This window comes from Urocampus carinirostris, chromosome 3, assembly GCF_059441175.1.
Source record: "Urocampus carinirostris isolate Australia breed hairy pipefish chromosome 3, RoL_Ucar_1.0, whole genome shotgun sequence".
NCBI lineage: Eukaryota > Metazoa > Chordata > Actinopteri > Syngnathiformes > Syngnathidae > Urocampus > Urocampus carinirostris.
In genome coordinates this window covers 45,463,503-45,607,681 of record NC_142351.1, presented here as the reverse complement: position 1 = coordinate 45,607,681, position 144,179 = coordinate 45,463,503, and the positions used below count along the sequence as shown (strand labels likewise).

General features: G+C 39.7%; 1 protein-coding gene across 14 annotated transcripts; it reads right to left on the bottom strand.

Moving 5' to 3' along the window:
* Window positions 1–28,596: 28,596 nt before the first annotated feature.
* chl1a (cell adhesion molecule L1-like a) lies at window positions 28,597–129,438 on the bottom strand. 14 transcript variants are annotated; one of them, XM_088332040.1, is made up of 31 exons: window positions 129,188–129,438; window positions 119,602–119,767; window positions 116,214–116,322; window positions 115,926–116,119; window positions 115,696–115,818; window positions 110,577–110,747; window positions 108,021–108,059; window positions 107,735–107,843; window positions 104,459–104,640; window positions 104,202–104,336; window positions 102,681–102,821; window positions 99,386–99,497; window positions 95,663–95,829; window positions 95,256–95,421; window positions 95,056–95,180; window positions 93,342–93,446; window positions 91,217–91,414; window positions 89,047–89,117; window positions 88,755–88,977; window positions 84,355–84,390; window positions 82,522–82,637; window positions 77,112–77,316; window positions 75,327–75,449; window positions 69,235–69,417; window positions 58,484–58,549; window positions 58,007–58,120; window positions 54,994–55,155; window positions 51,156–51,332; window positions 48,144–48,216; window positions 45,723–45,798; window positions 29,342–29,484 (listed from the first exon to the last, which is right to left on the bottom strand). In XM_088332040.1, exons 2-30 carry the CDS (start codon window positions 119,681–119,683, stop codon window positions 45,723–45,725), a joined length of 3,783 nt encoding a protein of 1,260 aa, XP_088188166.1. In that variant the 5' UTR covers window positions 119,684–119,767; window positions 129,188–129,438; the 3' UTR covers window positions 29,342–29,484. The 14 variants fall into 14 exon arrangements, with proteins under 14 accessions (XP_088188160.1, XP_088188164.1, XP_088188161.1 ...); XM_088332043.1 differs by having other exon boundaries at window positions 51,201–51,332; XM_088332034.1 differs by lacking the exon at window positions 45,723–45,798 and having other exon boundaries at window positions 28,597–29,484.
* Between the last annotated feature and the right edge of the window lie 14,741 nt (window positions 129,439–144,179).

Genomic DNA, 144,179 nt, shown 5'->3' with positions numbered 1-144,179 from the left:
CAAGGGTTAAGGAGTCCACTGTTAAGATCAAAGGGATAATCTTATTCCCTCTACATATTGATGCGAAGCTCTGAGATTAATCAGATCCTTGTAGGATTCTTGGTATTAAAAAGCTTGCCACTTGCATCACCGAGATTGCCAATCATCCAAGGAATCGAGGAATTTTTTCGAGAAGGGCAAAACCTGGCCAGAATTGATCTAATTTGTGTTTTTCATCCTTTATGAATCCCAAAGTCACCGGGTGGAGTTAGAGGGAAAAAGAGAGATTTTGTTTTCCAATTCCAAACAATGTTTAGCTATTGATAGCTAGCGATCATAGTCACAATACCGTCTGTAGTGTACGCTTTCCACAGTGAGTAACGGCACTTGCCGTGATGTCTGCGATGATATATTTTATGTATTTTCTCACTCGCTTTTTAAAGGGGGTTGTATCCTCACCTCCTTTCCCAGTGCACTCATACATATCTAAACAATTTATATTTCCGAACTTTCAGATGGGTTTTAAACTTCCATAAATGCCGTAGTTAAACCATGAAATAAAACTGCACGACAGTTAGGAGCGGGTTACCGACCTTAGGATAGGTCAATAGTGTAGGTGGTTCCCTATGTGAGTGACAGGAGAAACAGGGCACAACTGCATGCATACATTGTTAGTGCACTGCAAAAATTAACCACAGCAAATGTAAAACTTCACACCAATGCAATTCACTAAATCCATTTGAAATATTTGCTGCTTGAAATATTTGCTTGAAATATTGCCTAAAAACCCTACAACCATGGCATTTAACCAAGTTTTGACAGAAAATATAAAAAATATTTATATTAAATATTTTTTATTCACAATGAGCTGCTTTGGGGACTTGCAAACTGTTTATGTTGTTCCTATAAAGACTGTACGCTGCTATGCCAACAACAAGCCCTGGATCACGAGAGACATCAAGTGCCTTCTGAACCAAAAGAAGAGGGCCTTTAAAAATGGTGATCATCAGGAGCTAAAACGAGTACAGAAGGAGCTCAAAGTCCAGCTCCAGAAAGGGAAGGAGCAGTACAGGAGGAAGTTGGAGAAAAAGCTGCTGAACAACAACATGAAGGAGGTGTGGGAAGGGATGAAAACAATTACTGGCTGCAGCACCAAGCAGAGTGTGGCTGTGGATATAGATGTGGGGCGAGTCAACCAGTTGAACAACTTTTTCAACAGATTTGACCACTCCGCCTCATCCTCACCCCTGAGTTGTGCAGCTGTCCTTCCCCCTCCCCCTCTGGACACTAGCATGGAAGACATCCCCCCACTAAAAATAACTTCAGCCCAGGTGTGTGGGGAGCTGAGAAGGCTACGAACCAGCAAGGCAGCTGGTCCGGATGGAATATCCCCCCGACTGCTGAAAGCCTGTGCGTCTGAGCTGGGAGACCCTCTACAGCGCATCTTCAACCTGAGCCTTGAACAGGGGAGGGTCCCTCAGCTGTGGAAAACATCCTGCATCATCCCAGTCCCAAAGAAATCAATGTAACCGCGTTGTACGTGTCCCACCAAAGATCCACATTCACGCTGGACTGGATGATGAGGTTTTTATTATTACAGTTCTGCAAATGGATGAGTCACAACATTAGCTTTTTCTGCTGGGTCTGATCTCTTTGATCTCTTTGTAGTACTCTGGTAAAACTGACAAAACCCCGCCTCCTGGTCACATGTTAGAAGCCAAAACCAAACCCCACCCCATACCAGCAGATGGCACTGTTGGACTCAGCATTGCAGGACATTTACCAAAAACTATACACATATTTTAGCAGGAATTTCAATAAAATAAAAGTTGTTACTACACCCGTTACATACACCCCCCTGAAATTCTGCTAAATATGGGAGTGCTACACTAAACAGAAAAAAAATCACATGCCAAAAAGGCAAATACTGATGAAAAAGAGGACACGAAAACTGGTACAGTATTACAAGGAACAAACTGAAGTGCATGTCAGTTCTAAAACTCTCCCAAAAAGGAGTGTGAAAAGAAAGGAGGCGATCAAACTCCTAACTAAGCACAGACTCAAAGATGCCTGTTACATCTCTGAAATATCAAACATTGTTCCTGTAGTTGTAAGTGCTCACATAGGCACAATTCTTGTTTCTTACTCAAGCTTTGTTACTCAAACTGAAAGTGCATCTCTACTGAACTTAAACTAGGAACTTGCAGATATTGCGGACAGAGGATTGTCACCTACCACATGGTCATTCATCTGACAAATAAGACGACTAGGAGGCCTGATGGACTGGCGGACCCTAAGACCATAACGGTTAGGTTGAGCACAAATAACCTGAGCTTGAAGGTCTGGGGCAGTCAAGTCTAAACAGTCAGTATCAGGGGAGTCTGCGTCCAGATGGTCAGTGTTCAATGGGGTCTCGTCTGGGAGACCCATACCCAAAGGGATCATGTTTTCAGAGCACTGTGATGGGCTTTCCGTATTGTCACTTGAAGTATGGTCAACATCTTGTTCGGGGATGTGCTGACTTCCTCGACTGGATGTATCAACACTGCGAGAGTCGGACTGGGCATCAGATCTGCTGTCTAGTGAGTTATCCTCTACCTCTGGATGAACTTGCTCTTCACCTGCCTGTATCACCCAGTTTACTGTACGGACATCACTGTCTTCAACCGCGTCAGGTAAATCAGGGCATACATCACTTCCATGCATAGCAGCGTCAGACTCTGAGTGTTCAGATTCGCTGGCCAGATCATCCTCACAGGGCAAGAAGCTAACAGAGAGCAGCAAATTCCTGTGAACTACCTTCTCTTTGCCCGTCATACAATCCTTGACTCTGTAGACATTGAGATCAGGCTTGACTGATATGACTTCATACGGGGTTGACTCCCACTTATCTGCAACTTTGCGTTTCCCCGGGACACCTCTGTTGGCGATCAACACCCGGTCTCCCACGACGAGAGGTGATCCTTTGGCCCTACGGTTGTACAGCTTGGCATGACGAGTCTGTTCTCTGAGAGTATTCCTCTGTACAATTTGAGCAGCTTCATGTAGATCTTTCTTCAGATGGCGTACAAAGTCAGAGTAGCTGACAACAGCATCATTGGTATTAGCATGTTGAAACATGACATCGACAGGGAGACGAGGGATCCTACCAAACACTAGGTAAAACGGTGCAAACCCTGTTGTCTCATGCTCTGTGCAGTTATAGCAGAATGTGAGCTGCTGCAGCATTTGTGGCCACTTTGCTTTGGGCTGAGGGCGATCGTGTGATGTATCAGAAACGGGCAGGAGGAGGAGTACAGGAAATTGATTCAGGACTTTGTCCGATGGAGCGACGCAAACCACCTGCACCTAAACACCACCAAGACCAGAGAGATGGTGGTGGACTTCAGGAGAACCAGAACTCACCCGGTTCCTGTAACCATCAAGGGAGAATGTGTAGAATTTGTCCAGACCTACAAATACCTGGGTGTGCAGCTGGACAACAAACTGGACTGGACTGCCAACACAGAAGCTCTATGTAGGAAAGGGCAAAGCCGACTTTACTTCCTCAGAAGGCTGGCCTCCTTCAACATCTGCAAAAAGCTCCTGAAAATATTCTATGAGACAGTAGTGGCAAGCGCCCTCTTCTATGCGGCAGCGTGTTGGGGAGGCAGCGTCAAGAAGAAGGATGCCTCTCGTCTCAATAAACTGGCTAGGAAAGCGAGCTCTGTTGTGGGCAAAGAGCTGGACAGCCTAACAACAGTAGCTGAGAGACAGGCACTGAAAAAGCTGAGGTCAATCATGGACAATCCATCGCATCCGCTTCACAGCATTATCTCCGGACAGAAGAGCAGTTTCAGTGACAGACTGCTGTCACTGTCTTGTACTACGGACAGACTGAAGAGATCTTTTCTTCCTCATGCCATGACGCTCTTTAACTCCACCCGGCAGAGTAAAGGCCCACATTAAACCACACCACCTACATTGGATATTACCGAATCTTACTGCATTATGTGTTCTGTGTAGCACTATTTAGTTACTCTATATAACATGCTAAAGTGGGCATTTGCACGTCACACTGGGTATTTGTATATTGTATTCTTTTGGCTTTATTATTGTATTGTTCTCAGCTCAGGGATGCTGCTGGAAATGTGAATTTCCCTTAGGGGATGAATAAAGTATCTATCTATCTATCTATCTATCTATCTAAACTATATACAAATAAAAAATGATCATAGAAATTCTGCTCTTGCCTGGTATGTCATTCTCAAAACAACGATCACTTAAAACAAAGTTGAAGTTTAGGTTGGGTGGATTTAATGAAGTGTGAAGTTAAGCATTTCCAAGCGATATACTGTCTATGCAGAGAATTACATATGCAGGCTGTTTGTGCACCTGTTTAAGCATGTTAGACTCCATCTTGTCCCAATCTTACTCTTTGTGTTTTCCATTTTTATGTGTGAAAGACTTCACCAAAAAGGGAAATACAACCCAGAAATGGTGAAAAACATTTCTAGTTTTTATTTAGCTCCATGCTCGTTTGTTTGTTCAATATGATTCAAACAATATCAAGTATTATAAATTTTACATTTTTGTACCATACTAATTGAGTAAATTTTCTATACTGGTGATTTATTACAAAATTGGTTTGCTTGAAAGAAACTAAAAAAAAACATATTTGTGCATATTTGCACCTACTCAGGTTTCGAGTTGACAATTTATTTAACCCACTTTACTGCAAAATCCACAGAACGCTCTGTAATAAATTCTAAACATATACTGGTATTATACAAAAAGTCATTCATAGTATTCTATTCCGTCATTCTATTGACCCTGCAACATCTTTAGTCCATGACCATTTGTATCAACCAGCCTGTCACAGCTGTATAAGTCGGCCTATAGTGCTGCCGATTTAAACTAAAGCCAGCCTGGCACAAAGCTGCCCGTGAAGCGCTCACCGGATTGTGGCAAGATAAAGGTCATATAAGGATATAATCCCACTATTGTCAGGAATGACACCCTTATCCGTTTCAAAATTGCTTTCTCTATGCTAGAAATGAAAAGCCCAGAACAACAAAAACAGCACCATACCATTATGCCCATCAGAGCTGCCAGCAGGGTCACACTAAAATGTCTTTTTATCCTAGTGCACGTAAGAGATCTGTATGAAAAGAGCTTTGGTAACATTGTTACCCAAGTAAGCTAATACAATTTATATATATATATATATATATATATATATATATATATATATATATATATATATATATATATATATATATATATATATATATATATATATATATATATATATATATATATATATATATATATATATATATATATATATATACATATACATATATTGGTGCTCTAGAGTAGTGGTAATAATGGTACAGTGGTCAAAAGCCTCAGTTCCGCAGTAGGTCTATACTCCGCCCTAATTAACTCCATGTTGAGTACAGTTTAAATGTAGATCCCATGTATAAATTTAAATCTAAGGTGCATCCGTGGCACGGCAGGCTGTCTGGCTTTTGACCCTTCCAAGAGACTTGGTTGTGCATTTTTGGTATTAAAAGGCTTGCCACTTGAGAATGTTGAAATATACCATGCAGTACACTATTGTAGCCAGTGGAAAATAACAAAGTTATTATAAAGATGGACAAATAGCAGCAGAGGTTAACAGCATCAGGCACCTGAGAAGATTAAAAACTGTCCTGCCTTACAAGTGTGTTTGTAAAATGCTTATTGTAGAGCATATTGCCTTGAATTATATGTATTTATTTATTTGGACTCTAATGTGCTGGTTAGCGAGTCGGCCATTAACTGTGGCTGATGATCCACCACCAGAAATAGTCAAAAAATAGCTTATTTTTGCCTCTGAAGTATCAAAAAGAAAGTAATCCTCACACCATATAATATTTTAACTTTATTCATGGTACCTCCCTCCTTCTGCAGAAAAATCTCTCCATCCCTTCGTTAAATCCATCATACTTTTTCAGCCAATGGAGGGGGAAAGAGAGAAACATGGCTGGGTTAATGGCAGAGGAGCAAAGGCCGTGCATCCCGGTTTCTTTGTCCCCATTGCATACCTGTCAACCTCTACGTTTTTGCCGTACAAAGTATGTTTATTATGCATTTTAAGACGTGTACGACGTACAAGAAAATCTGTGCGGAAAAACACAAATTTGTGGTAGTTGTGTAGTGATAGGAAGTCCGTCTCTTTTTAGAGAACCGGCTTTTTCGGCCTAACTCATTAAAGAGAGCCGGCTCACTTGCTTTGATGCATTATATTACGAATTATTATGTTGTACAAAGATAAGAAAAAAGGAAGTATGAAAGGAGAAAATGAAAAAAGACAGGTTTTTGGTTATCCCTGTATTCAGTAAATTACCAACAATAATTTAATGCAGAAAATGAATTAATAATTTGAATAAGAAAATGTATTATTCTACTTAATTATATTTGCATGTATTTTTTTCCTTCTACAGTGAACATCTAAGCTACTTAATTTTTTAACTTTTTTTATAATAAACCTCATTCATGTCGAGCAACTCAGGATCTCACAACAAAATGTTAATTAACAATATATATGATATAACGAAACGCATGTAGAATATAACATGTTAAACACGTTTGGAAAAAAATATGGTGTAAGATTATTTTGTATTTTGTAAGGGAAAATATGACAGTTTGTAAGGGCATGGAGCCGTGGAGGTTGACAGGTATGCCATTGTCCCAGGAGGCAAAGTTCAGGCAATATGCAGTTCTTCTACACTATCCCCTTTAACAGCCTGTTTACATTGCTAATGCTGGTTAAGTTTTACTAATGCTGTTATTATGTTAAAGCTGGATGGTGTTCTCTGTAAATTCAAATTTTCATGTCAGGTTACACTTAAACTAAAGGTCGGCAACCACCAGGCCGCGGACCGGTACAAAGCAGAATTTAAAGTCACACAATAATACAATTCATCTGGTACTGGGCTGCACAAAAAGAAACAAAAAAATGTATTTTTTTTTTTTTTTTACCAACAAACTTCTAAGGTCCGGTGCGCCTTATACTGAAGCATTACAGTAATATATTACCGTAATTGAGCAACGATTGGTCATTTGAAAAGTAATGCTGACTTATTTTGCTTAGTATCGGGTGCAATGAGAATCAAACTCATATTTCAGTTTTGAGAGCACCGAATTCCAACCATTAGGCGGTACGATTGTAAATGACGAAGAAAAAGTCATTTGTTTTCATCTCAGCATCAAATCATTTCTACTCACGATGCCTTGTTGTACAACGTTGTAATAGAGCATTACGGGAAAGAGTTCAACTAAAACAACATTTTACAACATGATACCCTGTGTAAAGTCTGATGATGTGGTAAAATCTCATGCCTTTGCAAGTTAAATTAAATCCCCAGTGGTTCAGGGATTATACAGTCGATTTGGGTGGAATATTCTTCTTCTGTTTCTTCTTCTTCTTCGTTTTGTTCTTCTTTCAATTATTATCATTGTTATAATTGGGAAGGGCCTCAAGAATATGGTCAGATCTTAAACCAGTCGGTGGTGCAGAAAATTAAGCTGACTGCTAATTTAAATCACACTCATGGCATTTCCAACGAACACTACGTAATTCAGTGTATTTGAAATGGAACCAAGTTAAAGTCTTTAATTTAGCTTACTGCATTCACCGGACTGTAAGTTTCTCCGGAGTATAAGTCGCACCAGCCGATAAATTGATGACTAAGAAGGAAAAAACATGTTTAAGTTGCATTCCAAGTATAAGTCGCATTTTGGGGGAAATGTATTCGATAAAATCCAAACACCAAAAACACAAAGGTGATCATTAAAGGCAATTTACAATAAAATCAAAATACAAAATACGTCAACTAACGTAACACGTGTATATCTTAGACACGCTCCGATGCATTTGTGTTGACAGTAGATTTTAAGAGTTATTCAGGTAACTCTAACCTAAAGACCATGCTAATCAAGGGTAACTCGAGCACAAAGAACATAAAAAGCTATTGGCTTTACTCCAAACAACTAAATCTAATCAAATATTCATCCTTGGTGGCTCTTTTACCGGTAAACAACTCCTCTAACTCGGGAGTTTGCCGATAAGCCGCTTAGAGAAATGTCCCCCCCCCCTCAAGAATGGTAATAAAAACCTGAAACGCAATGATATTATAATGTGTTAATAATTTCAAATATAACTCTCACCGCACTAAAAGTCGATCCCCCGACCAAACTATGAAGAAAACCGAGATTTATAGCCCGGGAAATACTGTAATTAAACCTTCAAATACTTAGATAATATTGTAAAAGTGCTTTGATACTAAAACGCAGATTTTGATGTGATTGTATAGTGAATGTGAAGTGTGTGACGAAGTGGTGAAAGTAGAGTCATCTCAGGTACTGGAAAATCCACACCGTTTCCAACCCCATTGATCCTGGCTCTTTTTCAGTCGATTTAATCATTACCGATATTTAGGCTAAGTGCTTTGTAAATTGCCTAGCTGGAGAAAATCGATAACGTGTTTACCCCAACAACTGCCAGAAGCTGAAAATGCTCATTGGCTTTAGACAACTCAGCTCACACATGATGCGAGCAAATGTAACTTTCACAAACGTCAGTTGACAATAGGACTGCCCGGTGAAGAAGATGGCGAGAGAGCTCCACAAACATGAACAAGTCATCCATAATGCAGGCAGTGAGGTTCACTGCAAGGGTAAGTGTGTGTGACAGGTGCTTGCCGAGGTGGTTTCTATACAAGCAAAAGCCAGACGATGACGAGTTAAAGCAACATTTTTGGCTTTTGAAAGGGACCGACAATATAGTGAAGGCAACAGCCCCAAGGACACGCTTTCAACACTCCCACCAGTAGAATGGGTGAAGGGTAGCGGCAAAAAAAAAAGAAAAGAGGAAGAAGTCGAGCACTTAATGTTATTTCATGTTCTGCTCTTTACTGCTCCGACTGCATAAGAAGATAAAGAAAAAGGAGGTTGGACTGAAAGCATGTGACCTTAACAGCAAAACTAAATTTGCCTACCGTTTTTTTCTGCCAGGTTGATGTTGTAGAGAAGAACAGAACAAAGTAATGTTGGTGTTTTTTGAAACAGTGCTATCCCTTTCGGGGCTCTAAATTGCTTTTACGTTGAACTTCTAATGATATGAAAAATATACTGTACCTGCCCACTCGTCTGAACACAGGTAGGCCTATCTCTTTTTAGATATATATGGCGAAAAAATATTAGCAATTTATCAATTTCAGGGTCTCACGCTGCAATATATATGTATATATATAAATATATATATACACACACAAACGTTTGGGCACCCCTGATCATTTTCAAGATTTTCCTTTATAAGTCATTGGCTGTTTGGATCAGCAATTTCAGTTAAATAAATTAAATAGCAGACGGACACAGTGATGTCTGAGAATTGAAATGAAGTTTGTAGGATTTACAGAAAGTGTGCAATAACTACTTCAACAAAAGTAGGCAGGTGCATAAATTTGGGCAGCCTTGTTGTTTGATTGACTTAGCACTAATATTTGGAACACAAAATTTGTTTGGTAAGCTCAATGAACCTTGACCTACATACACAGGTGAAGACAATCATGAGAAAGGGTATTTAAGGCGGCCGGTTGCAATTTGTTCTCCTCTTTGCATCTTCTCTGGAGAGTAGCAACATAGGAGCTTCAGAACAACTGTCAAATGACCTGAAAACAAATATTGTTTTAACATCATGGTTTAGGGGAAGGATACAACAAGCTAGCTCAGAGATTTCAGCTGTCAGTTTCCACTGTGAGGTACATAGTGTGGAAATGGAAGGCCACGGGCACAGTTCTAGTGCAGGTACTGGCAATCTTGTTAAAGTTGAAGATTGCACAGGTTCCAGTCAGTATCAGCAGATTCTTGCGAACAATGTTCTAGAATCGGTGACAAAGTTGAAATTGCGCTGGATACTTCATGCAGAGGAACACGGACAATGTTCTGGAATGGCCATCTTGTGGCGCAACAAGGGTTGCTGACCAATTAAAATGTTATATTTTGGGTTTGTTGTTTAATCCGTATTTGACTGTTGGGGGAAGTATATGAGTATTTTTAAGGGTATTGAGTTTTGTAAAGCAGAAATAGTAAGTGAAGTACCAGTATATCACCACTAGATGGCAAAGTCTCACAGGTCAGAGAAGGGTGCTTGGGCCAAGTCTCACGGGACCTCACGTGGTTTAATGAGACTTGCTCAAAAATTGATCCTTAATGTCAACAAGTAAATGGTGTCGTGTGAGACTGACATCTATCATCTCTTTTGCAGGTGAGATGTATATACTGGTAACACACTTACTGTGAGGATGATAATATGTGAAAATATGTTTGTAAAGGTTGTTTGTGATGTCTGTAAAGTTTACAAAAAGTGAAATAGTACGAGTGAGTCGTGCGTTAGCATAAAAAACAAATAGGGCCTTGGGTAAGGTATGCTATGTTATGCTGGACTAACTTAAAAGTGTACTGTTATGTTCATTTGTATATTTTGATACCAAATAACACAAAGTGAGTTGTTTTGGAAGGTACAGTTATGGTGTTTTGTTAAATGATTCTTGAAAAGTACCAATTGATGGCAATGTTGTTTTGTATTTAAATGTTAATCGTGATCTCACGTGATTGGCTGCGGCTGCATCGGCTCGCTACAATGGGTCAGGTGCAATCGACATTTCGTTCTGTGTACATTGTTACACAGAATGACAATACAAGGAAATTATTATTATTATTATTATTTAATGAGACTTGCTCAATAAATGATCCTTAATGTCAACAAGTAAACGGTGTCGTGTGAGACTGACATTTATCATCTATTTTGCAGATGAGGTAAAACAACGACAACAAAACCATACATATATATATATATAACAAATGTGTAACACCAGCTGGAGCTAGACCATCCACCTGGGTCCCGTTACAATCTCAGTCCCCAGACCTGAATATTATAGAAAATCTATGGTGCGATTTAAAGCGGGCTGTCCATGCTCGGAAACTGTCAAACTTGACTGAAGTGGAGATGTTTTGTAAAAAAGAATGGTCAAAAATACCTTCAACCATAAACCAGACCCCCTAGGAAGCGTTTAGAGGCTGTTATTTCTGCCAAAGGAGGATGTACTAAATATTGATGTCATGTTTCTTTTAAGGTGCCCAAATTTATGCGCCTGCCTACTTTTGTTTAAGCAATTATTGGACATTTTCTGTCAATCCTATAAACTTCATTTCACTTCTCAGATATTACTGTGTTTGTCTGCTATATGATATATTTAACTGAAATTGCTGATCCGAAGAACCAATGAATTTGTAAAGGAAAATCTTGAAAATGATCAGGGGTGCCTAAGATTTTGAATACGACTGTATCTATATAATATATATATATATATATATATATATATATATATACATATAATATAATTTATATTTATGGACGTGTGTGTGATAGGCTGGTGTGTATGCTTTCAGTCAAACTTGGGTGGGAAACTTTAACACGGTGCATTGTATTTCTCACTCTGTGCTCAAACGTATTAGGCTTGCCATGAAAATAATTGGAAGAACACCCCCGACCGCCAAAACGTCCCATGGGTCCACCTCCCCAGTTTGCTTCATTCCGCCATCACCCAAACAAAGCACGCTGCTCACTTTCTACTAAAATTGAATTTATCTCACTCAAGTGCAAATGTAACAGGACAACGCTCGATACAGCGGATCGTGTTAAAAAGCTATTATTTCCATACTTAGCTGCTTAACATGCAAGCACAGACTTTTAAAATGCCAGATGACTTTTGTGTGGGAGCGCCGACATGTGTGTAAGAGCAGGGGGGAGATGGGAATGCTCAGCCATGTCAGGACCTAATGAGACATGCATCGGTAATATAATTACAAAGTCTGTCTGCTAATGTCAGGAAACAGCCTTATGGAAGACACGGTGCAAGCTAAAGTGGACGTCGGATGTTGGCTTGCATAACGGCAAATCCTACGACCGATTCAAATAAGAGCACTGCTTTAAGGATACTGTCAACCATTCATTCATCAAACATTGACTTTATGAGATTATTGCAAAGCAGGAGTAGACAAGGCAAATCTTATTAATGTGTAGGAGAACGGTCATCCTCCCTCGTCTCCATTTCGGCCCACAGTTGTTGGAGCATTCCGTAAAATCCATACCAAAATGTTCATTTTCTCAAGTCCTAGACTTGATAACAAACGACTTTCAACTGTTTGTGTTCACAGCGGCTGTGTTTTTAACTGAATGATAATTTCAGAGAATGAAATATTTTCCAATAGAAATTTGGCGAACGTCAAAGTGCAACAGAAAGTTGCATTCATTATATTTTCAGGTGAGTACATTTTGATACATACAGTACCTATTGAAACTTCCAGCACATACAGTGGTACCTATACTTAAGAATGTATTTCGTTCTGAGAGTAGCTTTGTAAGTAGAGACGCCTTTTGAATGTAATTTGCTCCAAGCCATGGAAAATAATATATTTTTTAAATAATAGAGCAAAAGAACATGAAACAAATACATATCAAAATTACATTACTGCACAAAAAAAAAACATAAAACAAGGGGCACATAATGTAAAAGGAATAAGAATAAAGGAAATAATAAAATATTTCTTGAAAAACTGATCCAATTACGTCTGCTCATGCCAGCTTTTGACAATTCGTGAGACTTCATGAAATTTTTCCGAGATGTCTTTGATTTGGGCTGATGGGAAGATAGCTGAGTCGACTGTTTTCTACGGTCCACTATTCTGCATGTCTGTTGTGGGGTCCATTGTAAATGATGGCTCTTTGTAGCAGTATCATGCAGCACACTGTTTAAAGAGCAGGAAGGGGATATGAAGAACTTGCCAGGATTCACACATATGTACTGGATGCCTTGTAGAACTCTGGGAGTGGCGAATGGCAGTCCGAACTGTACTGTATTTTTGACTTTGTATCCTGAAATACCTTTGTAACAGGAGGAATTATTTTCCAGGTCAGGTACTTTGTACCCTTAAAGTTTTGTATATAGAGACATTTGTAAATAGAGGTACCACTATACTTAAAAAAAGTCACATACAAAATAACGCTCCTAGAATTGGATTCCTATTTAACAATCTCCGGACCAGCAACAGAACTACTGATTTGGAGTTCAAGTTCAAGGCGTCTTTTTTAATGTATACAATTCAATACTCGATATATCAAAGTAATAGCCATGATGAATTTCAACAAAAGATGGCAAAAATAGTGGGAACATCTGAGCAACAGCAGCACTATTAACTTTAGAATAGAATAGAATAGAATATACCTTTATTGTCATTGTTACAAAATGGGTTAACATATTGTGACAATGAAATTGGGCATGACACTCCAAGATCACACATTCACAGTAAGGTAAAAAGCCAAGAAGATAAAGGAACAGAGAAGATAAGGTTATTAAACAAGGAGGATAGGGCTATAGTTATAATTTACATGATATTTACTCAAGAAATGTCGGCATGTAGAATGTTAGGGGCCGGTCACACAGCCGTTTGCGGCTGAATCACGGCTAAAATTTTGCGTTTTTTTTTTGCCCGTGGTTGCCCGGGATGGAAAATGCGCAAAATTTGCGGCCCGCCGTTCGTCTGTGGTATGGCCGGAAAAAAGACGCCGGCGACTGTTCCGCTTCCTCATCGCGTCATTTCTGTGTCATTTTCTCGTGTGGACCACGGGTATAAAAGCTCCCGAGCCGGAGTTGTGCCCAAATCCGACTCCTACGCAACACCCTCACCGCCCCACCCCCTCGCGTGACTTTTTCATACACGTTAACAAACGCATTTTGTAGAATACGATCGCACTTTATTGTTTAAATAGACGCGTTATATAGACTAGGATCTCCCAATTGTTATAATTAGCTCGCTTTATAGTTTTAATAAGCGTTTTATATAGAGTACGATCGCTTTCGTTGAAAGTGCAGCAGGATGCGCGTTCACGCGAGGGGGGGGGGGATTTTACCGTTCGATAACGTCCACAACAACAATAAAGACGGAATGGTTTAAATTGTAATACATTTCCAACAAATGCAAGACGAAGCGGTTTTGGTTATATATTCGCCATTACATTCCCTAGAAGTGAGATAAATCGAGGTTTAAGTGGTTGTAGTAGCGAGGGAATGCAAATCTCGGCACCGGGCTGTAGTTAACATTACCGCACAAGTCACAGTCCCGTGAAGATAAGGATTTCAAGCTATGGCATCATTTTTATTTTATTATCTTGAAAAGAAATGTCAAGATATAAGAATGGATAGAGACGAGGTCACTACGCTGACGGGACGGGGGGTGTGGTTTAAGGCTTCTTTATTCATTATCCATTATCATTCTGTTCTTATTACGCTTCAAAGCTTAGGAGCCGGCACTCTCTCAGCCAAAAGGCAAAGCTAAGGTCCTAGCATTAAAGCCTTGCTGCAACCATTGCAAATGCACCGAAAGATTTATTCGAAATGAAGAGAAACTACGCTGACGGGGATCCATGTTCACCCCCTTGACGTCACCAGCACAACTGACGTGTGCTCGGCATTTGCGCTGTTTATACGCGGAGAAAGGCGTTTGACTGTCACACGCGTAACACGCTAATTTCACGTAGTAACACCGCGATACAGACGCAGAACATGCTATTACCATGCTCCACCCACGATTACCCGCTGAAATTTCCCGTCATACCCATGTGTAAGCACGCCCTGGCCGCGGCCAGAGCACGTCGTTCCGCGTCATTTCTGCGTCATTACCTCGTGTTGACCACGTGTGCGGCACGCGGTTTAACACGTGCTCAAACTTTTGAGCAGCTCAAAAGTTTTGAACGCGGCCAACCAAGTGAAAATTTCCGACCGCGAGTAAAGCACTGCTCTATCTCGTGTATATGGCGGTCTCAAAACGTCCAACAGCGCTCAACGACATCTGCTTCACGGCCAGAAATTTCTGGCCGTTGTTCAGCCTCAATTCGCTCGTGAAAGGCTGTGTACCCGCGCTCTGAAAAATTGAGCAGCGCAAAACCCTTTCTCGCTGCCACCCGCGCGCATATTTCCGATCTCGTGTTAAGCACTGCTGTATCTCGTCTTAATGGCGAACTCAATACGTCTTATAGCGTCCGCCTCAAAGGCAGAAATTTCTGGCCGTGATTCAGCCGCAAATGTCTGTGTGACCGGCCCCTTACATACAGTTGGTATCGTAATACAGTTGGTATCGTAAGGGTTGTGCAATTTTGCATTTGGTGCAAAAGTCATCATAGTGCAAAAAAAATAGTCAACATATATGCATTGGTGCAAACATAGTCATCATAGTGCAGAAAAAAAAGGTTAACATTGTGCAAGGTGGGCAGTAAACATAGTGCAGTCAACATGTGCAAGAACATAGACATGAATACCATTTTACATTCGTGTGAGGTAGTGTTTTCTGCGACAAGTTACCTTTACCCTATTTTACCTGGCTCTACCTTGTACGTTCTAAATATATTCATGTCAGGGTAATTGAACACTTTAAAATGTCCACGGGCATGAATGCTATTGGTTGTTTGTTCGCCCTGCAATAGACTGTCCAGCCTCCAGCACAAAGTCAATGAGGATGGGCTGTAGCTCTCCCTCAACACTCATACAAAAGAGCTGTAATTAAAGAAAGTATAGATGGATGATTAGTATCAGTGAACTGAAATAGACGCTTTGGCTCCATTATGTAACAGAAGTCATACAATTAAAACACCTACCATAGATTCCAGACTACAGAGTGCAGCAGATTAAAATGCATATGCTCAAATTTAAGACAAAAACACAATTGCATGTGCCAGATGTAAAGAAGCAGGCTTAAACAGTAATAAAAAGGGAATAATTTACCTTCATTTTTGAAATATTAAGCCCACGGCACACCTGGCACTAACCGCGCAAAACGTCTGGCTACAGAATGCCAACTGCCCCATGCCCCTGCACATCTGACGCTGTTTTTACTGCGTTGTAAAATCTGAGACCTATATTTCCAGATGACAGGGTAACTGTACCATGGAGAATTGTGTCGGAAGAATTGATTGACCAAATTTCATTCGCTTGTCATCGTTCTTCAATGATTAAAGGAAACTACGGTCAGAGAAGTGTAGGGTATTGGATTGGTAACTCCCACTGCTGTTCAATTCGTATGTACTTTAAACAAGACAAGAAGCTTTGAACACCTTAACTCGAATATAGCTAACCTGCACTGGCTCCCTGTCATCTTAAGCGATCAGTAACCTCAGTGGAACTTTTTAATCTATGCTTAAAACACACTTATATTTTATAGTTTATGAATTACCCATATTTCACGTAGACAATATCTGTGTATTGTTTGTTATCGCAGCATCTGTTGCAGTCTGGTCATCCTGGAAGGAAGGTTACCTCATGTGAGGTCTGGTCCCTTCTTAAGTTTTGTTCATTTCCCTCATGTAGAGGTTTTTGACTTTTTCCTTGCCCTCATGTAGGTTTTAGTTCAGGGTATTATAATAATCTGTAGTTTACAATTGCCTTTAGTCTGTGCAGCCCTTTAAAATTCCTTGTGGTTAACGGCTATTCAAATAAGCATGACTTAACTTGAATAATAGGTAAAAATACATAAACTAACGCACCAGTGTTTGTTTTTATAAAAAAATCATAGAGAAATTTGAATTTCTTTTACATAGTGGAATCCATACCTAAGGTCGCCACCATGTTTGTCTGACATCTTTCTGCTTGCTGTGGCACTGCTTTTCGTTTGCCTTTGACAAGACTTTGAGTCCCTGATGCCCTCGATCAGCAGGTAGTTTCATTGCATGGCTGACGCTGCTATCGGTTAGTTTGTGTCTGTAAAAGGGAAAGTGTGAAGCACATTCTAAAGCGCTTTGGGAGGTCTTCATTGACTTGATAAGAGCTATATAAATGCAGAACATTTACATTTACATTTGATTTGACTATAAATTAGGGACTTGAATCTGGGGCAAAAAAAGTTGAGCACCTTTTTACTGTCAAACTTCCAGTTTTGTTCCTGTTACTGATATGTGTTTCATGAACAACGTGGTCGAAAACTTGGGCCAAATTTGCTCAAACATGTTTCCAGACCTAACGATGGTGAGTCGTATTTAGAGCACATGCGTTCTGGAGCCACCACAAAAAAATACAATAATTAGCCACAAAGTAGCGGCCTGTAGTTTGGAATTTACGGTAATTCAAAACCGCTCAGCACCTTATTTCCACTGGAAAATAAAAGTGACGATAAAGGCAAATAACCACGGTTCACTTTTTCTCCTTTCTTTTATTAACCAAGCCTTTTCAGGGATTTTTTGTTTTTCTGGATCTGCAGCAGATCTCGACCTACAAGCATTTTTAAAAACGCATGTTTATATAAACGTTTGTGTACTGTTGCTTATTTTCTATATCCATTTAAAAAGAAATCAGATATTGTATGTTTTCTACCATTAGCAAGTAAACACAGAGTATTATTGATCGTTATGGATCCCATACCAATATATATTGCTCGGAAATGTCATGTTATTTGAAGAATTCAAACCCCAACACTCCCTCCCCCTCGTCATAGTTCATAATAAAGACACAGATTTTAGGCACGGAAAAAGTTTTTTTTTAAATTAAATAACTACAATGCAAACGTTAACAGTATTGAAAAAATATATATGTCATGATTGCCCATTGCTCTCACCTTTGCCCGCTTGTTTGGCGCCAGCTGCTGCTTTTTGCCTGATTGGCTCCCCTCCTATTTAAACTCAGTGCTCTCATTAACTCCTGGTCCGTCCTTCAACAAACCTCTGCACTTGCAAGGAATGCATTTTGACTCTGTCCGGTATCATCAGCAATTTCATAAAAAATACTAATATAACAATGCAACCTTCCATTGCAAATAAAGTCAGAAAGAGCAGTCCAAAAAATACAATGTCAAAACCTTTCGCAGTCCAATAAAACAAAATAAAAACTCTTTCAGAACAAAAGTAAAAACAATAGAAACCAAAAAACAGCATTAAAATGATAACACAAATGTCATATAACAACCTCAATAAATAACTAGAATACCTGCCAATATTTTGAGAGAAGTCATTCTTGCAAATAAAGTGTAAACAAAACTGATCCAATTTGAAGTTCTATTAGTTGTCTTACGATCCATTTACAACAATATTAAAATGCTAGTTAAAATAGGAGTATTGATCCCAGGATAATAGTATCAGACCCAAGTACTAGTTTAGTAGCAAAATTATGGATATTTGGATCGATTCTCCCACCCTTACTAAATAATAAACACTCTACCTTAAAGTTCTATTCTGTTGTCAATGAATTAGATCCGTTTTACGATGGCCGCTTTTTAGTACTCGATCGTCTGTCATGCCGTCCTCATTACCAGGGTTATTAAGACCGAACAAGGATTAGACGAGCAGGTCAGGTTATTAGATGTTCACTAAAAATACAGCATTGTCAATTTCCATCCTTGCAAAACTACTATTTTCAGTTTGTTTGTTCCTGCACGGTGCTTTCTAGAAACACAGCACGTGAATTATTCATTACGCCTTTATTAAAACACACTGATCTGCATAAAACAGGAGCCGCTGAAAACCCAATCGGGGTTTTGATCCTTGTGTAAATGTCAAATGATTTAGCCTGCCACTGGACAGTAAGGGAACATGAATGACTTTAAAGGTTGACTGATTACCACTTTAAATTAGTGAATAAAGAAACTAGTATTCGTATGACAGTGGTTAGAACATTTGCCTAACAAGTGAAATGTCCCGCGTTCGTGACGACATTTATTCACCTGGAGAGGAATGGGCACCATCCTAGTGGTTAAGGGATCCAATCATTGGTTCACATAGTATAACACGCTTTGGGAAAGGGTGAGGTTTTACCAAATAGAGCACCTGTGTCCAATTCATGGTTTGCGGGCCATATTTTATGTAGCCCAAAAATCAATGTTAAGATTAAGAGAAGCACAAGATAAATTAGGACACATTGACCTGCAGTTGTAAATACAAACATTTTTCGGGATGTCGAAAAATATCCAGATATTGCTGTAAGTTCGTATTTTGTATTGTGTGCACCTTTTTCTGAGTAGAGGATATTACTGTCGTGCTTCTTTCCGCCGCAACCGGCGTGTAGCGCTGTGAGAGGTCACCCAGCATCCACCCGGAAGTAAAAAAAATCTGCTTCCTCTTTCTAGTTCGTATGTAAACATACAGTGCTGCGTGTACTGAATCTCCAGTGCACTCAGAACTTTGTTTTTTTTTTTACTGTGTAATACCTTGTGCATACATTCAATATGGTTGGTGCAAAGTGTAAAGATGATGCGAGCTGTTTCTTTTAAAACGAAAGTGGAATGAGAAAGCTTGATGCGGCTGAAAAAATTGTTGGAAAACTTTTTTTCTGACACTTTTTACCACAGAGAGGACCTCTGGAAGCACATCATCCAAAAGTAAGTTACACTTAACTTTATTCATGTTTAGAGAGCATATTATTGTATAAAATGTTTATTTTTTAGTACAAAACAATACAGGTTACTTATACAAGACTTAGACATACTTATATAGACCTTAAACATACAAAATATAGCACTGAAGCAACTTACGAACAAATTCAACTTACAAACGAATGCACGGAACCTATCCCTTTCGTAAGTCGGGCAGCGTCTGTCTGTTCACTGGATGTTGCCAAAGCCAAGCGCCACTCTCAATGCACATGCTGTAAATGTATTTTCTGACAACCATTAATCAACCAGAGAACATTGAGAAAACCCCTCTTGTTATTGTTTTTATGTTACGTGAAATAAATATAACAGACACACTGTTTAAGGCATTACAAAAATTACAAATGGAATAAAATAGCACCTGAGTGTCTTTGCAGACATTTAAAGAAGCTTTAACTTCTTTTAGTAATACTAATAAATGTGAAATATGAAACAGCAAAGTTATTTAGGTAAACACCTTTATAAAAAAATGAAAAGGGTAAAGACTTGTATATAATTATATCATTTACATTAGTGCTTCTATGCTATTTTTGTCACTTTCAAGTCTGCATGAGTTTTCCCGTGTTACATAAACTGTAGTAGAAATTAATTCAATAATTGTTTTGCTTTCTTTTGATTTTCACATATGCACATATAATGAACACTACAGAAGACTAAATCTTAGCGCAGTAGAAAATAAACCTTTATAGTCTTTATACAATCAAATCTTACATCCCTGAACCCCCCGCCAAAAATGAAATTCCGCAAAATATCGTTGCACCTTCATAAAAGCCCCCGAGGTTCAAACTTACCTCAAGATGACATCCCTACTAAGTGAGAGAATATGACTGTAACATAATAACAACTCGAGATCTACAAACAAAAACACTGAACACAGAATAGCCTTTGAGTGAATATTCTTGATTGTCATTATACCTGTACACTAGTACAACTAAATTGGAGGTCTTAACCTTTCTGTGTTTAAAAGTGATTAATTAAGCGGCTGGCTAGCTGCATGCTTGCATTGGGTATCTTAGAATTGAGCCAGGTCTTCATGATGATTAAAAAATAGACCATCCCGAATGTTGTGGTTTTCCTCGACGTTTTATGTGTAATGGATCTTTAGGTGATAAGATACTGCCTCGGCAGAAGTGCTTTGCGAGTCACTTTCCGAACCTGATAATCATCCACGGAGCACCCAATGGTGATCATCATTCCTTTGCGCTCTTCTGACTATCATCAGAATCTAATTTAATTGATAAATTGCTTTTCAATGTAACGCAAAAAGGCATCTGGCGTTATGCATCATTTTGTTTTGATTTAGTGGCCGCCCCACAGTTTGACTGACAGCATACACCAGCCTAACACAATCGTGCACACAGACAGTCACGCCCACCCACTTCACAAAGCCCTCCCTAACCTGACCTGGTGATAGCATTTGCCGTGTGCTGTCGCTCAGAACACAATGCACAATGCGTTGATCTCAAGGAGAACAAAAACAATGGGTGAACCAGTGATAACCAAAGCACAAAGTAGCCAGCGGTGTCTGTATATATACAGTAAGTGCAATGATTACTAAAATAACTGATTTTTCATTAAATAATTGAGCGCAAACACCATGGTGTGTATTTGTGCTATGTATCTATGTCAGTCAGAAGGAATCTTGTACAGACTACCTTTGCTAAAGCGCACACTCTCATTGACAGACGCTGAAATCTTATACGGTTGTCATTGATGAACATTTTTCAAGTCTCTGTAACCATAAAAAAAAAGTTTAGCAGGGTATCTGATGTCCGGCAGTTGATGACTCTCACCTTTTTCTACCATTCAGCTTTTCAGGAACTGCCATACTCTGGAGATATTTGTCTGTGGTTGACTTCTTTGTGTCCTCTTCATAATTCCCATTACTCTGTAGGTTGATTGATTGATTGATTATTGCTCCAGCGAAGGTCGGGGGGTCCCGTCCCTGTGCGTTGAGCCGACCAGATGAACCAGGTTTTTCCAATGCTGGCGGTCTTGTGCCAGCTGTTCTGCATCCTCTACAGCAACTCCGTGTTGTTGGAGGTCGCCCGCAATGACGTCGAGCCATCGAGTGCGGGGTTTCCCTCGTGGTCGTCTCCAGCCTGCTGCCTTTGGGTCAAACTGGAGAATGGCTCGTGTCGGATGGTCTGGTGGTAGACGAAGGACATGGCCAAACCAGCGGGTGCGGCGTTGTGCGAGCAAGGAAGATGCTCGGGGCTGGCACGTGCGGGCTCTGAGCTCTTTATTGGAGACTCGCTGGGGCCACCTGATGTTCTCGATGGTTCTGAGAGCCCTGCTATCAAAACCGTCGATTCTTGTGGCCAGGGTGTCGTTCAGGGGCCATGTTTCTGAGCCATAAGGCAGGATAGAGAGTACGGCGAGGTTGTAAATGCGGAGCTTCGTCTTGCGTGCGATGGTCTGGTGCCGCCAGAGTGGTTTCCAGAGAGACTGCAGAGCAGATGCTGCCAGGGCTCTTCTGCGGAGAATCTCTGGTTTTAGGTCCCCATTGTGTGTCACCATGGACCCCAGATACACAAAGCTCTTGACAGGCTCTACGATGTTGCTACCAATTTGGATGGGAGGTGGATCTGGTCCATCACCAACATACATGAACTTGGTTTTCGTCCAACTCACTTGGAGGCCAAGCCGCGCTGCCTCTTCGCTGTAAATGCCCAGAGCGTCTCTCAGCTGGCTGTAGGAAGTGCTGAGCATGATGGTGTCGTCAGCATACTCCAGGTCAGTCAGGTGGTAGTTGCCGAAAGACACTCCGGGGATGCGCTCACTAACCCTGAACATCAGATGGTCGATGATGCAATTAAAAAGGTCGGGAGCAGCCACGCAGCCTTGACGAACGCCGCTGGAGATAGTAAACCAGTCGGAGTCAATGCCGTTGATACGGACACAGCTCTCTGCGTTGCTGTAGGGTAGCTTGAACAGGGCTATGATCTTGGGTGGTGCTCCGAGAGCTTGGAGGATGTTCCACAGTGAAGAGTGGCAGACGGTGTCAAAGGCGGCCTTCAGATCAATGAATCCGATATATAGATGGCGATCTTTACGGAATTCACAGGTCTTCTCTATCAGCAAACGGACGGCAGAGATGTGGTCCGTTGTGGAGCGGTTGGGCATAAAGCCAGCCTGCTGGGGACGGCGGCAGCTTCTGATTGCTGGAAGGGCACGGCTGAGCAAGATCCTGGTAAAGACCTTGCCCGGGATGGAGACTAAGGTTATACCTCTGTGATTTCCACAGACAAGCCTGTCACCCTTGCATTTCCAGAAGGGCATGATGACTCCTCTGGTCCAGTCGGTGGGCAGCTGCTCCGATTCCCACACCTGGTTGAATAGGCAGGTTAGCCACTCCACAATGCCATCACCGCCGGCCTTGAGCGTCTCGCCGGTAATGGCACAGATGCCGGGGGCTTTCTTGGTGTTCAGCTTCTTCAGAGCAGCTCTCACTTCCTCGGGTGTTACAGGGTCTGTGCAGCAGGCGTCGCTAGGAGGTGCTGTGTTTGCAGCCACTAGGGGGGTGGGATCAGCCGGGATGGTGCTGTGCTGCAAGAGGAGGCTAAAGTGCTCCTTCCAGCGCGCGAGACAGTTGGCTTCTGTCATGATGAGGTTGCCGTCTGAGTCTTTTACCAGGGCTGTCTTTATGTGTGGGCCGCTACGGGCTTGGCGTAGTAGACTGAATACGCGGCTCATGTTGTTGTTGTTGGCCGCGGACTCAAGCTGTTGGGCTTCTGCCTGCCAAAACCTCTCCCTATCTTCAGCAATGGCCACATTGCGCAGGCGGTTCAGTCTCCGATACTCCGTGAGGTCGCCTCGGAGCCGGGCCTCACGCCGCTGGTCTATGATGTTTAGTGTCCTCTCTGATATCCAAGGCTTTCTCGGGGAGGATCGCGGGCGTCCGAGGACATTGTGAGCAGACTGGAGGACACTTTCCTTGAAGGCCGCCCAGTCTGTCAGCTTGTCAGGAGCCAGGGCATCGAGAGTGCGGCGGATGGAGCAACTGAAGTCTCTGGCGATGTTGGGGTCGCTGAGTCGGGAGGAGTCGGGGCGAGGCAGAGTCTTGTGCTGGTTGGCTCGGAGCTTTAGCTTGAGCTGGGCCACCAGCAGACGATGGTCTGTGTGGCCAAGCTGTGCTCCTCTGAACACCCGGCAGTTGGTTACAAACGACTTCAAGCGTCGTGATATCAGGATGTGGTCCAATGCCTTCCTGGTTCTGCCATCTGGGCTGTACCACGTCCAGTGATGGATGCATTTCCGGGGAAACCAGGTGTCAGCAACACAAAGGTTGTTTTGGTGGCAGAGGAGGAGGAGGCGGTTGCCATTGTCGTTTGTTGTGCTGTCAACGAAGGTGGTGCCGACAGGTGAGCCGGGGGACCGATCATTGCTGGATAGAGTGGCGTTGGCATCGGTGAGGATGATGGTGACGTCGTGTGGTGGGGCTTGGTCGACAGCCTGGTGGAGTTGGTCAAAGAACGCGTCCTTCGCATCCTCATCAGCGACATCGGTGGGGGCGTAGGCGACGATCACTGTCATCTTGCCGTGATGGTGGAGGAAGCGAGCAGACAGTAGTCTGTCGCTTATTGGTGTCCAGCTGATGCGGGACCTCCAGAGGGCTTTTGGAATGGCGAGAGCCACACCGTAAAGGCCGGTCCGACTCTCGGGGCCACTCCAGATGTAGCAATGGTTGCCAGCTGTTGTTTCACCATTGCCTTGCCATCGTACTTCACAGAGCCCTGCCAGGGTGATGTTATAGCGACAGAGCTCTCGGGACAGCACGGTGGGAGCTCCGGGGCGAAGGAGTGTCTGGACATTCCAGGTGGCGACACGGGTCTTACGACGAAGGTCGATCCGTACTCGTTGGTCGGGGGCAGGCTGGGGTCCGTTACCGTGTTGGTCAGTTCGTCTTCTTTCTCTGGTTAGTTTCGTAACAAAGGGGGTTTCTCCTGGGAGAGTTGTTAGCCCTCCGCAGGATAGTCGGTTGGTGGGGCTGCCACCTCACAGCGTACCGACACGCTGGGGTCTTTGTTTGTCTGGAACCTACCCCGGAGACCGGCCCGCCATGGGTGACCCTACCAGGAGCAAGCTCCCGACGGTATCGCTCTCCAGGGTCACTGGAACACGCAAGCCCCCTCGGTTGGATGCCCAGGTATTTGTAATCGCCTTGAAAGTCATGTATGTTGCCGTCTGGTAGGTCAATCCCCTCGGTCCTGATTATCTTGCATTTCTTTGCGACCAATTACATCACTATGCCATTCCTGTAGATCCTGGTGGTGTGGATCAGTGAGTCTGTTTCTCGCTCACTTCTGGCGTACCGCCTGATGTCTTCAATAAGGTGAAGGTGGCCTACTGTTGTTCCACAATGGAACCGGTACATTTAACCAACTTTTCTGATGATCTGACTGAGGTGGCTCAGGCCGATGCAGAACAGCAGTGGTGATAGTGAATCTCCTACGTATATGCCACACTTGATGTTGATTTGGGCAATTGGTTGTATTCCACATTTCCATCGACTTCTGGAAGAAGGTTCTTAGGTTCCTTGATTTTGCACAGTCCCATACATTCCAGTATCTATGTCGTATGCTTAAAATAGTAAATTATTTGTTAATAAATAAACCCAGTTGAAGTATAAACAGTAAGTAACGAAACACTTTCCCTTTGATTAATCTGTTGTTGTAAATAATAAAATATAATGTGCTAAAGAGCACTGGGAGTAAGGCTGTATTTTGTCCTCTAACAATACTTTAGAAACTAATCAATTAATCATGCAGGTAACATGAATAATTTTCACTGCAAATTGTTGAGTCAGTTATCGTTGTTTGTCGCGTGTTTTTCTGGTTACGTTATCTCAGCATCAAAAGTTAATTTAATGTTTTTCTCCCGAGTGCAAAAACACTCATATAATTGGTCCCATGGGTGGTAGTTCCGTAATGATTGATCATTTCCTCTTCTAATGGACCATGTTTGATCTATCCAGTTTAAAACATAATTTTCATTATTTTTCTGTGCAGTATGCTATACAAAGTAAAGCAAATTTTAATAGAACTATACAAAGCAAAAATTAATAGAAACTAAAAGACCGAAAACAACTCAAGTTCAACTTCACATCGCTCTGGGTTGTTTCACTCATAAGTGATGACCAACTAAATCAAAAGGGGTTCTTGAGCCAATCAAATATTCATCATTTTATTTCATTGGAATCCTGTAAAGTATATCATTGATTAATATTTGAGCAATATGCATTATGCATGAATAGACTAAAGCGAGGTTAATGGTGGAGAAAAAAAAAGGATTTCCAGGTTTGAATTTTTCAAGTCTCTCTATGTTTACCCTTTATTTATTGGTGGGTATTATTTTTATTATTATGGCTATTTTACACTCTTTTTGTTTTACTATCATGATCTTTATTAATTATTTTATTCTTGTTCAAAATAATGTAAATGACTGGAAATATCATGTAATGACATGCATTTCCACCTCAATATGATCCATTTCAAGTGTCTTGGTTAAATTTGTGCTCGACTAGGCCTCTCGGGTATTTCATAGAAGACTGAACCGCTAAGTTGCTGTGACCGTCCTTTTTTAGCGTCTTATTATCTAAAAGCACTCTTGAACACATTATCCAGTTTGAAATAGGACCATAGAGTCTCACATAGGCACTTGCAAGAGCCCCCTATCCACCCATGCATAGGTTGGTGTCGACAACAGTATTAGACTAGGAACCATCTTAGATAAGATAGCTTTTTCCGAGTCATGCTGAAACAAGTTGTGTATTCAATTTTTCTGGCATCCAGTAAAAAGTTAAAAGACAATATGCAGTCTCCTTATTTCTGTTGAAGTGAGCATTTAAGATGACAGAACTGGGTTGAGGTTCAAGCAAACCTTAAAATTGAATGTGTTTGGGATTAAATCTCAAAAATAGACAATAGATAGAACTATATTTACAATTCTATTACCCCTTGCAAAAAAAGAAAGCTGCAGATATGCAGATTTATATAGATATTGATTGGCATATGTATACATTTAATTCTTTTGAGAGGCATTGATTGGCTATAAATAACTAATTATGATCCCTCAATGGAAAATTGACTTCAAGTGGATAAATTGTATACATATATATATATATATATATATATATATATATATATATATATATATATATATATATATATATATATATATATACACAGTGGAACAAATCGGTGTTCGACCCAAAATTTCGATAAATTCTTGCTTCGCTGTTCGTTCAAAAAATTTGGAGTTCGGACGCCGGTACGCTAGGGTGCGATGCTGAGCGGCGTACGGGTGTTTTAGCCCCTAAGTATGCCCCCGAAGAAGGTCGGTGCAAGCAGGACAGGTGAAAAAAGACAAGTTGTTCGCACAACTATTGCCTTTAAGAAAGACATAATAGCTAAATATGAAAGAGGTGTACGAATATCCGATCTTGCTAGTGAATACAGCATGGCTAAATCTACTATCAGTACGATAGTAAAGAATAAGGAGGCGGTGAAATCAAGTGATGCGGCTAAGGAAGTTAGCGCTATAAGCAAGCAACTGCCGCAAGTTTTGGAAGAGGTTGAAAAACTTTTGATGATTTTTCTCCCCCCACCGTCCACCACAAAGGTAAGAAATCCTATTCATAATCCTTTTTTTTATTTTTACACGTTCATGTTAGCGTAATCTTTCATACGGAAGATTACGATAACGCGAATATACGATTAGCCTCAGTTAGCTTTGTTTACGTAAAACATTCAGGGTGTTTGAATGGAGCTCCCTTTCCAATGAAGCGCTAGTCACTTTTTGTGGAGACCCGGGTGCTAAATGACGTGTAAACGACCTGATTTTTTTATTTTTACACGTTCATGTTAGCATAATCTTTCGTACGGAAGATTACGCTAACGCGAACGTACCATTAGCCTGGGTTAGCTTCATGTTTACGTTCAAGGTAAACATTCAGGGTGTTGGAACGGATTAAAAGGATTTTACATTACTTTTAATGGGAAAAAAACGATTTCCGTGATCGTACAAATCGGTTTTCGAACAGTGTTCTGGAACGGATTATGGTTGAGAACCGAGTTTCCACTGTATATATATATATATATATATATATATATATATATATATATATATATATATATATATATATTTACCGGTGATCTCAGACCCCCTGACCTCAAAATGATGTTAAGTAGAAAATATATATATATAACTCCCCTGGTTTCGATTGAACATGAATTCACGTGTTTATATTCACACAGATAAAATGAGAATTGGAGCGTGTAAGAACGGGAGTTTGAGGCGAAGTAATAAATGTCGGAGCAAACGGGAGCTTTATTACCATAGCTCTTCAAAACAGGGCACAAAAACAATAGCACATTGCTATCTCTCAAACCAGGAGAATGAACAGAGCAACCTTCTGCCCCTGTCCTACTGTAAGTCTCTACTCTACCACAGTGTTCCGTGGGTGAATTATGTAAACCTACGACAGAATATATCTAAACATACATGAGTAATTCCGAAAATATGTCAATGTTTGAGGTCTCATGTGAAAATAAGTTGCGATATATTTCTTCTTCATGCCAGTGTGATTGTTACAGTATTGTATTATTTTGATTTTTTTTCTTCTAATGTCCGGTTCTCTCGACTCCTCTTCTTAACTGACGCCATGAAGTGACACTCAGCGTACTCTCCTTCAGTGTTGTTTTGCACGAACAGATCAAGACTTGAATCGTAGCACAATGAGATAGAGTCAGTAATAACCGGGACTATGTCCCACAAAGTCAAACATACTGTATAAGGAAATCCTCTTGTGAATGAAAAACAGAATGGCGTACACTCTCCGGGGAAGTTGCGTCATCCAGCCTCTTCTGGGAAGAAGACGTCAAAGATTTGGAATACAATCCGGAATAGACATCGCAAAATGCATGGGAATGGATCGAAATGGTTAGGATTTGGTTCCGGAATAGCCGAAGATCCGGATTATAAAATTCGCAATATGCAAAGATTTTTCGGAAGAAATACAGTAGAAATCGTCCGAACCAAACTTTTTATCCGGATTTCACGAAGATCCTTCTGTATTTGTCTGTGCTCTGCTTGTTGTGTAAAATAACCCAAAAATCAACAGACAGGTAAAAACACATTTTATTAATATAGTAATAAAAGCTTCAATCCAATCATTCACCTCCTTGACCTACAATATATACAAAAACACTTTTACAAAAAATGGCAAAATGTATTCTAAAAAACATCAAAATGGAAAGCTTAGAATTAGGACTGCAACAATGAATGGACAAAATTAATTTAAATTGATTATTAAAAGCATTGGCACCCTTTTTTTTATCATCGATTTGTTGTGGTGCGTGATTTATGTGTCACTTAGAACGCTAATTCAATGCAAAAAAGAATACACTTAATTTTGTTGTGAAGTAGTGTGGTTGGGCTTTGAGGGGATATTCGTGTAGTACCACTTCAATCCAGCAGACCATATTGTGATGCACGAGGTCCTCTTGATCTAATGAAATAACCATGCACTCCTCTAATGATACCTCTCCTTTTTGCACTCAATAAAAAATGTATCTCACATATTTGCAGGTGTACACAATACATTTGTCTGCATTTTGTTTGTTATATGAAAAACACTTGGATTTTTATTGTTTTATATTACAAAATATTCTCTTTTTCTGGGCACTATTTTTCTCTGTGTACACTACTTCAATGTTGGTGGAAGTTTAAAACATGTTTAAAAAAAAAAATCTGATTCTTCGGTTATTAAAATAAGTTAGTTGCAGGTCCTTTTGGAATTATGCGGTGACAAGGCCGAATCCATTAGGCTCCCCGACAGATCCACCGAGTTTGCGTCCAGAATATTCTCCGATAAAGGATCCGTCCTCACTGAATTCGCCTCCGCCGTCGGCGTAATCCACCAGGCTGTCCCTGCTGACGCTGTCCCCGGCCTCATCTTCGGCACGCAGGGAACACGAGCTGGCCCTCAGTGGCTTCTCATCGCTCTCACTGCCATTTACAACAGAACAGGGTCAGCAGTGACGCGCATAAACAAAGACATCACAGAGCACAACAAAGCAAGCTTCACATCTCACCCTGCTAATACTACTAATAATAATAATGAATGACAGTAAAAATATAATTTGTTACAGTTACCAGTCACTCCATTTAATGAGTGATTACATTATCCCCAGATTACTAAAACCGAAACATAGAGCTCTGAAAGTAACTATCTAATTACAAATTATCGTACATACTCGCAGATTCATGGAAGTTATTATGGAACTCAAGGAACAACCAACATGGCATCGCGTACAACTGGATTTCAATAAAATAGTGTCACTACCGTAAACAAGCAATGAGGCTCGTTCTTAAAGTGATAGCTACTTCTGATGGTGGTTAACAATACTTGTATTCAATCACACCACAGAAAGGATAATCAAACATACAATGCAGCAAGAGAGAAACCCAGCCCGGCCGGAAACAGGACCAAATGATCGAAATTTCCAGCCGGACCCGAATTTCGGTTTGGGTTCCAGTCCTAAAATTTTACCTGTACACACAACAAAAAAAAAGAAAAAAAACAACATAAAACTCCAACCTGCGGAAGCAATAAAGCCCTCATACAGTATTTTTTGTGCTTGTATAATCTTGAAGGCTTCCAAACCATCACATATCCATGTTTTCATTTTTAGGTCCTGCCCAAAGCGTTTCTTTTCTTTTTTTCTACAAGAACAACAAACCATTCAAAAATCAATGGAGAAAACATGAGCACAGAATTTAGGGGAAACGTGTTCTGAATTCTGGTCTTTTCTTTGTAAAATTATTTTCACAGTACACCATGCCTAAAAAAGTGAAAACGTCTTGGACGGTACTAAGCAACCGAAGAGGAAATCTTCAAGTGGTTTGAAGCACATATACAAAATAGATATGGAGTGTCTCAAGTAAGTGTTGTTTTGCAAGCTCTCAAGATCAACAAGAAATATGAAGACTTCAGTGCTTCTACAGGTTAGTGTACATGTTTACTTATATTTATTTTTTTACGTGGCGATAGGTACAGGTGGTTGGCTTAAATTAGAGTATATACTTAGATTTTTATCCGTGTCATAATCCTGCAGCCATTTTTCCGTCTTTAAACCCCCAAATTTCTGTTGCTGCCCTTCCCATGTAGCTTTCTTAGCTTAGCATCGAAGCCCAACCGGCAGCCCTGTTTCTGTTTGCACTCCCTACGGCGCCTCCGGTGGTCCGTAAACGTGCAAGCAACCCACAGAGATTCGGAGGCCTCTTGAATTTATTTTAGGATATCATGGGTTGCATATAAATTGCCCCAAAACTCATAATCCAGACTTAGTCACAAATGTGTGAGCTCCTGGCGACGGTTGTCATTAATAACAAAGGATGTTTCCTGGAAAGAAGGCAAAATACCGTAGTTAAAAAAAAAACAGTAATAAATAACTATTAGCCGTTTGCCGCTGCACCCATGCGCTAACCCATGTACTAATCCGTGCTTCCGCATTTTGCCTCTACACTATTCAGAGTGGGGCAATGACAGATTATCATTTTCAGGGGGTCCATAATCCGGTTGGTAACGGATAACTTTTCTTTAGTAATGTGCCCAACACTGATACGTAATCATATGTCAGACTGAGCAAAATAAACGCAGAAGAAACTAATCCCATGCAGAGTGGGCAAATCAGTTTCGTTTTTGTTCTTGAGTGGGGTGAAGATGTGGTTGCTATGTGGCGAAAGGGAGGCGGTGGTGTTTTGCTACAATTACTTCGCTAATTGCTAATTGCTACGGCTCTGGGTCCAAAGGCAATTTCAAATCTCTTTGGCGCCGTGATGGAAATTCTAAAAAGTCGAGCTCATTCCAATCCTGAAAAGAAACGTGTGTGTGTGTGTGTGTGTGTGTGTGTGTGTGTGTGTGTGTGTGTGTGTGTGTAAGGTTGATGTTGAAGGCTGAGATTGAGTTAGGGAGAGGGATAAGGTAGGGAGGTGGCAGAGAGAGATGGTGGCATACACAATCCCAGACAAACAGCCTGTCATTCCTGGTATTCCCGAAGGAACGAGAAGATTAGATGCCAATTTCAGAACGGGCGACCGGCCAACATACTCGTTGTCTTACAGCGAGATGCTAGGTCACCTTAATACGGGATATTTCTCCCTCTGTGTCCTGCTTTATAAATCCTGACCCAACCCCCCACGTCCCTTTTGATTTAGTATTCAAAACACAACGCAGTAATGTGCAGAGGTGGCTGCTATTTATCATTGAGTAGTGACTTCCCGAGTGGGGACTTTGAGGGAGCTTCAGCAGTCCCAGTACAAGATACTTTTGTGATCTTGAAAGGCTTTAATTGAATCCAATGTAAAAAGATAAGTACAGTAAAGTCCAGTCATTTTGCTACATTCGAAACACTGCCGTTTTAAAAACAGTGCAGCTTGTTCTTTAAAAACAAATTCCTCACCTGTATATGCATGCCAACGTTTTGACATAACTCTAAATTTTATCGTGCACTGTATTTTTATCATGGCGATCCCGTTCTTTGGGTGTGCACAAAGCATCATCCCTCTCTGATTCTAACTGACGAAGGGGCTTCATCATCTTTTTTACCAAAAAAAATGTTCTATACTTATCCATATCTTTGCTTCTATCGACACCAGAGGTCAGGATTTTTTGGGGGACTCAGAGAGCCATAAAAGCAAAGTATTTGGATTTTTTTGGGGGTGATTGAGTCACACAATGTATTTTGAGACAAATTCAACAAAACCACAAAACCTGCTCTCCAGACAAAATCTTATTTTACAGCACATTTTATTTGACTGTGTGACATTTGATGACTTGATAAAATCTACAAAATAATAATTTTAATGCCAGATCCCCTGTCCCATATGAATACACCACTAAAAATTGATCTCCCTCTCACAGTTACTTAAAGCTCATTTTGAATGTCAGTCCGTCAAAGATAAGGGTTTCAAGGTGCGGGCAAAGTTCATTTGCAAAAATGTCGAAAAATTCCGCAAACGAAGATCCCGACTTGTTCACCTTAAGTGTAGGCAGCAGATGGCAGGAAACAGGAGGTACTGCTTGCCCCCTTTGCATAGCTCCACCCATCCCTACCTCTCATAGAATCAAATTGCTTTGTGTGCTTTGCTGATGTTTTAGCGTATTTACAGTTAGTTTTGTGGATTTTCATCATAAGGTGTCTCAAGAGTGAACGTGCATTGTTTAATGAACATGCATATATGGGATTCCTTGGCGATCCACAGACAAAATAAGTTTATCTTGGGGGACACTTTGAGTGTAAACTGTACTTTAAAATGTGGCCTATATATACTGGACAAAACTATCTCGTATTTAAGTGTAGGTTTGCCTACAAGTGCACTAGAATAGGCTTCGCTTACGCAAATTTACACGGGTAAAATTTGCGTGAAATCAATTTTGTCTCTGACCCATATGTTCTCATGAAAAGTCATATTTAACTCGCAAGCCATAAGTTCCTAACACCTGTCCAACACGCTGCTTCGCTACGCTTACTGGGAGGGGGTTCATGCACCCAAAAGCGCTAGATACATGAAGCCACACAAGAAAGTGGGGGCTTCTTTGATATTTGGAAAAATATCTGATCAAAGCCACTCCTGCTGTCTAATGTTGATATATTATACTGAAATTATTCCCATTGTCATGCAAAAACATTTGTATGCCGAATTTCTGGCAATTTTATTGCTGTTCAGTTTTTTTTCATTAAATTGATTTCGGGACACACACAAAAATTGTGTTATGATGACACAACACTTCACTGAACCCAGACCTTTTACCTTGGACCAGTTTTTTTTTTTTGTGGTTCCCTGGAACCAAATCATTGCAGGTCAATGGTCAGACAAAAGTAATTACTGTGAGCCCGTTGATGTGCCTCCACACCATCACTCAGCTTCTCTTAGGGCGAGCTGTGGAAAGCTGTTGGAAGAGCAGCTGAGACCAACTTATACCCAAAATCCCGAAGGAGCTGGGCCTAGAAGCATTGAGCCTTTCTCCCCCTTTTCATAAAACCTTTTTTTTCTCTTTTATCGGCCTATTCAAAGTCACTGTGGGCGGGCAATGGCGTTCGTGGCATTACACCGCGCCACGATAACAGCCACTTATCATCACCGGGCAACAATCATCAGCTTAAGGAGGTTTGATAAGACTTGAATTGTGGACTATATGTGGCCTGCTTGCTAGAACCTCCTCATGGAATTGAAGAGAAAAGGCAAGATAAAGTTGCTTGTTAAAATTCCACATGAAGGAGACTTTTCTAGAAATCATAAAGTGTGACTTATTTGCGCAAAAGCACTGCAGTCAAATCTGCCACAATTTTCTCAATAACTACTTTATAATATCCTATAATAATAGCTGCTTGTCATTTAGAATAGAGCTTGGCTCGCCGACCTCATAAAAACCTTCTTTTTGTGATTGAATAGCACCAAGGGAGTTTGTACCAGTTTGAAATGTATTTTATAAAATGGCCATTTTTATTGTTACGAGTTTGTAATTATTAGAAGTAGGGTTAAAATTAGGGCTAAAACTAATGGTTATTTTACCATTCAATAAATTGGTCTATTATTTTTTCGATTGTTTAATGAATGTTTTAAAAAACACGTTTTTAATTTATTCCACTCGATTCTTGCACGAAAGAATAGAGTGTGCGATAAAATCTACCGCAGATCAAATCATTCAATGCTCTTACCGTATTTTTAGCACCATAAGGCGCACCTAAAAGCCTTTAGTTTTTTAAAAAGCTGACCATGCGCCTTATAATACGGTGCGCCTTATATATGGATCAGTATTGAATCGCAAGGTCTTGCAACTAAGGCAAGCAGCCGCCGACTTGATTTTCCTCCATAGAAGAAGTAGTCTGCAATCCATGCTGGGATATATATACATATCAGCGTTTAATTTACAAACAAATGTAGCAATCAACATTTGAATCGGTCACTATTGGCAAAAGTTATTCTGAGGTAAAGGAGGCGGGTCCTTTTAAGCATTTACAGGCTCGCATAGGCTAAAGTGGGGCAAAACAAAGCCTGCAATTGGCCAAAAAATATGTGAATCACAAGTTTAATTGGTGTACTGCCTAGAGAAAATATTTTTACTAGTCTGTTTATTTGTTAACAGGAATTATGGGGCTAAACAGACAGCTAGCAACAAGCAACGTCCGTCAATGTAGAGATGCTTTTCGGTGGATTATTTATTTATTTTTGTTGGCATTATTGCGTCTTTTGAAGTATTTGAATATTTTACACAGTGGACCATGGTTGCGTATTATCATTGAATGTGATGGCTGCAGCTTCTACTGCGACTCAGTTAGATATAGAACATTATTTTGCAAACTCTGAGGAAGGTATTATCTGATATGTCAAACATGCTTCGGTAATCAGCAATGCCCCTGCGCTGAGAAGACAGATACCGCCTGGTTTCTTTCTTTTGCATCATTTAGGTAAACCCGGTGAGTCATTTAATAATTGCGCTCTTTTGCAGACTATAAGGTGGACTCAAAAACAGATAAATAGCAAAGATATTTTATTCACAAATGTCACAATACCGATTTGGAGGACTGTATTTCCGGGATTATAAAGCACACTCAAAAACTCCAAATTGTTCCCGAAATTTGAATGTGCGCTTTATAATACGATGCGCCTAATGTACAGGAAAAAAATGAAAGTGCATTTAAATGTACATGTATTTATTTATTTGTATCCTAATCCTAGCTATTATTATAGTTATAATCCCTTTGTGCCTTATATATGAAAAATATATCACCCAAAAATAATTTGGAGGGGTGGAATTTTTTATTTGGTGTACCTTAGATAGGTAAAATATAGGCAAAACAACAGGCTCCACATTGTTTCCTTTTTGTTAGCTATTAACTGTTCATTGAGTTTCTAGTATTTATTATGTATTGACTATTTGTTAAAATTAAACCCTTCCAATAATCCCCTTTATTTTATGTGTTTGCCAATTTTTAGATGGTTGATTTTTAGAATGGCTAAATCATCACGTCAATTCGTTTTACCCAGCCCCAATTTTAATTATGTGTTCTTTGAAAGGTATGAAATTGGGATCGCTGACCCTAGATTAAATGAAATATTCTTTTTATCTGCAATAAAAAAGTGGGAAGTCATTTTTAAATGTGTGTTTCATTCGTTTTCCTGTATGTTTAAATTATTGACCATTTGGAGCTTATCCCCAGTGCCTAGTAATTCCAGTGACCATTGTCACTTTTATATGTAATTAATGAAACAGTACTCTTAACATAACTGAATTGGAGGATAAAATAGTTTGGGAGGCTTTGCATTTGGCTGAACTTAATACGGAATTGTTAATCATGCAAAACTTGAGGAAATAGTCAATGGTTTTGGCATCAAATCTATGTTAATCTGTAAATAGGCTAGCTAATCAAAAAGCATGCAGTGAGCAGCCAGGCTAACCTGTCACCAACAACTAAAAGTAGCAACGGCTAGGGCTACAAATGGGAATTAAAAACAACAAGAAACACATCAAAATCAGCGCTAACGCCAGCCTAGCCGAGTAAAAAACACTGTGTTAGCAGCCAGGCTAACCAGGGATGAACAGTGGAAAGCAATACCTGCTACTACGAGAAATGCGAAGCCGGCCGAAATTAACCTAAGAGACACGGCAAAACCAGCGCTAATGCCAGGCTAGCCGGTCAAAAGCCACTCTGTTAACAGCCAGACTAACACGGAACTAAAAACCAAAAGCAGCAACTACTACGGCAATAAATGTGAAACCGGCCGGGAATAAACCATGGAAACTGCAAAACCTGCGCTAACGCCAGGCTAGCCAGCCAAACAACACACGGTGGGCCAGCAACCGCCACCAGGGAACAGACAAGATATGAAAGCCGTTGGCTGCTCCCAGCGGGGAGCTAGCTGGACAATTTCTTACCTATTGCGACCCATGCGGTAAAATGCAAAAGCGAAATGGCACAATTGCCTACCTAAAATCGCTGTCCGTTTTAGAGCTCACCTCCCATGTTGGTAATGGAATTCTCCATTTTTAAAGTGTTGGTGTTTTTCAATGACCTCACAGCTCTAAAAAAAAGCCAGATGGGTCAATCTTAAGTCTAAATTTCTTGAATCCCTCAGCAAGTTAAATAGGTTGCAAAAATCTGTTTGGGAATACCTTTAAACTAAAAGTGGTTGGGCAAACAACATCTTACCAAATGTGCTAATTCTTAGGAAAAGGGGAAAATTGCTGAAGGTAAAAGAAAAAAATAGAATCCCACTGACGGAAGTAAGCATACCCTGAGTCCTGACACCTGCTGTTTTTGCAGTGGGCAGCTGAGGGGCTGTCTCTTAAGAGAAATCGTTGGTAGCATAATTACCACTTGTCAGCTCTCCGGACACGTGGCAAAGCAGTGGGTGGCTTATTGCCTTTAGAGACTCAAAGGGCATAAGAGAGGCCCAGGATCTGGCGTTAAAGTCTGGGAAACAACATCATAGTCAGGCTGAGGGTACTCTGGGGGGATGGCAGTCACAACAGCTTCATGACGCCAAGCATGAGAGGCATTCTAAACAGAGCAGCAGTCTCGCTTCTACACTCAATTCCCAACACCTCCTGCAGCAAGACACTGGAGTTGAATACATATTTTGATTCAAATCCTCGACAATATGAAAGCGGTAGGGCATCAACATTTGGAATGAATCATTCCTTTATAACAGGGGTGGGCCCTGTAAGGCTTTTTAACAACACGAAATATGTAAAAATATAATGAAAATAGATGTCATTTCAAATAAAGTACAATAATACCTTGCAGCATCATGGTTCACTTAATGCAGTTTGGCTACTTCACAGATTCTCATTGTGCAACTGTGTTATGCATTCTGATTGGATGAATAGTGACCCGCCCCTTTTCTGCTTGTGTCTTCCAGTGCGTCAACGACGTTGCAGTCTGAGGTTGAACGTACGTGTAATGGCTTCCTGCATTATGGATGTGCGAATCTTTTTCAACTTCAAGTTTCCATCATGTCAACAAGACACTCAAAATCACTTAAAAGCACAGGAAGATGCTTTCTATTGCCAATAAACTTGAACTTCTTGACCCACTAAACCTGCTCTGGTTACACATGCCGCTCTTTGACGCTCGTTGGTGGCTCCATGGCTTTTTCAAAATTGTTTGATGATGGAAAATTTAAGGTTACTGTAAAAGGGAAAACATGATGTTTCCAATTAATATAGATAGATACAGTATGTATTTCGTTCCTTGTAAGTCTTATATATTATTTCATTTTTGGTGGCTCTAGACTTACTTTTGGTCCAGTATGGCTTTAAACATTTTGGGTAGCCAACTGGAAAGTAAATGCAGTTTTCCATACATTCACATGAGGGTAATAAAGTAAAGTAAGAGAGTAAGAATGAAATTGATCAATATAGTTGTGCAATATTATTTTTGCGCAATATCATTTTTAAAATAGTAATTTGAAATAAAAGAAGTTATTTGATTTTGTGTTGTATTAAGTTCAATTCTTTGATTCGTGAAACAAATACTCTAGCCTGTAAAGTTGGTGTGTTCTTGGGTTTCGATGTATAATAAACTATTTAACAATTACTTGCAAAATAAATCCTACAGGTATTGACTATCACGGGACATTTCTGGAACACAACCCTGTGAAAAATGAAGAGCTCATTGTAGTACTAATTGAAAAAAAAAACATACTGTATTTTTTGGGGGGTGGCAGGTTCATCCTCATTGGCGCTTTGTTTGTCTTCTACAAAAATACTATTACAGAGAGTACAAAACTATTACAAAAATAAAATCCAATTTTGAAACAGGTCTGTTTTGATTATGAAAATAAGTAAACATACTATAGGAGTACTAGTTCATGTTTTCAGGAAAAATAAGAAAGCTGAAAAAGTTGCCATTCGTATTGTAGGATGCAAATATGAATAAAACAGGCCTACTCTAAATTTCAGAACAAAAGAGTTTTTCTGCTGTGATTTAGGATCTTGTATCAGTATTGTCACACACACGCCACTGCCCATCAATGCCGAGCAAAAGAGAAAGAAAAAGAAAGAAAGAGAGATGGAAATTAGAGGAAGAAAAGAGAGAGGAAAGAGAAAGAGAGAAGGGGAGAGAAGGATAAAGAGAGATAGAGAGAAAGGTAGAGAAAGAAAGAAAGAGAGAGGGAGGAGGGCAAGCAAATGAAAGGGAAATAAAGAGTGAGAGAAATAGAGAAAGAAAAGGAAAAACAGAAATAAAGTCAGAGATAAAGAAACACCCAAATCACCTCTCTTTACCCAATATCTCACAAATAAATTGAGAAATATTCCTTCCAAGAGCCAGCTCAGAGAGCTGGTTCTTTCATGAACGACACATCACTAATTCAAACTGGAACTGAAGGCATGCAACTGTTAAGCTCTACGGAGTGGCACCCTGGCACTTTTCAAAAATGTTTACTAGTTTAAAAAGATGAAGGAAAGCTATATATATATATATATATATATATATATATATATATATATATATATATATATATATATATATATATATATATATATTTTTTTTTTTAATAGGGTTTCTGTAGGAGGACAGACATGACACAAACATTTTTAACATTTTCCAATGCTGTAAAAATTTGTAGAATAAATATTACATTTCAACTACTTCGGCACATCTCTCCTGTGCTCATTTTCCTTTCTCTCCCGTGTTTCCTGTTGCAGCCGAGCAGAGCGCAAGCCCTGCCGCTTTCAAACAGGCAGCATCACAATGTAGTGCTACACTCCTTATTTAAAAAAAAGAAATCCCATTAAACAGACGTTTTTTAAGTAATAAATAAGCTGTTTTTAATGAAGAGATTTCTGATTTTTGCCAGTATATATTCAGAATGACATCTAGGGATATTGTTTGTGTTTTGCTGCTCAGACCCAGTGGTTCTCAAATAGTAGGGATCTGTTAATTTGATTTTATTTAATTAATCTTTTCAAAAGGTTGCTGTTTTTGTATACCTGTACACATATGAATACATGCCACGTTTTATTACAGTGCTTTTGTTGTCTGAATAAGGGGCACGCTCTATGTTTTGTTCCTGTTTTTTTTTCTCGAATCATCAATGACATCTAAAATTAAATTAGTTCATCCTATTTTTTAATTTTATCATAGCGATTTAACATACTGTAACTCATTAATATTGTAAAAAAGTTCAACTTAAGGCGGTGCACTAAAACCGAGTACACAGGAAGCATTGCATTACACTTGGACTTTTTGAATGACGGCAAATATAGCTGCATACAGTATGTGTTGCGTTCATTATAAGGCTTATAAAACGCTTTTACAATTTTGTGCATCAAGACAAATTAGTTTTTTTTTTGTTCCAATATGGCTCTTTGAACATTTTGGGTACCCAAACCCCTGGCGTAGGTGTAATTGCATAGCCCTTCACTGGGTTCTGGACACTTTGCCTGCTGAAGTGTAACCAGGTCTAAATCCACGGTGGTCCTATCCTTCACACTGGTGACTGTTATTACAGTGAGTCAATGACCTCCACCTGAGTGAATACTCTGAGACAAAAACAATATCTCCAGGAAAGCATAGCGTGTTTGAGCCATGTCAGGGCGTGCACTGCAGTGACTGAGCTGTCGGCCAGATTCACTTTTATGCCCACAAATTGCTTCGGGCCCGCAAAGAAACCTTCTTATCGCTTTGTGGAGCTCCAGCGCACGACGAGTTCGAAGGCGCCCGAAACAACACGATTCTTCCTGTTGAATTATTGTCTTGGCAAGCGTCACGGGAATGCAATTGGCAGCCGACGTGCAATTGTGACTCACTAGGTTTAGAAAGGAAGAAGGCAGAAAGGGCTTTTTAGTTGATTCTTTTGTGTATGTTTTCAAACAGAAAGAAGCAATCGCAAAGCAAAACACAATCCAATCGATTTTACTTTCTGTCAGTAAAATTCTGATGAGAAAATACACTACGACACTTTGGATATTCATTTCATTTCATATATATATATATATATATATATATATATATATATATATATATATATATATATATACACCGTATTTTCCGCACTATAAGGCGCACCTTAAAGTCTTTTTTTTTTTCAAAAGCTGACCATGCGCCTTATATATGGCTCAACATTAAATCGCAAGGTCTCGAAACTTACGCAACAGCCGCCGACTCGAATTTCCCCCAAACGTGGAGTAGTCCGCGGTGTATGCTGGTATTTATATACCGGCGTTTCATTGGCTAACCAATGTGTCAATCATCATTTGAATCGATCGCTATTGGCTAAAGTTATTCGGAGCCTCGGATAGGCTAGAGGGCCGAAACAAACCCTGCAATTGGCTGAAAAAGATGTGTCAATCATCGGTTAAATCGATCGTCATTGGCTGAAGTTATTCGGAGCCTCGGATAGGCTAGAGGCCCAAAACAAACCCTACAATTGGCCGAAAAAGATGTGTCAATCATCAGTTAAATCAATCGCTTTTGCCTGAAGTTATTCGGAGCCTCGGATAGGCTAGAGGCCCAAAACAAACCCTGTAATTGGCCGAAAAGGTGACTGAATAGCAAGCTTGCAAAACTATGCCATAAAGAAACATGTTTCATTAGTCTGTATTTGTAAATATTTTACTCTCCTGGATTTACTACACTCACGGTTGTAAGAAGACCATTGTTGCGTATCATTATTGAACGTGAGAACTTAGGTGAGCTATGCGGCTTTAAATTTTCCCGGTATCTTGTTTTAGAACGATCTTGATGTTGCTGTGATGAGTTGAGTGAATTAAACTCAATTCCAAGTGTTTATTGTCATAAGCACAGTAAAGTTGCGAGCGAAAAAGAAAATAGAACCTAAGGAATGGTTGGCATTTCTTGAATCCCAAGACTTTAACCTTCCGAATGATATTTGAAATGATGCATTTGAGTGACATCGTACGGACACTGCATCCGCACGAGTCTACGATACGTATTTGCTTCTTTGAAAGCTTTGGGAATGTTAAGAGGGTAATCAGTTTGAATGAATCATCTGACTGTTTTGTCGACGTTCCCATTGTAGCGCCTTATAACCCGGTGCGCCTTAACTATGGAAGATATAGGACCAAAAACTATTTTTTTGGGGGTGCGCCCTATAACCCGGTGCGCCCTATAGTGCGGAAAATACGGTATATGTATTCATCAGAATTTTACTGACAGAAAGTAAAATCGATTGGATCGTGTTTTGTTTTGCGATTGCTTGATAATGAATGAATGAAAACTTTATTTCGAACATAAAAATAAAAACAGGACAAAAACAATGAGTCAACAACGAAATAATGTCACACAACATGTTCGAAAAGGGGTAGTCAGAAGCAGATGCTTATTTTTCCTACCCCTTTATCTTCCCTATTAAATACATTTTATAGATAGCTCCTCTTGTGTCCAATACAACAAAATCTCATGGATATACTTATTACATAGGTCAGATATCAATAATTATAATAGTTACAATAATCACATATTTTATACACTAATCTTCGCAATACCCATCCCTCAACGTCATAATGCGCATAATGTCACTGCGGCACCAGTGATAATATCAATAAAAATAAACACAATACTTATAACAGTTCTGATGTGATAATAGCACAATAACAACAAGTTAGCCATAGTTTGAAGTGCAGTATATATATATATATATATATATATATATATATATATATATATATATATAGATGCACTTAGATCCTGAACAAAACCATTTTATATATATATATATATATATATATATATATACACTTAGATCCTGAACAAAACCATTATATATTTATATATATATATATATATATATATATATATATATATATATATATATATATATATATATACCATTATAGTATATATATAGATCCTGAACAAAACCACTATCACAACCCTTGCTTGCTCGCGGGAAAAGAATATCTGATATGAATATGTGTGTGTGTGTGTGTGTGTGTGTGTTTGTCTGTACTTCCACCTAAGAACATGGGGAAAGAGTTTAGATAATACCACCATCTTTCACCTGGCAGTCGGGTAAGTAACCCTGGATGCGGAAAAATGCCAAAAAAGGCTGGCTCAGCACTTTTGGTGTTGTTGACTGAGCATTTTTTTTCCCTAAAAAGACATTCTACCATCCCAGGATAGAGTAACATTGAGTATCAGAACCATCTTTTACAGGTAGTCAGATGGGTTACCACACTTGTGAAAACTACCCAAATAAGCTGACTTGGTATTTTTGCGAGCACGGCGGCGCAGTGGTTAGCGCGTGTGCAGCACAGTCTGAGGTCATGGGTTCAAAACCAGCTACCAACCTTCCTGTGCGGATTTTGCATGTTCCCCCCGTGCTTGCGTGGGTTTCCTCCGGCAACTCCGGTTTCCTCCCACATTCCAAAAACATGCATGTGTGGTTAATTGGCCGGTCAAAATTGGGCTCCAGAACCCCCGCGACCCTACTAAGGATAAGCGGTGCAGATAATTGATGGATGGATGGTACTTTTGCAGTTTTCTGACTCTGTCAAGTCAAGTCATGTTTATTTGTAAAGCCCTTAATCACAAGAAGTCTCAAAAGTCTGTAGAGACCAAAAAGGAAGTACAGACTACAGACTATTAGAACGCCCTCCCCTGATCTAAAACTTACATGAGGGCAAGGAAAAACTCAAAACCTCAGCATGAGAAAAATGAAGAAACCTTGAGAAGGTACTGCACATTTGACCCCTTTAGGGAAGTCACTCACAAAGTGAAAATGCATGGGTGTAAAAACAACTGAATACAAAATGTAATGGGAACTTTCTGTAAGCTAGCTTCTTTCCTTAAACTTTTCCTATCCTGGGCTCAATGCCAGGCAATCAAGCCAGGCCAAATTTGTTGAAAATAGTTTGGCTGTGTTACAAAAACAACTTGTTATAGTTTATCCCAAAATAATAGTGTTAGGCATCAACTAACTCAAGTTTGAAAAAAGTTACTGTTCCCGGGTATGCAGGGCGCCTAATGTTAGCACAAGTCGAAATTTAAATTTGCAGGGAAAGCTTTTTATTGTGTGTAGTTGTCCTTTGTGCGGACTGCTGCCAGAACTTTCTTCCCAAGAGAAATTCAACTTTTCTACCACATCAAACTGAATACTACTAAATCATCCAACTCATCTCCCATGTTGACCCTCCTCCCACTTATTCCTCGACCCCTGCAGCAAAGAGAGTTCTGCTACGTAGGCACTTGGATATTTGTTTTAGGTCCCCATGACCCACTGATCCTTTCTCTGCTTGTGGGCTGCGAAGGTTAAGATCTTTGATCCCATTCCATGACTGAAATTTAAAGTGCCATGACTGCGTGGTCTATTGACAAATAAATGGTGCTGTCTCGGGTGCAGGAAACAGAGATGGTCAAAGATTGGTGCCCTAATCTCATTTTCCCTACACTCTTCTCTGCCGCCAAAAAATGTTAGAATTGATGGTGTTTGCGAAATAGAAAAGAATCTCTGCACAAAGAAGCGAGCAGGGATTTACAGACTAAAACATTGGCTTTACCAACATGAAGTACGTTTGAATGCATGGAGTATTTAGAGTTAGATCAGAATATTGTAGATATTTGGGTGATGTAAGGTTATGTCAACGAGCACAGAAATCCAAATATGCAATTTTATGGACCGTGAAAAGTCAAGATTCAAGAGGGTTTGGTTAGTTCTTTGGTCAGTAGTTTTGTTAATGTTCGATTTTCTCTTCAGCAGTTTTATTTTATTCTTTGTCGGAGCCGCAATATACCTTGGTTTAGTACAGGCAACGGCAACCTAAAATCTTGAAAGACAAAAAAAAACCATGTTTGGAGTCAAAAAAAGGTTTTATGTCAGCCCTATAAGAAAGGAAACGCATACTGCATATAGAATATACACAGTATATGTATATATACTGTACCAAGGACACTTCAACATATGAGCCGGGAATCAAACCTGCGACTTCTTGATGCAAAGACGAGCGCTTTTCCTCCTGAGCTACTGCCACCCCAAAAGTGCCCTGCTTGATCTCTTCTTGTTCAGTCAATCGGTGACTCCCCTATTGTGTTTAAAAGGGGCCACATCTCATTTTATTTTGATTTTGTTTGTATGATCTTCTGTTTCTGCCTATATTAATTGTTCCCAAGAAATGTAGTCACAAAAGGAAAAAAAATGGAAGGAAGTGACTTCAACAATCGAGTAGAAGAAGGTAATGATTGCAATATATAAAAAATATTGTACGAATGTCTGCTATTGAAGCACTGTTTTAAGGTATAGTAAACTGTTTTTACTAGTATATACATTTATTATCTACACAATTAAGTAATTTTTGCTGTTTAAGTACACGATTTTTGAAAACTTTTAGGTACGGTGTCATTTTAGCATGTCACTATTTCAAAGAGGTTTTACAGGGTCGCTTAATAGAATGTAGGCTCATATGTGCGTAGATACAGCACTTAAAGTCATTTGGGTTTTGTTAGGAATCTTATTTTCTGAAAAAAAAAAAAAAAAAAAAAAGGTTAATATATTTTACTATCTCTACTTTAAACTGCATCATCTTTTCATCCAATAAAATTGTGAAGTAGAATATGTTTCTTGATTTTGGTCAAAACCTGTCATTAGGGTGGAATGGTGGGTCCCCAAATAGTTGAGAAACACTGGTTTAATAGACCTCATTCATACAGCATGTTCTTGAGAAGCCCAACCAATACCTGTCCTGTGCTTTAGACCCTGGTGTGTTAGATGAGGAAAATATCTCAAACCTGCAGGATTCTGGGCCATTGGGGTAGCTTGTGTTCATGTATTCAGGTCCATTGAGTGCTTTTAAAGGAATATACAGCGTTTCACGGTTTACACGCTTTAAATCTGACCTTTTTCCATAATATCATTTTTTCTTTCCAAAAATGGCTAAAGTAACAAAGAAATGGTTTCACGATTAGTCTGTTAATCCATATGACTGTGGAAGTAAAATTCCAGGCTTGACCCTGGTCCAACGTTATGATTAAGTTGCAACTTTAAAAAGAGGGGAACCCCGCCAATGCTTTCGGATGCACAATATACATTCAGCTAGTCAAAAACACAGAAACACAAACATGCACATTCTAAAACACTGTAATAAACTACTGATGCCACAAGCAATACACAAACTACAAACAAATCGGTTCCAATTCCAAGCCTGTGCCTCTGACTAGGGGAAGCACACTATGCACATTTGTAGGTTCTAACTAGTCTGATCTACACTGTGTGTTTACCTAGCACATTTCATGACGGAAAGTTGAAAAGTGTCTTCTGGGCTCTTCCTCGCAAAGCTCATGAACAGACGGTTTGCTTTTGGGATGGGGAAGGAAGAAACGACAGCGTGAGAAAATGAAAGCGTGTTCAGTCAGTAGCTTTTTCATTACACACAATCAGAGACACCTCTACTCAATGCGCTGAAATAGTGTATGCTGCACAAACTTTGTCATCAAGTGATATTCACAAGGAAAAAGTAGTGTATTTATTCAGGTCCAACGCATATTTTTTTCAACCCGAAAAAATAACTCTCCATTTGTGTGCACGTTAACATTATATTACTGTATTTGGGCAATGATTGATCAGTTTGGAAATCGTTGCTGACTACAATCGCAAAGCATTGGATGAAATAAAAATCAAACCCAGGTTATGGCGGTGAGAGCCCAAAATCCTAACCAATAAACCACTAGTAATGTAGATGACTCATGAATAGTCATTACATCGTATCTTATAATCACCCTATTTTTATTTTTATTCAAGGTACCAGGGACAAATGTAAGCGAATAGAGAACAGAGAATAGTGAAAGTGAAAGATATAGATAAACGCAAAAAAGCACAATGAGGGAATCAACTCTGTGGTGTATCTGATGATGAACGACTTTGAATAAAAACATTCTAAATTATATATTAGTAATTGGGCTGCAACAACGAATTGATGACATTTTAAACTCAATAATTAAAACCATTGACATATATTTTCATCATTGTTTCGGTTTTCACGTGATGTGTGTGCCACTCAGTATCTATTAGTAATTGGGCTGCAACAACGAATTGATGACATATATTAAACTCGATTATTAAAACCATTTACAAATAATTTCATCATTGTTTCGGTTTTCACGTGATGTGTGTGCCACTCAGTAGGTTAATTCAACGCAAATGAATGTGCATTGAATTTCATTGTGATTTTGTGACCTTGATTCAGCAGACTGGAGACCACATTTTGTTGTGAGTTTTTCTTCTTGATCCAGCAACAAACTTGTAGAAGGACTTTGGTCCAGCAGAGGGCGCCACGAGGCTGTTTCTTTTTAAATTGGTATCTTATATTTTTGCATAGCATATGCATACGTATTTTTGTTTATTGTTAAGCTGTTGACCAAATACTTGGATTTTTTATTGTTTTATATTATAGAATATTATTTTGCTTTGTGCATTATTTTTTCTTTCTTTCAACAACTTTAATATTTGAATAAGAGGAGGAAATCAAAATTGAGGTTTTTTTTAATCTGATTCATTGATTATTAAATGAATCATTAGTCGCAGCCCTGGTTAGTGCTGTTTTCACAGTTTATGTTGTCAATGAATTACTTTAATCATGGTGGCACATATTCAATGTTTGCTGAATTTGTTGTTCAAAGAGTGAAACAATATGTTATACCTATATTCATCAAAGTTAGGGGTATGCATTGTACACGAATAAACACGGTATTGGACTGGCATACCTTTTTTACATTTTAGAATCAACGGTAATACTTGCAGTAGCAGGGAAGTCAATTATGTCAAGTATCTCATTAAAGGAGTGTTAAAATGTTCCCTCTAAGATGTATGCCATTTATTTTGGTGCAGTTAACCCTTTTTCCGTTGGTATCAATTTTTGACTCATTAGTCAACCTAATGCTTCTTTAAAATTCCTAATAATGACAGTTTTAATAATCAAGATGCTGTTTGGCAACTATGAGACGACTTCTTGTGTTATTTTGTGACAGCAGTTGTTTTCGCATGTGTAGTCTCCCATGGAAGCCCTTTTTGCCCAGTGTTTTTCTTACAGTGGATTTATGAACAGTGGCCCTAACTAAGGCCAGAGCGGCCTGTTAAATTTTCCACTTAGGATAAGATATGCCTAGATTTTGTCAAATCAAGTCAAGTCACATTTATCTATACAGCCCTTAATCACAAAAATGTCTCAAAGGACTGCACAGGAATACAATTACACAATTGCACAATTACCTGATCTTAAACCAGGTATTATTGCACGTTTGTCTCCCATAATCAACATTTCACAAAACTGCATTTTGTATTTCCATGGATTGTCTTTGTGTCATATAAAAATTGGTTTGAATGATCTTAACCTTCGATTGTGATAGATATGCAAAAAACACAGAAATCGGAAAGGGGCAAATACTTTTTAACGGTACTGTACATTCCAAACAAATATTGTATATTTTGACTTAATAATTTTATCAAATTTTCAAATCAATTCCATATCTATAAATTGGATAGTCTGACAACAGATATAAAAAGGCGACATGTTTTAATGATAAACAATAATAATGTAAAGGAAACTTGAGGGATATACTGTAAGCATTTTGCCTTGATTGTCAAATGGGCGTTGACGGCTTATTCCACAGAAATTATCATAAAAATCTAGAGGTGCAGCTCACCTGTATTCACAGAAGGTGTCATCATTCATTGCTTGTGACTCTTCGCCAGGGTCGAGGTCTTCCTTTGCTTTCACTGCCAAAACAATGGGATCAAACAATTTTGTTTTTAGTCTGGTCTTACACAAGCCACTGTTTGCAAACATGCAATAATACCGTAATTCCCACACTATAAGGCACACTGGATAACAAGGCGCACCCCCCAAAAATTGTCTTTTTCGGATTTTTGTTCATATATAAAGCCCACCGGAATATAAGGCGAATATAATCTAAACTACATTAAGGGGTAGGGTTGGACAAAAAATAAATATGTACCATATTAGAGCATTGTTGATCATTCGAAACATACTTGGGATACAAACAACAGATTTGATTTTTTTTCAAAATGCAATTTTTAGTCTCAGTATTACATTGTCGATGATGTCATTCCACCAGGCCACAACAATTTTGTCAGACATTAAACAGGTTCGTACTACAGAAAACGTTAGGGACCAATGAAAGACAGTCTTGTATTGTAGAGTCTTTACGAAACATACAAGATTCTGAACTGAATGAAGATAAAAGCATTGTGGAAGGTAATTTGTTCCTCTTCAAATTGTCGCGGGTATTCAACGACGGCTGTCACATACAATGCTTAATTTCCATCCACCTGTCCATTATCTGCACCGCTCAGCCTAGGTAGGCTCACGGGGGTTCTGGAGCCCATCCAAGCTATCTTCAGGCAGTGAGCATGGGACACTCTGAACTGGTTGCCAGCCCGTCGCAGAGTAAGACTGCTTAATTTAAACTGAGAAACATAGTGATTTTTAATCACTTTCTGTTTTCCCATTTCTCTAACATTCTATCTGGTACTGTTACTAAATATAGCATGATCGTGATATAACACTAATGTCTTTTCAATCTCGGAGTATGTCCCTGGAGGCTAGGACTCAGCACCATTCTCGTTGCTATCGGGGTTTAATCCCAGGTGGCCACCACTGATATGCAATTACAATCAGCGATACATTTCGACTGATCTATAGTTGCACTTATATAGTAACACAGTAGAATGTTTCTGGCCAATTTGAGGTTTTTGGGTGCATCTTTTAGTCTGTAAAATACAGTGTTTGACAAAAAGCCTCATTCTTCTTATGTTGTCATGTTTATCCACTAAAATTGTTCAACACATGAAAACATTGTAGTTTTACCGCTGGCAGTGCTTGTACAATGAGGAAAGCACTACTTACAATTCAAGGTAAAATGAAGAAAAAGCTACAATCAATCAATTGAGGGCATGCCAGTTGAATTTCAAAAGACAGAAAAGAATAGCTTTTTTGGGGGTTTACAACATATGTTTTTATCAAGTGTGAGAACAGACGGATTTTAGTCTCCTTTGCTTCTGATCTATTTTTGCCTTGAAATAGAACTGAGCACCCAAGAAGGTTTTGAAAAAAAAAAAAAAAAACTATGGGCAAAGAGGGCAGGTGCAAAAGGGCTTGTGAAAATGTTCAATCCTTGCAGAAGCACCCCAAGCTGGGTAGGTTGCAAGGAAGAAGAGAGCGAGTGAGGAAATAAAGCACGAAGGAGAATGAGTATCGCTCCGCAACATAGAAGATTCGTGGCCCAGCGGGGGCACAAGCGCAGGTAAGAACTTGAAACTGCCTCATCCACCTTGACAAGGCTTTTATGAAGGAGAACTGCTTCACAAAGGCATGCAAACCAGTTTTCACATGCATTCCCTAGCTTGCCAAATCCTGTTCTGGTGAAAATTTGGGAGGAACTCTGCACTGCATGATTCGGAGAAGAGAAATATCACAGATACAGTCAAGGGATTCCTTCTTAAAGTCATCCTCAGACCGTAATTCAGGATGCATTCAGTTAGATTGCACTCTGTGCTTGATTTAGGCTAACACAAAACCTTTTTTAATAACACAATGTTTATCCATCCATCCATTATCTTCACCGCTTATCCTCAGTAGGGTCGCGGGGGTGCTGGAGCCCATCCCAGCTATCTTCAGGTAGTGGGCAGGGGACACCCTGAACTGGTTGCCAGCCAATCGCAGGGCACACAGGGACAGACAATTTGCTCGCTCAATCACCCCTAAGGACAATTTGGACCGGCCAATTCACCTGAAATGCATGTTTTTGGAATATGGGAGGAAACCGGAGTGCCCGGAGGAAACCCACGCAAGCACGGGGAGAACATACAAACTCCGCAGAGGAAGTCCGGTAGCTGGATTTGAACCCATGACCTCAGAACTGTGCCGCACACGCGCTAACCACTGCGCCGCCGTATTTGGTTAATGTAAATTCAGCTTTCCTTTCATGTCAAGTTCTGGTTGTTAATTGGCGGTAGAAGGTAATTAATACTGCCTTCAAAAGGCCTAAATATTACCTCTTTACAATAAGTGGCATCAGTACTCTTCCATTGTTTTTACAGTATCAAGATATTTTGAACTCAAGATCTACTTTGATTTATGAAATAATATAAACTTAATTTAATGCTGCTAATGACCTGAAGTTTGGATACTTATCAAACAGCATTGTAATTGAAACATTTTTTGTCTCTCAATCAACTGTATTTGAATAATGTTTAGATTAGGGGATTCAGAGGTTTTTTAAATGATAACCACACTTCCAGAGAATGTGTTTGTTATAGAGAATTGAAGTTTCTGAACAGCTGATATTCAACTCTTTTTACTTCTTCCTCCTGTTTTGTGCCTTGATTCTTGATTTAACTTTTTTTTATATGCATTTATTCTTTCCAAACCGTTAAAGAAGTGCAGCATGTCCTAGTAAATTGTCAAAACAGAGAACTGGATTGAAGTCTGACGACACAATGTAGCATGCAGGAGTGATGCGGAGTTTGGGGTTCCAGGGTTGTGTTCAGCACTTTCAGGGGGTCAACCAAAACAAATTTAGAATGTCCAGCAGATACAGTTTAAACTAAGAGTGATTGATAATAAAACATTTGGGTTGAACCCCCCCAAAAGGACACAATGCCCTACAGAAAACCCCAGTGAAAGACTAACTGACCTTTGTCCATGGCGAGCATTTCTTGTCTCCCAGGCGGAGGCGTACCTGCATATTTGCCACCTTGGTTTCGCCGCATAAAGCACACGGTGAGGACAATGAGTGTGAGAAGCACCACAGCACACATGGTTCCGATCAACCAGCCCTTGGTAGATATGTTTCTCTCTTGACCGGCCACACCTGCATACAACAGCAACATTTCTCAAGTCAAGTCAATTTGTACAATCTTGCCAATCAGAACGTTTGGCGAAATACATAATTCACGGTACACAGATCTCTGGGCACCACCAAGGACGCAACTCTGGACAGCTTTCTCCACTGCTGACAGTTATTTCCCTCTATTTGGGTTGTGGCAAACCTGACACCAGTCCATTCATTGATGTTGTTTGCCCAGTTTTTTTTCTCTCTTCCTCTCCTCCTGCCCCCTCGGGTTGTACCATGTAGAATGAACTTGGCCATTCCTGATAATCTTGTGACATGACCATACCCACCCCTTCAGTTTCTGTCTGGGCACAATTGACAACAGTTCTCGGTAGGGTCCACTGTGCCAACTGATGGTGCTGTGCACCCTTTTCTTTGTCACATGGGCTAAGTAGCTGAAGCCTTGGAGTTTCCTGAAGCCTCACATCTCCGTTTTGTTTTTTTATGAGCTAATTTCCATTTCATACTGGCTTGATGTTTTGTCCGAGCAATTGGTCTTGATATATATTTACGTTTTGCAACTGCCTTTTAACTAAGCAGGAAGTGTGCTCATGGAAACAGCTAGGGAAAAGCTGAATCAAACGTATTAATGATTGAATATGAAGAGGTTTTCAAAAACACAAACACACATGCAGATGCACACAAAATTGAAAATAAATTCCTGAACCAAAGTTGCAAAAGTCAATTAAGTCTTGAAACGAAATAAATAGGTTAAAAACTCGATTAAAAAATGTAATGTTAGATTTTGTATTGTGTGCCCCTCTATCCGAGTAGAGGACAGCGCTGTGGTGCTTCTTTTCGCCGCGTGGTGCTGTGAGAGGTCACACAGCATCCACACCGAATAAGGAATCCGGCTTCTACTTCCACGTTTGTGTGTATACACACTGCACTGTATCTCTAGCAAACTAAGAACTTTGACATTTTTATTGTTTATTATCTAATGCATTCATTCGATACGGTTGGTGTAAAGCTTAACAAAGAGGCGAACCATTTGTTTTGAAATGAAAGTGGAATAAGGAAGCTTGATGCTGTTGAGAAAATTGTTAGATCGCTTAACCCTCCCAAAAGTAAGTTAACTTTATTTATCTTGAAAGTCAAGTCGAGTTTATTTGTGATCCCTTAATCACAAGGAGTCTCAAATGGCTTCATGGAGCACACAATGTCAACGCCTAATCTGTCTGAAATAACACCTGCCCGGACGCTCGGGGCGTGCATCTTTTACGTCGAGCGTACAACTTACAAAATGTCTCCACCCGGGTGGCCGATAACTTTTGCAAGAAAAAGAAAAAAAAAAAAAAAAAAAGAAAAAAATAATGATTTTTTTTTTTCAAACAAAGGTTTGTATTATTCAGATTTTGGTTTGGAAATTTCAGAATTTTGTTTCGTTTGGCAATTTGCATATTCGGCAGCCAATCAAAAGCCTGCATCAAATAATTTTATGTTTCCGGACTTTCCCGAGCGTTCTAAGGTTGTCTGCATATCATTTTTCAAAGTAGACGCACAGAGAACACAATAAAAATCGATAAGAGGTTAAGAATCAAGCCAAAACCACGGCCCCAGAAGAAAGATTCAAAAGAAGCTAACAAAATTTATGACGCTACAAAACATAAACGTACATTAAAAGCATCGTGGAAAGAGGATTCCACGTGGCTTGTAGTAGACGACGCAACGCAATTTTTTTATGAATGAAGATGAGTAAATACAGGTGCATACTGATGGAAGATGGAAAACAGCGATGTCATATACATGCAATGAATGTTATAAGTAGATTTATGATAAAAGTAATTTTAAAGTGTTGTTCTGTTACATATTCTGATTATCAATCCTTAATACTTTGCAACAACGTTTTTGGGTTTTTTTTGCGAATAGTCGTCTTATTGCGTTTCAAGTTGTGAAAAATGGGGCGGGCAACTTTATGGCTGCGCAGGCAACTTTTCAGAGTTGTCTGCCCTGGTATCCGGTAACTTTTTGTCATGAGTTTCAGACACTGCCTAATGTGTAGCCTTGTTTTTCAGTACAGTACTATGCTTTATCATTCAGTCTGCTTTGTAACATTATAGAGCATATCATTTTATTAAATGTTTTTTTCAGTTTCAAAACAATACAATACATTGCAGGTTCCCGTTTTGACAACTACACTATGGATTACTTCTATCCTATGGACATGGGTTTTAGCGCACAAAAATGCGTGTATTCAAGGAATCAACTCCTTGCCCTGAAGAATTCTCATGCCGGCGTGATGAAGGGGCCTATCGTGGAAGAAGAGCCGGAGCTAGCTAAGCGGCTAGCGGCGTTATAAGTCTTTGGTACCATCCGTAATCATGGTAAATGCGGACTCACAACCAAATAAGATCATCGAGTGCTGGTGGAAAACAACGAAGCGCACAGGGAGCGCAGTTGCTGTGTTTTGCGGAAACGTGGCTCACGTTTAGCATTCCGGACGCTAACGTGTAGCCACCCGGAGCTACCCGGAGCTATCCGGCTTCAATGCCGCTATACAGAGACACGAAAGCCGGGGGGAATCGGCGAGGAGGCGGACTTGCTAACACGAGGTGGTGTATCCCTGGAGTTTCACAAAGAAAAGATTTTCATCTGCCGCAGGGATGTCGAACTTTTGGACTAGCGTGACGTCATCCACTTTGCTACAAGCACCCCTAGGGCATCATGTTAATCTGTTAATAAACAACGGGGTAGACTGCTGGAAGTGTGAATTTCCCTACGGGGATGAATAAAGTATCTATCTATCTATCTATCTATCTATCTATCTATCTATCTAAACATACTTACATAAACCTTAAACATACATTCCATACAAAATATAGCACTGGAACAACTTACAAACAAATTCAACTCACGAACGATCACGGTAAGTAGGGCAGCATCTGTACTTCATATCCATTGTTTTACAAAGACCTGCACGCAAACTATAGATATAAGCATTTGTGCTAAAACCTGTGTTTCTTGTGTACTTTCTGTGTTTTAAAGACATGCTATTAAAACACAGAGCTGTCAAAAGTTAAAGCTTTAAAACTTCCATTGCACAAAAGCTGCTATTAACTGGAGTTAAAACAGCTTAACATATTTAATTCAAAAGTTAAGGGTGAGTTAAAACAAGAGCTGCCAAAATTTGCAAGTTAAAGGTTTTTAAAGCTTCAGTTCAAGCAGTGTTAAACTTTTAGAGATAAAACTGCAAATCTTTTGAAACCTGTAAAACAGGGGTCTCCAACGTGGTACCAGCAGTAGCCCCCCTGTGTAGCTCACCATTTATATTTTCTAGTCAATTTTATTTTTAACTGACCTGAAGTTCTAGTGTTTGACTTAACTTCCTTATAATAACAACCTGATATAACATAAATACAACATATCAATAAGACATGTTTCTCTTTTATTAGAAATTTATTTTAAAATTAAAGCCCTTTCTGCCAATTAGTATAAAAAAGTACCTCTATGTTTAAAATAGCTTGGTGACACCTATTGTAAAGCTTTAAAAGCACTAAAAAGAAGCAAAATAAAACAGTACAATGGGTTCTTGACTGTAAATTTCTCTTGCTATGCAGTTGTTGGCTGGGACCAAATGGCAGGGAAAAACTACAAACACTAACTACTACTTACTTCACATAGCATGTTTGCCACCCCTTACCTGTGACTTGCGTCTGGAAAACTTCTTCGAAAATGCTAGCGTTATCGAGCAAAGTCTTGGTCATGAGGCGCACCGTGTACATCGTCCCCGGTTTGAGCCCGTCAATTATGTGGAAGCTCCGAGACATGTTTACCGCCTCGGATATTCGCCAGTTACCGTCCCCTACACACAAGCCAAGCACAACAAGTGCACATGCAGTAAGACTTTAGCGGTCCTCTTGGCCAAAAAAAAAAGAAAATGATGCTACAGTAGAACCCAAAAAAACGGATTATTCATTTGATAACTATAGTAGTTGTTTTTCAGCATGAATTGCCATGATTTGGCGCTATATTGTTATCCCTCATTTATTGCGTTTAATGGCGAGCAGAGCCTCCCACAATATGCGATATGCTCTAAGTAGCTTCTTCCATTCATATTATGTGCTCTGCCAGTCCTCAACTGCAGCAATAATCAGCTTGGGATAATGGTTTGTTCCACACCTTTACTGTTAGTTTTAGGCCAAAATAACTGAAACAACGAGACATAAAACAAATTTGATCTCCCAGCCTCTGTTGTCAGCAATAGTCTGGGTATAATGGATCACAGCCAAAACAGTGCAGTTCATTTTAGGCGGGCTGCAATGGAGAACCCCAGCGGCCACAACCAATAAACTGTGCTATACCAGCCAATGTTCTCCGAAATAATCGATCGTGAGTAACGGATCATAGCCTTAAACGCGCAATTCATTTTAGAACAGCACGCCTCCCAAAAATATTGCTTTCTGCCGGTCCACTCGCAGCAATATGGAATGGGGGATAATGGACTGTGGCAGCATGAGTGCAAATAAAGGTTTGAATAATAGCAAAAAAGATTCACTAGGCCAGATAAAAGTGAACTCTAGCGGGCCCGGTTCACACCGCTTGGAGACAATGGATCACGGCCACGAGTGTGGTTTGCTTTTTGTGGACAGCACAGCTAAAAAAGAGCTTCAAGTTCCACTGAAAATACACTCCGCCACACACTTGCTCACAACAATATGTGATCGGGGATAACGGATTTCAAAAACATTTTCAACTTCCGAAGCATTTTGGCCGTGGAGTAGGAGGCGTAAAGTAACAAGGGATTACAGTATACGTTTCTGTTAAAGTCAGAACTTTCACAACAGTAAAAATGTAAAAAAATCTGCATTCATCGGCATATTTATTTCTTTATGTCAAGTGTATTCATTTTATTTAGAAGGTATTTTTAATCATTTTTCAAGGTTCAGAAAACGTATCTGATATAGCAGATGTTTTGCTCATTTTTTTCTCATATATTTTGTTCAAATGAGTGAAAAGAACTACGATCATCTCCATTAATAATTGTAACGCTACTAGAGAAAAAACTCAAATATCTTTACATAGGGAAACATTAGCACCATTTTCTTCTGATGGGGTAAAGATTTAGGTTATTTTTTCAATATACATATTAGCTTTTATGATAGTGAGTCTGATCATTTGTATTTCTCCTGGAGCTTTTTGTTGTTTACAAACTTAACTAGTACGGAATAAAAGTGTAATGCAAAGTGCAGTCTAACTGCAAACATGGGCGTTATTTTGTACAAATGTACTGTGTATTCCTCGATTATATTGGATCATTGAAGGACGCTCAGCCAATAAAAAGCAGCTCATCTCATTAAGTTTAAAAGCATTTTGAAGCACATACAGTTTTTGTTATTGTAAGAGCAAAAATTGTCTCGCTAAGCTCTGAAATGCAAGACTGGGCCAAAGTGCTTTTATAGACTACTTCCACTCACCCCATTAACTTTCCGATTTAATCAAAAGGCATCTTTGAAAGTATGTTCAAGATGATGATAAAATAAAAGTTGGATTCACAATGATACCGAAAGATTACCCTATCCTGCATGCCAACTGCACCACAGCTTTGACCAGTTGTGTGCAAATCTATAGTATCAATTAAAATTTGAATCCACAAACACCAAATTTGATTGTCTCAGGCACATAGATGGTTGATGATAGAACACTGTATTTTCTATCAGCTATCATATATGTGAGGGTCGAAAAAGCGTCTATGTGTCTAAAACAAAGATACCATGACTGAAATATAACAAAAATCCTACAAACTGAATTATCTAACTTAGTGCTTCAAAATAGGGACCCAGTTTATTATATTGCTTTCATTCTGGGGAGAAGAAAAAAAACTGTATAAATACAAAAATAATAATGTAAAATGGAAATATAACAACATAAATCCTACAAAGGTTCAACTACGCTTATATTAACAAAATACTAAAGAAATACTACAAAAATCCCACAATAGAAATACAACAAAGATATGAAAGAAACTGCACAAAATACTTCTATGGAAACACTTCAAGAATACTTTTACAGAACTACTACAATAATACCGCAATACCAAAATACTACCACACAAACATTATGACAGAAATACTACAAAATGACAACAACAGTAATAGTGCAGAAATGGTACGGATATGCCACGAAAATCGTTCGATGGATATACAGTAAAAAACGCTACTGCAGAAATACTAGAAAAATACTACAAATATAAAACTACAGGAATACTACAAAATGACTACATAAATTCTAAAAAGATCTAACTGCACGAATATCTCAAGACTACTCAACAAAGTACAACTGCAGTAATACTACAAAACTAAAATTCAAATTTAGTGCTTAAAACTGGGACCCAATACATTATTTTGCTTTAACTGTGAACTTAAACTAATCTATTTAGACAAACAAGGATAAATAAATATAACATGTAGGCATGTAGGTATCTGCATGTTTTTAATTTCATAAATAAAAAAATTGTTTTGGTCTCCGTGTCCGGCACCTTGACCAAATCGTTTTACCCAATGCGGCCCGCAACTCCAAATTGTTGCCTACCCCTATTATAAAGTAACTTACATATTCAGGATTTTGAATGGTAATAAGAAAATGTTAAAGTCTCACTTTCAATCCATTTAGAACTTATCATGTCTGTCAATATAGAACAGTTAAAAAAAGCTTACGATTATTCATATAAGCCACATAGAGCTGAGAGTCCTGCTGCTCCTCTCTGGCAGTCCAGCTGATTTTGGCAAAGGTGTCACTCGCGTAAGAGCTTATGTTCAACAGGCCTGGAACTGATAAACGGGTGAGGAAACAGGAGGAGGGGATAGTACAGCAGGCGGCCAGAGGAAAACAACACCAGGCACAGAAAAGGGAAGGAAAAGACAAGGAAAGAGGATTAGCAGAGCAAATAGAATACCCCTTGTTGGAAAACATAGTAGCTTGCAGCAGAAGCCCGTTTGAGCTGCCAGGAATCACAGTCCCCTAGACTTAATTAGGGAGAGCTGGATATGCGCTCATGAAGGTTTGATGCAACTCTACTGGGCTCTTGTGACAACTACTCCCTTTTTAAAGAGAACTCCGCAAAGTTACTCAATGCCTGTTCATTGAAACTTAGTGGAAAATGGCATCACAGCCAAAGTACATAGTGTGTGTACCTAAAGGAGCTGGATGTGTAGCACTGCCTGGCTTCAAGTGAGGAAAGGAAAGAGAGCAGTTGTGGCCTGAAAAGAACAGAAAAAGTCTTAGATGTTAGAGTTATGCTTCGGTGCAAGTGGGAGGAGGTGCAAACTTGAAGTAAGCAGGTCTTTTAGAAAACGACTACAGTAGAAACTATGCAGTGGAAACATCCCAAAGGCCGCACAACTTATCAATTTACCAGATTCTCTAAAACTGGTGTCTCCAACCGTGTTCGAGCTGAGAGCTACTTTTTGAATTGAATTGTCTTTATTGTCATTGAAACAATGTATGCAACAAGATTAGACACGGCACTCCTGGGTAAGCATGGAACGAAGACTTTCATCCATCCATTTTTGTGCCACCTATCCTCACTAGGGTCGCGGAGTCTTGGAGCCCATCCCAGCCGTGTTTGGGCAGTGGGCAGGGAACACCCTAAACCGGTTGCCAGCCAGTCGCAGGGCACACAGGGGCATACAACTCACTCACTCATACACACCTACGGACAATTTGGCCCAGCCGATTAACCTGACATGCATGTGTTTGGAATGTGGGTGGAGACCCAGGCAGGCACGGGGAGAACATGCAAACTCTGCATTGGGAGGCTGCAGTAGCTGTCATTAAACCCCGGACCCCTGCACGGTGGGGCTGCATGCTAGCCACCATGCTGTTGTGCCGCATCATAAAGACATGAACAAGAAAAAGGATAAAAGACTGTCAGGATAAATAGGCAAACATATTTACAATGGGCTGCTTAAGGATTGGCCTAAGTTATAATAATGGTGGACTGTGTAGCCTGTTTTTGTGATTAAGGGCTGTACAAATAAACATGATCTGATTTGACAATGGAAAGAACAGTGCATCTTTATAATAGTGTCATTAAAAGAAGTGCAATTAACCCCCAAACAAGTCACAGGGTAAATGTTTTTCACAGTTGTGTGCAATGACGTGTCATAAACACGACTGGCTCAGTTACGCCCAAATGGGTCCAGCACACCCAGAACTTAAAAGAAACACGATGAAAATTAAGTAGAACATGTAAAGTGGACAACAAAATTATCAAGGAAAAGGCCAAATTAGAGCAAAAAAATCAACCAAAATAAATGGCCTGTGTTACCTCCAGGAGAAACCTTTATTGTCAATTTCGGCTACGTGTGTGCTTAAAAATGATGGAAGGTGTGTCTCGATTCTTCTTCTTCTTTTTCCAGATGAAAAGGTTGAGTAACACAGATTCAGCCTGTCACATATGTACCATATTACGTTGTTTTTATCAAAGTCCAAAGTAGGAATTATTTGGTAGCAGTGACAAATCAACATAAATGATTTACTCATACTGCCATCTACTGATACTAAATAATATTACTGTAAATCCCTTGATAACTGGCTTACAGAACATATTGCAAAAACTACACACTTTTTTCCGATAATTATAAACATGTTGTCATGAAATAGACGAAATTGGACGGACCAGAGAATGTCTCATGGCACATTTGTGTGCAATGGTTGAGAAATACTGAAAAACCTTCTTTTGCAAGCCAACATACTCTCAGTCTTTGAACTGCTGTCATGCAGGATGACATGCAAGACTCTTGGGAGCAGATAGTGTCACACATTCAAGGTTCTACTCTATTATAAGCTACTACTCACGGAAGAAGCACACTCTATGGACTACAAGGAAAATCTTGAATGTGAAACAATTCGCCTGTATACTGTACATCTCGCAGTACAACTATAACATGGAATAGGTCATACGAACAGAGGCTACAGCTGCAATCACTCCCAAAAAAGGAAGAAAAACACTACCCATGTGTGCAATGGAACAACAGCATGAGTGTTTGTGCAAAATATGAACAATTTTTCTTATATTCCAGTGAACAAATTACCGTAAATTCTGGACTACAAACTGCTAATTTTTGCTTCATTTTCTACACTGCGTTTTTGAATCCGGGTGAGTTTATTATCACCTGCGAGCAAAGCGAAGGTGGTAATAATGTTGTCATTATTTTATATATATATATATATATATATAAATATATATATATATATATATATATATATATATATACACACATAAATATATATGTATATAATAAAAATATAAGTGTTGAATTTGTTATTTTGTTTTGTAGTATTAGTTTATTTGTATTTTTGTAATGTTTCTGAAGTAGTATTTTTGTAGCATTTACGAAATAGTAATATTGTCGTAGAATATAGTTGTCATACATTAAAAGAAATGATTCATTAATACAAAAGGACAATTTTAGCAACACATCAATTTTAGATCAGTATATTTATTCCACAAAGTTTGTTTTTCAAAAAATAAATAAATAAAAAGAAAGCCAGCCACAAGTGATGCAATGCGTATTGTTCGTTGTGATTCTCAAAATATTGGAACAATAGTTTTCCCCCCCAGTCAATTAAGATTTGGTATCAGTATTGTCACACGCCACTACACTTCAAGGCTGAGGTACGGCGAAAAACAACGGCGACCATATGTTGAAGGTGCTGTCTCTGAGTAACTCTCTGCTACTGGTAACTATGGAAACCTTTTTCTTGTAGGGGAGCTAAACCCTACTCTAAAAAAACGGCCTGGCAAGGGATGGGTGCTGCCAGGCTTTACACACCACGACCCTATGACTCTGGTGGTTAAGGGATCTGTGAACCTTGATATATACATACATATATGTTTTTTTGTTTTTATTTGTGTGTCTGTCCAACCGAAGAAGGGGAAACTTAGTTTTGATCTGACCACCATATTTCACAGGCACCTTAGATGTGAAAAATGCCCAAAATAATCTGTGTCAGTATTTTCAGTTCTGCTGTCAGCAAAAAAAGAGCAAGTTGATGACTGAACAGCTGCTTTTCAACTTCCAGTCTCCAGTTTTCTCTTCTTTTCCGCTTGGAGTCCTTGTATCTTGAGGTTAATCTTTTCAAACAATATTTCTGTAGACTAATAAATATTTTGGCTGTTCTCCCTTCTGTTTGAGGATTGTATTCTCCATCTGGAATCAGTCTTTCTCTGAGTTTTGCACTCTCATGTGCCAATGCTCCTGCAAAAAGGGCAATGCCAACCTAAAATGATTTTTTTCGTCTCAACGCGGACGATGCTCTGACGCTTACCGAAATTCTAGTTTGCTTACAGCTTTACTCCATACGTCAATATAATGCTGTAACTGCATGCGGGAAAAACTGCACTTTATGTGACTGCCTCCTTATCGTACTAAAAAATATGACCGCTCATGACACATTTTGACTGCAGTCATGCTGAAGGGCTCCTGATGACTATTCTCCCAAACAAACCCTCGTTATCAGAACGAGCTTCTTTCAAAACTACCCGCCAACAAATCAGGGATAACAAGCCAGGTGCTTCAAAGTGGTTCAGGTGAACAAATATTTGATACCCTGTGGTATTCTTGTGGTTTTATTTTCCTCAATTTGAGACTATAAAATATGCAATGGCGATGCTGTGTCTCTTCTTCTAAACCCATGTTTGCTCTGCCTTCTTATCACAGGAGAACCTGATAAAGGAATGGCTTTTTTTTCCTGGTATTAATCTGATTCATCTTTGGGTTGTCGTGGTTTTTAAGTCATTTTTCTAGAATTGTATGTTATTTAACCTTTGTTACAACTGCGTCCATATATTGATATTACAGGGGTGTACATGATGGGAACATTTCTGTTTGTCTTATTTTCGCCAATTTTCTTCTAATTTCACAAAGTATAACTTGAAGTGAATAGTTATTATTTATTATTTCAATATGTTACTTTGAAGTAATAATCCCAGGAATGGAAATTTAGGATACATATCATGCATATAATGAATCCGATGTTATAAAAAAAAATGTTATAAATTTAATAGTTTATATATTCGCATTGTCTTTTCCTTTTCAATCATGTTGCAACAAATATCACATCACAAAATGAGCAAATCTCCTGAAAAGTACAAGCCGACTTAACTAGTGAGTACAACCAGTACCAACAGTATCTACAATTCAGTACATTTTGCCCAATAAACAATGCCGAGTAGGTTTAAAGGTATAACTTCTATAACCGACGATAGCAGTATCCCTTGAAATGAAATCAATGGATTTCCTAATGTTCTAATTTCTGTTTAAACATTATTTTGCCATGGCAGAAGTGGTTTCAAATTTGAAAATTTAACTCATTTACTGAATACCAATTTTAGCTGGAGACATAATGTAAAATAACAAAAACACTATATTATATGTTGTCCGCTGTGTTTTTTTATATGAAAATAGCCTTAAGACTCCACATTAAAAAAAACACTGTGGAAGTTCATGACAAAAAGGATTGTGCTTCCTTTTCAATATTTATACATCGTAACTAATAAAATAAAAGAGAGAGAGAGAGAGAGAGAGAGAGAGAGAGAGAGAGAGAGAGAGAGAGAGAGAGAGAGAGAGAGCATGCCATAGTATAGCTCTATTATAATTGTTGTTTTATTATTATTATTATTATTTTTTCATAAAAAAGGTTCTCCTCAGGACACACAGTATAAGCCACCAACTGTTAGAAATGTGTGTGCCTTGTTGTTAGCTGCTGGAACACATAACAGTAAAAACATCTGTTCCCCCAATAGGCGCCATTTTTACTGATCAACACAAAATTCATGGGTGGTTTCTATTGCCAATGCCTTAAGGATCCATGCCCAAAGTTGAAAGGAAAGTCGCTGTTGTGGATTGAAACAGCTGTGTGTGGACAAATGAATTGCTTTGTGATACCCTGATAAATGTGCCACAATCTGAATCCGCTCTCCCACAAATTGGGCCAACATTCACACATAAATTGAGTCGCATTATTCACACACATTAAAATCTAATATTATCACGTTTTGCGGCTGGACACAAATGCAGGGATGCCAAAACAGAGGCGGGTGTTCTCAAAAAGAGGGATGGTGTTTAATTAAAAAAAAAAAAAGGATGCACAAAGTAACAAACAAAGAAGTGGTCAGAACACAAGAAAAAGTCCAAACAAAACAAAACCTGACATGATAGTGGAAGACCGCAAAAACGACATTGATATGGCATCTAAGATGACAATTGTAATGGCCCGACCACCAAAGGACCCAACGGTAAGCGTCCATCTCATCTCTTCCTTTTTTGCATACAGGGTCTGTAAGCCACACCTCTTTCCTGTCCCAGCGGCTAAGAGAAAGTGCCTGCGCTGCTGATGTTTCTTGACCAAGTAGCAAGGAAGTCCTTCGGCCGCTTCTGTTTCCTCTTCTGGCAGCGGGGAAGATCCCTCGCTCACTTCTGCTCCCTGTAACGGTGACGAGAAGGTACCTGTCCTGGCAGGGAGGTGACGTTTACCCAGACCTATTGGTCTCTGCATCAGCGGGAAAGGCCAAGGACCCTCAAGCGCCCAAGCGGGGTTGGTAAGAAGGTCTCTGTCCTGGCAGAAAGGAGTCCTCGGCTCCTTTTTTTTTTCAGGCGGTCTGGCATCCGCGTGATATCAGGAGCTGGTACACGACCTTGACAAAAGGGTCCTAGGCAGAGGCCTCAGGTGTGACTACTTGTTTGTTTGTAACCGTGTACCTCTTTTTACTATTACATACCATCCCTCTTTTGAGCTACCTGCCTCCTCCACTAACAAAGATCCCAAAGGAACACCACAAAGGTGATGGAAAGCTTTATTAAATAGAGGACAAATATCTCCCTTTACTATCAGATTTTCCACATGCCAAACCAACAGTTTGTTATCCAAAACTCTGAATGGGTTGTGTGCTGCCGACGCGCTAACCGCGCTGAAATTACAGTGCATCTTGAAGGAAATTGATTTAGATTACACCTTAAGAATAAAGCCATCGGGGTTAAAGTACACGGTACGAATAGAATGTTTATGAGTTCTGTTAAAATTGTCAGTTAATATATGTCTTTAGACAAGATTCAACCATAGAACTGGGCCTGTATGTTTAGAAACATAATTTCAGTTCACTGAATGACTACCACCCACAACTTACAAGAAAATGAAACGTGGAACCTAAAGGAGAGTGTAGTTGGTTGTGTGTTTGTGTTTTGGTTGTCAAAGGTTTTCTCAACTAAATTCTGTTTTAAGCAAACGATAGTTACAAATTATTAATTGTTGTTAGTATTTGTAAATAATAAATATTTATATCCTACTCCAATACATATGCATTATTTTTGTTGCCTGTTACCTTATTAGATCCTTTTATTGGCAATGGTTACTTTCTCAGGTTGTGGTTAGAAATATTTTGTGGATTTACAAATGTAGTTGTTGTCCTTGTACTCTGACGTATGGAGGAGTATGATGTCACTACATTTTAACTGATCAAAAGCAAAATATTTATTTTTAAAATGGATTTAAAGGTACTGTATGGAATTTAAAATGTTGTTATTCTCTACTGCTATGTTCTGGCTTAAAGTGATTATCGCAGCCTCAGGCAGCTCATTCATGATTGGTGTATGTGCAATTGTTCGACGTGCTTAAATTAACTAATCTTTTTCCATCATTTGGCATTGGGACTGTATTTTAAACAGGCCTTTTCTTACTTTTACCATTTTCAGGCTACACTAACAAAAAACTGCAATGCCGAGCATAAATAACTCTCCAACCTCCCCCTTCTACCTACATATGTTTCAACCTGGTTACAAAGGTACTGTTGAGCCTAGTATGTATAAAAACTCAGGAATTATTGGCAGAAGTTTAAAAAAGAACATTTTCTATTTACTGTCCATAATAAAAAAATGATACAATACCATGCCAAAATCAAAATCCATGTTTAAACAATTAGTCGTGTGTTTTTTCCACTTAATTTACGCATCGCTGTAAAAACTGGTTTTCTGGCGGTAGTAAACAAATCATTTGAGTTTAAAACTATTATCCAATTTTACACAATTTGAACCACAGACTGCCAACATTAATGCAGCTATTATTATCCAATTGGGAACAGTGGGAGAAATGTTGGTCTTGTTTTTGTCTGTCTCTCCTTTCACAAAGCTGAACAACACACTTTTGTCTTTTTAAATGCAGCCCTACATGACTAAGCTACCTAGAGCACCAATTCAAAACAAAATGACCATCAAGCAAAACTGGTATAAGAACTTTATATTAAATAGTTTACCATTCCTAATGTTTCAGAGATTAGCATAGCTCATCACAATGTCTGACAAGACCTGCAGGATTTTTTTTTTGCGACTTACTTATGATCATTCCAGTTGTAATAATGCATTCCTGACATGTTCCCCTTTACAACCATCTATTTTCAATGGTGTTTGTCCTCATTAGGGTTGTGGGTGAGCTGGAGCGTATCCCAGGCGTCTTTGGCCGGGAGGCGGAGTACATCGTGGACTTGTTGCCAGCCAATTGCACCATTGGGGAAATTATTTATTATTCTCAGTTACATCAGGTAAAATATACGTTCTGTAAAAGATAATACATTGTTTTCCCTAAATAAAGGCAGGTTTGGATGTTGTTTTTTGAATTGTGCCCCTGAATAACCCCAACCCTCCCTAATATGTATTCTGGTCAGCAGCATTAGAAGGTTTGATAAGGTGTCCCCCATTCAGTTTTTACAACTTTGACTGTTAAGAATTTAGATATTAAGTCAACAGAAAGCTTTATTATACTTGTTATAATTCCTATCTAATCAAGCAGGCGTTTACTCTATGCGCAGGAGCCCAAAACACATTTCCCTAAATATTCTTTACTTATTAATGTTCTACAGTTGGAATTCTGGTGGAGACAGTGAAAATACTGATAATTAAAATATTGGGTATTTTGCAGTTCTGTAGAATTACAAAGAATATACCTTTATATTTTTGTCAGTGCGTAAATAAATTCAGAACAGTTTACTTTTCAAAACTTGGCGATATCGCTTTGAATAGCCACTTCGATGCACCACTATGTCCAGGATTGAGTTATATTTCTTTTTTTCTTTTTTCTTTTATTTTATGCTCTAATCAACTCAATGGACTTTCCGCCAAGCAGTTTGTGGCAAAACTTTTCTGCCATGCTGTTGCTTAGTGATAGCAGTGTTTTACACAGTTTTGAACATGTAACATAGTCAAATCATACAATGAATAGAAATAGAATAGAAGGATGTTACATACAGTTATGGGATCGTATTAGTGCAATATGCGGTAGTGCAAAAATAGGCAACAATGTGCAAAAAATAGTCAACATTGTGCAAAGTGAGCATGGGCAAGAATACAATTTTACATCTGTATGAGTTAGTGTGTTTGCAAAAGTTTCAGTTTGTTGTGCGGTGTGTGTTAAGGCTGGTAATGGCCCTGAGGAATAAACTGTCTCTGAGTCCGTTTGTTTTTGTTTTGTGTGACCTGTAGCGTCTGCCGCAAGGCAGCAGGTCAAAGAAGTGGTGGCCGGGGTGAGAAAAGTCCTTGATGATGTTTTCTGCTCTGCTGAGGTAGCGAGAGCAGGCAATGTCCTCCAGACTGGGTAGAGAGCAACCAACAATTCTCTGGGCTGTGTTGATGACCCTCTGAAGCGTTTTCCTGTCTGCTGCCGTGCACCCATGACACACCATAATGCAGTATGTTAGAATGCTCTCCACCGTGGCTTTGTAAAAGGACACCAACAGCTGCTGTTTCAGATGTTTTTTTCCTGAGCACTCTCAGGAAATGGAGTCGCTGCCTGGCCTTCCCTACCACCGCTCTGGTGTTTGCAGACTAGGAGAGGTCATTGGAGATGTGCACACCCAGGAATTTGAAAGAGTGGACTCTCGCTACACAGTCTCCTTTTATAATAAGTGGTGCTGGGTTCCTGCCTTTCCTCCTGAAGTCCAGTATGAGTTCTTTTGTTTTTGTGGTGTTCAGTAGGAGGTGGTTTTTCGAACACCACGTTGTCAGTGACTCCACCTCATCCCTGCCGCCTCGTCCCCTTCAGAGATGAGGCAGACCAAGGTAGTATTGTCGGTGTACTTAACAATTGTGTTTGTGAGGTGGGTCGGTGAGCAGTCGGAGGTGTAGAGGGTGAAAAGCAGGGGGCTCAATACACATCCTTGGTGGGAGCCAGTGTTAGGGTAGGAGAGACGTGGTTGCAGAGTTTCATGGACTATGGGCGGTTTGAAAGGAAGTCCATTATCCAGTAGATGGAGGAAGAGAGTCCTAGGTGAGAGAGTTTCTCCACCAGGATCTCCGGGATAATGGTATTGAAGGCTGAGCTGAAGTCCAGAAAGAGCATTCTGCCGTAGCTCCCCCGACGGTCCAGGTGTCTCAGCGCGGTGTGAAGTGCATTTGACCCCACTATGACAATTGTTACTTTCTCAGGTTGTGGTTAGCAATCTTTTGTGGATTTACAAATGTAGTTGTTGTCTTTGTACTCTGACATATGGAAGAGTCTGATGTCACTACATTTTAACTGATCAAAAGCAAAATATTTATTTTTAAAATGGATTCAAAGGTACTGTAAGGTATTTAAAATGTTGTTATTCTCTACTGCTATGTTCTTAAAGTGATTATCTCATCTTGTTATTTTTCCACTTGATATACATATATATATATATATATATATATATATATATATATATATATATATATATATCCCTAATGGGAGGTGGCTAGAGTCATTTCTGACTCTTTTTGGGAGAGGAGGGGATTCCCAGCCCCCTTGCTCAACCCAACTGAGGTGTTAGGAGTCATTAGGTGACCAAACCCCCCAATTCCAACCCTTAATGCTGAACGCCAAGCAGGGCGGCAACAGGTACCAATGTGTAAGTCTTCGGTATGACTCGGCCGAGGCTTGAACCACAACCTCCCAGTCTCGGGGCGGGCGCCATATCCCCAAGGCCACCGAGCTGGTTCATCCACTTCATTTCCACTTAACACACATATAAATTCTGAAAAAACAGATAGGCTGATTGTCCACCCCATGTTCGTGACTTGTTCTCGAACACTGCTCTGAACCCTGACATATGTAATCTTACCAAGAGTGACGCTATGAACAAATTCTGGTTTCATGTTGGATTCTAATCTATCGTTACAGTTAGAAGTGAAAAGTATTACTTAAATCGTTTTTTCCATCACCACAATATAGTGACTGTTTGCTCAATCTGTCTCCATTAGATGCTGGGATTATTATTCAGGTGTTTGTTATATCTCGTCTTGATGACTAATGTATTGCTTGCTCACTGGTCTTCTGATGTCAAAAGTATGCTGCTGGTGAGGCGAAACTTGACTGAGACAAGGACGTTTGATAATATTATCCCAATTTTAGCTGACCTGCTCTGGCACCTTCTCATTTTAAGAATTGACTTTCCGGTTCTGGGCGAGCCTGTATGCTGCACAATCCATATTTTCTGAGTCAAAGGACTAGCAGCTGGACCTGATCCTTGCTATCACCTAGAGACTCCTGCATCGAAGGACTGGTTGAGATGGGAAGCTTCGACTATACCATTACAGTTGGTGTTTGTATTAGTTTTTGATGTTGACTTTGTCTTTGTCTACCCGTGCCCACGCCACACACATCGCAGCCTGGTTGTCCTGGAAGGGGGATTATCTCATGGGTGGTCCCTTCTCAATGTTTCTCATTTTTTGTCATGCTGAGGTTTGTTAATTTTTCCTTCTACTCATGTAGATTTAAGATCATGATAAGTGCTAAGTACTATAATTGTGGCCCTGTACAGCCCTTTGTGACTCTCTGTGATTAAGGGCTATACATATAAATGAGACTTGATTTATGACTAAATATGAATTGGAAAACAATGCAACTTTTATGAGTGTCTTTCATATGTACTCACGTGCAGGTGTGACAGTACGGCTCTCCTTCGCCCGCGGAGGTCCACACCCTGCCCGAGAGCATGCACTGAGGTGGAAGAGGTAGAGGCTACCTTGCTCTAATCCTTCCAGCTGCCAGTGGGTAGTGTCAGCCCCTGTGATGTTAACTTTCCGGGAATCCAGCACCTCCTTTGTGGTCTCATTAACTACAAGAAAAATGTTACGTCAGTTCAAGTGGCTCAAGCGTACTGCAGGATACAGCGTCCGTCCAAGATGTTCGCAGCACTTGTTTTATGTTAATGGGACAACACTGAAATAAAGATCAACGCCCCGGAGGTAAGAAGAGGTAGAATAGGTGTCACGCTCACTCATGCGGAAAGCAAATGTTGCAGATACATGTCGTGACAGGTAAGCTGAGCAGGAATACATTAAGATGTCAAGGGGGATGTGATGCAGAATATAGAGAACTGCAAAGCAGCGATGGGACACTTTTTAACAAGTGGGAGTTGATGGAGAAGCCAAATAGGGAGCGATGGCACGATAAAAGAGTGCAAACAAAGCAGCAAAACTTGAGGAACGCGATGAAACGTAGAAGAAAAAGGGGGAAATTTGCATAAAGTGTAGGCGGTGCAGGGAAGTGGGAATACAAGGCCAATCAGGAACAGTCAAACATATCACCCAACATGCATTATAGATCAAAGTGCAGCGGGCAACATGGAAGCCAATGTTGAAATTCAGGTGGGGGTTGTCCCTCAGCCAAAGCAGCTCGCCGACGTCGCTTTAGAAGCTTTCATGCACAGATTGGCACCATCAGGTTAGTCCTACACTAATTTAGATGCAAAGATGGATTTCAATGAAAAGCCGTTAAAGAAGTAAATCATACTTGCTCTTACATTCAACATCAAACACAATTATATTCTCTCAGATATACTACTATACTCTCATACACACACTGCTATACTCATAGACATTTTACTATACAATCATACACACACAACTATACTCTCTAAAATATATTACTATACTCTCATACACACACTACTATACCCAGTCTTAAACATATTACTATACTCTCATACACAAACTATTATGCTGTCACACACATACTACTATGTGCTCTCCCATATACTACTATATTCTTTCACCTTTACTACTATGTTGGGAGCAACTCTAGTTTGACGTCTAACTGTTCAACCAATAAACACCGCCCAGTGTGCATCATTGTGGTTACCAGGGGTACCCATATTAAAACTACAAAAAGAGGTAAGGTGATCGTTACACTAGGTCTCAAAACCTCCCTAAAACAATTGCAATTTTAAAGGGGTGTGAGAAAGAATAGAAGTCTGTGTGGGGGAGTATAATAGTGTGTGTTTAAGGCTATAGTAGTATGTGTATGAAATCTAGTAGTATGTGGATAAGACTTACTAGTGAGGGGGGGGCTTTGATTTTTACATTATCATGAGTTGAGATGTGTCATTATAAAATACGACTAAATCTCTCTCTATCCCAGCCACAAATTAGCTGCATATTTGAAAGTGTTACGAGTGCCCAAGATAAATCCATGAGAAGCCAATTGAGAAATGAATCATACTCTCTTTCACGTATAAGGTTGTAGTCTCACACAAGAACAAATCTAATAAAGACAGTCCTACCCATGGACAAAAATTTATATACTCTCGCATACACACAACTACAATCTGTCACACATACTATCATATTCTCATACACACACCACTACACTCTCTCTCACAGATTACTATACTCTTATCCACACACTATTAGCTTTTACTCACATACTACTATACTCCTACATACACACTACTATAGATTCTCACAAACACTATTATACTCCCCACCACACACACACACACACACACACACACTATAATACTCTCTTACACACTTTACTATTCTTTCTCACACACCGATAAAAGTGTTAGTGGGTGTTCACACCTAGTGTCATGATAACCTCTCAGTGTGGTTTTACTTTGGAACTTTTGGTAACCATGACGATGCACACTGATCTGTACAGTTCAACAGCAAACTCGAGTTACTCCCAGTAGAATAGAATGTGAGAGAGTATAGTAGTATATGTGAGAAAATAGTAAGCCTAGTAAGTGTATGCGAATATATTAGTATGCGAGACAGTAAAGTAGTTTGTATGGGAGTGTATTGTCATGTTTCTCAATGGGTATGACTGGGTTTGTCTGAGAGTTGAGCATGCATGAGACCAAGACCTAACATGAGATCAATGTATGGTTGACTTAAATGGCCCCTCATAGACGTTTCTTTTCAGTACTCATAAAACATTAAACACACAGCTAATTTAAAGCTGAGATATAAAAAGATCTAGTGCTATTATAGTGTGACCAGTGTTGGGCACATAACTCTTAAAAAAAGTAATTTGTTATAGTTACTCACTACTTCTTTCAAAAAGTAACTGAGTTAGTAACTGAATTGTTCTATAATAAAAGTAACTAGTTATCAGGGAAAGTAACTTTTACCGTTACTTTAAAAACTAATTTTTTGTATGTCAAATTATTTGACATTTTCTGAGCAATATTGGAGTCTGTTGAAAAGAGAGGAAGTAGTTGAACCTTGTCATATATTTTGCAACACACCATCAAGAGATTTTTCCTGCATTTTAAGTGCAAAAATAAACACGAAACAATATTAGAAAATAGCAATCAGCAGTAAACAATATAGAGTCAATTTGATCAAATAAATCTAATTATCATAACCTGAGACAACTGGTCAAGTAGACATAGCCTATTGTACTTCAAGTATTTTGTTCAAAACAAGGGTCATTTTAAAACAATATAAAGTGGGATTTACTCCATAGCAGTAGTTCCTAAAGTTAACCTGGCCCAGGCCCCAGTGATTCGGTAAAAGCTCCTGCATCCTGAAACAATACCAATACCAATAGAATGTATTATTACGAATGATTAAAAAGGGGGGAAATAAAGCAAAATTAACACTTGAACGTTAACACTTAAAAACACAGGTAACAGATTAAACTATTTATAAATCTACAAAGAAAAAGATAAAATACAAAAACATTTTACCTTTTTTACTCAAATTTAAAGTCAATAGCACAAAATCCCTGAAAAATACTATCTCAAGGAGCACCGGCTCTTAATTGGTGAGTAGCTCGTTCCCGTCATCCAATTCCAAGAGCTAACAACATAATAACAACATAACAACAGCACTGCTGCTTTTAAACATAGGGCTCACATTTCCGGAGACTCAGCCCTCATTGACCTTTTCTTTTGGTGCCTTAGTAAATACTGTATTCGTGATCTCTATCCAACAATGTGGTCGTCGCTAATTTAAAGTGTGACATGATCAGAAGAGACGTGAAGTAAACAACTCGGGGCAGAGCAGAAAACCATTTTAACGGTAACAGTGTTATCATGGCGGAAAAAATAATTGGTCAGATTACCCTATTACCGAAAAAATATTATAATGGCATTCTTCTCAAATCCCAACACTGATTATGACATAACTTAACCGATGAGAGTGTAAAAAGCAAAGCCCCTCACTCACTCACTCACTAGCAAGTCTGATGCATTTGGGAAAAGCTCATAAATGAGAGAGGGCATCGGTGCAAATGCCGCCTCCACATGAATGATTGTTTTGGGGAAACAATCTTCAGTCCCCGAGGACGGGAAACGTTAGAAGACTTAAGAATCGACATTCTTTGAAGGTGTTGGAAGGGCTTAGTTCAGAACTCAACACTGCCATCTGGTGTTTCATACCCACAGATGCAAATCACACAAGTGACTTTCTCTGATTCCATGTATTTACAATTTAATCAAAAACAATGATTAAGGAGGGCATTTGACATAAAAATACAATTTAAATTATTAAAAAAAACTTCAATATGCCAGTCAATTGTTGTTAAAGGTATAAAATACACATGTTAATGCATCAAATCTCTAAGCTATGGAATCGGGACCTGGACCTGATGCATGCCAAAACAGGGGTGGGCAACTACTTAAGTTCAAAAGTGTGGCCAAACGGCTGATCTTGGAGACTTATCCCTTTTTTAATTTGTGAATAAACATACATGCAGACATATACAAATTATATTTCTAGTCAAATCCCTTTATCACAAGGAAGCTCAAAGGGCTGCACAGACCACGGATTATTGGTGCCTTAGTAAATACTGTATTCGTGATCTCTATCTAACAATGTGGTAGTCGCTAATTTAAAGCAATTATTATTGCAAACCACAGACTATTATTACACAATCCCTTGATCTAAAACCTACATGAGGGCAAGGAAAAACACAAACACCTCAAGATGAGGAAACTGAAGAAACCTTGAGAAGGGACCCGCACATGAGGTAACCCCCCTTCCAGGATGACAAGGCTGCTAGATTTTTGTTTTTTAAACAGATTAGTTTCATCAAACTGGTTTTAAAACGCTCAAAATTAAAGCAGAATATGAATTTAGGTCATTTTGTTACACACTACATTTTTAATTAAGTTTTGTATTATAACTGGAAGTTGCATTTTTTTTCCGTATTTTGTAGTGTTCCTGCAGTCGGATTTCCTTAGTATTTCTGAGCAAAATAATGTATTAGGTCTCTGAGTTTAGTCAGTATATTTGATATTTAGTTTCGAAGTAATTTTATAGCGTGATTGTCTTATTTCTGCATGTTTTTTTTTTGTTGTGGACACAAAAACACATTTTGTTAGTATTAGGGAATGGTGTAATATTAGTCTGTAGTTTGCAATAATCTGTGGTCTGTGCAGCCCTTTGAGATTCTTTGTGATTAAGGGCTATACGAATAAACATGACTCGACTTGACTACTTTATGGGGCAAATTGCGTATTTAGTCAACGACCAATTGTGCAAGTTCTCTTACATGATATTAAATATTAGAGGGGGCTGTGGTTGTCAACATGGGTAAACCTCTACCGTGAGAGACAAAATGTAGAAAAGAACAAACAGAAAATCACATTGTTTAATTTTTATATAATTTATTTGCAAATCATGGTGGAAAATAAGTATTTGGTCAATACCAAAAGTTCATCTCATCAATACTTTGTTTTGTACTTTTGGTTGGCAATAACAGAGTGCTATGTTCTCTGTAACTCTTCACACAAGCTTCTCACACATTGTTGCTGGTAGTTAGGCTCATTCCTCCTGCAGATCTCCTCTAAAGCAGTGATGTTTTGGGGCTGTCGTTGGGCAACACTGACTTTTAACTCCCTCCACAGATTTTGTATGGGGTTGAGATATGGACACTGGCCAGGCCACTGCAGGACCTTTAAATGTTTTTTATAAAGCTACGCGTTTCTTGCCCCAGCTTTGTGTTTGAGATCATTGTCATGCTAAAACCACGCCGCATCTCATCTTCAATGCCCTTGCTGCTGGAAGGAGATTGTCACTCAAAATCTTTTGATACATGGCGACATTCAGTCAGGCACAAATCAGTCATAGTCATCCCTTTGCAGAAAAACAGCCCCAAAGCATGATGTTTCCATCCCCATGTTTCACAGTGAGTATGGTGTTCTTTGAATTAAATACAGTATTCTTTCTCCTATAAAACACAAGAACCTGTGTTTCTACACAATATTATATTTTGGTTTCATCTGACTATAACACATTCTCCCAGTCTGGATCGTCCAAAGGCTGTAGACGGGCCTGGACGTATACTGGCTTCGACAGGGGGATATGTCTGGCAGTGCACAATTTGAGTCCTAAGTGTGTTACTGATCGTAACCTTTGTTTCTGTGGTCCCAGCTCTCTGTAGTTCATTCACTACGTCCCCCCGGTGTGGTTATCATTTTTTTTGTTTACCATTCTTGCTAACCAAATACTTCTTTTCTACTCTAATTTGGAAGCAAAGTTTTTAAAAATCACACAATGTGATTTTCCTTTTTGTTCTACATTCTCATGGTTGAGGTTTACCCATGTTAACAACTACAGGCCTCTCTGATCTTTTTAAGTAGGATAAATTGCACAATTGGTGATTGACTACTTAGTTCAAGGTTTATTAATTTTTCTCATGCTGACGTTTTTTTTTACTTTTCCTTTGCCCTCATTTCAGAGTAAGGGGTAAACAGGCTAGACTTGCAGTGTTTGTGCATGAGTGTTTACTTACTGAGGTGGTACTGCAGCAGGTAGCCAGTCAGGATGCCGTTAGCCATGAGCGGTGGTCCCCATACGAGCTTGATGGACTCTTTTTGTGCATTGGAGGTGGTCAGAATAGGAATTTGTTCTGGAACTGTCAAATACTTGACATTATCATCCTTCTCAAGCTTTTACATGCGAAATGGCTTTGTCACATAGTATTTGTGACTATTATTTAAGTTTTTCTAATTCTTAAAAGGACACTGTGTAATATCTACCTGTAGATGTCACTATGTTGTGTAGTGCAGCTGCAAATAAGTGCTGCAAAGCACAAGGAAGACTACAAAGAGGCTCAAAGTGACCAAACCACACTATTTTTTTCTCATTTTTTTGGTTTTGAGGTGCAGCCGTAACAGCAAGATGTCAAACATTCATGAGAGCCACCTATAGGTGAGCCTAATGTAAAACAAATACAAATTTCTTTTTTTAAGACAGTATATTATTCCCTCATTTTTTGAGGGCGCCGCATTCCAAAAAAGAACCGTAATAGTCAAAACCCGCGAGGTAAGAACAAGCCTATACTCATAAAATAATCTATTATACATTAAAACCAAGGAACAAAACATATTTGCAGGCTCAAGCATTTTATTGGAAAAATGGAGTACTGTAATGTATTAACTTATTTACTGTCAAATTAAAATTTCAGTTATAATCTCACTGCTATATTGCACGATTGGTTCACAACACTATCCCTTTTTTACTTCAGATTTTTCTTTTTGCCATCATGTAGATGTTATTGGAAAACAAAAATATGTGTAAAATGTTTTACTATCTTTTAGCTCAGGGGTCGAAAACCTATGGCTCGCGAGCCATATATGGCTCTTTTCATGAATACGTATGGCTTGGAGATAAAATTATGTTCAAGCAAATCTCACATATGGCTCTGTAGTGCGTGCATAGCTTGACTAGCAATAATGGTGCTGGAGGTATGGTCCGGTATATAGAGAGCATACTCCCATCTATAGTTTAAAGTCAAGGTGTCACAATAACATCCCTTGTTTTGGCTGTACGTCAATAAGGAATCATTTGTATAGAAGCTCATTAAATAATTTAGTTTCATTGTTGAGACACCTTATAATGAAAACCCACAGAAAAACTATGAACAGCCAGGAACCGCAGCCTTGCACACAGAGTGATTTCGATAGGGTGAGCGGGAGGGACCGCCAGATCTAGGCACACAACGCACTTCTCTCTGCCAAGTGCTCTCTGCACTGAAGGTAAATACGTCAGTTTCCTCCTTTGCAGTATTTTGTGAATTTTTTTACAAAATATCTCTGCTTGCACCTTGTTTTGAAACTATTATTATTGAAAATAATGCAGGTCAAAATGAGCCTCAACGATCTTACTTAATTGTGGGAGAGTGACAAGTTTAAAGTGGTATGTTTGCTGAAATAGGACACAGGGTCTGGCATTTTTATATTTTCACAACTGTATCAAATCATCTAACGTCACAGTGTAAAAAAAAATGCTAAAAATGTAGATTTGGTCTGGAGAGAGGGTTTGGCAAAATTAGCGAAACCTCAAAAAGTAAACTGTGATACATGGAGAGATTAGTGTATTTTTAAAAATAATGTATTTTTGGTTACTATTAGAATCAACATGTTTTTTTTTAATGAATGATTTTTTTTTCTACCACAAAGAGACGCTAAATAATACACATTGTCCTTTTAAGGAAAAATGAAGTCACATTCTCTGTATAATTATGATGAGGAACTTGAGTGTTAGGAGATATATATAGTTGGATTTGACACCTCACCTCCTTCCGGCGTGTTGAAGGTGACTGGATCACTGCTGGGCCCATTTCCTTTCTTGTTGAAGACATTGACGTTGAGTGTGTACTCGGAAAAAGCGTCAAGGCCGGACACGATGGCGTGAGTCCTTTTCCCTGGAAATGACAGCATGTGGCGTTCATCCAAGATCCTGTCAGGATTCAGGAAACTTCGCTTCCTTCGCCAGTGAACCTGTGAAAAGGCAGCAGAGGGAAAATGCTGCAGATGAGGGAGGATTTGCTATCTTTCTTGAACTACGCAAAATACAGTTAGCAAATTGAGAGGAAAATTCCCCAAACAACCCCCTCAAAACTAGTCTGTGAAAATGTCTTAAAATGACTCATCATAAACAGAAGGCAAACAGTCAGCCAGCTCCTCCATCAAATCACCTCATCCAGTTTGCAAGGGCTGGTGACAACGTTCGCAACAACACCAATGCCCCTCGCCCGTTACACTCTGGAAGGCTCCTCTTGCCCGCCAGCGAATGGAGAATGAAAGTTGACCTCAAAAGGCAGTTGCAATTCACCAGGGAGATCGCCGAAACATCATTGCGGCAAGACGTTGTGCTGTGGTCTGTAGCCAGCAAGGCGGTCCTCCTGGTGGAGCTCACTGTCCCTTGGGAGGAGGGAATAGAGGCAGCATACGAGAGGAAACGGGCAAAGTACGAAGACCTGGCAGCCGAGTGCAGGGAGGCGGGCTGGAAAACTACAGTATGCCCAATGGAGGTGGGGTGCAGGGGTTTTGTGGGCTCCTCAACCTCCCGCCTGCTCAGAGACCTTGGATGCACAGGAGCAGACCACCGGAGAGCAACAAAGAAGCTGGCAGAAGAGGCAGAAAAAGGCAGCCTGTGGCTGTGGCTGCGGAGGAATGATAGGAGCTTGGGGCCTTCAAGCAACACCTAGGGCATCAGTGGGGTTGGCAGGGAGATTTCCCAGCCATCGCTCCGCCACCGGAAGTTGTCCTGGGGTTAAAGGAGCGAAACATCAATGACCGGTGGTCCCCAGTTGATGACCCAGTCAGGCCCGAGTGTTCAGGGCACACGAGCATTCCAAAGGCGCCGGAGGAGGCGCGTCAGGCAGAAATGCCCAGCAGGAAGACTACCATCCTGTATTTCAATTTACCGTAAATTCCGGACTATAAGCCGCTACTTTTTTCCCAAACGTTCAACCCTGCGGCTTATTCAGTAATGGGGCCAATTTATGTAATTTTTCTAACAGCCGCCAGCGGCGCTCGAGTCCAAGGCACATGACGCAGCTCACAAGCTAAACGCAATCGAGCAGTCCGATAAAGGAGGACACAGAGCTACTGCACGCAAACTTTACCTTGTGAGCGTGTTGCTAGCGTGTTTTTAAATAAGGGAGCATGGGACGACGTTTATATGACAAAGTTTCTTTCCCATGCTAAAGGAGGGCAACTTTGATAACGACAGTTATAGGGAGGAAGATGAGATCGTTTTACCGTGATTTCTATATGTACGGTTAAGTTCTTTTAAACGTATTGTGAGCATCTTGTTAGTAGCGTTTTGCTACCCTTCACAGGCACGGTTTGGGATGAAAGTTATAATATTATTATTAAAGCTTTGAAAACTCTCTCGGTGTTCTGTCTTTCTTTGTAAATATGTGTAACCATGTATAATATGTATTTGCAACTGTATATTTTTGTCATGTATTTATTTGTATTTATTTTGGACACTTATTCTGATAAGTCTTGCACTGACCAATTGAAAAGAAGGGGTGTAACAGACGCGGGGGATGACGGGAAATGGGACCGGTAAAGGTGAGTGTTTGTGGACACGGCAGACAAAGGTGGATATATATTTTTCCCACCTTAACCTTTGGAAATATACACTTTTTTGCCTTGGATTACTTTTAATGGGACCCGGACTGTGCAGATCTGCATCAAATTTTAACTACCGGTATCATTTTCCGTTCATTTTGCCGGCTGTGGTTTTTAAACTGTGTATTTATTATGATTTGACCGATAACGGATAATGGATAATTGATAAAGAATATAGAACAAAAAACCTTAACGGTAACAGTGTTATTATGGCGGAAAAAATAATTACCGGTAGTCAGAAACCTTGGCCAATTCTGTATCCGGCCTCGGCAGCAAGGGAAGGATCCCTCGGCCACCTTTGTATCCTGTCTGGGGGGCAAGGTAGGGTCCCTTGGCCACTTCTGTTCCCTGTACTGGCGGCGAGAAGAGTCCTTTCCTTTTGACAAGAAGGTCACTCGGTTGCCTCTGGCTCCTGTTCTGGCGGGAAGGGTTAAGGACTCTCAACTCCCCCTGTTCCTGTTTCGATAAGGTCTCTGTGCTAGCGGCTAGGAGAAGAGTCCTAAACTCCTTATGGCCCTGTTTCAGCACGGATGGACAAGTTTGTTCAGCCATCACTCCTGTTTTGGCGAAGGACTGTCTGCTGCAGCCTATGATCTTTTTTGTCCATCTGGCATCAGAAGCTTGAGGGGAAGGTAATGTCTGGATCTGGTACGTCACCTTCCCCCAGAAGGCGCCAACATGGTTTTAGAAATTAACACATCCGTTCCCAATCACCCTACATCTAACGGTGATTACCCTGACTCTTTAGAACGACTGTTTATACAACACAAAGTGTTGAGTGGATGCCTTAAACAAATACAGTATAAGATTGAGGTCTGGACTTTGGCTTGGCCATTCTAACACCTTTATACCATAAGTGTTAAATCATTCCAATGTAGATTTTGCCTTATGTATAGGGTCTTTGTCCTTTTGGAACGTGTACCGGCGCACCATTCTCAGGTCTCTTGCAGAGCCCAACATATTTTCTGCCAGACTCACCCTGTATTTGGCTCAGTCCGGCTTCCCATCAACTAAAACAATCTCACCAGTCCCTGCAGAAGAAAAGCAACCCCAGAGAATGATGCTACCACCGCCATGTTTGACAATGAAGACTGTGTTTTCAGGGTGTTGAGCTGTGTTGTTTTAACGCCAAATGTAACGCTTTGCAATGCATTTGACCAAAGCATCTTGTTCCACATGTTATTAGTGTCTCCCATGTAGCTTTTTGCAAGCAGTAAACGGGCCTTTTTATGATACTCTTTCAGAAAGGGATTTTTCTTTCTACTCTTTCAAAAAAGGAAGATTTATGCGCAGTAAAAGTCATACTTGTTTTATGCACAGATTGTCCACCTTAGCCGTGTATGCCTGTGAGTCATCCAATTTGATTATCGGTTTCTTGGTTGCTTCTCTTATTAGTTTCCTCTTTTTTTAGAGCCCAATGTTTAGAGGGAGGTCCATGTCTTGGTAGGATTGCAGTTGTTTATGCTCTCTTCATTTTGATGTTTTTGCCTGCACAGTGCTCCGGGAGATTTGCAAAATTAGTCTTTTGCATTGACTTTTGACCATTCAGAAGTTATCAGTTATCTTCTGGAGTCTGCTGACAGAACAGGGCGGCAATGATTTTGGCAACAACTTCTTTTGTTTTTTGTTGTTGTAAATATCATGTAGAATGTTACAATGATTAGGTTCCACTGTATGTTTTTGTGAGAACATATTTTCAGTTTTTTAACCTTTAGTTTGAAGCCTGAAATGTGGCAATATGACAAAAAAAAACTACTCTTGGGGGCAAATTCCTTTTTCTAGGCACTGTTTATTGTTTTTTCGTCGTCCCTTTGACGAATAAGTTACATTGCAACATTTGTTGAGGCGTGACAGGAAATACGGGCAATAGTTTTGTTGTGTTTCCTCTCTCAGACAGACTGCCATCTGGAGAGGTGTCAAAAGCTGCCAACGTACCAACATGCCTCCAAACTGGCTCATCAAAGGCGTGAGAGCATCAAAGACATTAATTTGCACCAACCTTTCAGACAGAAATCAAGGAGGCCATCAAGACTATTCTACATATGCAAACAGATGTGCTAAGGCGAGTACTTGCTTCTGCGCCAAGTTCTCAATTAAGCTAAGAAAATCAATTATTAGGTAAAATGTTGCGCTCTATCCCCTTCCTACTTATATAAGCCGGCTCCTCATCAATAGGGAGCCGGCGCCCTCATAATCTTTCTCTATCTCTTTTGTTTTCTATTTCTCTCTTTTTATTTATTATTAACATTTTCCCTTTATCTGCCTTTATTCCTCTACCTTTCTCTCTCCCTCTTTTTCTTTCTATTTCCTACCTTTGTCTTTCACACTATTTCTATTCCTCTACCTTTCTCTCTCGCTCTTTGTCTTTGTATTTCTCTACTTTTCTCTCTTTCTTTCTCTTTCTATTCCTCTACCTTTCTCTGTGTCACTCTTTCTCTAACTTTCTTTCTCTCATTATTACTATTTATATTTCCACTCTCTTCTCTTTCTTTCTATTCAAATTTCTCTACCTTTCTCACTCCTGCTCTTTTATTCTCTCTCTCTCTCTCTCTCTCTCTCTCTCCCTCCCTCTCTCTCGCTCGATGTCTCTTTAGTTTTCTACCTCTCTGTGTGTCGCTCTTTTTCTACTTTTCTCTCTCACTATTTCTATTTCTCTACTCTTCTCTTACTTGCTCTTTCCATTTCTCTACCTTTCTCTATCCTGCTCTTTAATTTCTATTTCTCTGCCTTTCTCTCTCTCACTATTTCTCTACCTCTCTCTGTGTCACTCTTGCTCTACTTTTCTCTTTCTCACTATTTATATTTATCTACCTTTCTGTCCCTCCCTCTTTCTCTTTATAGCTTTCTACTTTTCTCTGTCTTGCTCTTTTTATCTCTCTACTAATCTTTCTTTCTCTTTCTCTTTCTTGTACTCTAACCCTCTCTCTCTTCCATATTTTCTTTCTATTTCCATAGCATTCTCTTTCTTTGCTCTATTTCTATCTTCTTTTTTTCTTTTTTTCTACATTTTTATCCCACTCTTTATATTTCTCTACCTTTTTTGCTTTTTCTATTTCTCTACCCTCCTCTCTTCTGCTTTTTCTAGTTCTCTACCTTTCTCTCTTGCTCTTTGCCTTTGTATTTCTCTACTTCTCTCAATCTATTTTTCTCTCTATTTTGCTACCTCTCTTACGTTCCCTTGTTATTTGGGGATGCACCGAACTGTAGCCCCAATGTGTGTTACCCAAGTAAAGGTACTGTTACTTTAGAAAAATATTACTCAAGTTGATGTCAAATGCAGTCATCTAAAAAATCACTTGAGTAAAAGTGCATGCTGTAGAGATCCCTACTTAATGATTGACATTTTAAGCCCGAAGCTGTCCGAATTTTGGGCTGGGTTCAAGTCCAAGATCTTACCTCTAATTGGCATTATATTTTGACCATTTTCATTTAAGGGGCAAAAAAAAAACCTGGCGGACCGCGGGACGTAGCTTGCCCGACCCTGACCTAGAGATTGGCTTTTTGTCATACACAGAAGTATATAAATTCAGACAATGGATGACAAAAAAAAAAAAAACTTACATGGTACCCCTTCAGGTGGCCTCTCAGTGAAGCAGGCGGAACAGGCGTCCAGCTTACTCTCAGAGCGGTCGTGTTAATCACTTCTACAGCAACATCCCGTGGAGCAGCGCTAGGAACTAAAGGACACATGGAGGGAGGTCACACAACCGCACAGGGATCCACAAATTGTCTTCTCGCTCCTGTCAAGCTTGTGGGCGGACAAAATTTACCGCACACAAATGTCAGCGCGAGTGTATTTTTGTAAGCTGCTATTGGTGGCGCTAAACAAGCAGGCAGATACAGTGCCTTGCAAAAGTATTTCTCGCCCTAAAAAACTTTATGACATACTGCCATCGTTCAGGCTTCAATCTTACGGAAACAAAAAACCTCAAAAATATTTCAGGAATCAACAACATGCGGGACACAATGTAAAAAAAAAAAAACAAATATATCAAACATTTTATATTGTGCTAACAAATTAAAATTGGAAAGGTAGGCATTGCAAAAATATTACCCCCTTTCGGGTTAAAAATTTGTACAACCTTCTTTTGCTGCTTTTACTGCCACGAGTCTTTTTCAGTATGTCGCTATAGGTTTTGCACATCTTGAAATGGAAATATGTATCCATTATTACGGACAAAATAGCTCAAGTTCCTTAATGTTTGATGCTGATCGTTTGTGCAGAACATTTTTGGATCTTTCCACAAATGCAGTAAAGGATTGTGGTCTAGAATTTGGCTTGGTCATTCAAACACCTCCATATTTTTGTTATCAACCAATCCATTTTAGATAATGTTTTATGTTTAGGGACCTGTTGAAAGGCTAACCTGTTGCGACTCCTGCTCAGGTCTCTTGCAGAGCATCATATTTTCTGCCAGAATCACCCTGTATCTTCTCATCAGCTCTAATGATCTCCCTAGTCAATGCTTGAAAAAAAGCAGCCCAAGTGCATGATGCTTCCACCACTATGTTTGACAGTGGGGACGGTGTTTTTGGAGTAATGAGCAGTGTTATTAACGTAAGACTTGCAACTCAGCTCAAAAAAGTGCTATTTTGGTCTCATCTGACCAGAACACCTTGTTCCATGTGTTACTTGTGTCCCCCAAGGAGCTTCTTGCAAACACAAAATTGGCCTTTTTACAGAGAGGAATTTCTTCTTACCACTCTTCCATAAAGGGCAGATGTATGCAGAGGACGACTAATCGTTGTTTTATGCAGAGATTGCCCAACCTCAGCTGGTTATGCCTGCAAGTCATTGAATTTGATCATGGAACCCTCTTGCTTGATTCTCCAATTACTGGTAGTTTTTTTCCTTGTTTGGTCTGACAGTTGAGGGGGAAGGTGTGCAGTGGTTTTCATGCTCTCTCCATTTTGATATTGTTGATGCACAGTGCTCTGAATAATGTATAAATGTTGCTAAAAGAATTTGTATCATAGTCCTGCTTTAAAGGTTTTTTTAGCTCTAATTTTGAAGCCTGAAATGTGGCATTATGACAAATAATTATTCTGGGGCCGATACTTTCTCTAGGCACTGTATATCTAAATGCAAGATGCTCCAAATAATCTGTAAATCGAGGGGGCGATGTAAAAAACGGTTCTACTTTATTTCTGCTCTAGGAGGTTGCAGGAGTTGGGAAGCAAAGCAGAAGCCTAGAAGCAGCAGCATGGAAATCGTCCTACGCTGCCGGGCGCGTCGTGATCTAATAAAGGTCAGAAAGATTCTTGGAAAAAAGCGCTATATTTGAGCTCTCACAATTCTACAAAAGGTTATTTGCCACCAGCTGTGTTCACGGGAAGGAGAAGTCACTACACAAAGTTGGCACGGGCAAACAGGAAAAAATGAAAGAACTTAACCTGACACATTTTCCCGTAGACAATGTCGAAAGACGACTGAAGATGGGGTAGCGTACCATAAAACAAAGAATTAGGGAAATCACACACAATCTGAACTAATTGCAGGGTTCGTACACATTTTTATGGCTAAACCCGAGCACTTTTTTAAAGACTTTCATTGCCAATTTTTCCATTCCATCAGTACCACTAAAAAAATCAAAAAAATCTGGTGTGAATCACGTATTTTGCGGATACACAAATATATCGCAAATTACATATGATTTTTTTTCATCTGGTGTAAATCGCAAATATAATTCTATATCTCAAAAATACACATTTTTTAATACGTCTCACGTTATAAGGGTTGGGGAAAACGAGTTTTATATAGTTTATATTTTCAGTTGCAGCAAGTGTTGCCCTTTACAATTTAACACTAGTAAACACTACCTTCATCTTTTGCATGGCCCATAATGAATGTCCATTATTAATATGTAATCCTTGCACTATTACACATTTCAAGGCCACATGTATTCAACAATATTTGTCACTTCGAATGTCAGGGTTACCATGGCGCCTAATTGGACCCGCCCGTGTGGCGCCAGCTGCGGCTTGTTGACGGATTGGCTTTCTGTCTATTTTAAGCCAAGCGCGCTCACGCTTCCTTTGTCAGCCCGCCAACGAAATTCTGCCCCGCAAGACGTGGGTTTCGACTCGGTCCTGTTCCTGTTGGTATTTCCTGTCCGCTATTGTTCCCGTTTATTTTGTCCTGTTCAATTTCGGGTTCCAGTTTTGTTTCCGTCTATTTGTGTCCTGTTTATGTTGTGGTAAATAAACTTGCATTTGTAAAATAGATTTGCATACATTTAGAAATTTAGAAAGACTTGCTTACAGTTGTGAGAAAAGGTCGTGTTGACATCAGTTCGGGAAATTCTTGGCAGACAATTAAGTTTCCTTGAAGATAGAGTGCAAGGAACGGGAGTCTCTGTATAAACTGACCTCACGTTGTTTGGAGGAGCCATCTCCTGGTCTCCTTATAAGGAGACGAACGAGAAAAACAAAATTCCTTTAACTGATACGTGATACCGGACCGCCTTTTGGGTTGTACTCAATTGAAGCTACAAAAAGCGTTGTTATGCCTGGAGCTCTCTGAGACCTTCATTGACGCATCAATAAAGTTGTATCTCCCTCCTACGAAGCTGGCTTCTGTCCATTTTCCTTATCCACATATGAGAAGACTTTTCTCTCGATTATCGAACCTCCAATTTCCCCAACATTTATTATTTTCTCCAGTTTTCGTTCCCATCTAGTTTGTCCTGTTTATTTTCGATATTCTGATTCATTATCCATACTGTCTGTCCCGTCCCGTCCGGTATCTACCCCATCTGTCCAATATCAACTTGGGCAATCGGAATCGATCTCGTCGGTCTCTGGCTTCCTGTCTGTCCACGCTAGACCTCCGTCTAACATGCATGACTTCCCATTTCCCGTAAAATAAAAGGCTTGTGTGAAAACGTCATGCATTTGCGTCCTGATCCTGTTCTGGTTCTGACATTGAATACTCGGTTTGCATTGAGAAATAGTCAAACAAAATTTCATGCAGACGTTTATAAGATAATTTACGGGTGCACGGATATACAAACTAATGTGGTATTTTCTCCACACCCTTCTCGCTTTTGTAAACCCTGACCCATTTCCATCCATGTAAATCATTAAAAAATATGTTTTTCTGTTATTTTTTTCTTGTGTTTGCTGACAAGCTCGATGAAACAACACTGCTTCCTATAGAATAGTTTTGGAATGACAAAAGACTCGTGAAACTGAAACTGAAATGTAGTGTATTTTGTATGCACACCAATATCTAAGAGATGAAATCAAATAAAATCCGATTTTAATTGTCGACAGATTTCAGACAAATAGCCAATCTCATTACCGGATATTTGTATTGTCTGCTATGCTAATCAGCTTGGCTAATCCTTTGACAAATTAGGCCTTACTATGTGTGTGTGGTCTAACACAGTGTTTTTTAAGTGGTGGGTCTGGACCCAAAGGTGGGTCAAGGACTGGTTTTCCAGGGGGCCTTGGCAAAATAATGCTATGAGGGTCAATTGCCTACCTGTTGTCCGTAAGGTCAAAATATTCAACTTGCTGACACATTCTGCTGGATGAAATCATCATTGCAGCCTATGTCAAGTTGCTTGCTGCATGCTCTCTTAGACACACTTGAATAGTTAATAAACTCTTCTTTTTTCCCATTTTTGTGTGGGTTTGGCTTTGGGATTTTTTTCGAACAGTCATTTTTTTCACTGTTTTCATCTTGGAACTAAGGAAAACGCACTCGCGAGAATTTACTGTAACATAACCCCCCCACCTCCACCAGCCCCGCCTCTTTTCCGAAAGCTTATTTCGCTCGGTGGCCGGAACAACGATGAAAAAAGTAAGATAAAAGCAGATAGGCGCGGTGAATAAAAATATCTTAAGGTTTTTTGAACTCAGTTGGGTATTATTAACACATACTTAATAGAAAAAATATTTAATTTTAAACTTCAACACCTCAAACTATGCACCGCACCTTTACCGTAGAACGCAATAATGTGTTGCAAATTCAAGTTAAAACCCGGCAAAAATTGTCATTTCATGTTTCTGCTTGTTGAGTCTGTTAGAATCGGCTAAAAAACAGAAGTAAAGCATCTTGGATTTTGTTAGGATTGTGTATAGTATTTGACCACTACATGCCACTGTATGGTGTAGTGCCAAAACGAGCAAAAGCTAATGCTAATAAGCATGAAGAAGAATCCAAACTAGGGAGACCCAAAGTTACCAAACCACTTGTCACAATCCCCCGGATCTGGAACACCTGTGCTCAGGATTTGGCGCCAACAGCCAGGACAGCTGATTGGCGCACCCTGTCCATTTAAATCCTCAGCTTCCGGAAACAAGCTGTCTGATTGTACTATGCTACCTGCTGCCATCTGCTCAGAAAGCCCGTACCTCCAACTCTTTGCCTGCGTCCTGTTTTCTTCTACTTGATCTCCGTTGCCGACCCGTTTCTGAATTTACCTACGACCTGCCCTGCCCGTCTGACTCCTGATCACTCTTCCGAGCACGACGACGCCCTTCTTCTCCAGCCCCGACCAACAACACGACGATTACGCCTGTCCACGACCATTCCCGCCAAGCCTTCACCCGCCTGTCAAGCGTAGTCAATCTGTCAAACAACGGATCGAAGAATCACGCCTTGTCATTCCTTCCTTCCAATAAAAACCAAGAAACGAGTGCAAGTGATCTCAGTTTTCCTTCTGTCTCGCCTGACACCACATCAATTTACTACTAATCTTTCACTAATCAGGTAAAGGTCATGTCATGTAAAATAAATGCTTATTTCTCAGCCTACGAGTATTTTTTATAATGTATGTTTATATGATAGTTCATGTATTTGTGCTTGTTACTTGAAATAATATTGTTTTTTTTACTACTAGGAGAGCTAAAAAATACATATTATTCTTTTAAAAATAACTTGAAGTTATTTTGGTTTTGCTGTTTTTTTGTTTTAAAAAAAATGAATATAATCTACCACATTTGATTTACACTGCTCATTAATTCAATATATTTGAGAAGTGGAATATTTTTTTTGCAGTTTGGGTATGAAACCCCATTGTAGGAGCCAAAATGTATGTGTGTCATTGACTGGTATTCTTGTTTTGTATGATTTGGGGTGAATCCACCCAGTCCGGCGCCCTCCCACATCTGTGTCCGACAGTCCTGACAAGCACATGCACCACGGCGTGTATGCGCCGACGAGTGTACATGCTGCACGGACCCTCCACAAAGAAAAAGAAACCTAGAAAAAATCTTGAGTGGGTGATTTAAAAAAAAAAAAAATCAGCAAGAGAGAAGCCCGGCCTGTCCCGAACCTGAATGAAATGATTTTCATTTTAGGCCCTATCCAAATTTCGTCCTCAGACCTAAAATCCTTATAAGAATTGATAAATGAAGGTGGTTTGTTCAAATGTGCTCTAGCTTACATCAAGACTGATAAAACCCAAATTAAGTTATTTGGACATAATGAGAAGAAAAATGCATTTCAGTACAAGCATTTACTAACCACAGCAAAATCAAGTGGTTGTTCCCTCGCATTGTGTGGCTGTGAACCCAGTGTACATACTGGCAATCCTGTTCAAGTTTAATGTCACATGAATTCCTTTTTACTTTAGATCACACTAAAATAAAAGTGAAGTAGCTTAAGTCACCTAAGGAAACCGGTGTACAGATACTTCATTAGATCTATATGTGTCAAAACACCTTTAACACTCATGCTGAATCATAACTCCTCTGGGAATGTTGTTTAAAGCACTGGTGTTTGACAGCGGACCACTTCTACAATATATTTGGATTTTGTAGTCCATAATGCAATATACACTCACCATCTTCTCCAGAATAACCAGTAACAATCTTAGGCTCCGGTCCCCAACCGTGGCTGTTCCTGCTCTGGACTTTAATCTCGTACGGGATGAACGTTGACGTGTTCCTCACGATGAAGGAGTGTCTTTTGACTAGGTGTTCTGTCCATGTGTCCGCAACAGCGAGTTTTCTGTAGCTCACCTTGTACTCCAGGCCTGGGCCATTGTGTTCCACCGGAAACAGCGGCTACAAGGGAAACATTCCGTTCGATCTGCTGGTGCTAGATGGAAGTAGGGTTGTTTGATAAAATCTTACCTCCCAGCTGATGTCCATTTGATGTGGGAGGTGGCCATGAATTTTGATGTTTTCTGGATTCCTATCAGGGGCTTCAGAAAGTATAGGTTAAAATCCTGTTTCTAAAACAGGCAGTTGGAATGTAAGGCTGAAGTCTCAACGATCTTAAATTACTGCAGGAGGGAGACATATTTTAAGTGGGACACTTTTATTATGGGACTTAGGATGTTCCATTGTTTTATTTTATGTACAGTGCAGTGAAAAAGTATTAGCCTCCTTCCTGATTTTAGTGTTTTATGCACATTCATCTCTCACAAAGGTTTCAGATCATACCAATTTTAAACCCAAAATACAGTTTTGAGATGTTGATTTCGTATTAAGGCACCAAAAAAATCAAAACCTATCTGTCCCTATCTGAAAAAAAATAAACTTAAGAGCAAGTTGAGCCACCTTTGTCAGCAATAACAGAAATCAAACATTTACGGTAAGTGGCAATGAGTATTTTACAACACTGTGGAAGAATTTTGTCCCGGGTTTCTTCGTGAAATTGTTTCAAATATGCTATATCGGAGGGTTTTCCAGCATGAACTGCCGGTTTAAGGTCACACCACAGCATCTCATTTGGATTTAAATCCAGACTTTGACTTGGCCACTGTAGAACCTTCATTCAGGGGTGGACTAGCTGGTGTGTTTTGGACCGTTGTCCTGCTGCATGATCCAAGATCGCTTAAGTTTGAGGGCACAACTCTCGGCCTGACGTTCTCCTTCTGGATATTCTGGTAAACACCAGAATGTATTATTCAGTCAACCACAGCAAGTTGTTCTGGTCCTGAGGCAGCAAAATTAGTTTTTCACAGAGGACCATATCGGCCTTGATTTTTTGTGTCTTAATAAAATGAATTAACATTTCGAATATTAAATTAAATTTTGTATTTCCTTGGGTTGTCTCTGTGTATATTAAAATCTTCTAAGCACCTCAAACTTTTGTGAGTGATAAATATGCAAAAAAAAACACAGAATTCAGGAAGGGGGCAAATATTTTTTCATGGCACTGTATTTTATGAAATCAAGAATTTGCTTTTGTCTGGAGAGTGGGTTTGGTGGTTCAATTCGATTTTGTTGAAAGACATAGTGTGGCTCTCAAATAAAAAAACAAAAGAAAATCAACGTGGATTTTTTGAGTCTGAAAGGTTCCTGACCCCTGTTCTAAAACATTGTCAACTTGAGGTTGAAACAAAATGATACGAAGCAAACGAGTTGTGGGCTGTCAGGGCCATAAAGGCCATCTCTCCTGTCTAAAAATATCTGAATTGTGAATAGTTAATATATTTTGTTTATGAATACTAGTTAACTAATTCCAAATTGTCTGTCAGCTTCCTTCATTGGTTTTCCTCTGGTTTTGCTGCTTCCAGATGTGTGCTTTCATAATTATGTATTTAACCAATCACAACACAGCCATTTCTTGTTGCCAGTGTAAGAAATATACCCAAAGACCTTCAGGATGAGGTCTGCAGGCCTTGAGGCATAAAATCAGTGTGTCGACAAAACTGTCGGTTTAGTTTATTAGATTCTGGCCAGTTGGCCAGTCAGCTCCTACGCGCGGGCCTAGGAAAACGTCACCGGTTTCGGCCGTAACAGTATTACGACGAAACCGTGAAGAAAAAAATAGAACAGACTTTTTTAGCCCTAAATTGAATGCAGTAAATATTCAGCCAGAAATACGAAAGGAAAGACTCGACTTTCAGCGTTAGCTTTGATGGTGATGGAAAATGACGTATTGATGGAACTGAAATGCAAGGAAGGAACCGAGTAATTGACATTTTCTTGAGGAGAGAAAGGAGTTAGGATTTTAAACACAAATATTTTTTTTAATTGAGAAAAATGTGGCTATATACCTATAATTTCAATTTGATGGGCTTGATATTGACGCTTTATAATTGTCACAGCTTTAGCTGCAGTCATTTTTTTTACAATCATAAAATAGTTGAGGGTTGAATCGATCCAGATGTAGCACTACTGAAGGCGTAGGTGTGAAATGGACTGGAGCAAACCTTTCCGAGGTTCAAAGGGATAACTAAGCTTTGCATTGTTACGCTGTGTAACTCTGGCTATCCCACCACGAAAGCAAACGAACAATGAAAAAGTTTCATCAGCACAGATTCAAGTGAAAGTGGAATTGAGGGACTCTCACCAGCTGGGGGGGTTTTGTAGCGATCAGTAGGCTCACTAGGGGGGCCGGGTCCTACAGCGTTCACTGCATACACTCTGAACTGGTAGTTAAGATGTCCGTGGAGTGCCAGCTCGGCTGTTGCTTGGTTACCAGGGACTTTATGCAGCTCTTTCCACTTGCCCGGCTCCCATTGGTTCTCCTCATATTCCACAATGAATTCTGCATTAAGGCAGGTGATCAGAGCAAAGCATATCATCATTTCACATATGCCGTACGAGCTGGACTGCACTTATCGCATTATACACGAGCCTCGTGTGTCTGATGGATTATCTTAATGAAAGGTCAATATGTGGTTGTACATTCATGAGTGATTTAATTTGAACCAATTTTCATGAAATATGAATATCAAAATAGTAAAAGATATACTATTATTGTTAAAGGAGGAGGGGTGTCGTCTAAGGTGTCCCTAAAATGTTGAAAGTTGATTTGTTTTCTTTATTACTGTATTTACTGGAATATTAGGTGCACCTAAAAATGCTAATTGGTCCAGAAATTTGAAAGTGTGTCTTATATACCGCAGATTACTGAGGATAAGATTGGGAATGCATACAGTAATGATGCCTTACGATAAATAGTTTCACAGTACATTCGCATACTTGAATTATGGTTGTGCAATGATTGATCAATTTGCTAATAATTGCTGACCTAATTTGTAAATTATTGAAAAACAACAGAACATGGGAAAACAAAAACAAAACAATGTAAAGGGAATCAGCTGCTGACATGTTCACACTAAACCACCAGTGGTACCACTGGACTACTAGTACCATATTCCATTATCACACTATTTTTACTTGATGCAAGGAACAAAGATTTGCATAGTACATTCTGACAAGTTAGACAGTCTCTCTACTTCCAATGGGAGCCATCCACTTCTTCACCAACAAATCTTGAGAAAAAAACTTTCAACAACATACTATACAAGCCGAGAGGTTATTGAAGAAGTCGAGAGACTTTTCAACCTATAAGAATGCCATTTTGCCAATCAGGTGTTGTGACACTGTAAAAATACCGTGATAATGGATGAGCTTAAATGCCATTTCGTATGTCTTCCGTACCACTAGCGGTATAGTGGTAATGTGCCAGCACTCTCACCGAGACTACTTGAGTTCAATGTTTTGCTATTTTGGTCAGCGGCGCACATTAGGGCATTGCATTAAAATGTACAGAAGCTCTTGCAGTCTCAAGTAAATGTGCCTTATAGTCTGGTGCACCTTATGCATGAAAAATATATGGCTGTTACCTATAGATTGGATGTTTACTCAAACAACTCACACATGTATGCCCCTAAAGAACAAAAATTCAACATTGCAAACATCTACATACAATCCATTATAAGTCGGTAAAAATAGAGGACACTGTGCGATATGTGACCACCAGCTGTCGCTGTGTTGTGTAGTGCAACTGAAAATGAATGCTGAAAAGCATACCTTTTTTTGCCTATTTTTGACAGGGTTTTTGTATTTTGGGGATACCTGGAGCAGCAAGATGGCGGATAACGATGACAGCTTCCTCTAGGTGAGCCTTATGTAACATCAAATGAATACAAATTTCTCGATCTACAAGTATTTGAAAAATTGCATGCTCATATGATAGTTCATGTATTTTATGCTTATTATTTAAATCAGTATTGCTATTTTTCAATATTTAAGTATTTTTTTCACCATAGAAGACCCTAAATAATGATGTGCCTTTATATCATGTTATATTATCATTATATCTTATTTACAGCACACTTTAAATGTAATAAAAATAAATTGAAACGTATTAATAGGATGGTAAGATGAACACAGACAGAATCGGAAATTGCCATAAGTATTTGAACAAAATGTAAAATCTCACTTTTTAGATTTTTGTTATGTATTTGTATCAATTAATACAAATTATATCCAAATAGTAATACTAAAAAATGGCTATGCAGTCACATCAGTGCAAATGTAAGGTCAAAAAAATGTCTTCTCTTACAACACAACAGTCTCTCACTGTCTAACAAAGAACTAATTTCACTCTGCATAAGACTCTGACCCCATTTTGATCCATATTCATTAAAATTAGGACTCCAAGAATTCCATTAGCTTTATCTCACCTATAACAGAACTGTTGTGATCACTTCCAGGTACCCAAGTCAAACGGATATGTCTCATATCTTCCAATTTGCTCATTCCTACATTACGAGGGGCATCAGGAACATCTGCAAAATAGAATTACATAGTGGTTATTGGCACTTTTTCATAACGCTGGACCGGGGGTCAGCAACCTGTTGTGGCTCTTTAGTGCTGCCCTTGTTTCTCCCTGGAGAATTGTCAAAAACGTTTGGAAATGGAAAAATACTTTCAGAATCTTTAATAATGTTTTCATTAAACGCTAAAAGTGGGGCGTGTCCTTTAAGGTGTTCTTAAAAAGTTGAATAGTTTCTCTATAAATTATGAGTTAACAATGTGCTGGAGAGAGATATTATACTCATTCCTGCATGATTTTTTATATCTGTTTTTCAGTGGAGCATGAGATAGTGGGAGAAGAAAAAGGCCTGCTTCATAGTAAAGTCCAAACGCCAACTCAAACCCCCCCAAAAATAGAAAAAGAGAATAGTTTATTCATGCGCATAACAGAAGTATCACAACAAAAAAATGGAGGAAAATATTCCCATGTCCACTGCTTCTGTCAAACCATTTTTTTTAGCTCTAAATCAAGTTAAAACTTCTGCCAGAAATATGACAGCACAGACTGAAACTTTAGCGTTGGCTTCAATGGCGATAGACAAAGAGGTCTTGACAGAACTGAAACCCACTGATAAGGAACGAAAGGAGGACCGATTTTGTGCACGGATGAGAAGGATTTTCGGTGTGTAAAATGTGGCTACATTGCTAAATAACGGTGCGATTTTGTTATTAATATTGATGCTTTTCTATATGTATCAGAGCTATAGCTGCACGCTGCACTGCAGTCAATGTTTTATAGCCATAAAATGGTTATTGAAGATTGATTCAGATGTAGCAATACTGAAGGCTTAGGTGTGAAATACAACCCCAACCACTGAAATTAAAAATGTAATACCGGGTGCAAAAAAATGAAAAAACTCAATCGATTTTCTGGCAAAAAGATCTAACCCAACGTGGCCCGTAACTCAAAAGGTTTGCCAACCCTTGCACTACTGACTATGTCAGGTAACAGAGTTTTATAGAAGTGTTCCATATGTTAACATAAGGGAGGCACACTAAATCACTAACACGATCAGTGCCTCAGCATATATGACCCATTTTTAATTACAGAATTGTCAAGTCATGTTTATTTGTATAGCCCTTAATCACAAAGAGTCTCAACGGGCTGTACAGATCAAAGACTATTGCAAACTATTATTACAGACTGTTAATCTACATGAGGGCAAATGATACACATATTATCAACATAAAGTATAGGTTATTCATATGCGAGTAGAAATGTGTTTTAAGCTTAGATTTAAACATTTCCACTGAGGTTGCAGATCGAATCTCAGGGGGAAGAGCATTCCACAGCACTGGGGCCAAGATGGAGAACGCTCTCGAAGCTGCGGATCTCTTCTTGGCTCTTGGGGTCACTAGTAGACCAGTGTTAAGTTGTGAATAATATATATTTTTTTACCTGAGGATTTTAGCCCACCTTATATAACAACAACTTAGTAATTACATAACAGTAACATAAAATAGTATTTGAAAAATGGATATCAATCTGATAAGCCTTCACATTAATCTATAGCAAAGAAGTAGCTCAAAGCTTCAAAAGGTTGGTGACCTTTCGTGGAGTTTTGAACAAGTAAAACTTACCAAGTACTGTTAGAAGTGCAGTGCTATTGTCCTCATCCAGACGCGTTCTGGCCATGCACGTGTACACTCCCTCATCATTCAAGTTTACATTTATGATCTGTAGCATGCCATCACCCACAAAATACCTAAGTGTAAAAACCTGTGATGAATAAATAGGCGTCTTATCCGATCCAGGTGACAAATGTGATTGCTCCTGCAACCTTGAGTGTTCCTCGGTGGAAAGGTGCATTTGCTCTCCATCCTTTAACCAAACCACTTCAAAGGAGTCTTCGAGACTTTGATCGTACTCAGCTTGACACGTCAACTGGGCCGTGGTCCCGCTGATGACCTGCATGCCCTGAAGTCCATTTACAATGTGTGTGGGGTCTAGCATCAGAAAGTCAGAGAAAGTCAATTAGAGAGAAATATGGAATTGTATGAAAAATTATGTGATGAAAACAAAATTCCAGTTTACAAAAAACTGTTATTCTAAAAGCGAATTTACTTATCTACTCAACCATTACAAGTGCAAGGTAATAGTCATCATCGTGTGTTGATCATCGCTTAGTTTTTAAAAAACAATCTTGTCTTCTAGTGCTAGGGCAATTTCCTCATTTTGCAGTGATACCTTTGACTGTCAGCACAGCCGTGATAGATGACTTGCCCTCGCTGTTATCGGCAACACAGACGTATTCGCTGCTGTCTCTCTTCTCCGCACTGGAAATTTGTAACGACCCGTTCTGAAGGGCAACAAATCTTTCTCCCTCTATGGTTTCTGGAGTCTCATCTTTGGCCCTGAGAGAGAAAGAAAGAAAGAATGTGTTCAAATAGAGCATTTATATCTGACAGACAAGTACTAAAAGGAAAGCTAATTTAAAACAATAGTTATGTTAACGTTTTCCCTGGAACAATTTTCGCTATTTAGAAAATGTACAGAGACCCCTCGATGATTTGCACTTCCGTTATTGCTGGTTCACTGTATCTTGAATTTTGAATCAAACTGATCCGTCCTTGTTGTCATTAATAAAAATATCTTGCATTGCACGCAGCAAATCGCTATCACTGAGTCAGGTTTCGTGTGTAGCATGGGCGTGACTGTCAGTGTCCGCAACTGTGATAGGCCGGTGTATGATGTCAGTCAAACAGCAGTGCAGGCACACAAGTCACTGTGTCCTCCCCACAAAAAACAGAATGCAGAGCATGATCACCAACCGGTGCTCCGTGGATTGTTACCGAGTCAAGGAAGCGGCTGAGGCGGCGTCAGGAGAGAAGGCAATGGGGACGCTGCTGTTCAGGCCTACTGCTAGGGGTAAGCTATGTAACAATCCTCACAAGCTACCCCTGCCAAAAGTAGATTTCACAAACACCAGATACTCTCAAAACTGATGACCTGGAGCTACAACTAAAACACAACCGTCCCTGGTGTAGCAATCATCGCAGAACCAGATGTAAGTGTGCAGCTAGCCAGTCGATCTTTAATTAGCTTTCTTTTACTGAAAAGTGAAGCCCCTTAAATCTGTTGTACTTTTGTATAACATCAATAAATACCATTCATTCAACTGCAATTCTCTGCCTGTGTTTTAATTTGTAGATCTAAAGTTTTTATTTTGTTATAGTCGTATACACTCAGTCGTAAGGATATCATCTCGAGGTTAGTATGACCCTTCGGGGCTTCTATAATTGTGCTACTTTGCGGATTCTCACTTTTCCCAGGGATTTCTAGTCCTGATTAACCACAGTTACCGAGCGGATACTATATTCCAAAACATTTTTTTCAATTAGGCACGAAACTTGTGGTTCTCCTCCCCACAATTATACAAATCCGTGGCAAAGTATTTTATACACGACTCGAGAACTTTAGTCTCAAAGTTGACTCATCTGGATTGTTTCCTCTAGAACACAGAACTTTCAAAATGGCGAATCCCATTAACACAGCATGTCTGGCTATCTCAGAAACAGTTGTAGTTGCGATTTGGTGTAAAAGCACAAAACTTGATTTTTCGTGAAAGTGCTGGCATACATTTTCCTCAAACTGCTTGTGACAACGCCCACTGTTGTCGCAAACAGTTTTTCTGTGTTCAGTCGGGATAAAAAACTGACAAGAATTGAATGAATACGGTTCAGCAGGATACAAAGAATGCATCTGGGCAGATTTTATGTTTATTTGCAGTGCAACATGTATCTGCTGATCAGCCTCTTTAGTATGAAAGCGTGCTTGTTTTATTCTGATGACGTCACAGTTCAGGATGTCAAAGATGAGACAGGTTTCCTTCAAAATGCATCGTTTCGGAAAATAATTGAAATCTGCCAATGATTTTATACAAAAACCATGTCCTATTTTCTCACATTTTGCATGTTTAAGAATTTAATTTTCGCACCTTAAGGCGCACCTAAAAGCCATTACGTTTTTCAAAATCTAACCATGCGCCTTATAAAAAGGAGCACCTCATATCTTGATCTATATTTTGTGGCAACAAGTCCCGCAACTACGTTAACAGCCACCGACTCATGTTTCCCCCATAGAAAGAGTGTGCAGTGCATGCTGGGTTAAATATATGCTGGAGTTTCATTTCCTAACTAATGTGTCAATCATCATTCATCATTCATGTCAATCATCGGGCTGTCGAATGTTAAGGAGTTTACAATTTGACTGACCTATCTGACCTATCTGACTTTTGTTGACGTTCCTACTTTAGCGCCTTATAGTCCGGTGCGCCCTATGTATAAAAAATAATCTATCAAAAGACTATTTTATGGGGGTGCTCCTTATAACCGGGTGTGCATTAGAAAAACAGTACCGAAATCCAAGGGGATAACACAATCTATCCATTCATGTATATATCGATACATCCCTCAGGGCTCGCACCAAAGTTTTTCTGTACATAAAGTCACCTACGTCATTTTTTCGGTTATCTAAATCGATGTCTTTGTGACCTTAACAAGTTAGCCTCGCAACTCCAGCTCTTCCATTCAGCCGGTAACAACCACCGTCGTGTATCATACAGCGCAGTTAATTTGCAGTTCCCATGGCAATGATGGCTCCAAGAAAGGTGCATTTAGGCAGGAATTTTTGAATAAGATTGAAGGATTTTCTACATGTCGTCTTTATACCATAATGCTCAATATTCTTTTTATTGCAGCACAATTTGAATTTAAATCATCAAATTTCTTAAGGATAGGGTGCATATTTCAAAATGTCCTTAAATATTCTGTTCAGTATGTGTTCACAATGCCCAACTGAGTTCAAAGAGCATTTATGTATTTTCCACTGCACTTTCGTCTTACTTTTAGCAGCGCTGTTCTGGACGTGCAACACATTAGTTAGATGGGGGGCAAAGGGAAGTTTAAAAAGTGACTATGTGCTTGTAGTCACAGTTTTTTTTCTTAGTGTAGCACAGAAATTGTAAACGTAAGAAAAGGCCTATATCAAATAGAATAGAAAGAAGAGTTCATTTGAGTACCTCTAAACAAGTACTCGAGGAATGAGCCCACTGAGGCTGTGATCACGAGCCAGAAGATTAAAGCAGAAAGTAACAAAGTTTCAAATTCCACCTTCAGAGGTGATGTCTGCAACTCCCTGGCACCATCACCTAGCTTTAAGTCATGATCGCAGCCTCAGTCAGCTCATTCCTCAAGTACTTCTATTTTTTTTCATTGTTTTGAGTGTTTGGGTTGGTCTTTGGACTGTATTTGAAATCGGCCTTTTCTTACTTTTCCCGTTTTCAGGGTACACTAACAACAAAAGACGGGAACAAGCATGAAATCACTGTCCACCCAACTTTCCCTTATCCTGCTTCCTAATCTTTTGCAAGATCTGCAACAGCGGTGCTAAAAGATAAAAACAGATGGGCAATGTGGACAATAAATAGTAAGGCTCTTTGAACTCAGCTGGGCATTAATACCACATACTGAATATAGAAAATATTCTACTTTCAGCTTGTTAAAGACACATCAAACGATGCACCCCACCGTTTATTATCTACTCAACCCATGCCAGAGGAGACTTTGAGAGGATCATCCCGAGACACAAAGTGGTAATTCCAAAAAGTGTATTGGAGACTCTAAAAAGATCATTTTTAATGGGAATTAAGCTGAGCTTTAAGTCTCCTTAATAGAATCGAATTAGCCCCGATTTTGAGTATTGCGGGAGGATAATCGCGTTAAACAACACAACACCTGAAGCGGTGTGCACTGAATAGCCAACTTCCAAACTGCAGATGCACACTTTTCTCCCTTCTGTCTCACTGGGGTGTTTATTTGTGAAATTTCTGAAAATAATTGCGGCATGATGTGTCAGGTTCTTGCGTGTCACTTGTGTGAAATTTCTCACCAAAAGTCGTATGCTTCTTACCACGAGATGTTGGGAGGAGGGGAGCCGAAAGCACGGCAGCTCATTTCCACGCTTTCGCCACGTATTACTGCATACTCCTGGTAATCATCAGTCAAGATCAGAGGGGCCATATCTAGAAATGATGTCAAAATGACAATTCAAACCACCAATTGGAAGTTTTAGGTACCATATGGCAGCTTTCTTCAACCAAATCCCCACACAAGAACCTTACGTATTGTTGAAAGTAAAGTGATTTCACAGCGGGAATCATTGTAAGTGAAAAGAAGGATTTTTGTGATGAGCAGTTGTTAAAATATTGAAAAACGTGTTGACAATCGATGTAATGGACGTAAAAAGTGGAAACCTGGGAACAACAAAGATAAAACTGACTGTCTGCTGCCCACCCCCGCAGCCCCAGCTACTCCTCCACATTCACACATTTAGACAGTCTTAGGCAGACTATTCCACCATTCCACACAGACCAACGACAGATACAATTTCATTGACATGGAGACACCGCTTTCTCCAGCTCACAAGCGCATGTTCAAAAAAAAACTATTAATGTTGCTGTGCTGAACATGCGCTCTCTTTGAAATAGAACTTTTACCATTAAGGATTTAATTTCAGACACTCAGGAAGGGAAACATGGCTTAGTACAAATGCCCCATTTTGTTCTCAATGAGGCCTGCTCGCCATCAAATTTTAGCTGTTTTTTTTTTTAGTTAGGGAGGAAAGAAGAGGAGGTGGGACTGCATAGATTTTTAAAATATTCTCAAAAGGTTAGCATTTTCTGCATACTCATCTTTTGAGCACCATGCATTTTTTGTCTAGCAGTCTCTTTACAGACATCTCCATATGTCCACCATATCATTATTACCGATATGCATCACCTGTGCCCGCTCCTTTGGCGCCAACTGCCTCAGACTCTGATTGGCTCTCTGTCCCTATTCAACCCACTACTATCCGTCCCCGTTTGTTAGTCTGTCTGCGAACCTCAGTTTACAATAGGCAAGCCTTTTCCGACCCTGACTCCCACCTGTTTTTAGCTCCCGTCTGTTCCCCTGCTTCGACCCGTTTTTGATCCTGACCACGTCAACTCTCCCGTCCCGGCTTTTGACCTCTTTTGTCTTCGACCACGTCTACTCTCCTTTCCTGGCTTACGACTCGCTTACGACCCCGACCACGTTTTTGCTCTCCTGTCCCGGCTACTGACCCGTTTTCACATTCCCGACACCGCCATTGCTTGCCACGGAAGATCGGAGCGACCTTCTTTCCGCGTCCAGCAATCCCCGAATCGTGGGCGCAACCCTTTCTCTTTCTCCTAATAAAACTTGTGAGAATTATAACGCAAGTGGGTCCTTTCTCCGTTCTGGTCCTGGCACACCACTCTTATCAGTAAGTTTTTTACATTCCACCTATGTTAAGATTTAAATATTTGGTTATTTTAATGTGGACAACACCTCGGACATATTGTCTAGAGATGTTTTAAACTACCTAGATTTTAAACAGCATGTCCCACAGTTGACTCACAACAAAGGACGCACCCTCGATCTCACAGTTACGTAGGGCTTGAGCGCGAGTTTCTGTTTTCAACAGAAACATCCTCTGTTTTCGACCTGGCTGTGTCCGATCATTTCTGTGTCTTTTTTAACATTGATGCTTTTAATGAGCGGGTGGCCTTGGTGACTAAATTCTTGAAGTGGCTGCAGATTGTATAGAGCTTTTAAAGGGCACTGCTGCCGACGTCTTACCAGCACCTTGTGATTTTGTCGATAATTTTAACAGAAATCTAAAATCAGCACTCAACCATGTAGCTCCACTGGTTACCAAAATAATAATTAGAAAGTCGAAACGGTATGGTCACAAACCTCAAAAAGCAATCCATGTTTGCCGAGAGAAGGTGCAGAAAACATTATTATCCAGCACATAGGGAAACATTCTTTCAACAACTCAACCTGCTATAAAACACTCAAACGATCAAGGGTCACATACTTCTCAAATTGTATTTATGACAATGAAAAGAACCCCAAATTCCTTTTCTCTACCTTTGACCTTTTAACCAACTTGGATGCCGAGGTGCTTTACTTGTTTGGGTAGGTGGGACGGTATGTAGGTGGATAAAAAAATAATCCCACTGGAGCCAACAAATGCTCTTTGTGAGGACTTTGCAGACCACTTCAGAAGTAAATTTACTAAAAACAGGTCGAACCTTTTAGCCTGTCAGAATGTAAGACCTAGAATAGCTGGACAATCGATATTACCTGGGGAAACACGGGAACACATTGCCTTGGTTGATTCAAGGACACCTGGTCGAGTTGTCTCCCAAGTGGACCCAACCACCTGCCTTTTAAATCCAATTCCCGCATCTCTTTAAGGGACATTTTATGGATTCTTTGAGGAGCAGATTTTATATATAGTCAATTTCTCTCTCTTAGGGCCCGGTCACACAGCCGTTTGCGTCTGTATAGCGGGTAAAATTTTGCGGCGTTTTTTTGCCCGTGGTTGCCTGTGATGGAAAATGCGCAAAATTGGCCAACCCGCTGTTCATCGGTGGTATGCCCGCAAAACAGACGCTGGCGACTGTACCGCTTCCTCATCGCGTCATTTCCGCGTCATTTTCTCGTGTGGACCACGGGTATAAAAGCTGCCGAGCCGCGTTATGCCGAGAAATGCATCCTTGCCGAGCTTTGCATCCCCTCGCTACTGCAACCACTTTTACCTCGTTTTATCTCACTTTTAGGGAATTTAATGGCGAACATATAACCAAAACCACTTCGTCTTGCATTTGTTGGGAATGTAATTCAACTTAAACCATTCCGTCTTTGTATTTGTTGTGAATGTAATCGAACGGTAATGCACGCCGTATACAAATCACTTTTGAGCAGGTAACATGTTTATTTTGCCTTTTTCTATTCAAATCGCTCGTATTGAAACTGTTATGCACTCTACCGTAAAGCTTATTACTGCATAATAAGCTTTACGGTAGAGTGTATAACAGTTCTCAACATCATATATTTATTGTCATTGATATACGTGTTGTGAAACATTGTATGCAACAATATTCGACATGGGACTTCAAAGTAGAAGTGTAAAAAAATACTTTAAAGGACGAAAAAATATAAAAGACAGTAGGAATCCATCCATTATCTGCACCGCCTATCCTTAGTAGGGTCGCAGGGGTGCTGGAGCCCATCCCGGCTATCTTCAGGCAGTGGGCAGGGGACAACCTGAACTGCTTGCCAGCCTTCAATTTTGCTTTAAAATTCTGTTGAAGTATTTTTTTTATTGAACAAGCTTTTTTTTCAGGCGTACTCACTCATGACAATAATGTTGATGTTGCCGAGAAGCACGCCGTGTCTGTTGGCTGCCTCGCATTGGTACACGCCGCTGTCATCTGGCGTGGCATTGTGGAGCACCAGCGTGTCATCCAGCACTCGCTTGTTGTGCAGAGGGTCATCTGTGGCAAGAAATCCCTTCGTGAGTGAATAGGGGGCCAAACTTGTGCTGCGTGGAATATGGCAGAGCTGCTCGCTTGATGTTTTAAACCAGCGCCGTCTAACACGTGGCCAGCGGGCCGGATCTGGCCCGCCAAGGTATTTAATCTGGCTGGTGAGACAACCCCCCCTCCGGACAAATAAATACAAGTTTTGACTTAGCGCATTTGCACTTTTCGTGGGGGCTTATGCCCCCCAATAGCTGCGATAACTAAGGTAATACGGTATACCATGCCAGGAGGAAAAAAAGAAAATACATCTTAGAGAGTACCCTGAAATAGACCAAATATTTGAGCAGTTTGAGGACAAATTCCAAAATAGATATGGAGTGTCTCGGCTGTCTTTGTTTTCAAGCTCATAAGATTGCACAAGTTAAGAAAAATGAAAGCTTCCCCTCTTCCACAGGTTGGTATACATGTTTCCTTCTATTTATTTTATCATAAGGCTATTTTACAGTATATTATATCATATTACGAGTACAGTATATACACGCATGCACATTAATGCAAAATACTTTTTCATCCGCATTGCCAAACGAAAATGGTCATCATAGATTATATATTATATACATTTTCATATAATAAAAAGTAAAGCACTACTAATAAAAACATGTTTGTCAACTTTGTCCCCATTGTCTATTTGTGTGTCAACAAAATATATAATACAATAAAAATACAATGACACATATCACATTTAGTGCTTTAAAAACAAGTACCAAATATGTTATGTTGCTTTCATTCTGAAAAGAAAACAAAAATTACAGAAATACTACTAAAATAATACTATATTAATACTACAATACGAAAATACTACTACAGAAACATTACAACAAAAATACTACAAAAATACAATTGCATTAATTAAAAAAGTACTATGGAAATACGACAAATATACGACAGTAATACTACAAAAACACAACTAAATTAATGTTTCAAAAATACTAAAGAAATACTAGAAAAAATACGACTCTGGAAATACGACAAAGAAACTACAAAAATACGACAAAATATTGTTATGAAAATACTTAATAAATACTTCAACAGAAATACTACAAAAATACTATAATACAAGCATATTGATACAGCTTTAGTATGAAAGAAATACTACAGAAATATTACAAAATATCACAACATTAATCCTACGTCACAGCACAAAACAACAACTAAATCAATACTACAAATATACTAAAGGAATACTAAAAAGTACCTTTATAGAATAAACGAATACGAAGAAATATAACATGTACACGTCTGCATGTATATTTATTCATGAATCGAAAAATGAATGAAGTTTAAATGGAGAAAGCCAACACTGAATAGAAGTGATGCGCAAAGACTTTTCACCTCCAAATACGCGTCCGTTCTTTCTCCACATTATGTCTGGTTGCGGTTTCCCGCCGACCGAGCACTTGACGTGCACATCGGCGCCGATGACAGTCATCTGGCTGCCAGGCGGCCCCGTCAGCCACTTTGGAGCTTCTGCCAGATGATAAGAGAAAGAAATGCTGTTTGTTTTGTGTTAAACCGACTGCCAGTGAAAAACACATGCGTCCACATCGTGTTCAGCATGCGTAATAAGCCCGCACCTGATGTTGACTAACCTTCTACTATGACATCAAAGTAGTGGACCGCCTGCCCGGCTGGATTCTTGGCTAAGCACATGTATTTGCCTTCGTCCTTTTCCTCTATTGCCGCGATGGTCAACAGTTTTCCAAAGTTATCGAATTTCGCTCGATTGGTAAGCTTGTCGCCCATCTTCATCCACTCTATTGTTGGAGTGGGGCTGGGAAATGACATTTACATGTGTTGAGCTGTTGAGATTAGTTGAGTAAATGTCATTAGGAATGAATGAATGAATGTTTTTTAACCAGTGTGCGGGAACGCTCAAAAGTGCTTCAGGTATTATCTATTGTGCTGCAAGAGATTGGCCAATTTTGTCTTTGCTCGCCCATTGTTCAGTATCTTTGATTTCTTGTGATCGGCCATGTTAATGTAACATTCATCCAGCATTGTGCTGTCAGGGCCTGCAAGGCCCTCTCTGCTGGCCTAAAAATATATATCTAAACCATGTGAAATTAATTATATTTTGTTAACTAATGACGGATGCTGCGTTTTGTGCTTCGCCCAAATAAAGCAACACATGGTCGAAAAATAGAAGAGAGTAATACCAAATTGTCAGCTTCCTTTCATTGCTTCACCAACACACCTTCTGCTTCCAAGTATTTAAACAATCATTTTTCAGGATTACTTGTTGCTAGGTTCAGGAATCTGCCCTGAGGCCTGCACATGATGTACCGGAGGCTCATGTGAGACTGAACAAGTGAGAATGAAACTGTTGATATCAGATTTATGAAATGAAATGACCTGCATTTATATAGCGCTTTTCAAGTCGATTAACACTGACCAAAGCGCTTTACAATGTGCTCCACATTTACCATTAGCGGCCGTGCAGCCATGTAAGGCGCAAACCTGCTTATTGGGGGCATTAGGGGTTCAGTGTCTTACCAAAGGACACTTTGACATGTAACACGGAAGATTCGAACTGCAATCTCTTGATCCCAAGACGAGCGCTAGTTGGTTCAAATGGTGATTCTAGAAAGCCTAGAGAAACCGCTTTCACAATCATAGGGGGCGATAATTTGCTAAAGATTGAGTCATCTGCTGGCTGTTAATAAAAATCCATTTTTATGTGTCGCAAAAATCAAAGTTATAGCCATTAAATTGTTTTTCAGGGTTGGGCTTATTCAGACTGGTAATGACTTGAAAAAAGGGGAATCGAAGCAAAATATTAACAAAATAAAAACGATTAAAAAAATACGCAGAGATAAAAAAAATAAAAATGGAAAAATAGTGGAAAAGAAAAAGACGGATTCTTGGGGGTTTCTTAATCAGGATATTACCAAAATAATGCAGCATTACGCACAGAATGAATTAGTAATTTAGAAGCATTCTATTATTATACAAAATTATAATAGCATTTTTTTTTTCACTGTACCACAAGATGTCGCTGTCTTGTGTAATTTACTTAAACTTTGAACTTTTTATGATATATATAAAAAACTATTTGTTACGTGAAAAAACATTGAATGACAAATACAGGAAACATAGGTTACAATATTTACAGATGTACAAAAACTAATACAAAATAAAAGTAACCTTTTTTTCTACTCAGCAATTTTAAAGTACACAACACTGAATCCCTTGAGAAAAATGTGTTACACAGTTAATTGAGCCAGTTGAAGGTATAGACTGCACGGTTCGCCACTGCTTTCATTCATATCAGTAGGTGGCAGCAGATTCATATTTTATCTTTTTATATTGCGTAACCCCCGTTTTTCGTAAGGGTTGCGTTTTTAGCTAGCCTTTGTAGCATTTTTATTTGACTCACAGGATCTCAGGAAAAAATCGCTGCAGTGTCATTAAAACAGCTTCCAGTTGCTTGACCTTTTCACAGCGTTCATTTTTAGTTATCTCTTTTTAGCCAGCATGTTTCATCTGGCAGTGCCTCTTGATATTATATTCTTTGAAAACAGCCACAGTCGGTATGCAGATTAGGCAGACGTAGTTGTTTCGGATTTCAGTGAAAATAAATACCCCAATTTCTTTTTGTCCTGGAAGCTGTGGCCCTCACATTCTACTTTCCTTTTTTTTATTTACAGTTGTCGTGCCGGAAATGAGGTCTACTAAAATTTTCTCAAAAAGCTAAGGGCAAGGTGTCATCGTTTGATGAGATGGTGATTTTGTCCCTTTTTTTGAGTACAAATACATTTTATGCTGCAGTTAGCATTACTGACAGGCCACATATTAATCGGATGACACAAGTAGAGGGTCAGTAAAAATTTGATGCAGGGCTGTAGCTGGCCTGGCTGGACTTACCCATGTAAAAGAAATCCAAATTTATCGACTTATAATTTTTTTTTTTTTAATTTGAATTGGTGAGGATATTTTAGCCCGTTACACATTTTTTTACTGAATTATTTTTTATGTATCATTTGGAATCACTCAATATTTTTACATACTGTCCTTATAAGCTTTCATAAATATCCATTCTATCCGTTATCTGCACCGCTTATCCTCAGTAGGGTCGCGGGGGTGCTGGAGCCAGCCCATTCCAGCCGTCTCCGGGCAGTGGGCAGGGGACACCCTGAACTGGTTGCCAGCCAGTCGCAGGACACACAGAGACAATTTGAAGTGGCCAATTGACCTGACATGCATGTTTTTGGAATGTGAGAGGAAACCGGAGTTCCCGGAGGAAACCCATGCAAGCACGGGGGAGAACATGCAAACTCCGCACAGAAAGGTTGGTAGCAGGATTTGAACCCATGACCTCAGAACTGTGCCGCACACGTGCTAACCACCTCCTCACCGTGCTGCCCCGCTTTAATAAATATATCTCATCTCATCTCATTAGCGTCGCGGGGGGGCTGGAGCCCATCCCAGCCATCTCCGGGCAGTGGGCAGGGGACACCCTGAACTGGTTGCCAGCCAATCGCAGGGCACACAGGGACAGACAACTCATTCGCTCATTCACACCTATGGACAATTTGGACCGGCCAATTCACCTGAAATGCATGTTTTTTGGAACGTGGGAGGAAACCGGAGTGCCCGGAGGAAACCCACGCAAGCACGGGGAGAACATACAAACTCCGCACAGGAAGTCTGGAGCTGAATTTGAACCCACGACAGGTTCCCATGACATGAACTGTGCCGCACAAGCGCTAACCACTGCTCCACCGTGCTGCCCCGCTTTAATAGATAAATATATATATTTTTTTTAAACTTGAAAATGGTGCCAGCAATCAATTTTCAAACATCTTTGAGATTTTTTAATGGAAATAAAATTGCGTCCGGCTCTATAAAGTTCGAAAAACACTTACTTTCCTCCTGGTATGCACTCCATCTGTAGTTGTGCTCCTTTCAACAGCACTTTTTCCGTCTGAACACCAGAGGGCAGCAGAAGGCTGGGTATTCTTGCAGGAGGGCCTGCTAAAACAAGAGCATCACCTCTTCACTTTGGTGCGTAATTGACGTCGATGGTCATGAAAGGGAAAAGGCTTTTCATAATCCCCATTTGTACCCTTTCATATTTTCAAACGCAACACTGACACATCTGTATTTTGTCAGGTTGAATAAAAGAAGACGTTGGGTTTAGGGATCACTCACCAGCATCGCTGCTGTCAGCAGATTCATAATCTGGTGTCCCTGAAATAGAGATAAAATATTTGGAGTAGATTGTCAAGATTGTTTTCTGTTATTAGTGTCAATAAATTTGTTCAAACCAATACAGTAGTTCTGGCAGTTAAAGTTGATATGATAACAGTATGCACCCTAAAAATCACTGCACGAACGAGACAGGGCAAGCTCTCCGTTTTGGAATGCATGAGCAAAAATTAACCAGGTAATTAAAATACCAAAGGAAGAAGACAGATGTAGAGGTTGAAAACGATGTTGTAGAGGACATGTGTTGAACTCATGGCCCGTGGGACAAATGTGGCTCCCCACATCATGTTATATAACAGGTGAAATGTTTTCTTTGCCACTGTATTGTTCGTGACTTAAAATTTTTAAACTCAGAGATACTTTACATAAGGGTAGTTACATTTATTTTACATACCAATAACATTTAGTCAGATCAGGTCTTTCGAGGACAGCTTTTATGTTGATGTTTTAGACTGATTTTTTTTGTTGATCTACTCTACAATAGGTTTCTATTTTGTCTATTTGCACAGTTGAACCACGCCTTACTTCGCTATAAGCTATTTTAGTATTGGGAGTTTATTATTTCCTCTGTATGACGTTGTTGTCACGGACCAGGGCAGGAAACATTACCCATTAGCGTAACGTACTCACAATTTATTAGGGAGAGGAGGATTGCGCGCACACTCGATCCGGGGATCGATGGTCGCAGAAATGGATTGAATTCCAAACAAAAGAGTGGTCAAAATTAAAGAAATCAGGCCAAAAATAAAACAGGATCAAACACAGGCAGATTCACAGAGCTAGGCATTTAACACAGAGTATAACAGGAGTTTTGCAGAAGTCTCACAGATGCTCAGACAACCAAAGTACTCCCAAGGAGCAATCAGTCAACGCGTCTCAGCCGGTGTCCATGGGCGGGGCAAATTGGGCGCCGTGGCATCCGTGAAAGAACCCGGCGTCACCCGGCTGGGACCAACTGGGCGCCATGGCAACCGTGACAGTTGTGGGTTTATTTCCAACAATGTTACTGTGTAATATTGCCTTACAGCATCAGATAGATCGGGAGTTCCACGATCGACTGCTAAGTCTTGAGGATCGGATACTTTGGTCCGGCCCAGTGAGCCTTGTAGGGGGGCCAAGTTCTTTTCTCTTCAGTATCGTTTTGTTCATAAAGAGGAATAGCGTCTCATTATTCTATCTTTACATCTCGTCCCTTTTACAGGTAAACTGCCGTGAGACAGCCCAAAGTTGCACGAAGCGTTTATATCAGGGGTGTCAAACAGGTGGCCCGTGGGCCGGATCGGGCCCGCTAAAGGATTTAATCCAGCCCGCGAGACAACGCATAGGAAAGTGCAGGAGAAAAACGGGCTGCAGGTTGAAATATGTCCACTTGATGTTGCCAAAGCCAGATGCCTCTCACAAAGACGCTGTAGTTAGTACATTCTCTCTCTCTCTCTCTCTCTCTCTCTCTCTCTCTCTCTCTCTCTCTCTCTCTCTCTCTCCCCTTTTCTCTTTATCCCTTTTTCTCCTTCTATTTTCTCTCATTCTCTCTTTCTGTTTCTCTTTGGATTTATCTCTTTCTCTTTCTTTCCCTCTCTCTCACCATTTTTATTTCTATTTCTTCTGTTTCTCACACTCCCCCCTCCCCTCTCTCTCGTTCTCTCTCTCTCTTTCTCTCTCTCTCTCTCTCACTTTCTCCCTTTCTAGTCCCACCCTCCCTTTTTCTCTCCCTCTGTTTCTCCTCCAAGAGAATGTTTGTTCTATTGTGTGGCCCTTAAGTTAAAATGAGTGTGACACCCCTAATTTACATCATGATGTTAACTGTGTTTTAGGTTGATTGTTACCACTAAAAGTTAATACCGATCAAATATTTTTGATACTACGAAGGTGGTTTCAGAGCTAGCTAGCCTTCACAATTTCATGCAAGTAGCTCCACTACTTTATAATGCACGGGTGTCAGGATTTTTTTCACTGAGTTTAATTTTATGATTTTTTTCCCCGTAATAATGTTTTATCTGAACATCTGCTGATGTTAGAGTTATTACAGATAATTATTATTTACTGTTTGGTCATTTGGAGCTAAATTTGTGCATTCATCTGGGCAGTGATTTCGTGATTACAGATTTTTTTGTCCAAAACAACATTATAACTGCACTACTTGATTGATAAACTGAATGTATCCTGCAATTGTGTTTGATTATTTTGAGATCAAGTATTAGGTGGCATGGCAGTTGGGTGGTTAGTGTGCAGCCCCACGGTGCGGAGGTTCAGGGCAAATTGTCCCTGGGTGTGAATGAGTGAGTGAGTTGTCTGTCTCTGTGACCCTGCTGATGATAAGCGGTCCCGATATTGGATGAGATAAAGTATTGTTGTGTTAATGAAGAGGAATAGTGTCTCATTATTCTTTCTTTACATTTTGTCTCCTATACAGGGGCCTTACATTAACGTGGCCCTCAGTGAAAATGAGTTTGAAACCCCTGTTCTAGAGTATTTTTGCTGATTGAATGCCAATAAACCTACATGGCTTGACCTCAACTGCCATAGCAGGTTTCTGGACGATCGTGCGTATGCGGAAAAAGTCGGCGAAGCAGCAGTAGTCCTGACGACTGTCTTTCTGCAAGGCGTGAGAGAAGTACAGGCTGCCGTCAGTGCCCATGGAAACCCTCTCATCCTGCTCAATGTGCTGCAGACCTGCACAAAAACAGCAAACGTTGATTTTAATGACGTGGGACTGATGTCAAAGCAAAAATGCAAGTGAAGCTGACATTTATAAAACACAACATTTTCAGAGATACAGTTTTTTGCTATCGCAGCCACTTTTCTCGTTAGCGAACACTGTAAAACATTGATGATCAAATTTTGTATCTTAATTGTCTCTGCTACTTTCTAAAAGGAGATCATAAATAGAAATGTCGAATGATCTTTGAATGTTGCTCCCTTGCTCAAACTGACACACGACACTCAATTCCACCAGCAACACAACGCTGCTTGCGATACCGAGGGTGGTTTGTATGTGCTTACACAATAAAATTGAATACAGATTATTACTTTTGGAGTGACGTAGTGTGTCAGTAATTTGGGGGCGGGGTAAGCACAATTACGTTTTTTAACGAAGTACCTAATTTTTTTTCAGTCACGTGCCCAACGTTGGAATAATATGACCCTCAGTGAATAGAGGGAACTGTTTCCTAATCATTAAATTGACTTCAAATTATGAGTCACTTAAAAACCTTTGATCTTAATCCACTTTATTTACGAGTAGGGGGTTTATTTTTAAACTGACTTTCAAGTCTGTGATTTAGTAACTGCTTCCCTTTTTGTCAAAAAAGCAGAGGTAACTTTTTTGTCATAAAAACAGAGGTAACAGTTTTTATCAGGCTGAATTCTCAACTTAATTTGTTACGCCACCAAGATTGCAGGTTGCCCCACCCAACCATCCAAAGCCTCCTTTACCTGCAGAGTCTCAGAGCCAGAACCAAAAAGCACATGGACAGCTTCTTCCACCAGACTCTGAACTCTCTTGCTGCCCTCCCACCTCCTTCCACTCTGCCTTCTGCTAAATCAATGCAAAACTGATGTATTTCTATCCCAGATTTCCTTTTTACATTTTTCATTCTATTTTTACCTTGATTTTTGTGATTTGTATCTTGCCTATTTGCACACAGCAAAAATAGTGTTATTTTATCTGTGTCAAAATTCTTGCACATAGCATATTTGACAATAAAGTTGAAAGTTACAGTTAAACTCACTGCCGTGCCTCCGACTCCCCTAACAATCGTGTTAACTTGCACAATGGTGAGACAAGTCCAGTTCAAAGTATCAATTTAGCAGATCGCTAGCTTTCTGTATTTTCTATTATACATCTGAGACTCCTTAAAACCACATACAACTTGTGGCTCAGGTAGTGTGATGCTATTTTGGCAGAGGAGAGGTAGGGCTTGGAACACACAAGGTGTCTTCATTTACCCACATTATATGCTCTGAAATTACTCGCCAAATGTCTAGAAAAAGACCCCCCTCAAAGAAGGCTATTTATCCTTTGTTGATTTTGCTTGTTTTGCCTGTACCAAACTTTGCTCCCACGTGGAATAGGTTTAAAAGGACAGCATTCGTAAAATTTTAGCTCTTGAATGTTGTTTTTGTGCACTAAAGAATTGCAAATTATATAGGATAATTGTGGCATGGCCCGTGGGCATAATGTGGCCAGACACATCATTAGATGCGTACCCCAAGATGATACTGAGTGACATATCCATCCAGCTTTAAATATGTCCACTGGATGTGTCCAAAGCCTGGCACCACCCCCAAAGCAACCACCGTAGTTGTATTTGCTTACCACCATCAATCAACCAGAGAACAATGCTATTTTACTTCAAAATAAATGAAATATAACAGCAAATTCCATAACTTTAGGTTAAAAAACAGCAGGAAGACAAATCTTTTAAATGGTGTTTGTATGTTATTTTTTCTATTTTTAGTCTCAGAGTTAAATAAATTGTAGTGGAAATTAATTCAATTGCTTTAATGCTTTTTTTAATTTACAAATCCAAAGTTAGTAAACTCTAAGAGTAATTACATTTAGTGCATGAAAATATATTGAAGAAACAAATCGTAATTTATCGTTTTAGAATTGTTTTACGTCCTTGAATCATATTTATAATTGTGAGCGTCGGAATTTACGAGTCAGGCCTCTATGTGAGTGCTTTTTTTACCCAGAGCTATAATGAGTGTGAAACACGGATGTTCCGCTCTAGTGTAATTTTTTTCACTCATTAATTGAAAAAAATGTACTTTATGGGAGAGGGAAGAGAGACAGTAGCTCTAGCACCATTGAAAAGACAAACAGCAGTAATTGTTGGTGGTAATGATTATGAAACTCCACAGGAAATCTTAGAAATGAATTATACTTCTGAACCCATAACCTGAACCCATAAAGTGCACTCAGTATAGGGTGTACTCTGTTTTTACGGTATTAAAAATACGTCACCACTTTTAGGAAGGTTTGAATTTTGGGGTTTAAATAATATAGTTTCATATACTTCAATAAACACTGTTCTCTAATGGAACCAGTGAACTCCCGATGCAAGTGTGCTGGTTTTCACAGACCCATTATTTATGTCTCGGGTCACTGAAGCTTCATTTGTGGTCTCATTTAAAGCATCGCCTTAAGTCATCGGTTAAGTCAATACACAAAGCAAACTCATAAAACACTTTCAGTACAGAGTTATGTTTCATAGCACTGGGAGGAAGTGAGGGTTCTTGTGCATTCGGGTCATCCATAAAAGAAAAACACAGTGAGCACTCATTTTGAGTTCTGTCATCTGCTCAAGGGGCCCTCAAGTGACGGACACTTACCCCGGTCCTCGAAGGGGACACAGGCTTCACCTTTTGCTCAATAAATCACTTTGTTTCTGTTTTTTGATGATGTGAGTATACTCACATTTGGAGCTTTTTTTTTTTTTTTTGCTTTACAAACAGTTGGAAAATTGAGAGCAAAAACTATACTGACCTGATTTTGAATGATTAATAATGCAATTTCGACCCTGTATTGATAGTTGTTTGGGGTTAAGGCCTCTTATACTTTATACTGTAAGTGGATACTGCCCAGACCTCCTATATCGTTCCAGTAGAGTGTAGAATTAAACAAACTAACACAAATCGAAATTCATGTGGGAAATTCTCTGCATGAATAATTTACCACAAGCCCCTCTTCAAATACTAAGACAAAGACCACAGTCGAACCCAACCAAAATGTTTCTCTCTAGTAAACAACAATGCGGACTCAAGGTTGTCGCAAACCCTGTTAAAAAGTAAGTTAGACATCATAAATAAAGTATCATTCAACAAGTGAATCAAATCTAAACATGTAAAAGGAATACATATTGTGGTAAATATTTGATCATCTAACTAAATTATCAAATGAAACGGTTTGTTATTTCCTGTTTTGACAAAATATCATGAGAAAAGACAACAAAGACAGAACAAGAATTGATAGCATTTCATTGCTACTGCAAGCAGAACATGCACGCCAGAGTAAATGACAGACAGAACCTGATACCAATTGTTAGCAAAACATTGGTTGAAATTGGAACACCAAATTTTTGATACCGTTTGTTGACTCCTCCTGCGATGGAGTGAGTCAGTATAGTCAAAAAAAACTCACTGCGAATTTGCCAGTTTTTTTTCCCACCCGGGAACGGGTCCTAATTAATTGGCAATTGGAAAACCCAGTGTGTGAGTGGCGAGCTAACCCAGACCAGGAAACCAACAAGGATCTGATTCATCATAGAGCTTTACATCAAGGCTGTGGTAGGAATTGGGATCTTCTTTTGATTTTGACAATGGAATCATGAACTATGAGAAACCAGCGATACTCATTCACTTGGTACTCCCTGATTTGGAACACGATGTAATTGTGTTTCCTTTCCTGATCAACCTTCTTGTCATTCATTTCATTTGTCATTTCATTTCAAGTGCATTATTGTTGTAGTTTTTATCCCTTAACAACTAGGGACACCATTTCCTATGGCGCGTCTTGGGCAAGTACAGCTTGGTGGCACCCAATACCCTCGAACCAGGGACCTTTCTTGTGTTAGGCGAATGTGCTAAACACCTCACTACATTCTGTTAGATTTAATTCTGACACAAAAACAGATTTATGTTAATTCTAAAATCACATTGGTTCTAACAAAATACATTTTGCAACTAACAGGTTTGTCAACCAAAATTAGAGGAGTTGAGCGACAAACTGATATAGAAATAAAACAGGGTTACCAAACCAAGATTAACAAACTTATGATTTCTCATCCAACACTTTAAACCAGGGGTTGGGAACCTAAGGCTGGGAGCCATATATGGCTCTTTTCATGAGTGCATATGGCTTGGAGATAAGATTTTCTCTGTCTTTTTTAAACCGGGTGGTTAGATCTCGATTTTGGTACATGCAAAGTGCAAGCAACACTGAAAAACCATATGGTTTAGTCCAATATATATGTATGTATGTATATATATATATATATATATATATATATATATATATATATATATATATATATATATATATATATATATATTCACTAAGAAATCCTTTAAATGGAAGCTTAATCAACTATGTATGTTCACTTTTTAGATACTCTGTGACGAAAACCCACAGAACAGATTGTAAACACATGGAAATTACAGCAAACCATTAAGAGCAATTTGATTGGGTGCACATTAGAGGTGGGCAGATCTCTCCACCCAGCAGCACAAGGCACTCCCTCCGTTTTCTCACTCAGTGCAGTCTGCGTTGAAGGTAAATAGGACAATAGCCTTCTCGCTTTCAGTATTATGTGACATTAATACAAAATAGCTATGCTTGCACCTTGTTTTGAAACCATTTAGGACACAAATGGTCAAAATAAGCCCAACAGCCCTGCCCTAAACAAAATAAAAGTGTTGTTTTACTTTAACATATGTTAAATGTTGTCTATTGTCTTGTCCATTGTTCTTTAAATCGCCAGGCTTTAGTTTAAATTAATTTTACCACTCATCAAACCTAAAATTAGTAGCTTTTCTTCCCTTTGCCTTACAGCATTGTTGCTACATTGTGCACAGGTTCATTGTATTATGTTTGGTCAATGTAAATTACTGAACTTACCAATGGACATCCAATGGATTTTTCTTGGGGGGACGCCTTCTGGAGGGTTGCACTCCAGAATAAAAGGTTCTCCTTCCTCAACAACCTTTGGTGCAAGAGCTTCCTTTGCGAATTTGGGCATACCTATTCAAATATTGAAGAAACAAATGCTGAAGAACATGCTTTATCGCAAAGAACATCTGTTTGCAGTTGGTAAAACCTGAACAAATTTTACAGTAAATGTTACTCACTAGGTACAATGAGCTCTATTGTCTCCGTCATGGCGGTTCCCAGCTTGTTGGAAGCGTAGCATCGATATTTACCCTGAAAACGAGAGAGGCTTTTGTTTTGTAGCACAAAAGTACCATCTGTAGCAATTCGGTCACTTCTGATAGTAGCAGGCTGGGGAGGGACAAAGTCGAGGTCATCTTTCGTCCATCTGTATCTGCCCGCGCAGAACAAAAGGTAGGTCGGTAAAATGAAAATGATGCAGCTGTTCACATTTTTGGGAATATTAGTATGGAAATATTGTTGCTCACTCTGGGGGAGGGTTTCCTTTCGCTTCACATCTGATCGTCACGGTGTTGTCGTAGGGAAGGGCAACTACAGGGCCGGTTGTGTGAAAGGTAATAGTAGGAAGCTGCTCCACTGAAGAGACAAACATGTTAAGGTCAGGATAAAGAACATCAATCCCAAATACCAAAAGTACTGCACACCAGGGATAATCCAAAGGAATAAAATGAAAATATTCCAAATAAAAACAAATTTGTCAAATAATCTTTAAAAAAATTTAAAGGCGCAATGCATGTTATTTGGGGCCTCCCGGTGGTAAAAAAAAAAAAGGGTCATTTGAAAAGCAATATTAATTTAAACGATAAGCAAAAAAATGAACTATTATGTAAACATACATTTTTTTAAATATTTAGCAGTCGAGAAGTTTGCATATCTTTGACATTAGATGGTCCTCACCTAGATGGAATAAAAATCAGAACAGAGTGAAAAATATTGTTCTGCTGTAAGATAATGTTTGATCATTTTAAGTATTATTCTAAATATTTTTCCTTGTTTCTCTTTTTCATTGTTACTTTTTTCTTTCTTTTATTTATATTCCCCTTTCTCCTTTCTATTTTCATCTTTCCTGGCTTTTTTCTCTTATACTTTTCATTTTTCCAGATTTTTTTCCCCACTTTTCATCTTTCTTTTCTTTCTTTTTCTTTTAGTTTTTATTTTTTCCTTATTTTTCTTTTAGTTCTTTCATATTTTCTTTCTCCTTTCTCTTTTTGTCCTCTTAATTCCTTTTTTTTCCATTTCCTTTTTTCTTTCTTTGCAAAAAGCTAAGCAAAAAAGTGAGAGAAAATAATCTTGTGTATTAGTCACTTTGAATCTCCATAGTTTGTGTCCTTCCTTGTTCTTTCTTAGCACTCGTTTTCGGTTGCACAACCCCATACACATATAGTGGTCAAATGTTTAAAATATACCTTTCGGTTTGAAACTATTGTATTGTGCCTTAGTGAACTTTATCCCAACTTTGAATCCTTAAACCCAAAGAAGGTTCATCAAACCACATTTTAAAAAAAGGTCATAAATTAGTGTGTCAAATTGACCTAAGGCCCAAGGTATCTGTCCCCTCAATGCGGGACTTGTTTAGGACAATATTTTTTTCACTCCAGCCTTTAATAATGGAACAACCCGCTCGCAAAAATAAAAGCCTTTTTTTTAACTTAAATTATTTATTTCTGAACTGTAAATTTGGTCAAATATCAATCAGAACTGGATCCTCTTCATAGATTAAACTAAAGACATCTAGACAGCTAGTGAACGACGTGCAACAACAATAAAGGACTTGCTTTTCCAATTAGCAACGAACAATTACCCTGTTAACCAAAAGAGAGCGGTTAAAGACCAATATATATGTTTCGCAAAGACAGAGCAGTGACCTCTCAGTGGCACAAACGATTGTGAACCAAACAATATTTGTATCTATTTGGTTAAATATAAACAATTAAAAGAATACAAACTATTGGAATGTTGTTGTCATGATTGCCGATTCAGAGCACCTGCAACTGCTTAATTGGCGCCAACAGCCCTGAGAGCTGATTGGCTGATGAACTCCTTTTAAACCCCCAACTTCCAAGAGATCCCTGTCAGATCGTTATGCAAACCGATGCTTACAGCTCGGCAAGCTCGTACGTCAGACTCTGTTCCTGCCCTGTTTTTTTCTGCCTGATCCTCGTTGCCAACCTGTTTCCGGACCTGACTCGGCCCCGTTATCCGATCTGTTATGCCCCGCTACCTGCCTGCCTCCTGTTGCCGACTTCGTTTCCGAACTTGACATCGCCCTTGCTCTCCAGTCCCGGCTAACGACTTGTAATTCCTGCCTGTCTTCGACCCTCCTCGGTAGACACGGAAGTGCCACTTCCGCACCTCCTGCTCCCCTTGTCCATCAACCATCTGATCGTGGAAGCAAGCCCTGCTCTCCCTCTTTATTAATAAAAACTGAGAAAACGAGCACTATTGGGTCCTGTGTCTGTTTCTGGTCTGTGACAATTGTTGCATTTTGGTTAGTATAAAAGTCCCTTTCATCATTGGTTGAAATGTAATAATCGCATTTGTACAGTTTACATGTCAACAACAAAATGATACTTGAAGACCAGGCTATATGTTTCACAAAGGCAGTTAATGTATGCATTATTATTCAACTGTAACAATGGATTTCCAATTGTACTCACTGTATTTTACAGTATATAAGGCGCACCAGTTTATAGGGTTTTCAGGTTTTTAGGTGCGACATATATGATATGGTATACCTGTTGAAGGGACAGTGTGTGTAGTTTGACCAGTAAATGCCGCTCTACGTTGAAGCACAACTGAAAATTAGTACTCAAAAGCACAAGGAGAAGTACAAACTACAAAGACTCACAGTGACCAAAAAAACGCACAATGAAAGGTAGTCTGTGTAAAGCTTACATATCAATGTAAATTTGTTTTCTCCAATAAAGACTCAAAATATAGCCATTAGTCAGCAACCCCCTGGTAACCAAAGTGAATGCACCCTTGAGTAAAAGTTCCTAAAGTTCAATATTTTGTGTGGCCACCATGATTTCCAGAATCACTATAATCCTCCTGGCCATGGATTTCACCAGAGCCTCACAAATTGTCACTGGAATGCTCTTCCACTTCTTCACAACAACATGATTGAGCTGAGGGATATTTAAGATCCTGTGTTTCTCCACCTTCCGCTTGGGGTGCCCCAAAGATGTTCTTTTGGATTAAGATCAGGAGACATGCTTGGCCAGTCCATCCCCTTTACCCTTAGCCCCTTTGGCGAAGCCTTGGTCATATTAAAAGTGTATTTGGGGTCATTTCCCTGCAACCCAGTTTTCTCTACTCCAGTATTCCACAGAACAACCTTGAGTTTGTGTTTCCCTTATTGAAATGCCTCCCAAATACAATTGCACTCATGCATCCCCAAACCATGACGCTACCAACACCACTTTCCTTCCCCTGCCACTTGTTTTGGCCAATCAGGTTTTCACTTTAAAGCTGTAATTATAGAATAACTTGTGCACATAAATAAAAGCCGTTTCTTAACTCAAGTTATTCATCTCTGAACTGAATTTGTGGTCATAAATCAATCACGTCTGTGTGCCATGAGGAAATTGTAAAATAACAATAAATTATTTCAGAGTTTTTCTAATTTAATTGGTGAAATTTCTTATACAAAACCACAAACAAGGGTGTAGATAAGCCTTGCTGAACTTGATATGTTTAGCTCCAAACACATTTTGGAGTTTAGCATGGCAAAAAAAAGAAAGGTCTGCACTTCTGTAGCTGTTCAGTGTAACAGAAGAGGGTTGGCCTGCCTGGCAAGGCCCATCTAATGCTTTTCCGATAGCGATAGCGAACTGATGTCTAATGAGCTCCTACCTTCAGGAGGTATATCGAGGCTTGTGGCCACGGTGCTCAGAGCCAGCAGCAGGACAAGCTGGAGGCTCCCTGCCAGCCTCATCACACTCCGCTGCTCAGTGGAGTTCAGGAATATGTGTCAGGGAAATCAATTGGAAATCCTTGGACTTTCGAAGGCACAGCAGACCTGCAAAGCAGCATTTAAAAACACAGTCACGGTAAGTCGAGTTCATTTAGTTGAAAAAGTAAGATAATGGCATTGTGAAATCAAATGCAAAACTAAGTGGCCCTCACAGATAAAGACTTACTTCTCTGCAAATGAATACGGTATGCTTAAAATTGGCTTGAATGGCTATCCATGCAAAACGTCTCGCTCCCAGTGAAAACAAAAGAAAAAACATCAATAAGACTTAAACGCAATCAAAAATGTATCAACCCTCATGCATACTTCTAACTAAGTAAGGGCTTTTTACTCAGAGATGCGATTAAAGATCTTTTATGTTTGCTTTGGACGGATAATTTATTTCTTTATCTTTTTAGGTAGGCTTCCCCCTTGGGAAATGAAAAAGTTCTTTGCACTTTTGTGTTTTAAGGAACTAAAAATCTGATTAGCTCAAGGAGTCTAAGTTCCGCAAAAGAATGCAGAATGAACTAAAAAAGCTGTGTGCCATTAAAATACCCCCCGCGTTGAGACACAAAACGTATTCCGATCTGAGAGAGTAAAATGTCTTTCTGGGAAGAGTTAGCAAATGCCAAAATTCCATGTCGGATTTTTGGGCAGTTTTCCCATCTGGGATAACCTATCTGACAGCCTTTAAAAGATGGTGTTGATATCCAATGTCATTCTGGCCTTGGAGAGAGTAATGTCTTTCTGGGTAAAAATGCTGAGTAAACAGAACTAAAAGTGCCAAATCAACTTTTTGGAAAATGTTTCACGTCTAGGGTAACCTACCTGACTGCCCGTGAAAGATTGTGGTCATATCTATACTCTTTCTCCCTTTTTTTGGGTGGACAGACAAACAACCAAACAAAAACACAGACATACTTAGATCCCAACCGAAAACATTATCACAGGCTCCGCTCTCAGGTCATTATAGAAACATAAACCAGCAAATTGACGAGTTTTCCGTTTGTCTTAAACATGAATCACCGGCATTTACTGGGGGGGGGAAATTGGAGTAAACTAAAAGTTGTGCCTAAAAGGTGAATTGCAAGGTTTAAAATATGAATGTTATTGATTTTTCTAGACGATTCATTCTCCATCAATGCGCCGATGACTACAAAGAGCCCTGACTCTTCATATTTGCTTCAGTTCAAAGCTCTCCACAGGTTCAGCAGAGTCTGTTGTTATCTTTCAGGTAAGAGGTGGCAGTCATGAGTAAAAACAATCCAAATTGATTTATATAGCAATTTTTAAACACAAAAATACGGCTCAAGGTATCTACTATGGTCTGATTAAAGAATTAAATATAATCCATCCGTTTTCTGCACTGCTTATCCTTCGTAGGGTCGCGGAGGTCCTGGAGCCCATTCAAGCTATCTTCAGGCAGTGAGCAGGGGAGACCCTGAACTGGTTGCCAGCCAATCGCAGGGCAAACGGAGACAGACAACTCACTCGCTCATTTACACCTAGGGACAATTTGGACCGGCCAATTAACCTGACATGCATGTTTTCGGAGTTCCCGGAGGACACCCACTCCGCACAGAAAGGCTGGAGGCAGGATTTGAACCCATGATCTCGGAACTGTGCCGTGGATGTGCTAACCAATCAGCTGCCGTGTCACCTGGTATCAAAATGTGATATTCAATGATATCGTATAGTGTAATATAGGCTCTGCAAATGGCTGGCAAACAGTTGAGGGTGTCCACTGCCCACTGCCCGAAGATAGCTGGGATGGTCTTCAGCACTCCAACGACCCTACTATTATTAAGCGGTGCAGATAATGGATGGATGGAATATAATATAGTCTCCTCTAAACTTCATGAAAATCTCCCTACTAACAGTTTATTCGATAATAAAAGAGCAAAGTATAGAGCACTGGTGGGAAAATAACGGCCAGCGGCCAAGATCAGGCAAGCCAATAAGTTTAATCCTGCCCACGAGACAAAGCCCAGAGAATCACAAGAGACAAACAACCTCAACGAATGACCTGCATTTTAAAAAAATGTCCACTTGATGTCGTCCAAACCAAATTTGTATTTGCTGACTACCATTTAGCAACTAGTGAAGATATGATATATGTATACTGGTATATAGATATATCCCGACTTAAAACAAGGAATCGGTACGGGCTGTTTAAGGCAATACGAACTAACCCGGATTAAAAAAGATACACAATATAGAAATAGCACCTATGTCGTTGCAAAAGATTAAAGATGCGGGTCCTTTTCTATATTAGATATCACATATAACACTGAAGTTTCCCAAATCAGGTAAACATGTTTATTAAAAAATAAATAAAAGAAGGAAAAAGGTTGAAAAGTCTCATTTAATCCTGATGTCAGCTCTCAGTTGTTGACGGACAGCATTGTAAAAATCTCCAGTCTGGACTAAAATTCCAGACACCCTTGCCACATCGTTCTCACTGTCAAATCATCAATATTCATCTAAAATAATGGGAAGTGGTAGAAAATTTAAATACTAGGCTCATAACGTCCTGAAAATAATATTGGTCTTACATAGGTAGTGTATTTTGTTTATCACCTACTTTAAATGACAACGTCACTGTAAATCACCGGTTTATCGCTTCCTTTGGAGAATGTCTTGTAATTAATTGATGAAGGCCGCGCACATTAAACCGTCAGAACACTTGTAGCAACATCATGTCTCGCAACATTTTATCGATGGAGGTTGTCTGTGCGGTTCAATGTCAATGTAAATCGTACACCTCTTGCCAAAATATTGGCCACCAAACTGGTATTGAATGTTGATAAGATTTCTGCATAAAATTCACAAGCAAGGGGTCAGCAACAGGCAGCTATTGAGCATTGTTCATTTATCTTTAACAACATTTCGTTTTTTTATCTATATTTTATTTATTTTGTCTTTTATTAGTGTATTTGGTAGTGGAGTAATCCAAAAGTAATTGAAAATCATCAAGATACATGATTGCAATATTATTATATTTGGATGAGGTTGTTGATGACATGTTTCAACATTTTTAGAGTAAGCTTCCAAACCCTGGTGACAACATAACAATTCTGAGGGTTTTACCTACAGCTTTTTATTTGTTGGTTTGTTGTTTATTATTTTGACTCTGTGAAACACTTGGGCAAAATGTTCATCTTTGGAAGAGAGGCCAAATACACTGCGCTGAGATAGTCACGGGAAATTCAATTTCATGTTTTTCTGACTTCAAGGTTCTCCAAAATGCTTACCGCTACAGCTTCACTAAAAGAAAAAATGTCAATCCAATCAAAGCAAAATGTGAATTTCTAGGAGATGAAAAACACCAGTCTAAAAACATTTAAAGATGCTATTTAGTGGTGCGCATTTCTTACCCAAGGGCAATCCTGGCCCATCATGTTTTTAATGAAATTTTGTTTACGGAATTTAGAAGATTCAAAGGAAAAAAGCTTAACATCTGTGAAAATAGTGCGTCATCTGCTGGGGGTTGCAGTTCTGTGCCACAATATCTTAGCCCAACAAAAGCAAAGTTCTTTCTTGATGTGAACAACCATTAATTGGGCCAAACTAAGATTTTTTTTGTAAAGCGATTATCAGGTAATGAATTGAAAATCAAAGAGCAGTTGAAAAATATTTGATGTATAAGAAGAATGGCCAAAAACCTGAAACAGCAAATACTGTACACAGACACATACAAAATGGTATGATAACATTGGTAGAAGACAGGAAAAACATACAAAGGGTCATTAACACAGCCTAAAAATTCATTGGCTGCTCTCTGCTCAGTCCGGAGAACATATCATAGCAGAGCCATCACCACCCTAATTGAGCGCAGAAAACTGTAAAAACATATCTTGCAACTTATTTTGGCATTATTCTTGTTTTAGTGCTGCTTAATGTTATTGCAGCAAAATTGTATGGTACGAAACTGTGAAAATATATTCTTTGTTACTTATATCGGGGTTTTTGATGCCGATTAATGCTATTACACTTCTTTTCGATGCATGATTGTTACGATACACTATTCTTTTTCATTGCACTATTGTTGTAAAATAAGCCAGTCTCTATGCAGATACTTTTCTGCTTTTTTTGCTGATAGTCTTCTATCCTTTTTTTCTCTTTAAAGTCTCGATTAGATGTTTACCCTGGAGTGCCAAGTTGAATTTCTTTTCATAAAATGTTTCACAAAGTTGATGTCAATGACAATAGAAAAAATTCAATTCATCAAAGAAAATAGTAATACAATTAGGGCAAGGCACAGACTAACCACTCATGTAAACTAATGCCCTGTGTATGGTGTAAGGACCGATGTTAAGAAAATTTGCTATGTTACATCTGGATTCCACAGTTGATCTTAAAGTCGATGAGTCCCTATATTAAAAAATTGAACAATTTTGAATTACCATTGAATACGTTTGTTAACGACTGTCTTGCCTATTTGCTAGTATTTGCACTTTTGAGATTGATTTTTTTTTTTTTTTTTTCAATCTGCTGGGTAAAAAAGAACATGTTTTTAGTTGAAAAAAAAAATCAAATCCCTTCTATATAACATGTTAATTTCCTCTTATCTGTTTGTAGCAGAAAGATGTAAGGGGTAGCGACAAGCGAGGGAATATAATCATAAGTACCAGACCTAAAGAAAATTGTTTAAATCCCTATTGGTGGATCATTGGTGTTTTTTTTTGTTTTGAATATAAACGTATATACCACAGCCATATCCCCCTAGTGGGAGGTGGCTAGAGTCATTTCTAACTCTTTTTGTGAGATTGATTCAGAGGAGAGGATTCCCAGCCCCCTCGCTCAACCCAACTGAGGTGTTGGGAGTCATTAGGTGACCAAACCCCCCAATTCCAACCCCTAATGCTGAACGCCAAGAAAGAAGGCAACGGGTACCACTGTTTAAGTCTTAGGTATGACTCGGCCGAGGCTTGAACCGCAACCTCCCAGTCTCTGGGCGGGCGCCATACCCCCAAGGCCACCGAGCTAGTATAAACTAAAATATAAAATCCACAGGTGATGTGTTTGGCAGGATATGATGCTCAAAATGTCGAAATTTACCAAAAAAGCAATATATAAATGTTAGCACAGAAAAAAATGTTTTTGTGTCTCATCATAAAGGGGCATTGTGTAATATTTGACCACTATATGTCACTTTATTGCGCATTGCATCAGAAGATGAGTGCTGCAAAACACAGGGAAAGCGCCTTCCAGTCATCCTCGGGCAGTGGGCAGAAGACTCCCTGAACTGGTTGCCAGCCAGTCGCGGGGCACACAGGGACAGACAATTCACTCGCTCATCCAAACCTAGGGACAATTTTGACTGGCCAATTCACTTAACATGCATGTTTTTGGAATGTGGGAGGAAACGGAGTGCCCAGAGGAAACCCACGCAAGCAAGGGAGAGCATGCAAACTCCATACAGGAGGTTCGATCTCATGACCTCAGAACTGTGCCGCACACGCACTAACCACTGATCCGCCGTGCTGCCATTTATGTAACGTATTTCAATTGATTATTAGTTTGATTTCCCAGGATACATTTCTATTTTTTATCCATCTATTTGTTAATACTTGAACTATATAAAAAAATTCAATATAGAAAGTAATTTACTGGTCAAAGAGCCTTTAATCTGTCACCAAAAAAGAAATAACCTGAGATCGTCCCCACAAAATTTGTCTTTTAAAAAAAATATGACAGTAATGCTATGTGTAATGTACATTCTGATGTTAAATATATCGGAACAAAATCGTTTTCCCCCATTGATTTAGGATCTAGTATCAGTAGTGGCACTCTGCCTGTTAATGACAAGGTTTACCTCATCTCAGAAGAGCGTAATGACGCTTAATACCAAAAAACAACAGCAATCAGATGACAAAGGTGCTGTATCTGAGTAAGATCAGGACGCTTCTTCTACTGTTAACCAGTGCTATCTGTTTCATGTGGGGGAGCAAACACTCACTGTAAAATGACCTGCAGAGGGATAGGTGCCACCAGGTTACTTGCCCAGGAAGTGGTGCCCCTGGCGGTTCAGGGATCTGTGCACCGTGAGTCAGTGTCAAATGCCAAAACCATTAAAACAAATAAATTCAAAGTGAGTTAGCATTACGTGTCCTTTATTATAATTGATAAAAAAAGCACCAGCACAATTGTGTACAGACGACCCTTATTTTCCACCTTCTGTCAGCCTGTCTGGTGGCATGACATGCATACAGTAAACCCGACTGGCACAAGAACTGAGTTTTGTTCTGTCGCGATGGTAAGATCCAAGTATCAGACTATGAATTGGCTTAAGCCCACCAGCGTTTCACGGCTTAGTTCTCGCAGCGCAGAGTCTGTGGCGGCATCCTCGGCACTGCCAAATGGTTTGGCCCTGCAGCTAATCCTGCTATCAGAAGAATGAAAACTGGGAATGTCTGCTCATGACTTGGAAAGATGCGAGCGGGCACGCGTTAACACTTCTTAGCGATGCGTTGCGGGTTACGCAGTAATTGGCGATGACTCCATTCGAGAGTAAGCTGCTTGAATTTAGAAAACAATTAAAACCAAAGAGCATTACATACATTATAGACTTTTTTGTCATTATCTTCTATTGGATTAAGTAGTAAACAGAGCTGGCTGGATATTTGTTTTTGTGAGGTAAACACGTTTTCTAACTGTAATAACATGCTAAGCGGCTTTCATTCTTAGTCTTGTAGTATTGTGAAGCTCACATCCATCTCTTGCACAGCTCTTGGGTGGGATATGCATTGCCGGTACAAAAACAAAAGGGTTCAATGCCGGGCGCATCAGTCGAATGCTTACAGAAAGGTTCTCGGTGGCAAGCAGTATGATCCGTTTTGGCCTCCATTCTACACAAAGAATCAACCGGAACCCCAATACATAACATCCAAATGTACTATGAGTAGTAATGACAACAATTTTATTTACATGGGTGGGGGGGGTGATGGGGGTAGGCTGTGGGTGGTTGGATCTCCCAGACAATTTTTTTTTTCATTAACTGTCACACTTTTTTTGTATTAATCAGATGAGTCGCAAAGAAAATTAAACGATAAGTCTAATTTTACCCTTCAAACTTTGCTTTCGTCAAAGAATTAAATGTTACAAGAGACCCCAAACTTGTGAAAGGTGGTGTGTAAACCTATCTCTCTCTCTCTCTCTCTCTCTCTCTCTCTCTCTCTCTCTCTCTCTCTCTCTCTCTTTCTCCATCTATCTATCTATCTATCTATCTATCTATCTATCTATCTATCTATCTATCTATCTATCTATCTATCTCTATCTATCTATAACATATCACAAAATTTTTAAAAAAATAAGACATTCAAAGAAGGCAATTTGTTCTTCTAATGGAGAAAAGGGTTTTGGTGTGTTTTTTAAATTTTGTACTCTTTCACTTTGATTGATGTCAAATTATTTGATGACATGTAAAAAAAACGTCTTAGCAATTCTTTCTGGGTTATCCAGAGCATGAACACATGGCAGAGCCTGGCCTTAAATCTTAGGGATTGTGCTACTTAAGCCTGAGCATGACAAGTGGTTGTAGCTGCTACACTCTACAACTAATTCATGTCAGCACAAGATTTGACTAAGCAAAAACCAAACAAAAAAAGCCTCCCTCTTAAAAGATTCACAGTCACCTGTAGATTAGCAGCTACCTTAAAGGAATACATGTCTTCATAACCAACAAAATGTTGTGTTAAACCAGAATTTTAAATGTATTACCTAACATAACTTTTAAATTAGGCAGAGGACCTGGAGTGTTCTCCGAACAATTGTGCAAATATGTTTCAAAATATTCCACAGACTCGAGAAATTTAGTTTCAAAGTTGGCCAATCTGGCTTGTTTCCTCCAGTGGTGTGACGTTATTGAAGGAACGAAACACTTTCAAAATGGCGACTACCATTAACATAACAAGTGAGGCCAGCTCTGAAACGGACAGCGATTGTCGTGAACAGTGATTAAATACCAGTCATTTCTGCCTGAAGAAATTGTGACATTGCTTGCCCTGTCTCCTCATCTTTTGTGGGAGTTTTTTTTTGGTGTGGTTTTTGCTGCGTTTGTCACAGTTGATATAATTTTTGTCCTGCTTGCACCCCGTTAGTATCAGAGATGCCAAAGGCTTTCCTGTTTAGTTTGCTGCCGATTTGCTCCCGCCATATGTTGCTTTGCCCGTTAGCCTGGTGTTAGTGCTGGTTTTGCCGTGTCCCTTCGTATATTCTTGGCTGGCTTTGCGTTAATCGCGTTAATCGCTGTAGCTGTTGCCACTTTTTGTTGTTTGTTTGTTTGTATCCAGTTAGCATGGATGCTCACCGCCTGGTGTTAGCGTCAATTTTGCCATGTCCCTTGACTCTTTCAGGGGCGGCTCCAAGCTGGCTGCTCACTACGCATTCTTAGGTCAGCCAGTGAGCCCCTTTTTGACTGCTCGCCCTTTTTTATACTAATACTACATCCACCTACGACACAACGCCAAGGCATTCGCGACAAAAACTACCAAAATTTGGCTTTAAATAGAGTCAAACAAGAATTCATTCACTCATTGTCTTACTTTGCCCGAAATTAGAATAATTGAAACATAGGACCAAAAACATTGAAAAGAGATCTTGTTTTACGGGAAAAACTAATAAATGTTTATCCAAAACAGAATTGTAAAAGGTATATGCTAGAAGCCAAAAGTAATGTACGATGTGATACTCAAAATTTCGAAACAAAATAGTTTTTCCCAAGTAGTTAAAGATCTTGTATCAGTCTTGTCAAAAGCTGCTCCCTGTTATTGCTGAGGCCCGGCTCATCTCTGAATTGAATTGAATTGAATCTAATTGTCTTTAATGTCATTTGTATGAATTTTTTAAAACACAGTAATCAATGAGATTAGACATGTAAAAAAAAGTCTTCTCTCAGTATACATAAGCAAAACATGTTTTCAATGTAGTGCTTGGAAAACTGGCCCAGTTATAATAGTAATCATGCAATGAAAAAGGATAGTGTGCGGTAACAATAGTGCAATGAAGAGAAATGCATTAACAAGTGGGGAATGATGCACAATGAACAGCAACGGCGGCCAGATGATGAATGTGCTGTATCTGAGTCAGATCTGGAAGCTTCCATTGCTAAAGGTAACCATGGGAATCAGTACTATCTATTTTATGTGAGGGAGCAACCCCTTACACAAAAGAATCAGCCAGAAGAGAGATGGGTTGCACCAGGCCATACTTGCCCAAGACACACCACAGGCCCTTACGGCCAGGGTGGTCTAGGTATCCGTGAACTGTTAAACTCTTCAACTAATTAACATGAAAAACAATATAGCAACTGTCCCGCTAGGGTGCTGAGGTTCCTCTGACGTCACAGCTCAGGATGACAACGTCAAGAAATGCACTATCTCGGAAAAACTAAATTTAAAGAGATGTTACGCAAAAACCATGTACTATTCCCTCACAATTTGCATGATTAAGAATGTGGGACTGCTTTTCAGAAGTACATACCAATTTTCGTGTCATTCTACATCCTCGAGTGCAGCTAGAATTCCAGAGACGACACCATCCGGGGAGTGTTCCAACTTCTCCTCGGAACTAACACATTGACATGTCTTTCCTGCCCCACCTCAGGCCCTTTCCCTTCAACACCGCCTTCTTTGCCCGTCCTTTCCACTCCAGCGCCCTCAGGGTTTGACGGCTGGGAGAGTCGCTCAAGTGACATATGTCGCCAAAGTCTCTCACTCAGCTAAAGAGGCTCTCTAAGCCCATAACATTGACTGGGACAAAACCTGCACCGCGGGGGCTCGTCGGGGGCATGAAAGAGGAAGGACCAGCGCGTCACCATTTTTTTTCTTTTTGCTTGGATCCTTCCATCACGCCTTCCACAAACTATGCACGCCCATTTACACACCGTGCTCTCCGTTTCAATGCAATGAGTGTGAGACATTCATTGAAATGAGCTAGGAGTCATCTTGTTTTGAACAGGGACTTGTCTTTGCCTCAACTTGCTCCATGCTATTCATTACAGTTACTGGAGAAAAGCCCTTGCTTGTGAAACCATGTTTTAAGTTCTGGTTTTCTACCGTTTGTTTTTCTAATGGCAATGTTTTATCTAGAGTAAGAATAGAATCCTAGATCAGAGATGGGCAAACTACAACCCGCTGGCAGCATACGGCCCTCCAAGCTTTTATTCTGGCCCCCTCACCGAAAATGGTAATGTTAGGTATTTTCTGCACTATTGCACGCACCGGATATTAGGACACATCCCCTAAAAAACGGTCTTTTGTGATTTATTAATTATATGTAAAGCACACTTGATTATGAGGCGAAGACCTCTTTATATGTTTCTCAAAGGAAGAATAGTCATTGTATTCAATATCAATAATTTGCATTTCAGTAATCACAGTACCATCATACTTACAGGTGATTATTGTCCAAAGAAACAAAAAAAACGATTTGCAAAGAGCATCACTTTAAGGTATGCCCGCTTCTGTTTTTTGTTTGATTTAGCAACATACAATTAGCATGCAAAAGGGCACTCGAAAGCTACTCTATAAGTTTTTCAAAGGCAAAACAGTTACTGTATCCAGTAGCATGTAATTGCAACCATGCATTTCCATTTTTGTACATAATATTTTTTGGTATATTAGGCACGCCAGACTATAAGGCGCACTTCCTAATTTTGGGCCAATTTGGGTGTTTTTCGGTCATAGCCTGGAAAATAAAGATATACAGTGGTTAAAAAATCTGAGTAATTTTAAAAAATGCTGTTTTTGATACAACTTTTATCCCCAGTGTCCTTCGGTGTTTTTTTTATGTATTGAATGTCATGCAGAAAAAATGTTTTTTTAGTGCACATGATCCAATTTACTTCTTAAAAAGGTCATAGCATATAACTTTTATTTTACTATAAGTATTTTAAACCCATTGAATAAACATAATCAATGTATAAACAAATGTAAAGCCAATAACTCTAACCCAATTTGGCCAACAACTCAAAAAAGTATGCCCACTTCTGTCTTTGATAGTGTAACAACTACTGTATCTAAGTAATTACTGCACCAGATGGTCAAATCGTAGCAGGATTACACATTTGCACAGCATGCGCCATTAGCAAGATTTGTTGGGTCAGTGACACATGGCACCCTGATGTAATCATTTTACTAACTTGTCAAACAATTAGTAAGGTTGCAAATATAATGTATCCTGTTTATAAAAACACTACTTAAAAAAGGGAAACTATCATATATTGGCCACATTGGACTATACTACAGATTGGAATTCGACTCCTGTTAGAGAACTGACTCTTTCAGGTCGGCCTTAAATAAGTTATTGACCACACAAATTTGCTATATGAAAGTTCTCATTATGTGTCCATTCAGAAAGTTAAACCACACTCAAAAAGGTGACGGTCCTGTCATGATTACTGATGTGACTCAGCTGTGCCCACTCATTTGAAGCCAACCACCGCGGGTTCTGATTTGCTCCCTGCCACTATTTGAACCCGGTCCTGTCAATCCCCTGGTGTCAGTCCATCTACGAACCTCAGTGAATACTAGGCAAGCCCTTTTCGACCCTGACTTTTGCTCCTGTTTGTCTCCGGCTACGACCCGTCTTGACCCCCACCACATCTGCTCTCCCGTCCCGACTTACGCCCCATTTTTGATCGTGACCACGTCTGCTCTGCCGTCCCGACTTACGCCCCTTTTTTGATCCCGACCAAGTCTGCTCTCCCGTCCCGGCTTATGTTCCGTTTTTGACCCCGAACACGTTTTTGTTCTGCAGACCCGTCTATCAGCCTGTTTTTCCGTCCCTGACGCCACCATTGCTCGCTACGGAAAATCCAATTACGTATTCGGATCACAATCCAATTGCGAAAGCGACAACGGATCGTGGGCACAGCCTGTCCTCTTTCCTTCAATAAAACTTGTGAGAAACGAAACGCGATTGGGTCCTGTTTCTGTTCTGGTCTTGACAGCTCCAGATATTTGACATGCTCAAAGGAAAAGTCTTTTATAGATTCTCTAACATGCTAACCTGTTTTCAGCCTTGAAAACTGATGATAACTGTGATAATTGCACAAAAATTTTCCAATCATCCGGCAGTCTTACTTCCAAAGAATAAAGGCATTTTGAAGCAACCCTAAACTTTTGAACAGTAGCGTCTCAAAACACCCTTTAAAACCAACAGTCTGTCTAAGTGATATCCGTCAAAAATTAGCTTGCATGACATCATAATTAAATGCACTGGCAGCTGAGTGGTTAGCACGTCGACAGCACAGTTCTGAGGTCATGGGATCAAATCCAGCTCCCAGCCTTCCTGTGCGGGGTTTGCATGTTCTCCTTATGCTTGCGTGGGTTTCCTCCGGGCACTCCGGTTTCCTCCCACATTCCAAAAACATGCATGTCAGGTTAATTGGCCGGTCCAAATTGTTCCTAGGTGTTAATGAGCGAGTAAGTTGCCTGTCTCTGTGTGCCCTGCGATTAAGTGTCCCCTGCCCACTGCCCGAAGATACCTGGGATGGGCTCCAGCACCCCTGCGACCCTACTGAGGATAAGCGGTGCAGATGATGGATGGTTGGATGCGTTCTATTCTAAATCAATCGGTTGTATTTAGACACATATACATGAAGCAATTGAGGCTGGTACGTTCATGAATAGCTTATAGTATATTTGCTCTGATCAATATTGACGTCCATTGTATGTATATAATTGCTAACATTCATACTCACAATGGTTGCAATAGCAGGGGGCCATTTATTCTAATCGAATGCGAGCAGCAGTGCTATGTACTCGACCCCATGTTGAGGGAAGGAAGTGCTGGCAGCAGGGGGGGATATTGGGTCCAGAGACTTGGGGTGCTGAGCACCAATAGTGTCTGGTTGGTTCCGACTTTTTTCATTTCACTTAAAGTGATTTAGGATCATTCAACACTGTTCAGAAATGTCACTTCTCGTTTGTGAACATTACATTACACTTTGTGGTTAGCAGAAACACTATAACTATACCATGGTCAAATTTTACACATGTATTTCTCGTAGCGTGCACATACAGAAGAAGAAGCTTGGAACATATTACACAATGATATATTATATTCAACTTAAGGTTATAAAGGATTATCTAACACTGTTGGGGAGTGTAATTTACTATTTGTGATCATCACGTTAAACCTTGTGGTCACCAGAAAGACTATGACTATGCCATGTACTGTTGTCTAATGCACATACACAGAGAGAAGAAGAAACATGGAACGTAGTACACAACGATGCGTTATATTCAACACTTTATCATTCCACCCAGCACTTTATGGATTGAGGTGTTGTTGCCTGACCTTGTGGGTTGCAAACCTGTCATAAACATTTTGGTGTCTCTGTGAGTCTGTTTTTGAGAAGTGGCCCTTCCAAAGCAAAGTATGATGTAATGTGCAAATGACATTCGCCAAGCAAAAAAGGAGCGGGGCGGTGGGTGATCGCGGTGGTAGAACTGAAATGGACTCAACCATTTCAAGGCAGTGGAGTGCTTCCGACGCTGCATCGTTCACATTTTTTGTTTTGTTTTACTTGGGGGTGTATGGGTTGAATTGGAGCATCTTCCAAAACGGGCTTGTCATGACTATAGCTGGCAGGAATTACTGTAATCATAGTTGGACTGCCCAAAGGCATTTAAAGGCCCTAAGCTACCCCTAAACCGTGGCTTCAGCCTTATGAATCAGGGGTCTCCAGCCCTTTTCAAGAGCTACTTTTTTTGCTTAGTAGCGCAAAAGGCACCCATTCTGATATGCATTTCTGAAATAGTCACTTAGCTAGATGACTTGCTAAATAGCTCCAAGGGTAGCTTGATAGTTAGCTATAAGGCAAAAAAACTCAAAGGGAACTCGATAGCTCGCTAAAAGAGTAAAAATCCAACTAAATAGCCAAATAGAAAAAAAAAAAACTAGCCGGAAAGGAGGCCAAAATTAACTTTCATAATGAGCAAAACTGATGAAATGTTAGCCAAATAGCATTGAAAAAAAAAGTTAAAAAAAATCTTGATTGATAGCTTGCTAAATAGCTAAAAAAGCAGGAACATAGCTAGCTATAATATTGAAGAGGTAGTCAGGTAGCTGTCAGAACCAGAACAGATGGTACACCCAAAGGCGTAACGTTTCAGTCAGGTGCGGGTAAACAAACGCCTGCGATCCGGTGGAGGAGCAAGGAGCTTGCGGGATCGGAGCGTGGTCAGAATGCGCAAATGAGTAGAGTTGCCGGGCCCAGAGTTCGGATCGTGGTCAACGTGCAAAACGGGTCAAGTAGCCGGGGTGGGAGATCGGAGATTTGTCGAAGGAAGGGAAAAGTCATGGAACGGAGACGATCGGGAAATTAGGGACAGACGAGCAGGGTACGGATGAGGAAGGGACAGACGGGAGCCAGAGTCAAAGTGCTTGCCTTGCGTATGCGGAGGTTCGCTGACGGACTGACAAGGAATGACTGTTTTTTTAAATACATTTTTGTCCATTCAGCCCATGAACTGGAATTTGTTCATTTAAATGTCTGAAATAGAATCTTATACTATTATCAGGTTAACTATTAAAATAGAGTTAAATAGACTCAGTCAACCAATTAAAAAAATATATTTTTTAAAAGATCACAATGACCCAGCACTGGTGAGCTATTTTCAGAACAGGTCCGCAGGCACCTCAACTGCCAGGTTGGAAACACCTGCTCTTAAGAGCATATGACCAGCAATGAATGGAAGTTGACTTGGGTGCTTATTAAACAACATTATCAACTAGTGTCCCTGCTTGTTTTGAATTATCATTTATCATATGTACAGTAATCCCTTGTATTTTGCTACTGCTACGCAGACGACACTCAACTCTATCTTCCGTTGGAGGAATCTTCCACACTAAACTGTGGAAATTTGGAGGCCTGCCTCACTGAGATAAAAGAGTGGATGTCACTCAATTTCTTGCGTCTTAACTCTGAAAAGACCGAAATGTTAGTCATTGGTCCATCTAAATGCCGTGACTTATTCTCAAAAACTGCTGTGAACATTGACAAATGTCACATCACACAGAGTGACTTAGTTAAAAATTTAGGTGTCATATTTGACCCTGATCTAACCTTTGAGATGCATGTAAAGAAAATTACTAGAACCGCTTTCTTCCATCTTCGTAACATTGCCAAAATCCGTTCAATACTGTCTCAGTCTGATGCGGAAACTATAATTCATGCATTTGTTACCTCCCGTCTCGATTACTGTAATGCACTACTCTCCGGTCTCCCGAAGTCCAGAATCAAGTCTCTTCAGCTAGTACAAAATGCCGCAGCGAGGCTTTTAACTAGGACAAAAAAGTACGATCACATAACACCGATTTTGGCTAACTTGCACTGGCTCCCAGTTAGCCAAAGATGTGACTTCAAAGTTCTCTTAGTATTGTACAAAATCATACATGGACTTGCTCCCTCTTATCTTTCAGATCTGATCTGCCCCTATGTCCCGGTCCGAAGCCTACGATCTGAGAGTGCCGGTCTTCTGGTGATCCCGAGAGCAAAGAAGTGTTCTGCTGGTTCGAGAGCGTTCTCCATTCGGGCACCGGTGCTGTGGAATGCTCTTCCCCCTGAGATCCGATCTGCAACCTCAGTGGAAATGTTTAAATCTAAACTTAAAACTCACTTCTACTCCATTGCTTATGAATAATAACCTACTCTTCTTGTCGACTGAAAAATAGTCTGTGTAACATAGTATACTAATCTGTGAAGCCCTTAGAGACTTATTGTGATTAAGGGCTATACAAATAAAAGTGACTTGACTTGACTTGACTTGATTAGAAGAAATTATAGACGAGAGACTTAAATGCTATACTCGGCAACGCTAGCGCGTTATGTGTTAGAGTACAGCTTTTCTCCCCTTAAAGGTGGTAGAAGTCGTTTGGAGTGTCCGTGTTGCACGGACAGACTGAGGAGATCATTTCTTTTTCATGCCATGAGGCTCTTTAACTCCACCCGGGGGAGTAAAAGCCCACATTAAACCCCACCTCCACATTTGCATATTACCCTATTTTTATTACAGTATGTATTTTCCATAGCACTATTTTAATACTCTATAGCAAACGTTATATTGGGTATTTTTGTATCCTTTATCTTTATTTTATTGTTTTATTTTCAACTCAAGGATACTGCTGGAAGTGTGAATTTCCCTACTGGGACGAATAAAGTAGCTATCTATCTATCTATCTATCTATCTTGCCTCGCTCCAAAAAGGACCTGCGATAGTCAGAATCCACAAAGTAAAAACCTTTATTTACTTGTATTTTTAACCAAACCAAAGAACAAACACGATTTTTAAAGGATCAAGCATTTGTCTAACAAACGAAAGTCTTTACTTCAACTTCCGTACTATCAAATTCTAATTTTATGAGTGATCTTGCTGCCAGAGTGTATTGCACAATGGGGTAGAAATTATTTCATGACACTACTTTTTATATCACATTTTGTCGCAATCATGTGGACGACATGAAAAACTGATTATACCTTCACAGGTAACCCAAAAGATTCACAATTGCAATATATATGTTTTTGACAGAGAGAGAGAGTGAGTCATTTCATAATTTTTTCAGAAAAAATACAGCAAAATCTCAAAAGCCATTCCCCACACAAAATCTAATTTTTTGAATATTTTGTTTCACTGTGCAACGTTAATTGATTTTAAAAAAATTATGAAAAAAGAATAATGCCAGAATCTGTGTCCCATACCAACAAATACTGTATACTACTTCAAACTTGTCCTCCTGCAGTTACGTAAGACAGTTGAGGCTCATTTTGACCTTCATTTTGACCTTCATTTTCGCCCAGTAAGAATGTTTTTTAAAACATTATTGTGTTAAAATGTCACTTAACACTGGAATCAGGGATACTAACAAGGGAGAGATTTACGTATATGCACTCGTTGCATAGCTCTGCCCACCCCTCTCTCACACCCAATCAAATCACTCTGTTTGCCTATCTGGCATTGTTTGGTTTTTACAGTTTGTTCTGTGGGTTTTCATCATAAAGTGTCTCAACCCTGAACATACATTGTTTAATGAGCTTTCACTTAAAGGATTCCTTATCAACGTACAGCCAAAACGGGTCCTGTTAGTGTGACACCCTAAACTCTAAGGCAGCCGTAGAGTAAGTTCCTCGCAGATTTTTCATGTTACACAGACAAAAGGATTAAAAAAAAACAACCTGTGGGATGTCCATGATGTCACTTTCCAACTGCTCTTAGCCCTCATTCCTTTAACCTAATGTGTTCCTCATTGAGCAGCTTTGATAAAAGTAAGGCAAGGCAAGGCAAGTTTATTTTTATAGCACAATTCATACACAAGGCAGTTCAAAGTGGTTTACAGAAAGGGCAAAGAGACAGGTTAAAAACACACAGTTACAGTTAAAACATAGAAGAAAATTGAAATTGAAAATTTAAAATGTGTTTTTTTAAATGCATTAAAACCACAGATGAAACATAAGTAAGACAAAGCAGATAATGGCAGTGGAAGGTAAAGCACAAGATCTCTTTGAACTCAGTTGGGCATTGTTAACACACGCTTGATAGAGAAATGATTTTAATTTTAATCACTTAAGGACACCCCAAACGACGCGCTCCAATTTTAAGGAGAGAAAAGCTGTAGTCTAACATGCAACGCGGCAGCGTTGCCGAGTATGGCATATAAGGTCTCTCGTCTATAACTAATCGCATAACAGTTTACGCATCTCGAAAAAACATCAAGTGAAACTTAATACAAAATCATTTGCGAGTTACGACTTGACTGAAGTCTCACGTGGTGACTAATTGACAAGATTGATGGACCTCCTCATCTGTGAGCATTTTCTCAGAACATGGCTGGTATTTGTGTTGTGAAGCAAAGATGACATGAATGAAGTCGTTACATGGCTTCCAGCGCTCTTGACGTCAGCGTAAATCCTTAAATGAAGCATTGGTGCAATTGCAGGTGTGTGTTGCCGAGCGACCAAACAGATAAAAGAAGGAGGTGACGACGGGTTGAAAATAGAAAATAGGAGCTTCAAGACGCAGACTATTTTTCGTTTGAAGTGAAAAGTTGAAAACTTCTCCAACATGATGACCATTTACTCAAACAATCATTTCCTTTTCAGCTTTGAGGCGAAGCGGCTTCTTAAATATGATGGCTTGGGCGACGGGACATTCGAACCAATGTTCTTAAAAGCTTTTCTTGCAGTCATGCAGGATGAAAGACAGCCTATTAAAGCGGACTTTTGTTTGCTTCCATTTTTACACACGCCCTTTCTAATATTGGGTTTAACGTACGATTTCTACAGTACTCGTCAACGAAGCCCGTCTTTGCTGTTCTTGGCAAATGGTATGTCCAACCTGGTACGGTTAACTGTCAGTGTGAGTGCACGCACTCACAAATTACTTTTCACACTCATTTTCTCACCAATGCGTAATCTAAACTCTTTCACACTTCCCCTTCTTCAAACTGGCAAACGTGACAAGAGTGTCGCAGGCGGAGCAAAAATCCAACTCATCATCTACCCACACACCATGAGATTTTAGGACACGATCTGATCACACAATGAAGAGCTGTGAACCACAACGCCGTGTTTTTTTTTCCAAATCGTGCTGCAGGAGCAAAATTGTTAGCGAAACATTTTGTTACCATATCTGTTGAAAACATTGAATTAAATGTGCTTTTGCCGTCAGACTAGCATTAAACAGAATCAAGATTAAGTGTAATACAAAACAAAACTTTGACTTTTGCAAGAACTTCCATATGATTTTGGTCACCATGGTGATCGGGTTCACTCCGGCGATGTGCATGAAAGATCATCCTTCTCTGACCAGAAAATGGGGCTTTTTTATCAAGGGTTAACTGTCTGTATTTGTCCATATCTACCGATTCTCACCACACCGCTATACAGACGCTCCCCTACTTACAACTATTCGACTTATGTAGAACGGTAGATACGTGGATTTTTTTTCGGTATCTCGAAAATTATTTGGACATTGCTGTAAGTTAGATTTTGTACAGTGGAACCTCGGTTCTCAACCATAATCCGTTCCAGAACCCTGTTCGAAAACCGATTTGGTCGATCACCGAAAATCGTTTTTCCCATTAAAAGTAATCGTTTTAATCCGTTCCAACACCCTGAATGTTTACCACGAACGTAAACATGAAGCTAACCCAGTCTAATCGTACGTTCGCGTTAGCGTAATCTTCCTTACGAAAGATTACGCTAACATGAACGTGTAAAAATAAAAAAAGGATTATGAAAAGGATTTCTTACCTTTGTGGTGGACGGTGGGGAGAGAAAAATCATCAAAAGTTTTTCAACCTCTTTCAAAACTTGCGGCAGTTGCTTGCTTATAAGCGCTAACTTCCTTAGCCGCATCACTCAATTTCACAGCCTCCTTTTTCTTTACTATCGTACTGATGGTAGATTTAGCCATGCTGTATTCACTAGCAAGATCGGAAATTCGTACACCTCTTTCATATTTAGCTATTATGTCTTTCTTTAAGGCAATAGTTGGACGAACAACTTGTTTTTTTTTCACCTGTCCTGCTTGCACCGACCTTCTTCGGAGGCATAATTAGGGGCTAAAACACCCGTACGCCACTCAGCATTGCACCCTAGCGTACCGGCGTTTGAACTCCTTCGATTTTTTGAACCAACAGCGAAGCAAGAATTTCTCAAAATTTTTGGTCGAACACCGATTTGTCCGAACTGAGAGGCATTCGAAAACCGAGGTTCCACTGTACTGTGTGCACCTTTTTCTGAGTAAAGGACACCACTGTAGTGCTTCTTTCCGCCACTTCCGGCGTGTGGTGGCACTGTGGGAGGCCACCCAGAATCCGCTCCGAAGAAGAAATCCGGCTTCTATTTCCTAGTTCGTGTGTAAACATACAGTGCTACTGAATCCCCAGAGCGCTCAGAACTTTGACGTTTTTTATTGTTTGATATCTCGCACGTCCATTCAATATGGTTGTTGTAAAGTGTAAAGGAGAGGCGAGCCGTGTATCTTTATAGAACAAATTATTTTATTAAAAGTTTATTTTACAAAACAATACAGGTGGCTTATACAAGCTTTAAACATAGTTATATAAACCTTAAACATACAAAACATAGCACTGAAGCATCTTATGAACAAATTCAACTTACGAACAATCATCCAGAACATCGTCATTCGTAAGTAGGGGAGCGTCTGTACTATTCCTAATCATCATAGTCACAATAATTTGACCGACACAGGAAGTAACACTAGGAAGTTGAGGTTCCTAGAGCTGAGGACAAAGATCTGATCAAACCCACTCCTGCCATCTAATAGTGATTCATCATACTGTATCATTGCCAGAGGCTTGATACTTACTGATCAACAGCACCAAACCCTTTCCAATAATATTTTTATACAAAACAACGAAAACGTACTTTTACGTTATGGCACTCAGGAACATGTTATGGCATTGAATGAGTTAAAAGCAACACGCTTTTATCATATGTCAAGACCAGAACAGAGACAGGACCCACTTGCGTTACGTTTCTGTCATTTTTATCAGAAGAAAGGAAAGGGATGCACCCACGATCCGGTGATCGCTGGATGCGGGAAGCAGGTCGCTCTGAACGCAGAAGTGGGACTTTTCCTGGTGAGCGATGGCAGTGTCGGGAACGGAAAAAATGGGTCAGTAGCTGGGACAGGAGAGCAAAAAACGTGGTCAAGATCCAAAAACGGGTCGAAGCCAAGGAACAGACGTGAGTAAAAACAGGTGGGAGTCAGGGTCAAAAAAAGCTTGCATAGAGTAAACCGAGGTTCGCAGACGGACCTGCAACAAGTGACAGATAGACGTGGGTTTAAATAGTGACAGGGAGCCAATCAAAGTCCGAGGCCGTTGGCGCAGAAGAGGCGGGCACAGGTGCATCACATTAGTAATCATGACAATATACGCTTAAGCCTGGCACATACCTGGCACGCCTAGTATTTTCCATGTTGAAGAAAGTTAGTACGCGTGACTGCTTTAAACTAACGGAAATGTGTCTATTTATTTGAACACCTGTCAACTTCAAATATTTTTATGCCACGTAAAAAAATAAGAATATTGAGGAATCATTTGGAGCATTGTGAATGTTACTATATGTCTGGAATTGGAAACATGGTTCGCAAGCCATGAGTACATCTGGCTTGGAGATAACATCACTATTTTAAACGCACTTTAGCCGAGAATGCAAAGCTGTGTTTCTACTGCTAGCGGCAGTAGGGCTACAGCGCTTTCCCACCTTCAGGGCTGGTAAGAAGAAATGTCATCGAGAGTCCCTTAGCCAATGAGATGCATCAGAATAGGCATGCAAGTGTGTCATCCACCTTCTACCATTTCTTGGATAATGTTGCGAGCATGTAATTTGTTATTTCCATCCATTCATCCATTATCTGCACCGCTTATTCTCAGTGGGGTCGCGGGGGTGCTGGAGCCCATCCCAGCCATCTCCGGGCAGTGGGCAGGGGACACCATGAACTGGTTGCCAGCCACTCGCGGGGCACACAGGGACAGACAATTCACTCGCTCATTCACACCTTGGACGATTTTGACCCTCTAATTAACCTGACATGCATGTTTTTGGAATGTGGGAGGACACCGGAGTGTACGGAGGAAACCCACGCAAGCACAGGGAGAACATGCAGACTCCGCACAGGAAGTTTGGTAGCTGGATTTGAACCCAAGACCTCAGAACTGTGCCGCACACGCGCTAACCACCGTGCCGCCGTGCTGCCCTATTTGTTATTTCTATGCGTGCAATTTATCTATCTATAGAATTTGGTCCATCTAAATGTCGTGACTTGTTCTCCAAAACTGCTCTGAACATTGACAATTGTAGTATAACCCAGATTTACTCGGTCAAAAATGTAGGTGTCACATGCGTCCCCAATGTGTCCTTCCAAACACACGTTAATAATATTACAAGATCAGCTTTTTTCCATCCTCACGACATTGCGAAAATTCAATTTATGCGGAGATTATAATTCACGCGTTTGTTACCTTCCGTCTCGATTACTTTAGTGTACTATTCTCCGGTCTCCCGAAGTCCAAAATCAAGAGCCTGCAGCTGGTACAGAATGCTGCAGCGAGGCTTTTAACTAAGACAAGAAAGTTTGATCACATTACCAAGATTTTAGCTAAACTGCATTGGCTCCCTGTTAGCTTAAGATGTGACTTTGAGGTATTGTTGGTATTATACAAAATGATGCATGGCCTTACAGGAGAGGATATTTGTCGATATGGAATGTAGGCTCCGCCGTTCCTATTTCATATATTTTGTAAAATCATCAAACGTGACACTGTGAAATACAATGCACTGAAGAATTTGTTTTTGCCCGGGATCAGGTTTGGCAGCTTTGTTGAATTTTGTCTTAGAATATAAGGTGTGGCTCTCACTGAAAGAAATCTAAATGTTTGGTTTCAAGGCTTTTTAAGTAAAGAGGTTACCGACCTCAATTCAGAGGCTTGCAAATGACTTATTCAACTTTTCTAGCACAATTGTTTTTAGTAATTAGTAGCTCATTTGTTTATTTCAGCAGAATTAGCTGTGTTGAACCGTCAAACAATTTTTAAAAAAGAAGACAAATGTAAAAAAAAAAGTCTTTTTTTTTTTTTGCCTTACTGATCCTTCAAACATCTGACCAGTCTTTTTTATATATTAATTACGGCTGACATCTTTCACATTAGAAAATGTGACTACAACTTAGACATTCACTGTGAATATGCATTTTAATATCTACCCATATTGTCAAGTTAAGTTTATTTGTACAGCCCTTAATCACAAGGCATCTCAAAGGGCTGCAGGATGAAAGGGAGAAAGAGAAAAAAGGAGAAAGAGAGAACTAAAGAAGGACATGACTGAAGGAAGCGAGAAAAAAGACAGGATGGAGGAAGATGAAAGGAAGAGAAAAAGAGAGGAAGGATGAAAGGAAGAGAAAAAGAGAGGAAGGATGAAAGGAAGAGAGAAAGAAAGAAGGAAGGAAGGAAGAGAGAAGGAGAAAAGGAAATGAGGAAGAACAAAGGAAGGGAGTAATAGAAAGAGGGAAATGGGACCGAAGATGAAAATAGAAGAGAGAAAAAAGAGACAAAAGAAGAGAGGAGAGAAGGAAGAAATAGAGAAGGAAGGAAGCAAAAGAAGTATTAAAGAAGAGAGAAAGGAGAAGAGAGAAAATACATAAAAAAGAGAAAGAAAAAGAGCAAGAACAAAAGAAAGAAACAAAGAAAGAAAGGAAAAAATGAAATTAGGAACAGGAAGGAGGTAAAGTTTATATTGATCAGCCATTGAAGGAAGTAAAAGGTGTTGAATATACATATATTTGGAGAACACTTTCATTTAAAACATTATCAATGCTTCCATCTACATTTTTTTCTCCAGACATCCCAGCAGTAAAAAAAAAAATCCCCCACCCATTACAAAAAAATACATGAAACACAGACAAAATATGACAACATTTCTCATCACGGGGGATTTCCGTAAGATTTCATCCTGACTTTTTTTAAAATAAGAAGTTAACAGTATTTGACTACCATATATCATGATTTCAGAGGTGGACCTAAAAGCAGGCAAGCCAAAATGGAGACAAGTGTGCTCAACAAAAGATGGTATTTATTAACAGAAACAGCAAACAGAAACAAACCAGGTCTTAACGCATCTAGCAAATTGTTGAAATCAGGAAAAAAAAGCCTAACATGGTAACTGAAGACCGGATGGAAGTAGCATGGAAATGGCAAAGACCTGATCCTTTATAAAGCCACATGCTGTTAAGAAAAGTCCCACAGGGGTTGGACAACTAGGTTTAAGCAAAAGAGAAAGAGAAAGAGAGAGGGAGAAAAAGTCAAAGCAAGAGAGAGGACAGAGAGAGAGAAAATTGGAGAAAGGGAGAACAGGGAGAGAGGGGAAGAGAGAGCGAGATAAGGTTAGAGAGACAAAAAAGGGAGTAAGAGGAAAAGAGAGTGTGAGAGAGGGAGCGAGAGAAACTGATAGTGAGAGAGAGAGAGCGAGGGAGAGAGTGGGAGTGAGAGTGACAGTGAAAGTGAGAGAGAGAGAGAGAGAGAGAGAGAGAGAGAGAGAGAGAGAGAGAGAGAGAGAGAGAGAGAGAGAGAGAGAGAGAGAGAGAGAGAGAGAGAGAGAGAGAGAGAGAGAGAGAGAGAAACCCCAATAGAGAAGAAAGGGAGAAAAAATACAAAGGAGAAAATACAAAAGAGAGAGAAGGAAAGAGAGAAGAAGAGAAAAAGAAAAACAGAAATACAGACAGTGGGAGAGAGAGAAAGTGAGAAAGAAGAATAAAGAGGGAGGGGGAGAGAGAGAGAGATAGAGAGAGATGAAAAAGGGAAAGGGAAAATTACAGAGAGAGATAAAGAAAGAAAAAAATTGAGGAAAAAAGAAGATAGAAAAATACTTCTACAGTTTCATTGCGAGTGGTGCCCAGATTTGGTTTTATGTCAATGTCATGTTGGAAGGTGAACCTGAGCCCCA

Coding starts and splice junctions, on each gene's coding strand:
- chl1a (XM_088332034.1), bottom strand. CDS start 119,683: ATGAGGCTGGCAGGGAGCCTCCAGCTTGTCCTGCTGCTGGCTCTGAGC. Junction 116,120..116,213: donor AAAGGAAACCCTCCCCCAGA/GTGAGCAACAAT, acceptor CTGCGCGGGCAG/ATACAGATGGACGAAAGATG. Junction 69,418..75,326: donor CCTGCTGCAGTACCACCTCA/GTAAGTAAACAC, acceptor TTTTTCTTGTAG/TTAATGAGACCACAAAGGAG.